General features: G+C 41.7%; 6 protein-coding genes across 7 annotated transcripts in view; 3 read left to right on the forward strand and 3 right to left on the reverse strand.

Annotated features, from left to right (window-relative positions):
• Positions 1-2564: 2564 nt before the first annotated feature.
• Positions 2565-23603, reverse strand: TTC4 (tetratricopeptide repeat domain 4). 2 transcript variants are annotated; one of them, XM_063427263.1, is made up of 11 exons: positions 23431-23603; positions 22246-22376; positions 21993-22110; positions 21290-21451; positions 20263-20340; positions 18934-19058; positions 18572-18658; positions 18042-18241; positions 16655-16739; positions 13873-13955; positions 2565-2908 (listed from the first exon to the last, which is right to left on the reverse strand). In XM_063427263.1, the coding sequence occupies exons 2-11, from the start codon at positions 22351-22353 to the stop codon at positions 2806-2808; spliced, it is 1149 nt and encodes a 382-aa protein (XP_063283333.1). In that variant the 5' UTR covers positions 22354-22376; positions 23431-23603; the 3' UTR covers positions 2565-2805. The 2 variants fall into 2 exon arrangements, with proteins under 2 accessions (XP_063283333.1, XP_063283332.1); XM_063427262.1 differs by having other exon boundaries at positions 23418-23603.
• A 393-nt stretch (positions 23604-23996) lies between these two features.
• On the forward strand, positions 23997-37420 carry PARS2 (prolyl-tRNA synthetase 2, mitochondrial). The gene is made up of 2 exons (XM_063427264.1): positions 23997-24078; positions 35768-37420. The coding sequence occupies exon 2, from the start codon at positions 35791-35793 to the stop codon at positions 37186-37188; it is 1398 nt and encodes a 465-aa protein (XP_063283334.1). The 5' UTR covers positions 23997-24078; positions 35768-35790; the 3' UTR covers positions 37189-37420.
• A 1045-nt stretch (positions 37421-38465) lies between these two features.
• On the reverse strand, positions 38466-60326 carry TTC22 (tetratricopeptide repeat domain 22). The gene is made up of 7 exons (XM_063428144.1): positions 59719-60326; positions 52619-52674; positions 50187-50302; positions 46650-46768; positions 44791-44952; positions 44207-44359; positions 38466-39402 (listed from the first exon to the last, which is right to left on the reverse strand). The coding sequence occupies exons 1-7, from the start codon at positions 60310-60312 to the stop codon at positions 38872-38874; spliced, it is 1731 nt and encodes a 576-aa protein (XP_063284214.1). The 5' UTR covers positions 60313-60326; the 3' UTR covers positions 38466-38871.
• Positions 60327-63794: 3468 nt separating this feature from the next.
• CIMAP2 (ciliary microtubule associated protein 2) lies at positions 63795-87994 on the forward strand. The gene is made up of 10 exons (XM_063427265.1): positions 63795-63881; positions 68249-68336; positions 70090-70260; positions 70340-70462; positions 72885-73013; positions 78644-78784; positions 79384-79560; positions 84189-84317; positions 85169-85299; positions 86969-87994. The coding sequence occupies exons 1-10, from the start codon at positions 63832-63834 to the stop codon at positions 87039-87041; spliced, it is 1212 nt and encodes a 403-aa protein (XP_063283335.1). The 5' UTR covers positions 63795-63831; the 3' UTR covers positions 87042-87994.
• A 5624-nt stretch (positions 87995-93618) lies between these two features.
• Positions 93619-109808, reverse strand: DHCR24 (24-dehydrocholesterol reductase). The gene is made up of 10 exons (XM_063428155.1): positions 109734-109808; positions 107404-107653; positions 105104-105259; positions 100600-100705; positions 99533-99651; positions 99141-99404; positions 97608-97751; positions 96758-96955; positions 96000-96178; positions 93619-94224 (listed from the first exon to the last, which is right to left on the reverse strand). Exons 2-10 carry the CDS (start codon positions 107632-107634, stop codon positions 94071-94073), a joined length of 1551 nt encoding a protein of 516 aa, XP_063284225.1. The 5' UTR covers positions 107635-107653; positions 109734-109808; the 3' UTR covers positions 93619-94070.
• A 33158-nt stretch (positions 109809-142966) lies between these two features.
• The window catches only part of BSND (barttin CLCNK type accessory subunit beta), a 7463-nt gene continuing 6250 nt past the window's right edge, over positions 142967-144179 (forward strand). The window contains exon 1 of the mRNA XM_063427267.1: positions 142967-143274. Coding sequence (XP_063283337.1) covers positions 143098-143274 — 177 coding nt within the window. The 5' untranslated portion in view covers positions 142967-143097. The remainder of the gene's footprint in view (positions 143275-144179) is intronic.

Raw genomic sequence — 144179 nt, forward strand, 5'->3', positions numbered from 1 at the left:
ACAACTGAATCACAGCCAAGAACATTGGGAAACACTGTTATAGACCAATTCCCCCTTATTGACTTAACGGTAAAAGAAAAAACTGCTTTTCCCAAACCTCAATCTGCAACCGTGACTGTAAAATCCTATAGTTTTTTTTCAATTGATAACCACCGCTATTCGAAGGTTTGTATGTAACCGGAAAGCTCCAAGGGTCAGTAAAGCGGGAACAACCCAAACATCAGTCATAGAGTACTACCGGGCCACACATTTACTCAGAATATCTGACTGGCAGCAGCTGACCACACCCCCCAGCCCCTGATGCCCATTACCCATAAACAAGACCTAGGCGGAGGCCTGACACTACAATTTCTTACTGACAAATTGGATACATACGCACCAATGGTGCGACAGCGGCAAACTCAAACCCCTGACAGTCATGTGCTCCAACGCCAACCCAAGTTGTCTAGATAGATTCCACTACCACCAAATTAAGACCTACTATTCCACCTCTGCCAGTAAATGTCTATTTCACAGGGACCTCACACACCTGGAGACGTTATGCACTGCCAGGCGACATGTAGGGAGAGGGGTCTCGATACTGTATGCAATGCTCTTATCTGGGGAAAATAGGCTATCACCCAAGTTGTTTGTTAGATGGGAGAGGGAGACTGGAGAGAAAGTGACCGTACAGGAATGGGGCAAAATTGTCATATTCACACATAAATGCTATATCAGCTCGAAACTCCAAGAGATGAGCTTTAAATTGTTGACTAATTGGTACAGGACTCCGGACGTCCTTCATCGCATGAATGCAGACAATTCAGAGGAGTGCTGGCTGGAGGTGTGGGTCAGACACTGGCACAATGCTCCACATCTGGTGGTCGTGCCCTGGAATTTCTCTAAAATTCTTTATGATTAGGGAGATTTCAGATCCTGAGATGCACCTTCAGCATCTACCTAAGCTATTGCACCATACAAACACAACATTGAAAACTTACAAGAAGTCACTGATTAAACACCTGCGGACCTCGGCGAAATCCTTGATACCCTCGTACTGGAAGCAGACTGTTGCGTCAACCTTCCAGCAATGGGTTGATAGGGTGGGAGAGATCTATGCCATAGAATCAAAGACAGCTGCCCTACAGGGCCGTATAGTACGGTGTACCCAGACCTGGACCCCATGGATGATGTATACTGCCATAGGCGATTCGAGAAACTAAATTTAATTATTTTTTCTTCTCTTTTCTCCCATCTCTCACTCTCCCTCTTGCTTCCCCCACCATACACATCCACCCTATCTCCGTACATCAGCCCTAAACTGACACTGTCTATTTGTTCAACTGATTGAATATTGTATACACTTATTATAGACCTTGCAACTTTCAAGACCGAATGTGCACTTATAGATTTCAAAGGCGTATCTGCAACCGATTTGCTTATTGTATAAAATGCCACTGTTCATATGCAATGAATGAAAACCGAATTACTAAAAAATTATAAAAAAAAAAAATGATTGTCAAAATTAAATAAAATAATATAAAAAAAAAAAAAAAAGGTAAAATCAAGCCTGATTTACTCAAGCCACTCAGAAGAGACTGTTTGGATGTTAAAAACTTCAATTAGGTCTACTTTTAAATCCCTCCTGGCCATCAGATGTTCTCGGATTCACAATTAACAATTTTATTCCCCCATTTTGGGGCATAAAAGCTGGGTACCATGAAGCATGTGCAACAGAACCATTAGAAACTTCACAAATCCACTCTGATTTCAGATACCATAACCAAGAGCATCAACATTTTTCATTATAAAGTATGTACAGCGTACTCCGGTAGATGCCAGGCACCCAGACCACTTTTGCCCATTGGAGTGGTCTGGGTGCCAACTCCCACTACTCTTAACCCGGCAAGTGTAATTATTGCAGTTTTTTTTATAAACTGCAATAATTACCTTGCAGGGTTAACTCCTCCTCTAGTGGCTGTCTACAGAAAACCTGTGCTAGAGCGTGAGGACCTCCAGCGTTGCTCAATACCCCATAGGAAAGCATGCGCATTATGTCTCCCTGGCTGGTGGGCGGGATCAGTCTCGCCCACCAGCTGACGTAATCCAGAAGAGCAGTGGCGGAAGAAGCAGCGACGTGGGACATATCGCTGCCTCTGGTAAGTTACTGAAGGGGTTTACACCCCTTCAGCAACCAGGGATTGGGGAGTGGGAGGGAGAGGGGACCTGCAGTGCCTGGAAAAGGGATTTTTTTTCCTGGCACTGGAGTTTCCCTTTAAGAAATAAAGGAAGCTTCCTTGCTGTGCCATTTTAATAGTTATAGTACAGACACAACACAAATCCACCAGTGTATAATGCAAAGATAACACAATTTCCAAAACTTAAAATATCTTTGCATGGGAAAGAAGGAGGGCAAGGCCGGGAGTGGGCAAAAAAACGAAACAAACAAAAACCCTAAGATACAAGAGTGGTCCTGAATGCCTTTCATGTCTATATAGATGCTTTATCATGCTTGATAAACCTTTTGTATTTTCCTTCAGCTTTCCTAAAACCAAACGAAAAAAAAACCAAAGAATGTGGTGTCATGGTGCATTTTTAATTTTTTTTCAAATATCCCAAAACCAAACAGAATGATTATAATTATTTATATAGTGCCAACATATTCTGCAGCTCTGTACGATATTAATTGAAAAAAAGTTTTGATGCAGGTCTGAATGACCCAGAGTAAAAAGTAAATGTTCCTTCTTTAATTCCAGTTGGAAATACCGTCATTATGAAGAACATTAGTCCATAGAGTTTGGTCTCCACGCAGTATAATTCTTGAACTCAGGTAAACTTGTAAACTTTCCGGCCAGAGAAATAATTGATACAAAATGCTGAATCTTTCACGAAGATTAAAAACGATGGCATTCCTGCTTTCACACGAAACCTGCAGACAGCAAAAAAGAAAAGTTTACAACATATTGTATAGCATACAACTATAGTCAGTGGAGCGATTAACGTATCCCAAGCGCTCACGGACTATATTTTTGTTTTATATGCAAGAAGAATACAGAAACAACTTGGGGAGCAGCTTAATAATTAGGATTTATATTCTGCTATTAATTTTTTTTTTTTTTTTAAAGGTAATTTTGGAAGTGTGTGTGTGATATGCTCCATTTTTTAGCTCCTATTTAGTTTAAAGAATAGTGATGTCCCGAACAGTTCGCCGGGAACTGTTCGCCGGCGAACATATGTGATGTTCGGTCCGCCCCCTATTCGTCATGGAGGTGGGAGGGTCTGGGAGGGAGGGTCTGCTGCTGATTGGCTGGAATGTGTCTGCTGACTGTGAGGTACAGGGTCAAAGTTTACTCAATGATGACGAATAGGGGGCGGACCGAACATCGCATATGTTCGCCCGCCGCATTCGCCACGAACAAGCTATGTTCGCCAGCGAACAATTCGGGACATCACTATTAAAGAATACTTCCTATCTCAGAATCTGTTCTTCCTTATTTAGATCTAGCTTTCTTTAAAACTTAGTAGGAACTACTTTGTCTTATTTTTTTTTAATATATTCTTTTTTTTTTTTTATTTTGTCATAGTATAACAATGCAATACAAGACAGACATAAAAAAAACTTTGCATCGACACTAGGTTGAAAAATCGGGGTGTCGAAGCACCCGGTACATATAAGGAGCAAAGGGAGGTAGTGAACAGATAGTTGACTTCTTCATACGTTTTCTACCACTCTGTATGTATATTATAAACATAGTTCTTATCTTTGTTGTACAACTCATTTATGATAATAGCTTGTCTGCCATAAATTATAGAAGTAGAGTATAACTAGGGAAGCTTAGCAAACATGGGAATGTGCAGTGCGTGTGCAGCCCCCTCTATTTCCTATACTGCATCCGTGTCTCCAATAGACCGATAAATGAAAAGGGTCAGGAAAAAAGGAGAGAATAGAGAGAGAAGAGAGAAATAAAAGGTAAGCAGTAGAGTGGTGGGCATGTCTCAAGGTTCGTATCATCTGTGGCGGCAAGGCGAGGGGGGGAGAAAAAAAAAGGTGGAGGGGTGGAGCAACATCGCCCCCCGGGACAGACATGCCCCCGTGGGGGAAAGCATTTGGGAGGTCCAAATGGCAGTGAGCCAGGGGCCACTGAGGGGATCCTTTATGGTGGATGTGAAGTCTGCGATGCCCACCCCCCCACCCCTATTAATCACCTATGTCATTATTCAGCCAAGGTTCCCATATCCTTTCGTATTTATTGAGGAATCCCCAAGTTATTGCAGTCAGTCTGTCCATGAGACAGGTATCTTTTATTTTATGCATTACTACAGAGATTGGGGTGGGGGGGACGTCTGCTTGAAGTCTTGTTTGTGCTAGAGCTCTTCGCAACGCTAGGGTTAATTTACGTAAGAGTGTTTGCTTCCACCGCACCCATTCATCTTGTGATCTAAAGAGCAAAAAGACCCATGGGTCTAGATCGATCCTGCACTGAAAAATCTGCGTCAAGAGGGTGCCCACCTCTTGCCAAAAAGCCTTCACTACCAGGCAAGTCCCACGACATGTGGATATATGTCCCCTTGGCACTACAGTTCCCCCAACAAAGAGCTGTACCGATGTTATGTACCACCGGAACATGGTCTTGTAAGCCTGCTCTTGGACCGTTGTACAAATCGAGGCGATGTTGTCAGCTTTCCAAATTTCCTGCCAGTCCACCCCTTCTAATTTTTCTCCTAAGTCCGACTCCCATTGGTCGATATATGTTAGTTTGCCCCATTCTATCATGTGAGAGTATGAGATGGTGCCCCAGTGTACTGATTCATTCAGGCACATGTTTTCAAGTAAAGTAAAATTGTTGCTAGCGATTTCTTTAATGTAGGATTGGCTGCTAAAATCTTTAAGTTGCAGGTACCTAAAAAAAAAAAAGTTATCTGGGATGAGAGTTGCCCTCTCTTTAATTTCGTCAAAAGAGAGTGTGAAGAAATCACTCTCTATATACAATATTTCTTCCCTATTCATTCGGTAGATTTAACTACCTAACAAAGACCACCCCCTGGCTCAAACTTCAAAGACTGCTTCAATTAAACCCTCTGTGCGGCCAGCGTTCGTACTACCGAACACCACGTGGCTGAGAAAACCGCGGCCATCTTTTTTTTCAGGCGAACAAAGGCAGCGGGACTTGGTCGTCGAGTGTCTGGAACTAACTATTTATGTCTGTTATCAAGTTTATCTCCAAGATATCATAACTCCAGAAGGAGACATTTGGATATCAGTAGCTAATATTGTGTATATATACATACATAGATGCTGTTATTTATTCACTGACTATACAGCTTCTTATGTACTAGCACTCTATTTAAATATAGAGTAGTAAAATATATATACACCCCCATTCAGTCCACTCTAGACTCTTTTTTACTTGCAACAATTTAGATAAATACTACATGACAGATCTACTGCATATGGATACTATTTACTTATTCTAATTTGTATGCCTTACTACAATCCATTAGAGTCTATGGGAATATATGTGGACTCACTTTTATAGCGGGGATACCTATAAAGTCCTGCAGTTTGTGGGAACCTCTTTCTAGAGGAGTGGGGTTTGTGTGATATTCGATCTATTATATACTGTACTATATACTGTACTTCTCACTCTAAACTTTATGTCGGATATCTGTGCCACTCCCTTTACCTCCTGAGGGTATCCATTTTCACGAGTGTTTCACTGTTATTACACTTTATTTTGTTTTGTCCGTAAGCAGCTTAATAAAGGTTATACCTAATAATAATTATTCTAATAATCTAGAGATATCTTTTGGTGGAATGGATGTCCAATTTTTCCATCTCTAGTGGAACAACCATTTCACTTTAGTCTTTTTCTTTTGCTTTAACTATTATGTGGGGTTCATGCCCTTGGATATCTCTGTAAGCCTATAGGAATTTTGGATGTGGGCTCTGTCCACTTCTAATATTTTCTTTCTTGTCTCCTGTCTGGAACTAAAATCGGACACTCGACTTCCCGAACACCAGTCTCAAACAAGCGAACGCTGGATCTCTATTTCCCCAAATAGCTAGAAGAGCGCTATTCAGTACTTTTGTGCATTCGAATGAGGGGAACAATCGCTGCTAAGAGCCAGGGGAATCCATTTGTGGAATTGTTCGGTTTTTACCTCTTTACTGAATAGACCGGCAAAACCACCCAAACTCCTGGAACTATTTTGGGCAGCAAGCTCACGGTTAGCCGGTCACAAAGGACTTCCACACTTTTTGAGAACCCCTGAATCGATCTGGGTGAAATTTGAATATGTTGGTCACCCAGATCGGCTATCAGGGGACATATTATTTGTGGGGATACCCCATGTATAAAGGGGTGTTCTGAATATTGGGGAAAACTGTGATTTTGCTGCTTGGAGATAATCAAGTTATTACTTTATCAGACTTGATTATATCCAGGACTAGGGGAGGGAATTGTATGTTTGTGCTGGGTGTGTTTTACGATTTTACTGTAACTGGTTATACTGTGTCCCTCCCTGTGGGATGTCCCCTTGCATAAAAGTCTTTGTGTGGTCATTAAAGCCAGTTCTGTTGTACCCTTCTTCTTGACTTCGGCTGATGTTTGGGGATTCGTATGCTTTATTAAGGGAATTATCTTATAAAGCTATTTGTATTCGTATGGGTTTCGTCTATTTCATCTACCGAACAGAGAGCTATATTCCCTGATGCTCTGGCGGTTCGGGAGGAAACTACCGAATGAGGATTAAATATACTAGGTTGCCTTACAGAGAGTATTTGGTCCCGGTTAGTCATATGCCTTTGGAGTCCTGCATATTTTAAAAATCTCGGGCTCAAATCCCTGGGGGGGAATGCTCTGTTTCTAAACAGGGGTGTAATTGGGGAGGGGATTTTCACTAGGCTATATTTCACTGCGTATTTGACCCAGATCCGGATGTGGTTAAGTATTGACGGGCAGTCTGATCTTAGAAACGCCCTGTGTTCCTTGGGTAACCATATGTAGTATTGGGGAAGGTCTGAGCCTGTCATGAGAGATTCCAGACCCACCCACCTCCTTATCAGGGGGAGAGTGCCACATTGCAACCTGCGTCAATTGGGTTACTAAATAATAATAAAGGTTGGGCAATTCTAAACCCCCTGTACCCTTTGAGCGATATAGGATGTTTCGGAAGACCCTGTGGCGTTTATTATTCCAGATAAAGGTTCCTATTGCCTGTTGAAGTGGTGCCAGATCTGTTTTGGTGATAGGGATTGGCAAGGCCTGAAACATAAATAGAATTCTAGGGAGGATGTTATCTACCCATTTAGTTAGATCGCTGATCAGTTCTTTAAAAAGAGGGGCGGGGGGGCGTGGCCTGACTGTGGAGCTGGACAGTCGCACATGCTTTGAGCTCCTAGGCCCTGATCTGCACAACGGCTGAAATCGGGGGCAATTTGCCTGATCTTGTACCCCTACTCGCCCTAATTTGCTCCGCAGCAACTGGTGACCCGAGGGGCACCCTTCGACGCCCAACTTACCGCCGGAATGACCGAGCCGGGGACTGGAGCTCATACCAAGCAGGGCAAAGGAGAGGCGGCCGCTCTCCCAGCCCGCAACCACAAGCAACACCCGCAGAACATGGTTGCTTCCCCCCCCCCAGGACCGGTGGGGGTTATCCCGGTCCACACACCCTCGACCAGCGCACCTCTGTGGCCCTTCAATGCTGACTACGGCACAAACCACGCACCAGGTATGCCAGCAGCTCGCCTCACAAAAATGGCGGACGCACAGCCATGCGGAGGAGACATGCCGCCAGACTACAACCCCATACCAAGCAACTCACTCACCACCCGCCTGAACGAGCTGTTTGAGACCTTCTGGGCACGAATTGAAGCCCGACAAGCAGCGGAGCAGCGACGGAAACAGGAGAACGGGAGTGAGGGAGATCCACATGGCGGTGTCGACCGGAGTGGGCCTGCGCCACCCCGGGGCAAAACAACGTTACAGCAGCCTACGCCTCACCTCGCTAGCCCATCTGGGCCGCAGGCCACCAGGGACCTAACCCTGGCGCATCAACCACACAGGCGGAGGCCGGCCCGCCATAGGCGGCGTTACACCAACATCCAGGCCTCCAGACCTACCCCGACAGGGAAGGATCCGGCCCCCAGAGGTACCCGAATCCGTGGACACAGGATGCCGGCCATGCCACAGGCCCGGAGCTGGAGGGCGCAACCGGCCGACTCCTGGCTGACTGCCTATCACCGGGAGCCCCCAAAGCTGCAGATCCGGTTCCCACCTGAAGGACTGGGGTGATTATCCAGCAAGAGGGCAGCATCCCCCATGATCACTTTTGAACGCTGCCTAGACGCTCATGGACACTGGCTAATTAGCAGATTTCTCAATCGTCTGTGATCTAAACACAGTGGATTCTTCCTAATACATTCTAAACCAAATCCTAGCACCGACCAGATCTAAATCTATTATTCCAGTTTTTGTGTGTTAACAAAATGCAAAAATATATATTGAGAAAATAAATAAAATAAAGATAGAAGATGAGAATTTAAAATATGTGTATAACAATCTACAAATATAGATAATCATCTTGACATTATTATAGTTTAGGAATAAGCGCAGAAAATCTACTGAACTAAGCTGGAAACATATACTACTTAGATTCTTATCGAAATGTTTAAATGTGTTTTCCTTAAATGACAAAAATGTGCAGGTAACTCTCAATACGCCATTGTTTAAAAATCTATGCTATAATATGACAATCACTCGCCTGTTACTGCTAAAAACATATGTTATTAAGCCATGTTTAACACACTGAATGTCCATCATCTTGACCTTTTTACTTTACTATGCACTCTCTCAGTTAAGCTTGTTTATAAAATATAAAATGAGGCCGTTAATCTGCAGAGATATTGCAATTTACCATGATATGTACAACCTGTATGACCCTTGCATGTCTCCCTCTCTTTATTCTGTACCACCATAATCACATGCCTCAATAAAATAAAGATTGACAAAAAAAAAAAAAAAAAAAAAAAAAAAAGAGGGGCATAGCTCTGCCCATATAATTGGTAGGGGGAAGCTGTCAGTCGGACTCCTAAATATTTAATAGCTGTGCAGTTAAGTTGTATGCGGTGCATCGTAGTGATGAAGGTAGTGTCTATGTCTGTCATATTGAGAGGTAGGGCACTAGACTTCCTTAGGTTAACCTTACAGCCTCATAAACTGACATATTTTTCCAGCACTTGTGACAGGACTGGGCGGGTTCGCGTGAGGAGGATGTCGTCTGCATAACCAGCTACTTTAAACTGTTCTTCCCCCACTGTCACACTGTGACTATTAGGATGGTTCCTGATTGTATGTAAAAGCGGTTCGTGGGTCAGGACAAATAAGAGTGGGCAGCCCCGTCTGGTCCCATTTCCGAGACCAAAGGGTCTGTTTGGTGCTATGGTGATCTAATCTGGGTCTTTATGTCTGTATACATTGCTTTGATTGCTTTAACATACGGGTCTGGGAAGCCTAGATGAGTCCGTAATGCAAATAGGTATATGCTTTTTCAGCATCTAGTGACAGGATCAGAGATGGCTCCCCAGTCTTTGTCTGTCTCCAGATAATGTCAATCTTGCGTCTCGTGTTCTCAAATAGTTCTCTATCAGGGACGAATCCCACTTGGTCTGTGTGGACCAGTCGCTGTAATAGGGGGTTCAGTCTTGTCGCCAATATCTTCGCTAATATTAACGTCGTGATTGATCAGGGAAATGGGTCTATAATTTTCAGGGCTAGTGTTGTCTTTGTCCAGTTTCGGGATCAAGACTATGTTCACTAGGAACATGTCTCGATCCGTGGGCCTTTGCCCATGAGGTAGTTGAACCATGTCTTCATGTGTGGAACCAATTCTTCCCTGAACGTTTTAAAGTAGCTATCGAAGCCGTCCGGCCCTGGGGCCTTGCTGTCCTTTAAGTACGATACTGCAACATCTATTTAGTCGACTGTGATTTGGCCTCCCAATATTTGGATGGTCTCTCCTGTCAGCTTTGGTAGGTCTAGGTGGTGTTAGTACGTGCAGATGTTCTCTTCCTCTAGTTCCGGGTCCTGTTGTGCAGATGAGTGATAGTATAGGAGCTGAAAATAGTCGGTAAAAACCTGAGCTACGTCAGTTGGTGAGGACTGCATGTTCCCTAGCCTGTCTTTGATTCTAGTGATGTGCGCGTGTCTCTGTTTAGGTCTCAGTGTCCTGGCTAGCAAGGAGTCAATTTAGTTTGCTCTGTCGTAATAGGTCCTCCTCGTCCAGTTAAGTGACCTAGCTGTGTCATCTAATAGTGTTTCTTTGACATCTAAGCACCTTCCTGCAATTTGGCTGGGGTGGGATTGTGCTTGTGTTGTTGTTCTACCCTTTGTAGGGTAGCAAGTTGGTCGTTTAGCTTTTGCACTTTGTTTCTTTTTAAGTGTGGCCAATTTCACTAGGGTCCCCCTAATAAAGGCCTATGGTGTTCAAAGCAAAGTAGTCTTTCCACTCTTTCTGTACCGCTTCAACCACTGCCGGGTCCCTAAGTAGTGCTGCGTTAAGCCTCCAGTTCCAAGAGGTGGCTGCACATAAGTTGGTAAGAGTTAGTGCTATGTCAGCGTGGTCTGACCAAGCTATAGTGCCGAAGTCGCCCTGGGCACCGCCACATCGTTAACCAGGAACAGGTCTGTGCGTGAATATGTATTGTGGGGTGCAGAATGGAATGTGTAGTACTTTGTGCTTGGGTGGTGGGCTCTCCAAATGTCAATGAGTCCAGTTTGTTTTATGAAGCGGTGCAGCAGTCTATCATGTGTCCCTCTACTCAGGGAACGAAACTGCCTGTCGCCAGAGCTCCTATCAATCGCTGGACATGGAGCTGCATTGAAGTCCCCTCCAGCGACTATGATCCAGTGTTTACAATTTGGGTTGGTCAATTGTCCAAGAAGGCCAGTGCTGGGTCATTATGGGCGTATACGTTTATTAGATGTAAAGTGTGGGATCTGAAACAGCCCGCGTGACTTGAAGTGGGCATCTATTGTCTATGGCCACCCCGTTGCGTTTCCGGAATGCTCTTGCCTCGAAAACGGAGCAATAGAAGTGGTCTCTCAGAGCCATCTGGGAGCCGTAGGGCAAGTGTGTCTCTTGAATAAAAGCAACATACGCATTCAAGCGTTTAAATTCGCGGAACATAAGCCTGCGTTTTTTGGGGGGCATTCTCATGTGCGCTCTCAGTAGTTCTGCATTTTATCTCCATTGAGCAGACAACAGCACAGTGGGTGGGGGGGTGGGGAAAAGGAGTGCACCCAGGATGCAGCACCCCGCCGCACCCCTGGATGGGGGTGCCTGCAAGTAGAGCCAAATTGTTGTACGACCCCCAACGGGAGGGGAGCCGGCACACGGGCAGGGGATCCGCAGAACACATTCCGGGGCACTGATAAGTACTAGGAAACAGTGTGCATCCCGGCAGTCACTCCTGCCGTACACGTGCATCCCTCCATGTCAGCCCTCGCTGACGCTAGTGTAACTCCCCTGCGCAAGTTTGGAAGCGCAATACCCCCCCACCACACCCACATACGCCCACCCTGCACCTTCATGTGGCTGTTAGGGGACCTGATTGTGTGTGTGGTAATAACGGCATCACCAATCCAGTTGCTGTGTTTTTAACTGTGTGTGAGAAGGAAAAATCTTACTAATAACAGAAGGCCCTCCAACTTTTGTATGTCGCCTAAATGCAGTAACACTAGCTCAACCAATAGGCGTGCGTGCTCGGAGGTGATGCCCCCCAAACCACCGGAGGTGATGCCCCCCAAACCACCACAAGCTATTGGTAGAGTGGTATGACAGCAGATGCTGCCTTAGCGGTACTCACACAACAGTTACTATGCACGTGCATATGTACGTGATTACAAATAGATTAAAAATAAAAAAAATTGAAAATGCATGCAACAAAATAAAGAAAACAAAAACAACTAAAAAGTCCGGAGTATAAGCAGTCCCCTGGCCGCACCGGCTTTGACCAAATAGAATCCTCGTCAGGACAGCCGGGAGTCTCCTCCACAACACCCCCGGTACGGCTTCTCAGAACTCCCTCCCAACCCACCCACAGCCCATCAAAGTCCCCAACATCTCGACTCGGCAAATAAAAGCTTGTTTGGCAGGAGAGCCTGCTGCGGGGAGCCTCTGGGATCTGGTAAAAGTGGGCCGGTTCCAATAATCGCAATGCAGGCCACTTCCCAGTTCGTCGTGCACAGCCTGCGGCTTAGAGCTCCCATCCCCCCCACCCCTCCAAACCCAATGGCTCAGCGACCTCCCGCACCCCCCTGCCGCCCCAGACAAGAGCCCCAGTACCTGCACCTCTAGTGTCCCCAAAGAACGCGTTCTGGTGGCCTTTATTCTCCCACAGTGTGCCATTCTCGCAGAAGAGTGGCCAATTCCAACATGTCAGGTGGAGTCGGAAGCTGAACCGGTGTCTGGATTCCTAGGCTGCGTAAGAAGACTCCAGGGTCTCTGGTGAGATGCAGGGCATGAGGGCGGCCATATTTAAAGGCAAGGAGGTAGAATGGATGGCCCCAGGTATACTTGATCTTTCTCTGTCTCAGCAATTCGGTGATCGGTCTCCACTCCCTTCGCCTCTGGAGGGTGATAGGTGAGAGGTCTTGAAACAGCGTGAGCTCAGTGCCTTCATAGCGGATCGGGCCATCTCTGCTTTTGGCCATCAAGGCTGCTTTGGTTTGGAAGAATTGGAAGCAGATGATCACATCCCTGGGCTGCGTGTTGTCGGCCCTCCTAGCTCTCAAGGCTCTATGCGCCCTGTCAATGTGCCACAGTTCGCTTGGTATGTCAGGGCATAAAGGCCTTTGGATAGGAAGCACAAAGTCTGCTAGTGGGCCCCCAACACTCTCTGGCAAGCCTCTCAGGCGTACATTGTTGCGCCGAGATCTGTTAGCTAGGTCTTCTTTGGTGGATTTGGCAGCTTGGAGCAGGGCTGTGAGCGAGGAGACTCTGTCCGTCACCATGTTGTGGGCAGTGGCAGTCTTCTCCAGTTTCTGCTCCAGGATGGCTGTTCGAGTACCCAGAGCGTGGATCTCTGCCTTGACTTCGTACGTGGAGCTGGTGATCTCCTATGCCAAGTAGGAGCGGACTTATGAGAGCTTCAGGAGGATTTGGGCCGTGTCAGGCTGCGGTGAGGGAGGCCGCCTCGGAGGTGCTCGGATGGTGTCGGCCGCCATCTTGGCTCCCAACCTGAGCCACGTGGGAGGCTGCAAACAGATCCGGCACTTTTACACCCGTGTCGGGCGCTTTTTTGAAGTGCGCTTATCCTTGTGGACAGTGAGCCGGTATCAAGGTGAGTTTCTGCATGTTAGGTAGCTAATGTGCGCTGTTAGCAGTGTGATACGAGCGGAACTTCACACGCGTCCAGCTCCATCAGCAGTTGGACCACGTCCCTCAGAACTACTTTGTATTATGTATTTTTCCTATGCCTGACATTTTCTGACACAAGGAGGAGCTTAAGTCAGTTCTATTTCCTGTGTCAGAGGAGGTTTTCCCACAATACTAAACTTTGCTCCTTGACACGGGAAACAGAGCTGACTTAGCTCCTCCTCTGGGTCAAAGCTAGTCAAGCATAGGAAAAATACATAAGACAAAATAGTACCTACTTTGTCTTATGTTTTAAAGAAAACTAGATCAGATAGGAAGAAAAGAAGAACAGATTCTGAGAGAGAAAGAGAAGAGGAAACAATAGGAAACTGGCTACAAACAATTGCTTACTGTACTGTCTAATAAAAGTGTTTTGCTAAATACATTTTTATGTTAAATATTTTTCAAGAAAATGTAATGTATGTCACATGTGTCCCTGCCCAGAAATCTCCGAATCAGACCATGTATCCTCACCGTTTGTGCTGCAAGGCTTCCAATAGTGTCTTCTCTGGATCTACCTGGTAGAAGGATTCCGACTCTTCGTCTTCAAAATAAACCTACAAAGTGACACAGAACAGTAATGAAGACAAAGGAAGATAAGCTCTCCAATGTATATTCTTTCACAAAAACATCAGCTACCAAGATGGTATGCGTTTGAGCACCACTGGTTGGATACAGAAATAAGCTGTAATATAGTGGGAAATGTATCCAAATGTGTAAAGTTATCTCTGGCACTAAAAAACGTTTTGCACATATGGTAATTTTTTTTTTTTTTTAATTCTTTATTTTTGAAGTGCTGAGAGTAACAAGCATTCTCGCTATGCCACGACAGCAAAAGCAAGATAAGAATAAACAATGAGGTTAACAGTGTAGGCAGATTGGTATAACTGTGCACTTTTTTTCTTAAATCAAAAATGATACACGTTTAAAGCATAAAGTAGAGTAACTTCTAGCTTGGTCATGTAATGAATACTTAATAGTTTGGCAAAAGTAGGCTGCTTATGTTCTAGAGGTAAACAGGGGGATGCTAGTAGCTATATATAACAAACAAAATTAGTATACTTTCTTATACCTTGTGCGTTTTGCTCTCATGAGTGCTCAGTACTAGGGAACAGGTTATGTTGAGTATATTATTACTAGGTACAGCTATTATACTGTAAATAGCCATGCTAGTTAGATCGCCATTAATGCATCCCTGGGTGCAGGGCCAGCCTCACCGCAGTGGCACTAGGCAGTGCGAGGAGAGGCGACAAAAATGATTAGCATCAACTTTTTACCCTCCAAGTTGTGGTTTGTTGCGGGAGCTTGATCTCGGCACGTTCGTTCACTCAGGGTGCTAGGGTCCGCCCCCCTGCACATATGGTAATTTTATATGTTGTTTGATAGTTTTTTTAGCATATATCTCTTTCAGAGGAGACACTTTAGCACTAAGTTAAAGGAACTCTAAAACACCAACACAAACGTTACAGAAGTGTACTTGAACCCATCGCCCCCAAATACTGCACTGGCATTTTCTTTTGAGTTATGTAGCAATTGTTAAATAACTAGAATTGAGTAGAGGTGTGGTCTATTAAATACAGTAGATCACAGTGACCTCTGGTGACCATGTGCAGTTACTACAGATTCTACAAAGTGTTTTCATTTGGTTTGTGATTTGCAGATTTCAAATGTATTCCATGTTTTGCAACCCATGTACCACTATCCTGTGTAATAGTTACATAATCAGCAAGAAACTGTATTCAGCAACATTAAACATGATCTAACTATTACACCAAGGCTTACAATGTTATGTCCTACAGTACTAGGATTAACAAAGTTAGTCGGAAGGGCAAGCCTGGAGAGTCTATGGCAGTGATCCTCAACCCTCTCCTCAAGACAATCCCAGTCCAGGACTTAGAAATTACCCAGGTGTGTATAAGGCAGGCTTCCCCAAACTCTGGCCCTCATGATGTTGCTGAACTACAACTCCCATGATTCTATGAATGAAATAGGCTGAGAATCATGGGAGTTGTAACTTCTGGAGGGCCGGAGTTTGGGGAAGCCTGGTCTAAGGTGTTTAGAAAAAAAAATAAACACACCTTGGAGTCTAAGGTGTTTTTATTTTATTTTTCAAACACCTTAGACACACCTGGGTAATCCCTAAATCCTGAACTGTTAAGTGTACCTTGAGGAGAGGGTTGAGGAGCACTGGTCTATGGCACACTCACCAGGGCTAGTGGGAATGCTGAGCACTGATTACACCAACACCCATTTTCCTAGGAAGATAACCTGTGTCTCCTACTGTTAGTGCCATGAAATGCCGGAAATGCCATGAACTTCAAAGAGAACTTTGAATGTCGTACTACCAAGTCGCAATGTCGAGGACATCTGAAATGGCGGTTATATAAGCCAACAAAAGTGCCTCTGTCTTGTTACGGTCATCATATTACTAGCAAAAGTAACATACATAGACATAAGTGTCCCGAGAGACATGTACAAAACTAAAACCACAATTTCCTGCTGTCATGGGGTTTTTTCTACCCATTCATCCCACCCCCACCACCCACAAACCCTAGGTTCAATTATTACTGTTGCCGCCCAGTGAAGTGGGTGTCAGCATCTTGGCTTGTACTCTAGGCGCAAACTCCTTAAGAACCTCTAACTCAGATAAGAGGCACAAAGCCTTCACCACCATCGTGTACCTAATGGGGGCGATAGGCACTGCTACAGTGTAGTTTTCAATCGAATACGTTTTTGCTCAGAAAGTACAGCACTCCCCATAACTACCTCTACAGAGGATTTCCATCCTTAACGGTACGGTAATGCACGAGTTCCCCTGCTCACGCTATATCACCTTCCTTGGTGACCCCGATACGAGGCACACAACCTATGTTTTACCTCAGTAAATGTTCAATTTCTCAGTACAGAATTATACTATGTTTACAGCCTGTGTGCTCTCTCTCTTGTTCATATGTCTACAAAACAAAAATAAAGAATGTAAAAAAATAAATAAAAAGGAACATATACAGGACTTAAGCTACTCTGCACTTGCTCTTAAGTATGAACGAATACTGCTTAGGACACTGGGTATACCAAGGCCTTGAAGTACGTTTTCTTCTAAGCCCTTGCATAGATGCTTTATGTATACATATCTACCGTTCCCTCACCAGCAATAACGTGCAAATGAACAAGAGACAGTGCTGCTTCACTATGCACAGATGTAATCCAGGTCTTTGGAGTAACCTTTTAACATTACAACCACATCTATTTTACTAACCACAAGATTCTGAGCTTGGTACTTTCTCTCAGTGTCCCAGGGGGGTGAATCTTCATTAAACATTTCATTCAGATGATCAATAAATCTAGAAAGAAAACAAAAACAATAAAAGAGAGAATCTCAGACAGTAAACAATATAAAACTGCAAACCTAACATACACAGCAACCGATGTGAGCTTACAGTTCATAGATCCTTCACCCCAGTAAATGCTATTTTAGAATTACTGGGGTAAAGAGAAAAGTGAAGGTACATAAATAAACACTTACTTAACTCTGCATCCCAAAATGTTTCAAGTAAGTGCTTTGGGCATTTCACAAAAAGATGGCAAACGCACACGCTCTCGCACATTTGGAATTCTCAGTACTGTACACGGGAGTTATCGAATATTTGACCAGCCTCGGCCGGGAAAGTAGGCAAGTAAAAAATATAATAGATAAGTATTTAAAAAAAATAGAAAACTTTTTAGCACAACCAACAGCTAGCTTTTAGTTAGCTATTTGGTGGTGCTAAAAGTGAGGAAGTAAAGGTTGTATTTATTGGGGTGATACTAAAAACCTCCAGTTATTTAAATATGCATAGGGATTTGGGATAGTGCGCACGTAACTCTTTTCTTGGTTTTTATTGTATGTATTGGGGCTGATGTGTACTATGGTCCTTGCGGTCTCCCAGGAGTAGTGGGAGTCTGAGCGCAGGACTTGTTTTTGTGTATTTGTAGAACTTTAAGTTGCATAAATTCTTGCAGCTCATCTCTGCATATGAGGGTTATCATGTTATCCATATTCTAAAACTGCTGTATGTGGAAAAAAATATATCACTACATAGCAGCAATCTACATTTCTATCATCATGTGAACATTTTATACAGAACTTCTAGAGAAGTGTTTTGTTTTTTTTAACCCCTAGCTTTAGACTCCAAATTAAAGTGGCTCTATCATCAAAAATAATCTTTATCTGTTTAGCTTCTATACAACTCTCTGTGTCTTAATCGACTTGTATTTTTCCCTGAGGAATATATTCCTATATACTATAGTAAAATGGAGAAAATGAGGAAGACTAAAATGAAGCAATGTTTATCTTCTTTTCATTACCTCCTGATATTGTTAAGGACTTAAGGCAATGATTTAAACATTTCAGCCCTCAATGCTTACTACAATTGAAGTTTTAAGATTACTCCTACAGCTACTCCTGCCTGCAAAGATGAAGATTCATCAACTGCTTTATGTTGGGAAATGAGGAGTGCAACTATCCAAATTCACAAATGGTCTAGGTTACATCCAAATTCCCAGTTGAGCAAGCTGGGTGATTGGAATCATGGTTCATGGCACACTAGTTTGAGAATCACATATAATTTACTGAAGGAAGAATAGAAGCTTCATCTCAACCCTACCTGGTGCTTTCATGAAAAGCAGATATAAAGTCTGTCTGTGTGTGCTCCGGGTAAAAGAATAGCACCGGCCAGTTCAGGCTACCATTCTCATCCAGAAATACTTCCGCTCCCATGGCATTTTCAGAGCTGATGCCATCATGCGACAGTTCCGATCGCTCTTCCTCGCCAGGATTCTGCTTATATAACTGTATCCCTCTGTCCTGTAGTGCAATGCAGCAAAAAACAAACAAAAACTATTAAAACTTACCCTTTTTCATACTTGTGGCCTTCAACTATAAATGTAACAGGTTTCAAAATAAACCTCCATTATCTTAGTTGTCCACACAAAACGGCCACCAAAAGTATTCAATCCCACATTTCCTCACTAAACAAATACACGTTATGCACGAGCCCACAGACATGTAACGTAGGTCTTCTTTGGCAACCTTTATAGTAAATACGTATCTGGGGATTGTGACCAAATGAGCCAGTCTTTAATACCTCCCCTTTGAGCTGCGGCTAGTGACAGCCTTCCTGTGTAAGACACTCACCCTCAGTGCATCAAACAGAGACTCCTTCTGGGATTGCTTTTTTTTCTCTGCATGTTTCATTTTTCTAGCATCTCGTTCCGCAGCTCTCTGAAAAATGCCATAAATTACACATGACTCTGGTCCACATTAAAAAAAAAAAAATAACTTAAGTTTGTAGGAGTTCCACGTGTTGCCTTTTTCCAGCTGTTTCTGCTAGACATTATATACAAAAGGTTTTATTTTGCAAGAAAATGTATGGGTAACTCTTCCTCATTGAGGAGCATTGGGGGACATGGTGCATGTGCTCAACGACAGTGTGTCCAATCAAATCAAATTTTGTGGTCCTTTAATGCTTGCTTTATGTTAACGTGATGACCTCTCACCTGCAGTTTATCAGCTTTTGTTCTGGTTTCCAATAATTTTTTTTCAGTTGGATTAATTTTTAGTCCCTCCTCACACCAGTTCAGAGCCTCTGGGTAATTCTTTATTTCTATGTAGCATAAAGCTCCTGTAAGTGAACAGAGGTGAATGGCTGCAGTAATCAATGAAACATACTCACTAAACCTATAATTATGCACGCTTTGGAACAAGACACGTCAAGCTCTGGTCTCCATTACCAAGTCTGGCTTGTTTGTATTGGGTATCCAGTAAAGCAAGTATTCAATGGTAAACATATCGCAAAGAAAGTAGTAGTTAAAAAAGGTGATCCGACCTAAAAGAAGTGCTAATTAAGGTTAAAAATATTTGCTAATTACAGGATACATTAGCCTAATTTTATTGATGTTTAAGGTGTGCCTACGTCTAGTGAACTATACACTCCCCTGGGGTATTTAGTCACAAAATAATAAAACTTTCAGATTTAGCTTTACAGCACTGTGCTGCATCATTAAGCAAACAGGACATACACACACAATATTTGCTATTCACAATATGGGCGTAATATTGGAATTTTACATATAAAACCAAAAGTATGCACTAACTACCAAGACACACACCACATACACAAATGCCAATTACCAGACACACATATAGCCACTCACAATGTGACATTAGAGAAGTAAAAAAAATAGTTTTTTTATTAATAATAATAATAATAGAATTATTTTTCAAAAGGTGCAAGCCCTCCCACTCATAAGAAAAAGAGCAGAGGTAGAGCCAACAATTAGGTACACTAAGAAAATAGGGGGGGGGGGGGGGAGGGGGTAACCCCAGGTAGAAATTATCAAAAAAGAAAAATAGTGTACCTACACAGTCTGAAATAGAAATCAGAAATTATGACTGACTGTCAAATCTCAGAGATACTAGACTAGTTGCTACCAGAGATAGTACTAGATGAATAAAATCAAAAAATAAATACATTTTAATTATAACAAATCTTAACATGTGGTGAATATACATAATCACCACATGTTAAGATTTGTTATAATTAAAAATGTATTTATTGATCTAGTACTCTCTCTGGTAGCAACTAGTCTAGTATCTCTGAGATTTGACAGTCAGTCATAATTTCTGATTTCTATTTCAGACTGTGTAGGTACACTATTTTTCTTTTTTGATAAGCCCTCCCACTCTACACACTTGATGGACCTCAAATTGTAACCGATTTAATAGCAGAGAATTGAGCCAAAGAAAACCTTTGCTACACTGAAGTTGTTTTGGTGCTTAAAGTGTTCTTTTAATATTTCCAGGCACCACAATAACCTTTTTCTTACCTCGTATCAATGCTTTTAAGTGGTCTGGTTTCAGTTTTCTTGCTGCAATGGCATCCGTGAGAGCAGAGCGATTATTACCTGTCAAATAAATAGAAGTCACGTACAGTTCTCCAGAAAGAGTGTGAGGTACCAGTAAAACCTTCCAGAGAACACGGCAGGTATGAACGCTGGTAAGGAAATTGCAAATATAAATTTGAATTCATAAATGTGTGGAGAAATGAATAGTCTATCATTTGGGTAAAATAGCTGAAATTAACTTTGAATTCATGGAAATTCACACTACATTGATTACCTCTGCCTGTCACAGTCAGAGCAGCACATAAAGCAGCTCAAAGAGAGCTGGGGACAAACATGCAAAGCAATGAGAAACTACCCAGCATCGGTCAGTTCCCAGATGGATACAGTGATTTCATGTCCAGATACTGGAAAGACACTGTAAAACCCCAACAACAACAGTTAAGGAGTAAAGTAAACACACACATATTAAAACTTTTATTTGAATTTATTCTTAAAAAGAGGACTTTTGTTAAATGATCTCAGCTAAGGGGGTGAGCCAGCAGTGACCGTACCCGGTGCTGGAAAAAGGTGGGTAAGTCACCTTTTTAATCTAGGGGGGGGGGGGGGGGGGGGGGAGAGAACAGGTGTTTAGTCCTATAGTGTCAGAAATACACATTTGTATTGCTGACAGTAGTGTTCCTTTAAAAAAACAAAAAACAAAAAAAAAAACACTACTCCACTAAGCCACAACTTGATTATTGTATCCATTATTATGCAACTTGGTTTTTAATTTACTAGAATTAATGGTTTAATGAGTGTTAATGCGTTGCAGATCTCTCTAGTACTGAAAGAGTTTCAATCAGTCTCCCTGCTATAGCATAACAAGAATGAAACGGTTTACAATATATGGTGTCACTGAGAAGCATGTACAGGATTCAGATCTACTTCCTGACACAGAATCATCAGACATATGTAACCAATCTCTAAACATATACTTAGCAGCAGTGATTCTGCACTTGCCTCCTCATACCTAAATAAAATTGCGCGGCTGCCCTATTGGTGTACAGTATGGCATTCAGCTCAGGGTCCTCGCATTTCTTCTTTAAGCCCTCGGTGTATGAGGTAATGGCTTTCTTGTAATCTTTTTCTTTAAAGTATTCATTGCCTTCATCTTTATAAGACTTGGCTTGTTCTACAAAGTAAAGACAATAAGAGAGAATCAAAACATTGTGACTTGTGGAATTATACCGTAAACAATTATCATCATACAAACCCCAACCACACGAGTACAAAAAAAAAAAAAAACAGATTGAGAAGGAGTTCATTGGTTTTAGACCATTTATACCCAAAGATGATTACAAACACAAACTCAGACCAACTCATTGTCAAAACTCCCTGAAATCCCTCACGAACTGGGACCGGATTCTAATCATCACATTCAAAGGAAAGTTTATTGGCCATTAGTGTGAGAAGCCAAACTTTAAAACCCACCCGAAGTCTACTTTGGAACAATTCTGCACAGTGCACATCTGCACTTATAGATTATATTCTTAATATAGGTGTCAAGTCGTGGACTCTGTGCTGTTGTTGGACTACAACATCCATAACTAACTGGCAGAAAATGATAGGCGTAGTAGTCCAATACTCAACAACCTTCCGAGGATAAGAATAACCTTTGCAAACCCAGGGGTCTGTTGGGAGAATTAATACCGTCAATATTTCCATCACAATACCTTCTGGGGACCGATCACTGTCAAACAGTATGGACTGTAGACAAGCCAGCTCTGGGGTTTTCTCTGGATTAATTTCAGATGGCGCATTCTTCATGAACATGGGAATGTTTTCAAATTCCTTAAAATTAAGTTGTTGACATGTTACAAATGATGTTAATGAGACAAGGTATGAAATATCATATACATTCCATTTTTCATCAAATTTAACCCAGCACAGTTAGCCACTCGTGCTAAGGGTATATGCATTGATTACCTCCTCCCAGCTTTCCTCATTGAATGCCCCTTTGTACTTCTGGGCTTTAAACTTGTCCATAAATGCATTCATGGCATCATCATCATCTTCTTGGTGCTGGGAATCCATGATTGTTACAGTAGTCAGCACTCCTGCATAAGACAAGTATAACAATACTTTACTTAAACCTAAATCACTCTTGCAGTGCAAGAGTGATGCACAAATGCACAAATTCACATAGGTAAGTAACAATTCATAATTCTGTTTTAATGAAGAGATGGATTTAGCCCCTTTATTTGAGAACTTCTACCTTAGCAATAATTCCAAATAAAGGCCAGACTGCAGGACCACGCAAGTTTCATTAATTGATTTAAACCCTTAAGGACACATGACATGTGTGACATGTCATGATTCCCTTTTATTCCAGAAGTTTGGTCCTTAATGGGTTAATGGTACGGAGGTGCCAGAGAATTCTTGCTCTACTGTGCTATAGAGCAGCGTTTCCCAACCCAGTCCTCAAGGCACACCTACCAGTCCAGGAGTTAAGGATTACCCAGTTTTGTCTAAGGTGTTTTTTTCTTTTTTTTCTAAAAACACCTTAGACAAAACTGGGTAATCCTTAAATCCTGGACTGGTAGGTGTGCCTTGAGGACTGGGTTGGGAAACACTGCTATAGAGGTTGTGTTGCTTAGAGTGCATATTAAATGTCATTAGGTTTCGACAATCTGATATTTAGTATAACACCAGCATTTCTTTTCTAAATGACTTGCACAGGCTCTCTATGAGATGACCTGAACAATACACTTGCCTCAAGGAAATGTAGCCACAAGTAGATTTTTATTATCGTTTAACTAAAAGAAAGTTGTTTGCACCTTCTATTGGACAGAGATTTATTAAACATGCACAATGTTTCCACTTAAATCAGTGCTAGTAGGGCTGGTGTGGGCAGAAAACTTAGAGAAACTCCCTTGTTCATGCAGAAGCTCTAGAAGGTCAGCAAATAACAGAAAGAGTATAATAAATGGTATTTTATCATTGTGTTTTTAATGCTTTAAACTCAAAGCTCTTTAAATACTAAGATACACAAGGCTGCCTTGTGGGTCTAACACAGCCACTTCCTACTATGTGTGTCTGTGAAATGAGAGCTAAGAAGCTGTCTGTCAGATACGGAAATAATATTAAATATTATACACCTCATATGCTCACCCCAGTAATAACAGTTTGCACACTGGTGCGTCCGGTTTTACCTTCCCTCGTGTTTCCAGATTCTCTATCTATTCGTTCTCCCCATGTACAAACAGTGTTATAGTGATACTAGCTGCCACACTGACTCTGTTCACATGTGTTTCCGGTGGTGCAGCAGTTAATGGTTCCTCCATGTGTTTCCGGTGGTGCAGCAGTTAATGGTTCCCCATGCATTTCCGGTGTTGAAGCAGTTAATGGTTCCCCCATGTATTTCCGGTGATGAAGCAGTTAATGGTTCCCCCATGTGTTTCCGGTGGTGCAGCAGTTAATGGTTCCCCATGTATTTCCTGTGTTGAAGCAGTTAATGGTTCCCCCATGTATTTCCGGTGTTGAAGGAGTTAATGGTTCTCCCATGTATTTCCGGTGGTGCAGCAGTTAATGGTTCCCAATATGTTTCCGGTTGTGCAGCAGTTAAAGGTTCCCCCATGTATTTTCGGTTCCGCAGCAGTTACTGGTTCCCCCATGTGTTTCCGATTGTGCAGCAGTTGTCGTGTTCCCCATGTGTTTCCGGTGGTGCAGCAGTTAATGGTTCCCCCACGTGTTTCCGGTTGTGCTGTAGTTGTCGGTCCCCCCGTGTGTTTCCGGGTGCAGGGTTGTCTTTCTCCCCGGGTGAGTTAACCTTGGCTGAGCAGTTACTCAGAGAGAGTGAGCAGTTACTCAGAGAGGGTGAGCAGTTACTCAGAGAGGGTGAGCAGTTACTCAGAGAGAGTGAGCAGTTACTCAGAGAGTGTGAGCAGTTACTCAGAGAGTGAGAGCAGTTGCTCAGAGAGTGAGCAGTTGCTCAGAGAGAGTGAGCAGTTGCTCAGAGAGAGTGAGCAGTTGCTCAGAGAGAGTGAGCAGTTGCTCAGAGAGAGTGAGCAGTTGCTCAGAGAGAGTGAGCAGTTGCTCAGAGAGAGTGAGCAGTTACTCAGAGAGAGTGAGCAGTTACTCAGAGAGTGTGAGCAGTTACTCAGAGTGAGCAGTTGCTCAGAGAGAGTGAGCAGTTGCTCAGAGAGAGTGAGCAGTTGCTCAGAGAGTGTGAGCAGTTACTCAGAGAATGTGAGCAGTTACTCAGAGAGGGTGAGCAGTTACTCAGAGAGGGTGAGCAGTTACTCAGAGAGTGAGCAGTTACTCAGAGAGAGTGAGCAGTTGCTCAGAGAGAGTGAGCAGTTGCTCAGAGAGAGTGAGCAGTTACTCAGAGAGTGAGCAGTTGCTCAGAGAGAGTGAGCAGTTACTCAGAGAGTGAGCAGTTACTCAGAGAGTGAGCAGTTACTCAGAGAGTGAGCAGTTACTCAGAGTGAGCAGTTACTCAGAGTGAGCAGTTACTCAGAGAGTGAGCAGTTACTCAGAGAGTGAGCAGTTACTCAGAGAGTGAGCAGTTACTCAGAGGGTGAGCAGTTACTAAGAGAGGGTGAGCAGTTACTCAGAGAGTGAGCAGTTACTCAGAGAGGGTGAGCAGTTACTCAGAGAGGGAGCAGTTACTCAGAGAGAGTGAGCAGTTACTCAGAGAGAGTGAGCAGTTACTCATAGAGAGTGAGCAGTTGCTCAGAGAGTGAGAGCAGTTGCTCAGAGAGAGTGAGCAGTTACTCAGAGAGTGAGCAGTTGCTCAGAGAGAGTGAGCAGTTACTCAGAGAGTGAGCAGTAACTCAGAGAGTGAGCAGTTACTCAGAGAGTGAGCAGTTACTCAGAGAGTGAGCAGTTACTCAGAGAGTGAGCAGTTACTCAGAGAGTGAGCAGTTACTCAGAGTGAGCAGTTACTCAGAGTGAGCAGTTACTCAGAGAGTGAGCAGTTACTCAGAGAGTGAGCAGTTACTCAGAGGGTGAGCAGTTACTAAGAGAGGGTGAGCAGTTACTCAGAGAGTGAGCAGTTACTCAGAGAGGGTGAGCAGTTACTCAGAGAGGGAGCAGTTACTCAGAGAGAGTGAGCAGTTACTCAGAGAGAGTGAGCAGTTACTCATAGAGAGTGAGCAGTTGCTCAGAGAGTGAGAGCAGTTGCTCAGAGAGAGTGAGCAGTTGCTCAGAGAGAGTGAGCAGTTGCTCAGAGAGAGTGAGCAGTTGCTCAGAGAGAGTGAGCAGTTGCTCAGAGAGAGTGAGCAGTTGCTCAGAGAGAGTGAGCAGTTGCTCAGAGAGAGTGAGCAGTTGCTCAGAGAGAGTGAGCAGTTGCTCAGAGAGAGTGAGCAGTTGCTCAGAGAGAGTGAGCAGTTACTCAGAGAGAGTGAGCAGTTACTCAGAGAGTGAGCAGTTACTCAGAGTGAGCAGTTGCTCAGAGAGAGTGAGCAGTTGCTCAGAGAGAGTGAGCAGTTGCTCAGAGAGAGTGAGCAGTTGCTCAGAGAGAGTGAGCAGTTGCTCAGAGAGAGTGAGCAGTTACTCAGAGAATGTGAGCAGTTGCTCAGAGAGTGTGAGCAGTTACTCAGAGAATGTGAGCAGTTACTCAGAGAATGTGAGCAGTTACTCAGAGAATGTGAGCAGTTGCTCAGAGAGTGTGAGCAGTTACTCAGAGAATGTGAGCAGTTACTCAGAGAATGTGAGCAGTTACTCAGAGAATGTGAGCAGTTACTCAGAGAATGTGAGCAGTTACTCAGAGAATGTGAGCAGTTACTCAGAGAGGGTGAGCAGTTACTCAGAGAGTGAGAGCAGTTACTCAGAGAGAGTGAGAGCAGTTACTCAGAGAGAGTGAGCAGTTGCTCAGAGAGAGTGAGCAGTTGCTCAGAGAGAGTGAGCAGTTACTCAGAGAGTGAGCAGTTACTCAGAGAGTGAGCAGTTACTCAGAGAGTGAGCAGTTACTCAGAGAGTGTGAGCAGTTACTCAGAGAGTGTGAGCAGTTACTCAGAGAGTGAGCAGTTACTCAGAGAGGGTGAGCAGTTACTCAGAGAGGGTGAGCAGTTACTCAGAGAGGGTGAGCAGTTACTCAGAGAGGGTGAGCAGTTACTCAGAGAGGGTGAGCAGTTACTCAGAGAGGGTGAGCAGTTACTCAGAGAGAGTGAGAGCAGTTACTCAGAGAGAGTGAGCAGTTACTCAGAGAGAGTGAGCAGTTGCTCAGAGAGAGTGAGCAGTTGCTCAGAGAGAGTGAGCAGTTGCTCAGAGAGAGTGAGCAGTTGCTCAGAGAGAGTGAGCAGTTGCTCAGAGAGAGTGAGCAGTTGCTCAGAGAGAGTGAGCAGTTGCTCAGAGAGAGTGAGCAGTTGCTCAGAGAGAGTGAGCAGTTGCTCAGAGAGAGTGAGCAGTTGCTCAGAGAGAGTGAGCAGTTGCTCAGAGAGAGTGAGCAGTTGCTCAGAGAGAGTGAGCAGTTGCTCAGAGAGAGTGAGCAGTTGCTCAGAGAGTGTGAGCAGTTGCTCAGAGAGTGTGAGCAGTGGAGCCGGGGAGTGAGTTACATTACAGAAATTGCTGAATACTTAATTGAAAAGGTTTATTTTTCACTCTCTAAGTTTTAATGAATGAATGAAAGTATTGCCCAAATTCTTATTCACCAAATATTCAGAGAGTTATAAGGTGATAAAATTAAATGTGTCCCATGCTGTCATACATCACTATAGCTGTCACAAGCCTGGTACCCTGTGATATCTACCATAGATCACTATAGCTGTCACAAGCCTGGTACCCTGTGATATCTACCATAGATCACTATAGCTGTCACAAGCCTGGTACCCTGTGATATCTACCATAGATCACTATACCTGTCACAAGCCTGGTACCATGTGATATCTACCATAGATCACTATACCTGTCACAAGCCTGGTACCCTGTGATATCTACCATAGATCACTCACTATACTTGTCACAAGCATGGTATCCTGTGATATCTACCATAGATCACTATACCTGTCACAAGCCTGGTATGTGTGATATCTACCATAGATCACTATACCTTCCACAAGCCTGTTACCCTGTGATATCTACCATAGATCACTATACCTGTCACAAGCTGGTGCCCTGTGATCTCTACCATAGATCACTATACCTGTCACAAGCCTGGTATGTGTGATATCTACCTTAGATCACTATACCTGTCACAAGCTGGTGCCCTGTGATCTTTACCATAGATCACTATACCTGTCACAAGCCTGGTATCCTGTGATATCTACACTATACCTGTCACAAGCCTGGTATCCTGTGATATCTACCATAGATAACTATACCTGTCACAAGCTGGTACCCTGTGATATCTACCATAGATCACTATACCTGTCACAAGCTGGTGCCCTGTGATCTCTACCATAGATCACTATACCTGTCACAAGCCTGGTATGTGTGATATCTACCATAGATCACTATACCTGTCACAAGCCTGGTACCCTGTGATATCTACCTTAGATCACTATAGCTGTCACAAGCTGGTACCCTGTGATATCTACCATAGATCACTATACCTGTTATAATCCTGGTACCCTGTGATATCTACCATAGATCACTATAGCTGTCACAAGCTGGTACCCTGTGATATCTACCATAGATCACTATAGCTGTCACAAGCCTGGTACCCTGTGATATCTACCATAGATCACTATAGCTGTCACAAGCTGGTACCCTGTGATATCTACCATAGATCACTATAGCTGTCACAAGCCTGGTACCCTGTGATATTTACCATAGCTCACTATACCTGTCACAAGCCTGGTATCCTGTGATATCTCCCATACATCACTATACCTGTCACAAGCTGGTACCCTGTGATATCTACCATAGATAACTATACCTGTCACAAGCTGGTACCCTGTGATATCTACCATAGATCACTATACTTGTCACAAGCCTGGTACCCTTTGATATCTACCATAGATCACTATACTTGTCACAATCCTGGTACCCTGTGATATCTCCCATAGATCACTATACCTGTCACAAGCCTGGTATCCTGTGATATCTACCATAGATCACCATACCTGTCACAATCCTGGTACCCTGTGATATCTCCCATAGATCACTATACCTGTCACAAGCCTGATACCCTGTGATATCTACCATAGATCACCATACCTGTCACAATCCTGGTACCCTGTGATATCTCCCATAGATCACTATACCTGTCACAAGCCTGGTACCCTGTGATATCTACCATAGATCACTATACCTGTCAGAAGCTGGTACCCTGTGATATCTACCATAGATCACTATACCTGTCAGAAGCCTGGTACCATTTGATATCTACCATAGATCACTATACTTGTCACAAGCTGGTACCCTGTGATATCTACCATAGATCACTATAGCTGTCACAAGCCTGGTACCCTGTGATATTTACCATAGCTCACTATACCTGTCACAAGCCTGGTATCCTGTGATATCTCCCATACATCACTATACCTGTCACAAGCCTGGTACCCTGTGATATCTACCATAGATAACTATACCTGTCACAAGCTGGTACCCTGTGATATCTACCATAGATAACTATACCTGTCACAAGCTGGTACCCTGTGATATCTACCATAGATCACTATACTTGTCACAATCCTGGTACCCTGTGATATCTCCCATAGATCACTATACCTGTCACAAGCCTGGTATCCTGTGATATCTACCATAGATCACCATACCTGTCACAATCCTGGTACCCTGTGATATCTCCCATAGATCACTATACCTGTCACAAGCCTGATACCCTGTGATATCTACCATAGATCACCATACCTGTCACAATCCTGGTACCCTGTGATATCTCCCATAGATCACTATACCTGTCACAAGCCTGGTACCCTGTGATATCTACCATAGATCACTATACCTGTCAGAAGCTGGTACCCTGTGATATCTACCATAGATCACTATACCTGTCAGAAGCCTGGTACCATTTGATATCTACCATAGATCACTATACTTGTCACAAGCTGGTACCCTGTGATATCTACCATAGATCACTATAGCTGTCACAAGCCTGGTACCCTGTGATATTTACCATAGATCACTATACCTGTCACAAGCCTGGTATCCTGTGATATCTACCATAGATCACCATACCTGTCACAATCCTGGTACCCTGTGATATCTCCCATAGATCACTATACCTGTCACAAGCCTGATACCCTGTGATATCTACCATAGATCACCATACCTGTCACAATCCTGGTACCCTGTGATATCTCCCATAGATCACTATACCTGTCACAAGCCTGGTACCCTGTGATATCTACCATAGATCACTATACCTGTCAGAAGCTGGTACCCTGTGATATCTACCATAGATCACTATACCTGTCAGAAGCCTGGTACCATTTGATATCTACCATAGATCACTATACTTGTCACAAGCTGGTACCCTGTGATATCTACCATAGATCACTATAGCTGTCACAAGCCTGGTACCCTGTGATATTTACCATAGCTCACTATACCTGTCACAAGCCTGGTATCCTGTGATATCTCCCATACATCACTATACCTGTCACAAGCCTGGTACCCTGTGATATCTACCATAGATAACTATACCTGTCACAAGCTGGTACCCTGTGATATCTACCATAGATAACTATACCTGTCACAAGCTGGTACCCTGTGATATCTACCATAGATCACTATACTTGTCACAATCCTGGTACCCTGTGATATCTCCCATAGATCACTATACCTGTCACAAGCCTGGTATCCTGTGATATCTACCATAGATCACCATACCTGTCACAATCCTGGTACCCTGTGATATCTCCCATAGATCACTATACCTGTCACAAGCCTGATACCCTGTGATATCTACCATAGATCACCATACCTGTCACAATCCTGGTACCCTGTGATATCTCCCATAGATCACTATACCTGTCACAAGCCTGGTACCCTGTGATATCTACCATAGATCACTATACCTGTCAGAAGCTGGTACCCTGTGATATCTACCATAGATCACTATACCTGTCAGAAGCCTGGTACCATTTGATATCTACCATAGATCACTATACTTGTCACAAGCTGGTACCCTGTGATATCTACCATAGATCACTATAGCTGTCACAAGCCTGGTACCCTGTGATATTTACCATAGCTCACTATACCTGTCACAAGCCTGGTATCCTGTGATATCTCCCATACATCACTATACCTGTCACAAGCCTGGTACCCTGTGATATCTACCATAGATAACTATACCTGTCACAAGCTGGTACCCTGTGATATCTACCATAGATAACTATACCTGTCACAAGCTGGTACCCTGTGATATCTACCATAGATCACTATACTTGTCACAATCCTGGTACCCTGTGATATCTACCATAGATCACTATACCTGTCACAATCCTGGTACCCTGTGATATCTCCCATAGATCACTATACCTGTCACAAGCCTGGTATCCTGTGATATCTACCATAGATCACCATACCTGTCACAATCCTGGTACCCTGTGATATCTCCCATAAATCACTATACCTGTCACAAGCCTGATACCCTGTGATATCTACCATAGATCACCATACCTGTCACAATCCTGGTACCCTGTGATATCTCCCATAGATCACTATACCTGTCACAAGCTGGTACCCTGTGATATCTACCATAAATCACTATACCTGTCAGAAGCCTGGTACCCTTTGATATCTACCATAGATCACTATACTTGTCACAAGCTGGTACCCTGTGATATCTACCATAGATCACTATACCTGTCACAATCCTGGTACCCTGTGATGTCTCCCATAGATCACTATACCTGTCACAGGCCTGATATCCTGTGATATCTACCATAGATGACTATTCCTGTCACAAGCCTGGTACCCTGTGATATCTACCATAGATCACTATAGCTATCACAAGCTGGTACCCTGTGATATCTACCATAGATCACTATACCTGTCACAAGCCTGGTACCCTGTGATATCTACCATAGATCACTATACCTGTCACAGGCCTGGTACCCTGTGATATCTCCCATAGATCACTATACCTGTCACACGACTGGTACCCTGTGATATCTACCATAGATCACTTTACCTGTCACAAGCCTGGTACCCTGTGATATCTACCATAGATCACTATTCCTGTCACAGGCCTGGTACCCTGTGATATCTACCATAGATCACTATACCTGTCACACGACTGGTACCCTGTGATGTCTCCCATAGATCACTTTACTTGTCACAAGCCTGGTACCCTGTGATATCTACCATAGATCACTATTCCTGTCACACGACTGGTACCCTGTGATATCTACCATAGATCACTATACTTGTCACAAGCCTGGTACCCTTTGATATCTACCATAGATCACTATACTTGTCACAATCCTGGTACCCTGTGATATCTCCCATAGATCACTATACCTGTCACAAGCCTGGTATCCTGTGATATCTACCATAGATCACCATACCTGTCACAATCCTGGTACCCTGTGATATCTCCCATAGATCACTATACCTGTCACAAGCCTGGTACCCTGTGATATCTACCATAGATCACTATACCTGTCAGAAGCTGGTACCCTGTGATATCTACCATAGATCACTATACCTGTCAGAAGCCTGGTACCCTTTGATATCTACCATAGATCACTATACTTGTCACAAGCTGGTACCCTGTGATATCTACCATAGATCACTATAGCTGTCACAAGCCTGGTACCCTGTGATATTTACCATAGCTCACTATACCTGTCACAAGCCTGGTATCCTGTGATATCTCCCATACATCACTATACCTGTCACAAGCCTGGTACCCTGTGATATCTACCATAGATAACTATACCTGTCACAAGCTGGTACCCTGTGATATCTACCATAGATAACTATACCTGTCACAAGCTGGTACCCTGTGATATCTACCATAGATCACTATACTTGTCACAAGCCTGGTACCCTTTGATATCTACCATAGATCACTATACTTGTCACAATCCTGGTACCCTGTGATCTCTACCATAGATCACTATACCTGTCACAATCCTGGTACCCTGTGATATCTCCTATAGATCACTATACCTGTCACAAGCCTGGTATCCTGTGATATCTACCATAGATCACCATACCTGTCACAATCCTGGTACCCTGTGATATCTCCCATAAATCACTATACCTGTCACAAGCCTGATACCCTGTGATATCTACCATAGATCACCATACCTGTCACAATCCTGGTACCCTGTGATATCTCCCATAGATCACTATACCTGTCACAAGCCTGGTACCCTGTGATATCTCCCATAGATCACTATACCTGTCACAAGCTGGTACCCTGTGATATCTACCATAGATCACTATACCTGTCAGAAGCCTGGTACCCTTTGATATCTACCATAGATCACTATACTTGTCACAAGCTGGTACCCTGTGATATCTACCATAGATCACTATACCTGTCACAATCCTGGTACCCTGTGATATCTCCCATAGATCACTATACCTGTCACAGGCCTGATATCCTGTGATATCTCCCATAGATCACTATACCTGTCACAAGCCTGGTATCCTGTGATATCTACCATAGATCACCATACCTGTCACAATCCTGGTACCCTGTGATATCTCCCATAAATCACTATACCTGTCACAAGCCTGATACCCTGTGATATCTACCATAGATCACCATACCTGTCACAATCCTGGTACCCTGTGATATCTCCCATAGATCACTATACCTGTCACAAGCCTGGTACCCTGTGATATCTCCCATAGATCACTATACCTGTCACAAGCTGGTACCCTGTGATATCTACCATAGATCACTATACCTGTCAGAAGCCTGGTACCCTTTGATATCTACCATAGATCACTATACTTGTCACAAGCTGGTACCCTGTGATATCTACCATAGATCACTATACCTGTCACAATCCTGGTACCCTGTGATATCTCCCATAGATCACTATACCTGTCACAGGCCTGATATCCTGTGATATCTACCATAGATGACTATTCCTGTCACAAGCCTGGTACCCTGTGATATCTACCATAGATCACTATAGCTATCACAAGCTGGTACCCTGTGATATCTACCATAGATCACTATACCTGTCACAAGCCTGGTACCCTGTGATATCTACCATAGATCACTATACCTGTCACAGGCCTGGTACCCTGTGATATCTCCCATAGATCACTATACCTGTCACACGACTGCTACCCTGTGATGTCTCCCATAGATCACTTTACCTGTCACAAGCCTGGTACCCTGTGATATCTACCATAGATCACTATTCCTGTCACACGACTGGTACCCTGTGATATCTACCATAGATCACTATACCTGTCACACGACTGGTACCCTGTGATGTCTCCCATAGATCACTTTACCTGTCACAAGCCTGGTACCCTGTGATATCTACCATAGATCACTATAACTGTCGGAAGCCTGGTACCTATTGCAGTGATAGCTTAACACTGGCACCTCACCTGTGCTTAAGATTTCTATATTCATATTTTTCTGACGCACATAATTTCATACCTTACAGCGGACCATCCTTCTTTTTTGTCCTAATGTCACTCTTTGCTAGTGTGTCTAAACTTATTCCAGACATTAAAAGTAATATGTCCTAATAAATTATATATACCATAGCAGGCTGTAGTGGTTATGCTGATTGTTTCCTTAATCATGTTGATTGGCACAAATGAAAAATGTTGCCCTGCACTATATATAATTGATATGTTTCTGGATTCCTGATTAATTAATAACTTGATTCCCTGTCTGCATAATTATAATTCTACATATTGCAGTCCAGCACCATTTGGAGTGTATCAATTTGTATAAATGATTTGAGCCATGGAAACCGTGGTGGAAATGCCATCCTAACCTGCGCTCCATTTGGCTGTGGGAGCCGTTAGGTAATCTAGTCCGTAATATTCCTTTAGCTTTTACAGTCATGTACAATTTCCATATTGTATGGCTTTTTAATTTTAACCCTGAAATGTAGAAACATCTTCCTGACAACCACTAGTGGTATGAATACCATAATGATTCGAGGACTGAACAGCCGTAGTGCACTAAGGTGTAATTCACCGCTCTTTGATATGCAGTAATGAAAGGCTGACATCCGTGGTATACCGAGTAAGCTACCAGAGCCACTGACGTACATGTTTTGCCAGAGTGCATCAGAGACTCTGGTAGCTCACTCTGTATAACACGGATGTGCTTATCCCCCATTTTTCAGTAACCTTAAAGGACCACTATAGGCACCCAGACCACTTCAGCATGCGCATTCAGCCGAGTAGGAGGAAAGTTTAACCCCTTCCACTCCATCCAGCCCGGCAGGAGGGGGACCATGAGGGTGGGGGCACTCTCAGGGCACTATAGTGCCAGGAAAAAGAGTGTTTTCCTGGCACTATAGTGGTCCTATAAGTGTGTTTTTTTCTAAATATTGGCTCGAAATTTCTTTTTTGACTTATCTTATTAAAGTAATATTTATCTAAGATAGAGTAGACCCTTAACTGGAAAGAAATAATCCTGATTGGCTTATCTTTTCTCAGCAAGGCAGGGGTCTGCTTGTTGTTGCACGCTGACACGGTAAGCAGATCTTTAAAAGGACACTCCAGGCACCCAGGCCACTTCTGCCCATTGGAGTGGTCTGGGTGCCAACTCCCACTACCCTTAACCCTGCAGGTGTAATTATTGCAGTTTTTATAAACTGCAATAATTACCTTGCAGGGTTAACTCCTCCTCTAGTGGCTGTCTACTAGACAGCCACTAGAGGGCACTTCCGGGATTATAGCACAGATTTTCTGTGCTATAGCGTCGCTGGACGTCCTCACGCTATGTGAGGACCTCCAGCGTCGCTAAAATCCCCATAGGAAAGCATTGAAAAGCATTTTCAATGGTTTCCTATGGGGAGGTCTAATGTGCGTGCGCGGCATTGCCACGCATGCGCATTAGGTCTCTCCCGCCGGCTGACGTGATGAAGAAGAGGAGGAGCGTGGGCGGAGGAAGAAGCAGCGACGAGGGACATCGTCGCTGCCTCTGGTAAATCATTGAAGGGAGGTGGGATGGAGAGGGGACCTGCAGTGCCAGGAAAAATAATTATTTTCCTGGCACTAGAGAGTCCCTTTAAATGTAAGGATCTTTTTGCATTAGTTTTAATCCATTTAATTTATAGGTTTATTAACATTGAATAAGGATTCTTTTTGCCCTGTATTTTCCCTTTAATTCTTTACAATTCTGGTTCAGTGAAGAGGGCCCAACTGAGTTGGGAAACGGCAAACAAATAATGTTATTCATATAAACAGCATCATTTTTTGGAGGGTGTTGTCTAATCTGAAAGCTGCACGCCCTAAACATATACAGACATCTCATATTTTCTGAGAGTTTGTTGAGCACTCTGATATATTGTTGATTGTGAGTCAGACAACACCTCCATAACAGGTTGAAAGTTTATATGTATGCTCTCTAACTGTATGCTTGGTCTGTTTCTAGCTGTGGAGAAGTTGGGATTTGTCATGGTGAGACTGCTGAGATTGTGCTCCATAGTATCCCTGCCACATCGAGTGAACTGTAAATTTCACCATCATGACGTGGCCAAAGGAAAACGCTTGCTGCTTTCTCGGTTATATCAACCCAGAAATCTTTGGGAAGAAAGTCCTTCTAGCCTGGAATCAAAATCCGGCGAACGTACCAGTAGGAGCCACAAGTTGATGATCAAAGCGGGTCTTATCCAGCCGTCCAGCCCTGGCTGTTTCCACTTCCTTCCATTCACTGTTCGCTCCATGGAGAAGCTTGTTCGTTTGATAGATAAAGAGATGCATGACATTGGTGGACAGAAGATTGACCTGACCAATCTGAGCCCAGCAGCTCTTTGGAAACAGAGTGGGCGCTGGGAACTAATGGGAAAAGAACTGTTTCGTTTGGAAGACAGACACAACCAGGATTACTGCTTAGGACCCACTCATGAAGAAGCTGTAACTCAACTTGTCTCCACTGAGGGAGGCATTACTTACAAGCAACTTCCTTTGCTATTGTATCAAATAACAAAAAAGTTTAGAGATGAACCCAGGCCCTGCTTTGGTTTGCTGCGTGGTCGAGAATTCTATATGAAGGACATGTATACATTTGATGCTTCTGAGGAAGGGGCTTACCAAACCTACAACGAGGTATGCAATGCTTACTCCAACATCTTCAATGCCTTGGGTCTGAAATTTGTGAAGGTACAAGCTGATACAGGAAATATTGGTGGAAAGATGTCACACGAGTTTCAACTGCCAGCAAACATTGGCGAGGATAGACTTCTGGTCTGTGGTGGCTGTGGATTTGCAGCCAACATAGAGACCCTCAATGCGGATGACAGAGACTGTCCATCGTGCGGTGGAGAACTAACAGAAACCAAAGGCATTGAAATAGGTCACACATTTTATTTGGGAACTAAGTACTCCAATACCTTTAATACTACTTGTGATTCTCAACCAAAACCTCTTTTAGCAGAGATGGGGTGCTATGGGATTGGCGTTACAAGACTTCTAGCTGCTTCTATTGAGGTTCTATCTACTGAGGATGAGATCCACTGGCCTGGTCTTATTGCACCCTATCAGGTCTGCCTGATTCCTCCCAAAAAGGGAAGCAAGGAAGCAGATGCTGTAACTGTGGCTGAGACCCTTTATGATGATATACATTCGCTTTATCATCTTCGAGATGAGATTGTTTTAGATGATCGGAACCAAATGACCATTGGAAAAAGGGTAAAAGAGGCTGAAATGATGGGCTATCCATTTGTTATTGTGGTTGGCAAGAAAGCTTTAGGCAGCCAACCACTCTTTGAAGTCAGGAGACAAAACACAGGTGAAGTGCAGTATCTCCCTAGAGAAGGTGTAATGGATTGTTTGAAGAATGTGAGGGTAATATAGACTGTGGACATTGGCGATGGCGAACAGTTGGCACTTAAGATGGTCGTGAGCTACCTTTCACAATGCTGGACTGGCCTTTGGGAAATTGTACTTCACAAACATCTTCAGTTTCAAAGTTAGCTATCAATTGGGATTGATATAAATATCTGTAAATACCAAATATTTATGTGTTAAAATTAAATCACAGCAAACCAGTCTTATGTATCAAACTCACATTTTAATAAAACTCTTCACAGACCAGTTTCCATAATGTTTTGCCACATCCATTTATCACAGGATTCCATCGGATTTACTTTTTTATAGTTTAGTAAAATTCATATGATGATGATTTGTAGATATAAAATGACAGAAAAAGTTCACCATTTTTATAACGCATTTATTGACATTCTGCTTGTGCAAGAGCAACTCTGTGGTATTAATGTGCACGATATAAACTTAATCAACACTTATTTCACACAAAATATAGAAATAAAGATTTGGATAGAGCCTATATATATAAAAAAAAATTAACATTCATCTCAATGTGAGAATTTTTTCAATAATCACTGGATTATAAAACTGAAAGTAACTTTTTTTTTTTTTTACTCGTTCCATATCTTCAGAGGTCGATCATATTTGAGCATTTTATCTTGCTTTTTTTTTTTTTTTTTTTTTAATCAGATTGTAGGGATTTTATAGATATTTGAGATTTTACCAATGCAGATTTGTGCCTTATGTGGCAAATACTAAATTCTATTCTCTCGTATGTCATAATCTCATCTTCCTTTAGTAGACCAAAACATGTGGAGGTTGTCTATCCCAGTTCTAGTACATACCTACCTCCCCTCAAAGCTTGAGCCAAGTATGAGACGTTATAATTTACTTGGTATAAGCAAAACTAAGGATTCTGTTGATGCCTGAGCAGTGTGAAAGTGTTTATAATTTGTGCATATAAACTCCCCATTTTACCATCTGATGAGGCAGGTGAAGGATTTTGACAGCATCAATGCACCTATTGGTGATCATGCGGTCAGCTTTGAAAGTTTGCTATGACATTGTAAGGGAAGATCAAGTTAGGATTCTGTCAATTCCATATAGGAAACCTTGAGTGACTAGAGCATTTTGTAAACTTCACACGGAGGCACGGTGGCTCCCTTTTCAGGATAAAATGACACGTGCCTTTGATGGGTTATTGCAAGCAGCATGAGCCTTTACATATGCATTCCATGGTACCACGAGTAATTTTACAGTCTCCTGCTAAAGAAAGGAGTGAAATATACCCAGCACACAACCCAGACAGTCCTCTATACTGCTACGTTAACTTATTGTAAGAATAATGAAGCTCAGATTTGAACTCATCATCAATTTATTTTTTGTCAGTTATCTCTTTCCTGACATTAATGGGATGGAGTAATAAGAGACTATATAGTCCAGGAATGAACATTGCTGTCAATGAATATATATATGTTCTGTAATGATATCTACATTACTATTCATCCCCTCACCTGCGTTGTTGGATCTTGCGGTCTGAGCGATCAACTAATGGTTAGTTGGTAACTTATTTTCTTATAAAGCCAGGCTTCGAAGATCACCAACATTCTGTGTTTTACTGATATTGCCAGGGTTACTTGGGATCAGGTTCTCCCCACATATTGGCCCTTAGGTGGGCCTGAGGACTTGTTTAAGAATCAGTAGGTTACTTTATTAGATGGAAGAAGAGCGTTGGCTTATTGATAGCTTTCTGGGGTTCACCTTCATTGACTGAAACAAGAGCTTCACCAGTTCCATTTTACCAGTTCCTATCATTAACTTGGAGAGTTCGACAACGTCTGCTGTGTTATTCCGACACACAATCTGCAGCTCCTGACTAACGCTCTCTGAGGTGTATTTTCCTTGGGCCTCTTTTACCGATACTTCCACTTCCTGTATCAGAGACTTGGCATTCATTTTGTTCTGGCTGTAAAGGCTTAGAAGAGTTTCTATGAGGCACCTGAAGCTCTCCGTACCCTGGGTTCCTTTGCAATCCAATTGGATGGCTCGTTTAAAACATTCTAACGCATTGAGTTCTTCACCTTTAACTTTCAGGCACTTTCCCTTGAGCAGTTGGAGTTCGGGTAGGGTGTCTCCAAGGTCGAATTCTGTGGCTTTGGCAATGCACACCAAGGCATTGTTAATGGCATTTTCATCAGTTTGGAATGTTTCCTGCACAGCATCCACCCCCATATAATAGCACACCTTGAAAAAAAGTTAAATTACATTATCAGTCACCTGTATTCAATTAAGGATATATAATCCCTGACCTTTTAAGAGTTTTCTACAGATTGCTTTCTGAATTGTTGCCTTAACAGTATGGTTCTTAACATTGTTTTAACCCAGTGTACAGTTTTAAAATTAACTTGGTGATCTATTTGTAAACTGAATTCTAGTATACAACAAAAGAAAATCTGTGAACCACCATTATTAGTGTCTTCTCGGTGTCAAAGGAGTCTCTACTACATTGGAGAAGGCAGATTCAATGTGGCAAAAGCATAACTTCCAACTGTCCTGTGGTCTGCAGAACATCCTGAATTGGGTTTCTCTCTTGCCATCCCAAGTTTGTTCCACAGCACAGCAGGACAGAACTAAAGCTACTATGAATGTCTTGAATCAGTGTAGTGCAAGCGTTTCTGTAGATGCACTTATATTGGACAGAGTAAATTCAGGACATTCAGCCAATACTGCTTTCTAAGCATGGGGCTGTCCTAATTGTAGACAGATGTATAGACTTTCACTCAGGGACCAGCCTCTCATCTCTGCCCTGTGTACCGCTTTATCCCAGATCCCATACCTCCTATACATTGCCTGGTGCCATATGTATATGAAGTGCTTGCACTTTTTGGGTCCAGACCAAAGGGTCAAAGGAACACTATAGTATTAGGAGAACAAATGTATTTCTAACACTATAGTGCTGGAGTAGCAGTCTGATTCCTGGTCCTCCTCAGTAAGTAGTTAAAAGGTGTTTAAACTACAAAAGTAATTGTTACATGAATCGCTAATACATAGTTGCTACTCTCCTCCCTTCTCTTTTGTACCACATCCTTACAGGACAACTATAGGCACCCAGACCACTTCAGCTCAATGAAGTGGTCTGGGTGCCAGGTCCATCTAGGGTTAACCCTGCAGCTGTAAACACAGCAGTTTCAAAGAAACTGCTATGTTTACATTAGGGTTAATCCAGCCTCTAGCGGCTGTCAATGAGACAGCCACTAGAGGCGCTTCCGCACTTCTCACTGTGAAAATCACAGTGAGAAGATGCTGACGTCCATAGGAAAGCATTGAGAAATGCTTTCTTATGGACTAATTGAATGCGCTCGCGGCTCTTGCCGCGCATGCGCATTGAGCACTGACGTCGGGAGAGGGAGGAGAGTTCCCCAGCGCCGAGAGAGCCCGGCGCTGGAGAAAGGCAAGTGTTTAACCCCTTCAGTTCGGCGGGAGAGGGGCCATGAGGGTGGGGGGGAGGGGGGGGCTAAAGACCCTTTAGTGCCAGGAAAAAGAGTTTGTTTTCCTGGCACTGTAGTGGTCCTTTAAGGCCACTACTAGGCCTCACTCCGTTTATATTAATTACATAATTACATTTATTATAAATGTTCCTACCACACCGTGTATTGCACACTTAATCAATAAGATTGTTATTCTGTGGTTATATATGTAAAATTGTATTGCTATACTGTAAGTATACTTACCTCGTGTTAATATTATATTCTTGATCAAAATTCTGAAGGTTTTTTTTTTTTTATATATATATAAAGGTGTTCAAACTTACCTTTTCACAGTCGCTGCATCGGTCTCGCTGCGGCTGGCCCAGCCTCCATGACTGAGATAATTAATCTTGCTAATCTAAGCCACTCCAATGCTTTCCCATAGGAAAGCACTGAGAGGCTATTGCTATGAGTGGCAAAATGCTGCACCAATCAGCAAAACTTCATAGAGTTGCATTGAATCAATGCATCTCTATGGGGAGCGGTTAGCAACTCCATTCAGAGCGTGGAGACGCTGAATGTAAGTGCTGCACACCGCACTGACCCAGGAAGCACCTCGATTGGAAGTTTGAATGACAGTCATTAGAGGTTTTACTAGGCAGCAATGTAAACACAGCATTTTCTCTGAAAAGGCTGTTTTTACATAAAAATGCAGGCAGGGAATAGGCTATAGCCACCAGAACCACTACATTAAGCTGTAGCTGTTCTGGTGACTATAGTTTCCCTTTAACAGCTTCTTTAGCAGATTGTAAATCTGTTTTGTATTTCCTATCCCATATCTGTTGTGACCACAGGTTTTAGATTTAAACAGGTCCTGCGTTGTAGTGATACCAATACTTACATCTACTTTGCTTTATATACCGGTACCTTCTCAAAGGCTCACAGTATCTTAATCCTGAAACTTATCAGTTTCCTTGTTAAACATTTCTCTATGCATGTTATATCTGTAACATTTTACCATTTTCGAAGTCGGCATATGGCCACAGGGGAAAAACGACACTTAATTTCTAACCTGGCTCGATCCTTTCTGTGCTCTGTCTACAGGGAGTGCAGAATTATTAGGCAAAGGAGTATTTTGACCACATCATCCTCTTTATGCATGTTGTCTTACTCCAAGCTGTATAGGCTCGAAAGCCTACTACCAATTAAGCATATTAGGTGATGTGCATCTCTGTAATGAGAAGGGGTGTGGTCTAATGACATCAACACCCTATATCAGGTGTGCATAATTATTAGGCAACTTCCTTTCCTTTGGCAAAATGGGTCAAAAGAAGGACTTGACAGGCTCAGAAAAGTCAAAAATAGTGAGATATCTTGCAGAGGGATGCAGCACGCTTAAAATTGCAAAGCTTCTGAAGCGTGATCATCGAACAATCAAGCTTTTCATTCAAAATAGTCAACAGGGTAGCAAGAAGCGTGTGGAAAAACCAAGGTGCAAAATAACTGCCCATGAACTGAGAAAAGTCAAGCGTGCAGCTGCCAAGATGCCACTTGCCACCAGTTTGGCCATATTTCAGCAACATCACTGGAGTGCCCAAAAGCACAAGGTGTGCAATACTCAGAGACATGGCCAAGGTAAGAAGGGCTGAAAGACGACCACCACTGAACAAGACACACAAGCTGAAACGTCAAGACTGGGCCAATAAATATCTCAAGACTGATTTTTCTAAGGTTTTATGGACTGATGAAATGAGAGTGAGTCTTGATGGGCCAGATGGATGGGCCCGTGGCTGGATTGGTAAAGGGCAGAGAGCTCCAGTCCGACTCAGACGCCAGCAAGGTGGAGGTGGAGTACTGGTTTGGGCTGAGATGAGCCCAAAGATGAGCTTGTGGGGCCTTTTCGGGTTGAGGATGGAGTCAAGCTCAACTCCCAGTCCTACTGCCAGTTTCTGGAAGACACCTTCTTCAAGCAGTGGTACAGGAAGAAGTCTGCATCCTTCAAGAAAAACATGATTTTCATGCAGGACAATGCTCCATCACACGCGTCCAAGTACTCCACAGCGTGGCTGGCAAGAAAGGGTATAAAAGAAGAAAATCTAATGACATGGCCTCCTTGTTCACCTGATCTGAACCCCATTGAGAACCTGTGGTCCATCATCAAATGTGAGATTTACAAGGAGGGAAAAAAGTACACCTCTCTGAACAGTGTCTGGGAGGCTGTGGTTGCTGCTGCACGCAATGTTGATGGTGAACAGATCAAAACACTGACAGAATCCATGGATGGCAGGCTTTTGAGTGTCCTTGCAAAGAAAGGTGGCTATATTGGTCACTGATTTGTTTTTGTTTTGTTTTTGAATGTCAGAAATGTATATTTGTGAATGTTGAGATGTTATATTGGTTTCACTGGTAAAAATAAATAATTGAAATGGGTATATATTTGTTTTTTTGTTAAGTTGCCTAATAATTATGCACAGTAATAGTCACCTGCACACACAGATATCCCCCTAAAATAGCTATAACTAAAAACTACTTCCAAAACTATTCAGCTTTGATATTAAGTTTTTGAGTTTTTGGGTTCATTGAGAACATGGTTGTTGTTCAATAATAAAATTAATCCTCAAAAATACAACTTGCCTAATAATTATGCACTCCCTGTATACCAGCCTGTGTAGTGAGATTTTATATCTCAGGATTATTCCATTTATTTTGGGGTTCTTGTGACATCTTTTATGCTGTAACATTTAAAAACCCATAGACCGGTCTTGCTCTTGGCACTATACATTTTCAAAGATTGATTTGGTTATATGTCTATGTCCTAAGCTATAGAATTCTATTTTTTATGTGCAAATATATGCTTATGAACCTTGAATGGCAGCAGATACATTGTCAATTCTAAATAGACGATGAGTGTCTTGGAAACCCAATAATAGATTTGTTGTTTATAATAACAGATCTCTTTTCTTACCTTTGCTATTAACAGATTAGCTCTGTTTGATGTTTTAATGCAGACATAATTTAACTTCAGGGAAAACGATAAAATACTTAAAGGGAAACTCTAGGGCAAAAATAATCCATTGTATAGATAAATAAAAAATTAGAAAATAACTAAAAAAAAAAAAAGCCTCTCTCTAAGCATGAATAGACTCTTATCCCATAAATCTCTGCTGGGGGTTTATGTAGTAAGATGCTTAACCCAAGAACAGTTCGTTTCATCAACTCTATAATCTGATAGCAGCCATAGCAGTATAAACACAGCCCAGTTCACTGTTTAGTGAAATAAGCTATGTCCCATTGTACAGCGCTATGGAATCTGATGGCGCTATATAAATAATAATAATGTCCCGCTATTGTAGCTCAGCTGTCTGTCTGAGGAGACTTCATATCAGCCAGAGTTGTGTATTTGGCATGCAGACACCGCTTTCTCAACGTTGCAGTAGGTAACTATAATTAAGAATTAAAAAAGTGAAAATTCAGATTGGCTACTTCAATTTCTAAGTAACTGTCAGGGAATAGCGTTCATTTTATTTTGTTTGCTCTTCGTTTAAATCCGTGCATGCCTGTATAGCTCGTATTATACTTACTTGCCCCATGTCTAGGTACGTCTTCAGACAAGGATACACATTTAGGATGCTGTCCAGGTCAGATTTAGCGTCATTTAGCAACTTTCTGTCTGGTAAGCCTCCTAATCCAATCTTTGCACGCTCTAAGTCTCGTATGTACATCCTGATGAATATCTTAAACAAAAGACCACATATTTGTATGTTTTAGAATGCATTCTACAAATGAAACGGCACATGTTCATGATATTTAAGGATTACTTTCTACATCTAACTCAATACGGCAGTTTATTTAGTTATAGACCGGAGTAGATGTTGAGAATGGTCCTGGTATGATTGGTTAAATGCAAAGGGCTTAAAAAACCTGAAGAAATAAAGTGTTTTTTGTTCTTTGTGTTTTTAAGAATAACTCTTTGTATTTTGTGAATACCTGCGGTAGCCAATAATAACTAGAAATATATAACCCTGACGGATGATCTTGGCCCTTTGCGTATGTGGTGTTTTTTTGTTTTTTTTCTGTGCTGAATGTGACCATAGCATTCGAAGGAAATCGATGTGTGGAAAATAATGTGGAAAGGATATATATTAAGATGCTGGTGCACGTTTACCTGTGCCCGTGTGCCATAGGCCTGCCAGTTCAGTTTTGGGTCTTGAAGAACATCAAGTGCCATATTGCATAACCCAGTGGCCATCTCTTGCTTCCCCAGGAAATGAAAGATCTTTGCTAACCGGTTCAGTATAAGAGGATCATTTTTTGCAATCTCTATTGCCTGTGTAAAACAACAAATATACATTATTTATAGCTTATGATTTGCACAAAAAAAAAATTCTTATTTTCCTTTTTTGCAATATAGATAAACTAAAGCTTTAGCAACCATTGACCGTTTATATCTCTGTACCACTGGACACCAATATTGTTTTCAGAGATCAATCCTTCTAGTGCTTTTCACTGCTTTACCCAGGAAGAAGAGGTAAGATTGAAACGTATTCTATAAATGTGCTAATGATGTGCTTAGCATAACATATGGATTACATTTATTTGCTTACTTGTACGAGACCTTGTCAACTGCATAAAATTGGCTGACTTATCACTTAAAGGGGTATGATGAAGGTGATTATATAACCAGTATTCTGCCTTAAATAGCCTTAGAATTGCAGCTCTAAGCCTGCCCCTCAGTGTACACACTGTGCATGCAATTCAATATGTGCAATTTAGTAGTTGACTGACCTGTAATAGGATTTCACATATTGCAGCAGAGGCAGACCATTAAAGGGAAAGTAAGGGGTGAAATTACCCCCTATTTTTGAATGCATAATATGGACAATGTATTAAAAATAATGCAAAAATTATAAATAGCAATACTCATCCTGTAGCTCCAGCTTAGTGAAGCTGTTTGCAGCTGCAGGCACCAAAAGACCAATAGGGTGCGTAGAACTCTGTTCTACAAAAACCAGTAACATTATCCAAAAGAAAGAAATAGTTCCAGCACGTTCTTAAAGGAAACCTTACCTTACCCTTAACTTTACCGCCACAGTCTCTGTACAGAGGTGGGTGTAGCTTCCCCAAGCAGGGCAAACCTCCATGACACCAACATACTGACTTCATTGCCAACATTCAGCGTCTGAATGGAGTGGCGTCCTTGACTCAGTTCATATACAAGTTAGAAGCACCGACTAGGGAGTTACCAAAGCAACCACAGTGCATGCGCTGTTATTGCTCTAAGTGGAGAGCAGAAGGAGTGCCTGTAAGAGGTCCCTGTTGGTCTCCCTTCCTATCAATTCTTTGGCATAGAGTCTATGCCAAAGAATTGATTGACAGGTGGGAGAAAAAAAAATTATTTAAATAGGATTTTTTCCCAGGCTATACATTTGCTAGCAAAAGCGCTAGCGCAATGTTTAGATAGAAGATAATGTTCTTCCAAGAGCATGCTTGGCTTGGGAGGGCCGGGGGTGAAATGCCCCCCTTTAATGAAGCACTGTTCTTTTATACAGTTGCCCAAAGTGTACACACACACACAACGCGTTTTGATCACTACTATGGTCTTTGTCATGTTTGACAAAAAAACGTAGTATTGATTAAAATGTTGCTTTGTACACTTTGGGCAATTGGATAAAAGTACAGTGCTTCATTAAAATTTGTGCTGAAACTATTCCTTTGATGGGCTGTCTTAAAGCTGCAGTGTTAACCTTTTGCAAACAGGAAGCAATGCCCAAGGTTATATATATATATATATATATATATATATATATATATATATATATATATCTTATGCATTTGCATTAATACAAAATTTGAAAACCGAACACAACCTGTCAGGACATTAGTATATTTAGAATAAAATATGGCAGATCCCCTTTGTGACCATTTGAAACATTTCTACTATTTCTTAAATAAGTAAAAGTTAAATCAGATCATGGTGACTGTTTATGACAAAGTGTTCTTTCGGATTAACAATGTTTATAGTACCTTGCCAAAACAGTCCAAGGGGTCTGTTCCAGTATATCCGCAGTCATGAATTCCCATAGGTGTAGTAGGAAAGCTGTGCTGTTTTTCGAGCATCATACCAACATAGCACCAGGCTAAAGCTGCAACAGAAGAACAACTGGTTTGTTCATTGATGTCTTCATAAACAAATGCATGTGTATATTAGTTACCTGGCATTGATCAACATATACCAACAATACAAAAAAAATCTTTGGTACTGCGGCTGATGTGGCATGCATCTATCACACTTTTTAGACAGCCATTTGGCTTCTCCGAAATAGAAACCATGGCAAGGTGGGGGGAAATAAACAGTATTGCGTGGTTATATTGAAAATACAGGGAATGAAAAATAATGGCAATGAATTAAAAAAAAATTGTATATATCAGGAGAGTTCTAGCGAACATCAGGTTTGGCTTAGCGGTCATGTGATCTGTGTTTCTGTGCATGGTGAGTACTGCGTGTGAACTTATCTTATACACACAGAGCTGTTATCCAAATTAATAGCAATACATAAACTGGACATTCATCTCATTCTTTATATTTGTCCAATAAAGTGTGTACCTTGCAAGTGTCCATATTTGCATAGAGCAGTGCATTGTATGAATCTGTGGATATCTAGTCACTCTACATCTGCACAGAGCAATATACGTAGTCCGCATTTATACATCTCAACGTTTAACCCCTTAAGGACACGTGACATGTCATGATTCCCTTTTATTCCAGAAGATTGGTCCTTAAGGGGTTAAAATGGACAAAGGGGGACACTTTAATTTTAGAGGTAAGACGTGGCCATGGGCAGGGCTATTCTGAGAAATATTAGGAGACTTACTAATAATTTACTAAATGAAAATGTAATTTAGAAAAAGAACACTTATTTGCATAGCGATTGAGCGATTTTAAAACACATTTATTGTAGTTTAAACACGTTACTTTGAGGTTTTTATTTTTTTACTGTGGAGCTCTGTTATAAACTCAGATGAACTCAAATAGCAAAAGTGTTTCTTAAAAAGATATTGCGGCAGTTTTTTTACAATTCAGATGTACTGCTACGATGGCATTAGCAAGTCTGCTTAGATTATTCTATACACAGATCAAATCAAAAAGTGCAAATAGTAATAACAGATATATATGCTTACATTTTTTACCTATAAGAAACGTAAATTAAAATTTTGATACAACAGTCAAACTGTCAACCAATTTCCAATTTTTTTGGCTGACTTATAACAGAATTGTATCAATTAGTTGACAATTCAGTCTTCACCGTTGCTGAAGTCAGACCTTCCAAATGTTAACCCGTAGATCCTTGTTGTACCTTATGACGGCCACCATATTAACTGAAAATGTGGAATGTCGTCTGCCCTAGTAGCCTATAGCATTTTGTCAGTAATAGCTGGGGTGCAGTTATGCATTAAGTGCTACTGGGGAAAGTAAATACAGAGAACCGGTTTGACCCGTTTTCTGCAATTCTTCGTACCGAGCATCACACTAAGAAGTCTTTATGATGATAAATACACATGATCTCCTTTATTCCTTTTGCTGACTCTTAACATTCTGATAAAAATGTAAATCTTGAAAAATATGAAAGTCATTTACAGTATGTTGCAGGCTCGCCCTCTCCAGCTAAACAGAGAAAAGGTTGAATTACTGGATTTCAAAAGTACATGAATTTCTGACATGATTTTGAAATGCCCCAAGGCCTTCCCCTTACCCCCTGTACTGGTTATGAAGAAGTCATCTATTGGTGAGATTTTATTTTGGCTATTGCTAATGTTGTGACCACTATAAAGAAGAAACACATTAGACATTTTTTTTTTAGCATTACCTCATAAGAATATATGTGCCCCAAAACCCATGCCTTTGCATTGCTTAGAGGTCTCTGATATTGTACTTCTATGTGATGGCGTAGACTGAATGTAGGGGGTCGCATTGCTAAGACTTGTGACAAATGTATTCTCTGAGCGGCTATCCTTTGAAATACAGTTGCTATTGCAAATAAATTGATTTTTTTTTACTTTAGAAATGTGTCCTTGATGGCTTTCCTTTTTATTTCTTTTAGAAATAGATTTTGTGTTGTGTATGTGCATCTGTTTGTCAATGTGTGCATGTATTTGAGTATGTGGGTATACCTTTGTGCCAGTATGTGTGTGTGTATATCTTTGTGCCAGTGTGTGTATTTGTGTGTGCATCTGTTTGTCAGTGCATCTGTCAGAGTGTGTATCCGAGTGTGTGTGGCGGTGTTTATCTGCCACTATGTGTATATGTGTGAGTGTATATGACAGTGTGTGTTTATGGGTGTATTTAAGGCTGTGTGTGTATCTGTGTATATCAGTGTGTGCATGTGCCAGTGTATCTGAGTGTGTGTATCTGTGTGTGGGGATCGGTGTGTCAGTATGTCAGCGTGTGTATGTGCCACTATGTGTATCTGTATGTCAGTGTGCTTGTTAATATGTATGTTTTCCAGCAAACACCAACACAACATGCAGACACACCTTTGTAAACACAAACATGATATGCAAATACACCCCTGAACTCCAACTCTAAAATTATATACAAACACACCCTTCACTCAAACACCAATACTACACATAAATGTACATCCGCAGTTAAAATCCAACACTACATCCAAACACTCCACTGCACGTAAATGCAAGCATAACATACAAACACACCCCGGTGTTACAATGCTAAAATTATATACAAACGCCAACTATACACACGGAATCACACCTTCTACTAAGTACTACAATCTGTTTACTATCTGTAGAAATTTGCCAAAAAAGAGAATTGTACACTCTCTTAACTTAAAGATTTGTGCTATGGCGCAAAATGTTTGGGAGGGTTCCATGATGTTGGTACACTATGTCAAAGGGTTCCACTAGAAAAATTAATTGGGAACCCTTGAACTAGACCAGGGGTAGGCAACCTATGGCACGAGTGCCATGCACGGCACTCGAGGTGTCTTTGCACGGCACTCAAGGCTGCTAGAGCCAAACAGGCTCTGGCCTATCAGGAGTCCCAGTGAAACTTCAGATATCGGCTAATACAAAAAGATGGTGAAGGACAATCCTCAATTTATGCATTGCAGCACGTAGAAGAAGGGATCTCAGATCACTTCCTCCCAGCACTTGTGAATGGGAATCCACACTGGAGTAGAGCAGCCTGCAGCTGCTGTTGGAGCTCCTGTCCTTGACCTGTACCTGGCCCCCACTGGAACCCAGGGAAGCCACCCACACTGCTAGATATACACAGAAATGCACAATAACCCTCCCCTCATACAAATAATACGAACAGCCCCCACACAGACACCCCCTTTGGGCACAGCCCAATATCTAGACTGAAACTGTATTAAATCTTTGTAGACAAAGCCGAAATTATCTACAGAATCAATTTCAGAGTTCCCTAGATGTCACCTTATTGTAAAATCGATCAATGGCAACTACAAGGTTCTTTGTCCTTCAAACCTGTTTTTATCAGTGTACACACCATGGCTACCAGGCTAAGAGTGGAATATACATTACCTCTGTACTGACAATTTGTGGACTTCACAGATTCTCTTAGCAACATCAGGGTCTTGTTAAAAAACAGGAGCCTATTATTTTCATCTTCATTTTTGTTTAAGAATAATCCATCCATCCTGAAAGAAGTATAAAAACAGTTTGTATTATTTTCTGTAATAGTCGTTATCTTTGCAACAGAAAGGTTGAATGTGTGTATCGTGTCAAAAATTAGAAATTTGTATTATGATATTGTTTGAATATAGAAGGAAATAACACAAAACGTCTTCCCCAATTTGGTCTCAGGAACCACCAACCGTCTATGTCTTATCAACAACCCCTCAGAAAAGCAACAAAATGGATGGAAAGACAGCTTTTCACCACCAGGAAGTCCCCACCACAGTCTAGTTCAGTGGTAGGCAACCTTCAGCACTTCAGATGTTGTGGACTACATCCCCCATAATGCTCTTATGCCCTTAATGCTGGCAAAGCATCATAGAAACTTAGAATGTGACGGCAGATAAGAACCATTCGGCCCATCTAGTCTGCCCAATTGTCTAAATACTTTCATTAGTCCCTGGCCTTCTCTTATAGTTAGGATAGCCTATCCCACGCATGCTTAAATTCCTTCACTGTGTTAACCTATACCAGTTCAGCTGGAAGGCTATTCCATGCATTCACTACCCTCTCAGTAAAGTAATACTTCCTGATGTTGTTTTTAAACATTTGCCCCTCTAATTTAAGACTATGTCCTCTTGTTGTTGTAGTTTTTATTCTTTTAACCCTTTAAGACCGGAGGGTGTACAATTACGTCCTTTTTTTAAGCGGCTCTAAACGCCCTCAGTTTTTTTTTTTACTTACCGGGTCGCCGGCGTGGGATCGCGGTTGGGGGGGGGGGGGGACTCCCAGGGAGAAAAGTTACAGCGTCAAATATAAGGTTTGTGTTTCATTTCTTTAACATTAAAATTCGCCAGATTGCTTACGTTGCCTTTGTGACCCTACGGTAGCCCAAGAATGAAAATTACCCCTATGATGGCATACCATTTGCAATAGTAGACAACCCAAGGTATTGCAAATGGGGTAAGTCCAGTCTTTTTAAGTAGCCTCTTAGTCACAAACACTGGCCGAAATTGGCGGTTTTTGCATTTTTCACACACAAACAAATACCAACGCTAACTTTGGCCAGTGTTTGTGACCAAATGGCTACTAAAAAAAAGACTGGACATACCACATTTGCAGTCCTTGGGTTGTCTACTATTGCAAATGGTTTGCCATTATGGGTGTAAATTTAATTCCTGGGCTACTATACAGTCTCAAAGGCAACGTAACCAATCTGGCGAATTTCAATTTCAAATGTAACATGCTATATTTGACCCTGTAACTTCCCAAAACACCATAAAACCTGTACATAGGGGGTACTGTTTTACACGTGAGACATCGCTGAATACAAATATGTGTATTTTATTGCAGTAAAAGCAAACAATATTATGACATTGACAGCTAAAATGTCATGTAGAACTAAAAAAATAACATTTCTTATTTTCTCCCATTATTTTCATGTTAAATTATGTTTCATAGCCAAATATTTGATATTAAATGAAAGCCCTGTTTCCCCTGAATAAAATGATATATAATAAGGGGGAGTGCATTTAATATTAAGAGGTGAATTACCTCCAGGCACCCAGACCACTTCTGCTCATTGGAGTGGTCTGGGTGCCAACTCCCACTACTCTTAACCCTGCAAGTGTAATTATTGCAGTTTTTCATAAACTGCAATAATTACCTTGCAGGGTTAACTCCACCTCTAGTGGCTGTCTATTAGACAGCCACTAGAGGTCACTTCCTGGTCCATAGCACAGGAAACATGTGCTAGAGCATCGCTGGACGTCCTTGCGCTGTGTGAGGACCTCCAGCGTCGCTCAAAACCCCATAGGAAAGCATTGAAATTATTTTTCAATGCTTTCCTATGGGGAGACGTAATGCGCATGCGCGGCATTACCGCGCATGCGCATTAGGTTTCATTGGCCGGTGGGCGGGATCAGTCTCACCCACCGGCCGACGCAATAGACAGGAGGAGGAGACATCGGCGAGGGACATTGCCGCTGCCTCAGGTAAGTGGCTGAAGGGGTTTTCACCCCTTCAGTAACCGGGGATTGGGGGGTGGGAGCGAGAGGGACCCTCCAGTGCCAGGAAAACGGATAGTTTTCCTGGCACTGGAGTTTCCCTTTAAGGGGTTAAATATAGTCTCCTCCTTTACTGTTCATGGGAGGTGTAATCCAAAACAACTGGAGTATCAAAGGTTACCTATGCCTGGTCTAGTTAATTATATCTTAATTTGTCAACTGCCTATAATTCCATGCTTGATTAAAATACCCTGTATTTAGTCTGGATGAGGGATGAGCGGTCTCGGATTGGTCAATGTAGACTGAATATATTGAACTGGGAAATGTATATACCTTATATAGATGGACGCCATTGTAAAGAACCAGCTTCTCTTTTCTTCCACCGGAATCTGAAACATAAGATGCTTGTTAATAAAACACATACTTCTGGTAATGTATGATAAACCGTATTGTCTGAAAAACATGCTAATAGAGACGTCAACTTTTTGTGTGTGTGTGTGGTACATTGGCAAAGTGTAAGTACAAGAAGTACTGGTGTTAAAGAAGAATATTTATGGACTATGTTAAAAGGAAAATTCTGCAAAAACATCCACAACCAGATTAAAGATTTGTTTTCTCTCCAAATCTTTAGATTTCCTGTTTGCCCTGTTATGGGAGACAGATTTATATCTTATACATGTGTATCCTTAACCGTTGCAGATAAATCCAGGATGTAATTGGTGTTTGCTGTGGAACACACCTTTATTTAAACGTCTACACACAAGTCTCGGGATACTTCCATCTGTGTATGGAAACATATTGCAAATAATGATGCAGGGATTCAGCTTTTTAACATACATAGGCCTCTCCGTGTCGTCAACCATAATTTCTGTTCCTGCTGCGCTCCATACCCCCTTAGTCTTTAACCCTTGTCCTTAGTTATTGTCTGTTCAAAAATAAATATAATGTGAAAAATAAATCCACAATATTTGGCTCCATTAGATCCCATCATTTCATGTTAACCCTTCACATGACAACCATTGAGAAGGAGGGTGCAAGCTTTAGACTACCACTGCATCTCCAAATTATTTTTAAGCTGATGGGTGTGTGTGCACCCATTATTAACCCTTCCCCTGCTGCTTATGTTGTGTTGCCATATACCTCCCAGCAGTCCCAGATAGGACAATACAGTCCTGAATTTGAACTCTTCTCCACCTGTCCTCGTTCAGATCTCAAGTTTCATGGTATGGTGTTCCACCAATATAAGAGTGCTCCAGAAGCGCTCTGCCAATGATAACTAAGTTGACATGCCCATTTTTCAATATGGGAATGCTTTCTTGTGATATGGCCAGGATTTTATAAATCCTTTATTACACAGTCTGTTTAATTTAGAATTTCTTTTATCTCTTGCTTTGTACACAGACTGCTTCAATTGTGTTCAATTGTGTTGTCACATCTGATTGAAAATTAAACCGCCAGGGGAGATGTGACTGGGGCTGCATATAGTTTAACTGATTTGGATGGGTTCCAATTCTGAGTACGTTTAAGTCATTTTAATAAACATGGCCTCTGAATTGCCCTGACTTTTAATTTTTTTTTTGTTTTTTGCTACACTTGCATTGAAATAACCCTGTTTTGTGAATAATGCTGAATGTGTAAGAATGTAATACATAGTACTTCACACAAAATGTTTTGCAATAGTCCATTGGAAACAATGTAGTTTGTTAATGTTTCAATATGTTTTTACATAAACTGAGCGGGAGCTACACACCCTCATTACATGGGCTTGATTATGCCATAAATTCTTATCTTGTTTATAATGTTTACTCTTCCTCCTCCCTAAGCGACTTTGAAAATGTGCTCTGATGGGCTTACAGTTGGACATGAGTTATACAATTCTCAACTTAGTTTTTTAAGGTTTTATTTACATTGATCCATTTCACCCCCAAATGCAGAAGAACTCATAAAGACTTTATGGACACAACGTTAAAATTCTTATAGAACGCATTGCATAAACCAGCACTGGTGGGCATGACACGTGGTATAGTTGGTTTATAGTATATTGTGGTATAGCTGGTTTATAGTATATTGTGGCATTGCTGGGCATAACATGTGGTATAGCAGGTTTATAGTATATTGTGACATTGCTGGCATGACACGTGCTATAGCTGATTTATAGTATATTGTGGCATTGCTGGGGTGACACGTGGTATAGCTGGTTTATAGTATATTGTGGCATTGCTGGGCATAACACGTGGTATAGCAGGTTTATAGTATATTGTGACATTGCTGGCATGACACGTGCTATAGCTGATTTATAGTATATTGTGGCATTGCTGGGCGTGACACGTGGTATAGCTGATTTATAGTATATTGTGGCATTGCTGGGCGTGACACGTGGTATAGCTGATTTATAGTATATTGTGGCATTGCTGGGCGTGACATGTGGTATAGCCGATTTATAGTATATTGTGGCATTGCTGGGCGTGACACGTGCTATAGCTGATTTATAGTATATTGTGGCATTGCTGGGCGTGACATGTGGTATAGCCGATTTATAGTATATTGTGGCATTGCTGGGCGTGACACGTGCTATAGCTGATTTATAGTATATTGTGGCATTGCTGGGCGTGACATGTGGTATAGCCGATTTATAGTATATTGTGGCATTGCTGGGCGTGACACGTGCTATAGCTGATTTATAGTATATTGTGGCATTGCTGGGGTGACACGTGGTATAGCTGATTTATAGTATATTGTGGCATTGCTGGGGTGACACGTGGTATAGCTGGTTTATAGTATATTGTGGCAATGCTGGGCGTGACACGTGCTATAGCTGATTTATAGTATATTGTGGCATTGCTGGGCGTGACACGTGGTATAGCTGGTTTATAGTATATTGTGGCATTGCTGGGCGTGACACGTGGTATAGCTGATTTATAGTATATTGTGGCATTGCTGGGGTGACACGTGGTATAGCTGGTTTATAGTATATTGTGGCAATGCTGGGCGTGACACGTGGTATAGCTGATTTATAGTATTGTGGCATTGCTGGGCGTGACACGTGGTATAGCTGATTTATAGTATATTGTGGCATTGCTGGGCGTGACACGTGGTATAGCTGATTTATAGTATATTGTGGCATTGCTGGGCGTGACACGTGGTATAGCTGATTTATAGTATATTGTGGCATTGCTGGGGTGACACGTGGTATAGCTGATTTATAGTATATTGTGGCATTGCTGGGCGTGACACGTGGTATAGCTGATTTATAGTATATTGTGGCAATGCTGGGCGTGACACGTGGTATAGCTGGTTTATAGTATATTGTGGCATTGCTGGGGTGACACGTGGTATAGCTGGTTTATAGTATATTGTGGCATTGCTGGGCGTGACACGTGGTATAGCTGGTTTATAGTATATTGTGGCATTGCTGAGCGTGACACGTGGTATAGCTGATGTCCAGCACACAGTTGGATTTCTGGGTATGACATATGCTGTATCTAGTGTACAGTACAACAAACATGCATGCATGTTACGCACATATTGTTCCAGTAAAATCAACATTGTGACATTATTCTGCCTCGTAGGTAAACTGTCCATAAAGCAAACTAGCTTTAATAAATGTGGTATATATCCTATTGTAAATAAAGTGGCATTTAGCATTTAAAGCCAGCTATTTGGTGTACTACGTCTAGCATTATCCGACTGTGACCACTGTAATCCACCAACCATGGGATTTCGCAACATCATCCGCCATGTTTGAACGATCTATAAAGTGACCATTTACCTATTTACACAATAGACACAGTTGGCACCAGTGCAAGAACTGTATTGATTATTTACAAACAATGCAGGAGATTTATCAAGGCAAGACCGGTGCTATTCCGTAGCAAAGTTCTAAATAAAAGCGTAATCACCGACCCCCCTCTTTTTTTTTTTATTCTTTTTTTTTGCAGTGCTTATAATGGTTACAGGCTTACACATGGTACCCCAACGGCAATCCATACGTTGATTTCTAGACATTAGGTACAGTGGGTAGTAAATAGACAATGCACTTTTTTTTGATATTACATTAAAGATAACATTCGATTAATAACAGTGGCTTGAGATTTACGTAGTGTCCTCGCTTTAAGGTCTAGACGTGGACCTGGTTTTGCTTGACTATGCATACCTACGCAGGAGACATGCTAAGTGACAGGCATACATTTTATACACAGTAACTGCTGGTCTAAGTGGTCATGACATGCAGTAGAAATTACATTAAGTATGCTATTACATGTAGTTGACAATCTAAGATGCCTCAGTGGTTTATCTGCAGATATGAGTATGTTAGGCTAGGTATACCAGCTAATATAGTGCGCTTAAACGTTATGCTCAGATTTGGGTGCTTGGTAGAAGTGCTCAGGTCGTATTGCTTAGCGGCAGGCTCAGGGAGCCATGGCCTCCACCCCGCGGTTTACACTAGTGAGAGATGTGGGTCTGGCCCGGTGTCCCCCATATAGGCTTGCCGTGTGCGCGGCAAGTGTGTGTGGATGTTTGTGGTCTGCTGGTTAGGTAGGTGGCTTTGCTCCTTTTATTTGTATGCGTGTATCAGTTGCATGCTATGTGTGTGCTGGTACGAAACCTGTCGTTTATTGGTGAGTCGCTCAGATAATTCACATGTATACCCAACATACTGAATCAATTGCTTTAACGTGTGTCCAGAGCAGTTATACGGTTTCAGGGTACAAGTATCACAGTTCGCTATGAACGTGGCCCTGTGCAGGGCTGGAGCAAAAGCAAGATTGGCATTAGTGAGTATTTAGTCCTGTTTACTGTGGCTGTTTGCGCCAGTGTGCAGCAAAGACTCAGTCCCTCTTATGCTCTGTGTCGGTATCCAGCTCAGGGGGTGATGTGAGGGCTGGGGGCAGCGTCCAAGCAGTTTCCCCCCCAGAGCCCGGGCTGTTTGGTAGGCCTGCACCTCTTGGCCTTGTATCTGGGTCCTCGGGCAGGAGGTCGCGGTTTTCTCTCTCGTTCCCTGCGTTTAGTCGCCGCCAGCGGTGTTGAGTCTGCAGCGTTAGTGGCCGGTGCTCCGGGATTGCGTCCCCGGTGGCCTTCAGCCCGGAAGGGCCTGGTAAGTAGGAATGAGGAGATGGTGTGAGAAGAGCGCCCGGGGGGGTCCCGGTTAGTCTCTGCCCCCTGTTCAATCACTGGAATTGAATAAGTAATGTTGGTGATGTCAGGAGCCTGTTCCAGTGGCTGTTATCTTCCCCTGCTCTGCTGTGTCGCCTCTGATCCTCACTACCTAGTGCACGAGGCAGTCAGTCGGCCGCCATCTTAGGGCGCCGTGTCCAGGCCGCGATTCTCCGCAGGATGGGTAAGTGTGGTGAAGTGTAGCGGTGGTTTGCCATGGGGACCGGGATGACCCCCACCGGTCCAAGGGGGGGGGGGGGTCGGGGCAGCGGAGCGCCGACCGGAGAACTGGGAGAGCGGCCGTCTCACCCCAGCTCAAGCCTTCCTAGGCCGCAGACCTCAATCAGGTTACTTTGAATCCGGATCGGAGCTTGAGGGGTACCCCGTGTTCAGCATCAGCTAGTGATTATTGTGGGTCCAAAGTTAGGACTGTAGCTGTGATCGGATCGCCATTAGCACCGATATTCCGGTTCTGGTGCAGGAGCTCAGACGACATGCGTCTGATCCGATCGGCGGTCAGGCCCCGCCCCCCCTCTTTAAGGTTCTTAAAATATTCTTACAGTAAATGCACAAGGTATTCTATATATTGCAATGATATGACTCCAGTCTGTGGGCCTTATATCAGATAGAGCAGGTATAAAGTGCAGATAACTTTTTTCATTATCCCTGTGCAGTAAGTGAATGAAAGTTCTGGGATTAAGATGTCTTAGCCTAGTGGTCTCACTAATAAAGCAGACCATTTGAAAAGTGACTAATTTTTTTTTTTACTGGAAAAAAAGGAGCACATTAAGGGTCCTACAGTGACACGGAGTGTACATAATGTAGCAGGAACAAGGTTTTATTTTTTTCCCCCATTGGCACAGTGTACATTATATTCTGCATACCAAGTGCTCACATGTGATAAGGTGCAGTGATAATTAGCTACAGGCATGTTAGATGAGGGAGTGGGACGGATTTGTGTGTAAAAACAGACTAAGTGCGAACACCGACTGGGATTATCATTAAAGTGTCAATACAAAGTGAGTTTAGCTCAAAATAGAATAGCTGTGCTGCAAACAAGAGTTTTTTTCAATCAGAATGTTGTAGCCTAAAAATGTCAATTCATTTTCAATTCACTTTGAATTCCTGACAATTTCCACATTTGTGAATAGCCCTATTTATACAATTGTAATCAATGCAATGTCACACGTCCCTGAATACAGCAAGTTCTATTTCATCTATAAAATATTTTACCAGGAGAGATACATTGAGATTTCTCTTGTTTTCAAGTATGTCCTGGGTTCTGATTGTAGACATCGCCTGTCACATATCAACTGTGCCATATGCGCCCGGTTTGTATAATTACCACTGTACCTTTGCTTAAACTGTACAGCTCTTTGGCAAAGAGCGCCATATAAGAACTGATAAATAACAAAATAAGTTTGACAGAAGACTAACAAGTTCGGTGGTATAAGAAAGAAGCGATTAACCATTTAAATGCCAGTGGGTACACCTTTCCATTTATAACCTGAGATGCTTAGCATGTCTCAGATCCTTATGGGTTTAAATCCATTGATATTACACATTACCTTGCTATTACTGCTCCCAGGCACAATCCTAGTATTCTGGAATTTCAGAACTGCATTTGCTTCTGCTGGGCAGCTATTTCTTGTATCTACTACCCTTTCCATAATTATGTATTATTAACACTTTTACTTTTGTTTCTGTCTTCAAGCCACTGTCAGACATGTAACTCAGGCCTGGCTTGCGCCAATGTGTTTTTTTTTTTTACCCTTTGAATGCCAGAGCATTGAGCACTGAGCTGGTACTTGCAATACATTGTGCTACTACCTTCAAACTACTGCATTATATTGTCTTAAATTAGCGGGGCAAAGGTTTAAAAATAATCTCAGGAAGTATTACTTTACGGAGAGGGTAGTGGATGCATGGAATAGCCTTCCAGCTGAAGTGGTAGAGGTTAATACAGTGAAGGAGTTTAAGCATGCGTGGGATAGGCATAAGGCTATCCTAGCTATAAGACAAGACCAGGGACTAATGAAAGTATTTAGAAAATTGGGCAGACTAGATGGGCCGAATGGTTCTGCCGTCACATTCTATGTTTCTATATATAGTTTCATTTCATTAAATGTCTAACTGATGTGCCTGCAGCGTATATGGTTACATAGCTGTACTTCAAACATGTGGCTCCATTTAGTCGTATAATTGTGGTTGTATCAGCATGTCACACTACAGATTCAGATTGTTGTATATATTTCTTTTTATAATTTTTCTGGACTCACCTCTTGTTTGCCATAGGCAAGGGCCTTTTCAAACAAACTGATGCCAGCAATCAGTTTCTCCATATTGTCGTCATCGTTCAGCAACCCAACATCGAAGGCATGAGCGTAGCCTTGCTCTGCCAAGCAGCGAGCTGCCCTCAGCCGGTGGCCCTTACTGTTCCCATCCTCTTCCTCCAGGCCCATGAGATGGGACACTTTATCGGTGCATTCCGAAGCTTGATCCTCCATATTTAGCCTGTCGTACACATATGCCAAGTTAGCCCAGGCATTTAAATTGTTGGGTTCCTCCTGGGTGACGCTGACAAATATTTCCTTTGCGCTGTCCACCTCGTCCAAGTAGAACGAGAAGACTCCAAGCAGGTTCCGGACTGCAAGCTGCAGGAAACTGGAGTCGGACTCCAGCTGAAATTGCAATGCATCTCTCTTCAGTTTAATGTCTCTTCTTCTAAACTGAACTGGGGTGCAGGATTCAAAGTTGAGGTTCATTTCCAAGTGAAAGTGGCCAGGGATATATTCAAACTCATCTATGAGGGTCTCAATATCAATATCCACCCCAAGTGTCTCCTCCATGGTTGGCACAGAGATTCCTTCCATTGTGTTTCCTGCTCTGGGTGTACATCTACCTGTAATTCTAGTTTGAGTCATTGTATTTAAGGCGGAGCCTGGGCTGGGAGAGGTGACTGTTTAGAATACTCTCACCCAGGTAATTGTGTTGCAAAACTTTGCACCTCAACGTAGGATGTTCTTGCTTCATACTATCTCGTGAACCTATTTCTACTTATTCCTAGAATGTTTTCGAATCAGCTGAGCCGAGCACCCAAAAACACCTCAATTCTAGCTATAGGCAACGTGTTCATTATAAGGAGAACCTTAAAGCTCAGATGTGCTGTCAGAACTAGAGCTGACATTTTAACTAAATTTAATAGCCTGGAAAGTTGGGTTAATCAGCAAGTATCACTCCATGATGATCAGCAAAGTTTCTAACAGGAATGTCTGCCTGTGGCTAGCTTTGCAGTTTGCACAAGTGAAAAGGTGCATTTTATCTACCTCTTTTATAGAATATTTAACGGGATTTATGTATAAAAGGGATTCGATGAGAAAAGTGACATTGCTTTATAACACATACAAATCTTCTGGCACTCAAAGGGTTAGGGGAGGGGAGGGCTGTATGTCTAATATCCTGCTGATATGGATTCATTATCTGAGGTTACAGGTGCATGAGATGTTGACTGTGCTGGGGAGGGTTTACCCAAACAAAGTGGTTTCATTTGATCCTGGGTCAGGCACAGCCAAATTCTTCTAGTTAAGCTGGGATCTGTATATTATTATTGGCATTTGTATAACACCAACATACTTCTCAGTGCTGCACAATCATAGTGTAGGTATATATTAGCAAATGAAGCAAACTAAACTAATGCAAATGTTAAGAGGAATGAGAGGTTAATGAGGCCCAGTTTAAATGAGCTTAAAATCTAGAGGAGGTGAGATATAGAGAAAGCGCAAATATGGACCTCAAAGGAACAGAAAAGAGGGTCTATTTACGCTAAAGGAGCACATTGACACAGAGTTACTTGTAGTGTTGGTTCTGCTCACAGTATCTTGTGTTATGTAGACACATACATACAGACACACATACACATAGATACACACAGATGCAGCAATACACATACATACAAACACCGTTACACATACAAATACACATACTGACATTCATACACAATGCCACACACATATACAAGCACACCTATAAAGAAACAAACATATACAGACACCCTCCCCGCAGCACTCTGTAAGCGTCTGTGGCGACTCACCAATCCACTGATCAGAGACGCCCATTGAGTGTCCCTAATTGTGAAGTTAGCCCCCCTTTAGCGTGCGGGGCCTGGTGCAGCCACACCAGCGGCACCACCGATAATTCCCTCAGTGTGAATGGATGCATTTAAAGAAAAAGTGGAGCAAGCATAAATTCTAGGTGTTGTTTTGGTTCACAAATTAGGCAATGAATAAAGATTGCTCAGAAAACGATTCAAGAGATTATTCCTAATTTCATTGATATTGTTCTGTTCCAGGCACTCCCCCAGGTGGGGTCATGGGTTGGACTGCCAGAAATGCTAACCAAGCACAAAGAATTTGGAAGGAGGGAAGATGGGATTAATCATAATGTTGTAAACCTGGGGAGAGGCAAAAGTGACATGTCAAACGGTTATCAAGCTTTCTTCTTCTTCTTCTTCTTCTTCTTCTTCTTTACTTTACTGTGAAAGAAAATATCACAAACTAAGCCATGGGGGCCGGAACCGAGCATACCTCCCAACATTCCAAGAAAGATTCGCTTTAATTCACATAGTGCCATTAGTACATTCTTCTCATTCTCGTGTTTGTTTCTTTCCTCTGTTGCTGTAGAATTGAGATTAAAGTAGGGTGGCATTTCCCTTCATCTGTATATTGGATATTCTAAGAAAATGAATTTATTAAAGGGACACTATAGACACCATAACCACTTCGGGCGGCGGGTCCTGCATTACTCTTAAATGGTTTACTCCCCTTTTAGCAGAGTTGCTGGGTCCCGAGCCGCTTGCATTCTCACCTCCAATAACTATATGGCAAAGTCAATGTTATGGTTTACCTTGTGCCATACAAATATTTCCACATTATTATTATTTTATTATTTCTATAGCGCCAGCAAATTCTGTAGCGCTGTACAATGGATTAAATCTAATGCTTTGTTACAGATGGCCCTCCTAAGTTTATTGGAGGCATAAATACCTATAACTGTTCCCTGAATAAGGTTATGTGATTTTATTTAAAAAGAAATAGGGGGTATTTTGAGATTATTTTTTATGGTTGAAAATGATCTATTATATAATGTTTAAGATGGTACAGATGTTTACCTATGCTCAATATAAAAAATAATGACATGTTGGGTTACCGGGTTACAAGTGTTTATTGTACCCTTGGATTTTCAGCTGCTGTGAGACTACAATTCCCATCATTCCAATCCTGTTATGTTATAGGAATTGGCATGTGCAAAAAGTTTGCTAGATATACCGAAGCACACCCTGATATAGGACCAAATCGTCTTGTGTGCGTTGTTCTTTATCTGTATATTCTAATCAATCTTTTAAGGGATGGGGTCTCATTCACGAAATGTAAATACAATTTTGCATATAGTAATATAGCAGAAGTAGGATTTAAATTTCAAATTCACTTTGAATTCTCACTTTAGTGCAAAACAAATTTATTTTATTTACACAGACTTTTCTAAACACATTTTTGAAGTTTAAACACATTACTGTGAGTATTGTTGTGGAGCTCAAAACCTCTCAAATGCCCCTATTTTGGAACGAACTCCATTTGTCCCTCTTTTTCATCCTAATGTCCCTCTTTTCTAGGATCTCCATATTGTTGATGTGTCTGAGTGTATAACAGGGCTCAGCAATAATACTCACAGGCAGTAATGTGTCTTTAAACTACAATAGATGTGTCCAGAAACCAGGCTGTGAAAATAAGAAATATTTGTCCTGTTCTAAATTAAATTTTAGTTGCATAAAGTATTAATAAATCTCCCCAAAAAGTTCCAGAACAGCCCTGTCCACTGTCCACACCCTTGCTCACACCCCTAAAATTGAAATGACCCTCTTTGTCCATTTAAAATGTTTGGTGGTATTATTATAACAAGTGTTGCACTGCATTTCCCATTATCCCCAAGGATGGAGCTCCCAGAAAGAAGGGACATTAGGGTACATTAGTGGGCTATATGCCAAAAATAGGGACTGTCCCTCCTAAACAGGGGCACTTGGGAGCTATGAAATATATTTCTGTATAACTACAGTTCCCTTCATGGTAGCTGAGCCTGATGGGAATGGTAGTGAGATATATTGAATGAGACACAACATTTGAAAAACCCATAGTGCTTTGGCATCTCTAGACTGGCCAAGCATCCTGGGGTTATAGGTGAGCAGCAGACCTGCTCCACCTGTTGGCCACGCCCCCCTCGCAGAGAAGGTTATATGTGATTGGCTGGCTGTTGGTTGTCAGTCAACCTTGCCTGAATGAGGTAAATAATCTGTGATAACAGAGCTGCCGGCGTCCTGGTTACCATAGTAACCGCGCGGCATGGCGGACAAGAGGTTCAGCGGAGCGCCCTTCGGCAGCCAGAGTGCCAGGTACATCATGGGGGGGTCAGACAGTGCGGCCTGCGGACCCCCGGGAATTATCCTCCAGCCAGGACTGGACTAGTCTGCTGCACTACAACACCCAGCATCCTGGGGGATAATGGGACATGCCGTGCAACACTTATTATTATAATAATAATATTATACATGGTACAACTATGTATTATTATTAATACTGCCAGTTTATATTTATTATTATTCATCTTACAATCTGCACGATGGACAGTAAATGGGGGAATGGGGACATTTAAAATATGCAAGCAGACTTAAGAAAAAAACCTACCTACCTACCCACCTACCCATTCTTTCTCTCACTTTAACTATATACCTGTCGGTCCACCTACCTACCCATTCTCTCTCTCTCACTTTAACTATATACCTGTCTGTCCACCTACCTACCCATTCTCTCTCTCTCACTTTAACTATATACCTGTCTGTCCACCTACCTACCCATTCTCTCTCTCTCACTTTAACTATATACCTGTCTGTCCACCTACCTACCCATTCTCTCTCTCTCTCACTTTAACTATATACCTGTCTGTCCACCTACCTACCTACCCATTCTCTCCCTCACTTTAACTATATACCTGTCTGTCCACCTACCTACTCAGTTTCTCTCTTACTTTAACTATATACCTGTCTGTCCACCTACCTACCCATTCTCTCTCCCTCACTTTAACTATATACCTGTCTGTCCACCTACCTACCCATTCTCTCTCTCACTTTAACTATATACCTGTCTGTCCACCTACCTACCCATTCTCTCTCCCTCACTTTAACTATATACCTGTCTGTCCACCTACCTACCCATTCTCTCTCTCACTTTAACTATATACCTGTCTGTCCACCTACCTACCCATTCTCTCTCTCACTTTAACTAAATACATGTCTGTCCACCTACCTACCCATTCTCTCTCTCACTCTAACTATATACCTGTCTGTCCACCTACCTACCAATTCTCTCCCTCACTTTAACTATATACCTGTCACTCAGCCTACCTACCCATTCTCTATCTCACTTTAACTATATACCTGTCTGTCCACCTACCTACCCACTCTCTCTCTCACTTTAACTATATACCTGTCTGTCCACCTACCTACCAATTCTATCTCTCACTTTAACTATATACCTGTCACTCAGCCTACCTACCTACCCATTCTCTATCTCACTTTAACTATATACCTGTCACTCAGCCTACCTACCTACCCATTCTCTATCTCACTTTAACTATATACCTGTCTGTCCACCTACCAACCTACCAATTTTTTTCTCGCTCTTTAACTGTATGCCTGTCTGTCCACCTTTACCTACCTACCAATTCTATCTTCCTCCTTAACTCAATACCTGTCTGTCTATATATCTGCCAGTTCTATCTCTCTTTAACTGTATATCTGTCTGTCTAACCCCTTAAGGACCAAACTTCTGGAATAAAAGGGAATCATGACATGTCACACATGTCATGTGTCCTTAAGGGGTTAAACCTACCTACCAACTCTCCCTCTTTAACTATATATTCCAATCTATCTGTCTACCAATTATATCTCTCTTTAACTATATACCTACCTGTTAACATACTTACTAATTAGTCCATCAATCTGTCAGCCAATATTATCTATCTACCAACCTATTCTATTTGGCGATATAACCATTGGTCTGTCCATATCATTATTGCCCTTATCATAATCCCCATTCTCTCCTATCATCTACCTCACTCGCTCACTCTCTCACTCACTCACTCACTCACTCAACCTAAGGGTCCTTGAGTTAAACATATATTTTGCATGTGTTTGCTCTCCACAAACCTGTTGTTATATTAGCATATGACCGATTAACTAGACACCATCAGGGCATTGTGGCAGAATTTGCAATTCGCATTCTTTTTTCTAATTTGCATCTTATTTTGATATTTGCTTTCTTTCTCCTGCAACTTTAATCCCCAGGCAGCTTCAACACAGCAAGTATATTTTTAAAAGGGACACAAATCACATTTGATGGCTCGTGTGTCGCAGATTTGTCGTAATTAAAAATAAACTGAGAGAATCCTGGGTTCTTCAACAAAATAATATCAAGGGCCCGTTTAGTGACAGATCAGCAATCAGTGCAGGACAGACAGTTTAGTCTCTAAACAGTTTAGTCTCTAAACTGGGTTTGCATACTTTAAAGGATCACTATAGTGTCAGGAAAACAAATCGGTTTTCCTGACACTATAGTACCCTGAGGGTGCCCCCACCCTCAGGGTCCCCCTCCCGTGGTGCTGAAGGGATTCAAACCCCTTCAGTTACTCACCTTCTTCCACCGCCGGGCTCCCTTACCTCTCCACCCCTGCCGACGTCAGCTCTCCCGTCTGACGTCAGCAGAGCAGAATGCGTGTGCATTCAAAGTGTCCATAGGAAAGCATTTTTCAATGCTTTCCTATGGACGCTCTGCGTGATGGAGGCATAATATGCCTCCAGTGTCGCAGATGCACCTCTAGTGGCTCTCCGGAAGACAGCCACTAGAGGCTGGCTTAACCCCAAATGTAAACATACCAGTTTCTCTGAAACTGGTATGTTTACAGCAGGCAGGGTTAACCCTAGAGGGACCTGGCACCCAGACCACTTCATTGAGCTGAAGTTGTCTGGGTGACTATAGTGTCCCTTTAAGTCAAATAAGCTGAGCAGAGAAATTGTAGACTTTGGCTTCATTGGTTTAAAGGAAATCTGCAATTTTTTTCATTATTATTGAAAAGAAAAGCGACTTTTATTGGTGGACTTGACTGGTCTTCCCGCGTTATGTTGCAAACATTCCTCACAGGCTGTGCAGGCAGCTGCTATCTACTTTATAATCCCTGGTGCCCCCCACTGACATGTCATCATATCATACATGCATTCCCTATTGACATATGATAAATCATGAACAAGTCTAACAATATAGTGTACTAGGGATGAAGTAAGTGCAAGTAGGCCGTTAGGTCCATACCATCACCACTGCTCTCCTCCAGCTCCCAAAAGTTTCTGAGTATTTCTAAGCAAAGCAATGTGTCACCCTGTTCTCCTGTGACCTCTCAACTTACGTTATTTGTTCCTGTGGCACATTGTTTTACAGCCACTGTTCTGTCTGGCTGCTGAATTTGCGAACGCATTTTCCTCTTGCAACCATATCGGTCCAATTACAATTATTTAAATACCACCAAGATATTCAGGTTTCTTTAACTATGGCAATTTGTGCAGATTTTGTATGTGCTTGTATTAAATCTCCTACATACTGTGCATTATAATTAGGGGTACCTGCAGCGGAGACAATATATTGCAGTTTCTAGAACACTACAACGTCATGGAACATACCACAGCCATCACGGAATCTGTATAGATGCTAATAGATATTCCCTCAGCCAAAGTACATGCGCTTGTAAGAGCCACCAGCGCGGCTGCTTGAGTTGATACCACCTTCACAGGACCTGATTCTTTTACTTTCAAGTTGGAAACTATGGCATAACCCACCACCCACTTTCATTCTTGAGTGTAATAGCAGGAAGCCCCCACATTCCATATCATATACATATTTATTTGGCAGAGGAGTTTCCTGACAGTTGGGTCTGAAAGTCTCTACAAGTCCAATTGTTTCCACACACTGCTATGGGATGTGGTGCCATTATAATGGGGAATCCTAATACTTCCCAATCCCTAGCAGGATGGGTTTTAGAGAATCTGTATTTAACCCCTTAAGGACACATGACATGTTTGACACGTCATGATTCCCTTTTATTCCAGAAGTTTGGTCCTTAAGGGATTAAAGGAGGGCAGAGAACAACTGGTAGACAGCCACTAAAGGAGGACTAAGCCCTGCAAGGTAATTATTGCAGTTTATAAAAACCACAATAATTACACTTGCAGGGTTAAGGGTGATGGGAGTTGTCACCCAAACCACTTCAATGGGCTGCTGTGGTCTGGGTGCCTACAGTGTCCATTTAAGACTGCCTATAGTGGCTTTCTACCAGATAGCCACTAGCAGCACTTCATGCTGTTTCACAGAATTTGACTCCGTGCAATGGCACTGGATGTCCTCCCACTTTGCCTAAGGACCATCAGCATCTTGAAAAATCTCATAGGAAAGCATTGAGTCAGTGCTTTCCTATGAGGAAGGCCTAATGCACGTGCGTCAATCTCCACACATGCGCGTTATGTTCACTAATTGCTCTGATGTCGGTAGAGGAGGAGACCGACCCAGGGGGAAAAAAAATCAATTTCTTCAAAGAAAATGGCAAAGGATGTGCATTTGTTGGCAATTGTTACCACTATAATTTAAACCAATAATTTGTGAATTTTGCAGCAGAGTAAGCTTTCCTACTTTCTGATTATTTTATTAATTTTCCCATCAGATTTGATGTATCGGCAATTCACCCTGATAATAAAAAACCTGGTACATACACAGAAGTACCCTACTGCCGAAAGGCAACGTCAGAGGAAGTAAGTAAGAAGAGAAATTGGGGCAGTATTCATTAATGGCCAAATGAAAGAATGAAAAATACAATGATTGGTTGTAAAGTAATATGCAAAGATGACATCATATCCCGGGCTGAATTTAACAAATTCTACAGTCGGTTATTTGAACTTTGCAAAAACAGTAAATAAGTAATACAATAAATAAATAAAACATACATTTAAGTTCGTGTTATTGTTAGTTGGGGCCCAATCCCCACAATTTGTAGGGTTTGAAGTCACTCCGCGAACCAGGAAATTGCAGAATCTTTCAACAGTGTTCTCGGAGTTATAGTTCAATTATCAGATTTCTACTGTAGAAAACCATAAGCTGTATTACATCTCCCATAATCCTATTGTGACAGCATGTACAGCTGTATATTGTGGCACTTCAGGTTGAGAGTGAATTGCAGAAAGGGTGGGCTCACTGAGCATTACTCATTTTTATCATTTAAACAAAAGTAGATTAAAAATAAATCAATAAAAAAACAACCAGCATAGCCGACTGTATCCTAACCCATGCATTGCAAGTAACATATGTGGGTGTCTGACATCCTCTGTACTAATGTCCATACACTGATGCAATAAGAAAAGATATAGTCAAATGTGACTTTCATCTCTCATAAACCTAGCCGGCACTTACATTACCTTGAGCCTGATAGACGTTATGTTCTCTAAAAGCAGGAAGTCCACGTGAGCTTGCGCAGTTTGTTAATGGACTAACTCCAGAATGTACTCAAACTCAAGATCATTGCATCATGGACCTCATAGTTGGCTCAGTCTTTCACCCATATGAGGTCAATAAAATGAGTCATGTTGTGTTGGGTAAATAAGCTCAATACCAACAGACACACAATAATAATAATAATAACAAAGTATTTAACCAGGAAAGGTACATTCAAACTACTCTGGTTTTAAATACGTCCTGGGGAAGTTACCTTAGCCCAACATCCAGGGGTTGTTACTATTACCCAATTTAATTGTACTAATTTTATCTACCTCGGAAGGATGAAGGGCTGAGCCAACCCTGCCGGGATTTGAACCTGAAAGAAAAGAGAGTTGTAGGGAACTGATGTGGTAATTGTACATTATAGGCCAAAATAACTGAATTGAAAACTTTTTCCAGCTCTGCTTTGACCAAAAAGTGCGATTCCCATGTCAATTCTAAATTATCGCTACTCTTCCTTTATTCCTTGGCTTATTTTTAACTCTTGAAGAAGGGCTGGGAAAAAAGCTGTGTTGAAGGTGTTAGCGGTTTGGTTTAAAAAGTGACCCTGTTGCTAACTTCTGAAAATGGAGCAGCCGTCGAGGAAAACATGGTAATTGCAGAGATATGGTTTTATATTGTCCGAAACATAATGTAACCGGAAGGAAGAGAACCATGGCCCCTAGAACATACTATTTCTCCAATAGACGGCCAAAGCAAAGACTATTGTAAGGTGTGCAGATTTCCATGCCACCTTTTGCGCATGAAATATACTTCGAAAGCAGTGTACATATGTACATAATATTTTCTTTTTAGAATATTAAAACGCGATTATGTATAGATACACATGTGACTATTTAGAAACAGCTAATGCCACTGAGTGTATGGGCAATAATCAATGTCTCTCACGGGTTTAGTTCCAGTTTGAGGTATAATCTAATATCCTGAGTGCTGAGCCCTGAGTAAAATGTTGGTTTAGGGAACCTCAAACCATTACTTTATTTAGTCTACCAATAGCATCATGTCTTGTTTTAGGTTAGGCGACTGGGACCAGGAACATATGAAGCTGCTCCAGGTGATTTCAGCCCGTTGGTCCTTCAGAGAAAGGCTGCAGGACCGGGCTGGAAGAGAGAAGAAGAAACGAAAAGGCTCTCACAAATGCCACACTTTTTGTTCAAGGAAACACTGGAGAGGAACCATTTGCTGGTGAGACACCTCATAGGAGAGAATGCAGAGGCGCATTGTACTGCAGGGTCTGATAGATCTGTGTTTCCCCCCACATTAGAGGCAGAGCTTGGGTCCTGGACGCTACAACATGAAGTCTTTTGTGGAAATCCTGGAGGAGAAGCCTGCTAGTGAACTGGGAGTGTGTAGCACTAGAGAAACTCGATTCAAGGAGGATCAGAAGGTATAGGATGTTCAATGTTCCTCAGTGGACAAGGGGTACACCATGCAAAAAAAAACTTCATAGGGTATGAAAACTGTGTGACCTAATCACTAACACTTAAGCTTCCTTAAAGGAACACTATAGCGTTAGGTATACAAACATCTATTCCTAATGCTATTGTATTATACTATCAATATGGGTTATTAGATCCTCCCACAGAAGTTAGAAAAAAACAAAACAAATTTACTGACATTAATTCACTCAGCATACCACAATGCAGCCTTCTCTCCTCTATCAGTGGAAATCATCAATATTGGAGATAATGCATGACAATCTGTACTCGGCTAATTCTCATAGAGATGCACTGATTTAATGAATCTCGATGGGGAGCGTTTAGCATCTCCATGCAGAGGGTGGAGACACTGGATGTCAGTCCTGAAATCTTTACAGGACTAAAGCCAGGAAGCTCATCTAGTGGCAGTACAAGTGACAGCCACAAGAGGTGGCATTAGGAGCAATGTAAAACTCCCCTTTCTCAGAAAAGGCTGTGTTTACAATGCACAGCCTGCAGGGATAGGCTATATGTCCCATACCCACTACATTAAAGGAACTCTCTACTGACCAAATACAAAATAAATACAAATCACTGTTTAGTTGATATACCACAATTGACAGCATGCATGCTTTTAATTATGTATGTTTTTCATTGTGATATATCTAAGAACAGCGTGCAAAACCTGCAGTTTTCTTGTCTGCTGTCATTGTAAGCAGGCTTTCTGTGGCTGTCCAATCACAGAGTTCCCAATGCAGCTCAATGAGATGTCTTTGCAAGGCAGGTGCTCTGGGCAATTTCTGCCTCTTGAGTTTAACTCCACTGAGCTAACCAAACCAGGAAGTAAAAGTACCAGATGTCCGATCAACTGCCTGGGTAGTGTAACCAGGTTAATTTAGTATACATTTCTATTGAAATCTGCATTTTATTCAAAATGAAAATAATAGGACACACTCTTTACACATGAAGCTTTTCAGTCAGTTAAAGTGCTTTAGGGGCCTGAAGTGTACCTTTAAGCAGTAGTGATTTGAGTGCCTGTTGGGTCCCTTTAATTTCACTGAAGTTGACGCATTTGTTAATACATTGTAAAAAAACAAACCAAACAAAAATAACAAACAAGTTTTAGCACGAGTCGAGCCTGTGGCCACAAAATACTCTTTCTCTTAGGGTTACCATCTACATGAAAGCAAACCACAACAGTACTTGTTATCTCATCCTAGCAACTTTAGCCTTTCTTGACACGTGTCAGATTGATCTGTGAATTGTTTGCCTTGTCTATAAATTCTGTTAATGCTGTTTATAAATCCAATAAAATCGACACATTGGAGAAAAATGCTGTTTTTTTTTTCTTCCATTCATTTTGTTAGAGCTATTCATTAACGAATAAATTGCCAGGAATTCGAAGTGAATTTCAAATTCTAACAAAAAAATCAAACTCGAAACATGGCTTAGAGAATGTTCCCAGACAATGTTGTCCAAATGTAAATAATCACTGTTGGGGTTATTCTATAAACACCGGATTGTAGCTATATATAACGGAGTAGAGAATTTATTCCATATCAGCTATCTTAACTTACATTTTGCTATTTGTATTTTAATTCACCATTGTTAGTGTCATTCAATAAAGTGTGAATTTTGAATGATTGCTAGGATGAGATAACAAAATTCACACTTTATTGAATGACACTAACAGAACCGATAGAAGAAAAAACTTTTTTTTCTTCTTTTTTTTTTTAACATTGTAACTTGAATGAAACTGAGGGTATTTACTCAAGAGTAAATTGTAGAGAATTCTAGTGAGGTTATTTACTGAAGTAAGAATTATTGAAAATTAAAGTAACTGAACTGGTAGCCTAGATTCACTTGGAGAAAAATCAAATCTCCAAGTCAGCCATGCTTCCAGTTCAGCTAATTTGGCTTTAGATTTTAAATTCGCTTTGAATTCTAAACATCCCACACTTTAGTAAATAAGTCTGTAAGTGAAATTCAGATTACAGGCCGAAATCAAAACAGGGCAGACTTGGGAATTTTTCCAATTCAGCAATTTGAAATTCCCTTTCAATTTTTGACAATGCATACTTTAGAGAATGAACGTACCAGTGTGCATTTATTTCCTTTGCCTAATAAATTCATAGCAATTCCTGGTTTAGTAAATAAATACTCCTAAGGCAGCAAGTCCAAAGTTTAGACAATTGATCCAGTAAAGCCTTGTTGACTTCAAATTTTAAATTCACTTTGAGTTCCTGACAATATATGTTAGTGAATTATTCCGTCAGAACATGTAAATCGCAGAATAAATGGATATCAGTAGTACAGCGAGGTGGTATATTTATGGGAATATCTTGTAAATGGGATAAAAAGCTTACTAACTCATTTTTCCACCACGCATAGATTTGCAATCCTGGACCCGGCACTTATGGGAATCCATACAAATTGACCGAGGAGAGAGCCGCCAAGTCAGCCAGCAGCAAGGGCCTCATGGAAAATGAAAAAACTATTAATCGGTTACCCCAATCTGCGGTGAGTGATTACTGTCTGAAACCAGACTTTGGGCTCGATGTACTGACCGTTAAGGTGCTCAGCAAGCGATCGAAGCTTGCTGGGAAGTTCATGTTCCCTTTACATTGTCTCACTATGAGCCAGAGTGAAAAGTGAACATGAAACATTCTGAAATATCGGGATAGAAATTACGTCAAACCTGTACGCTTACAAACATGAACTGGCTGATGTAATTATAGGCATCCAGGAGCGGTCCACAGCTCTGTACCCCTGGGTGACCACATTTTCTATTTTTGATGCAGAGGGGAACAGGGGATTCGTGGGATCTGTGACCATGGTAATGTCCCTTCCATTCATTCTTTGTGGTTTGAGCTTGTGAAGACATACATTATTATTCGTTTAAGTATGAATTGTTGAGTGAATAGTTAATCCTGATAGTCACAAAATGTGTTTATCAAAGGATAGGAAAGAGGGAATAAGACAAAGAAAAGGATAGGATAAAAGCTTTGAAACTGGAAAAGATAGGAGTTCACCAAATCCTATAGAGACTTACAAATATATGATGCATATACTAACACGCCTAGATTTCGATTTTATCTATTTTCTTTCTTACATGAAAGTAGATTAAATTCATAAGGACCTTATCTGATCCTGTATTGTATATTCAAGCAGGTCAAAGGTTATATATGTTCACAGACTATATATGATACAAGAACTTTTTAAGTGTTTGCACTAACCTCTTAATTGTCTGTTATTTGGACTTTTATGTATGTGTGATCTAAAAGACTAAGAAACCGCTTATTGGTTGTTTCCTGGATATCTTAAGCAATTTAGCATTTTTGGAAAATTGTATTGACATTTACATCCAATATTTATATTTATATTCACTTTTTGCCATTATATATTCAGTGTTTATTTATTTATTACATGTTAAAGCTCCTGGATACCTATATGCATCATGAATTGTTGGGTACTCAAAGTAAATCCGTTAATTATTTTCCAATTTTAGACCACAATAGCTGAATTTGAAAAACTCTCCAAGTTAGCTGGGTTTTTTTTTTGTTTTTTTTTTACTTTGACAACTTTGGTCTAAAATTTTTAATTGATTTTGAATTTCCCAATAATTCATATAACACAGTACATGCATTTCATACAATACAATACATTACTGCTGTGAACTTTACAATATATATATATATATATATATATATATATATATATATATATATATATATATATATATATATATATATATATATATATGTATATATGTGTGTGTGTGTGTGTCACGGTAATATACCCCAACACGCAAGAATAGTCCAGATAGTCTAGAGGCAAGAAAACGAGATACGTCTTACCGGGCCTTAGAATGGCCGGACTTGACGAGGACAAGAAAAGACAGCCCCCGCCGGAGAAGAGGATCTTCTTATAAATCCCTTTTGTAACGATTCTTTAATATATTCCTCCATAACAAGATTTTCTTGAGGAGACAAAGGATACACTCTCCCTTTGGGAGGTATAGCACTACGTAACAGATTAATAGCACAGTCGTAGGGTCTGTGAGGTGGCAACTTTTCAGCCTCCCTTTATCGAAAACAGACTTAAGAGACATGTACTGAGGAGGTATAACAGTAGACACAGGAGGAATATTAGTAGAATTCAAAGGGGTGATTTTAACAATACAAGACTCTTGGCAAGCATCACTCCAAGATACTATTTGTCCTGACTCCCAGTCAATAGTGGGATTATGAGAACGCAACCAAGGATACCCTAACACGAGGTGAGAGGAAGGAGAAGTAATGATCTGAAACCGAATGGTTTCTGAGTGTAACAACCCTGTAGACATATGCAATGGTTCAGTTTCATGTGTGATAACTGGGGAGCAATAATGGTCTACCATCTATGGCCTCAACAGCCAAGGGTGTCTTCTTCTCTCTAGAGGGTATGTTATTTTCCCTAACAAAGCAGGAATCTATAAAGTTTTCGGCCGCACCGGAATCAACCAGGGCTAGTATATTCCCTGCTATGCAGTTTTTTTCAAGATGCAGGGAAACGGGGAGAAGCAATTTATTAAGAGGCAAATGTGAGGACTCTGATGTCACACCCAAGGCCTGTCCCCTATACGGTCTTAGGTGCGATAGTTTTCCGGACGCACTGGACATTCTTGTCTCATATGGCCCTTCCTACCACAATAAAGGCAAAGTCCCTCCTTTCTCCTATATAGTTTTTCAGCATCAGTAAGTTTAGCAACCCCTAACTGCATGGGTTCTTCCTCTGATCCTTTAGATCCCTCAGGAGTTTCAGCTCTAGGTGTATTAAAGGAAACAAAGCGTCTATTTCTAGACTTGGTATATAGCCTGTCACGAATCCTGTTATTTATATCGATGAGATAGTCGATAAGGTCCTCTAAGGGTACAGGAAGCTACCTCATCCAATATAGTTTCAGATAGACCTTCCATGAACGCAGTAGTAAGTCCATTGTTAGTCCAATCTACCTGTGAAGCAAGGTTACGGAACTGAATAGCATAATCAGCGACAGACTTAGATCCTTGCTTAATTCTCATTAACGCCCTGGCAGCATTCTTTGACCTTTTAGTTGTGTCAAAGGTTCTACGAAAAGCCATAAGGAAGATATTGAAATCATGTACCATAGGTCCATTAGCCTCCCAAATAGGATTTGCCCACTCAAGTGCTTTATCAGTAAGCTGGTGCATAAGAAAACCCACCTTAGATCTATCAGTGGGAAATGAACGTGAATACATCTCAAAGTGGAATTCCACTTGATTAAGGAGTCCCCTGCAGGTCTTAGCATCCCCTCCATACCTAGGTGGAGGGGTTAGATGTGCTGAAGCATTAGGCATATTAACTGTGTCTGGTACAGGGGTTACAGGAGGCGCTTGTACAGGTACCGGAGCTGTTCTGGATAAAAGTGTCTGGATGGCTTGAGCCATCTGATCCATACGGTGATCCTGTTCTGCAAATCTAACCTCATGAGTGGCCATCTGTTGTACTAAACCTGCGGGGTCCATGGCCCTATCGTAATGTCACGATAATATACCCCAACACGCAAGAATAGTCCAGATAGTCTAGAGGCAAGAAAACAAGATACGTCTTACCGGGCCTTAGAATGGCCGGACTTGACGAGGACAAGAAAAGACAGAGTCCAGAATGAGCCGAGGTCAAGGGGATAGAGAGACAGCGTAAACTAGAACAAGCCAAGGACTGGTACACAGGAGAGCAAACCGGCGAACAAGACAAGCAGGGTTAAAGAGAAAACGGAGTCAGGAACAAAGCCAAGATCTAGCATCAAAAACCGCAACTGAACGATACAAGCACTAAAGGGAACTGAACCAGAAACCACGAGAGGGCAGGGAGCTAAGGGAAAGGTGAGTATAAATACCTATTAGATTGATTTGATTGGCCCTTGTCATATCCACATATCCACGCCCCCAATACGAGAGAGTATGGGGAATGTGGAATGACATGGGCCAATGGGAGACCTTTTTAATTTTTTGCTCCCGCTGTCCCTTTAAATGCGCGGCGCGCTCCCAGTACCATTCGCGTCACGTGGCTGCTTTTCGCGGTCCTCCCCTTCAGATGCAGGACGGCGTGCGGCGGAGAAGGAGGACCTCGCCCGGCCCCTGGAGATGTGTATATATATGTATGTGTGTGTATATATATATATCACTTAATAAAACTATGAATCTAAAATTTTACAGAAGAAAGAGCAGGAAACAAAATCTGCCCCATCTTGCACCTTCGAGTAGGATGGTGCCACCAGTTCTACGCTCCATGGGCAGGGCCGGATTAACATAGGGGCTGATGGAGCTGCAGCCAGGCCCAGGCCATGGAATAGGCCCATTTAAAAAAAAAAAAATTTTTTTTTTTGAAAAAACAACACAATTATTTACACACTACTCTTAGGTTTGCCACCTGACTGGTATTTTAAGGCACAGCCGGTATTTGAAGCTGCCTGGCCGTGATGGTATTGCAGTAATACAAATGCAAATATTTTTCTCAGTCTAAACGGAGATAACTCTGCAATACCAGCACCAGCCAGTAGGGGTCACTTTGTATGTTGAAAGGCAGGCATAGGAAGTTACAGCAACTCACTGCCTCTCTCTACTCACTGATCCGTGGGGGAGCAGCTACACAGCACAGAGAGTCCAGACAGCAGCTCCCAGCCTGCAGAGACAGACTACAGCTCCGGTATGGTAAGGATGGGAGGAAAGGCAGCAGGGAGACACTAGGGGACACTGGGAGACATTGGGACACAGACATTTGGGGACACTGGGAAATATGGGGACACAGACACTAGGGGACACTGTGAGACATGGGGATGCTGAGACACATGGGGAAGCTGTGAGACATAGGTAGACACATTGGGACACGGAGACACTAGGGACACAGTGTCTCTCAGTGTCCCCTAGTCACCCAGTGTCCCCTAGTCACCCAGTGTCTGTGTCCCCATGTCTCTCAGTGTCCCCAAATGGCTGTGTCCCCATATCTCCCAGGGTCCACATGTCTCCCGCCAGTGTCTGTGTCCCCATGTTTTACAGTGTCCCTATGTCTCAGTGTCCCCATGTCTCCCTGTATCCCCATGTCTCCCAGTGTCCCCAAATGTCTGTGTCCCTATGCCTCTGTCCACATGTGTCTAGGTCCCCATGCCTCCCAGCCAGTGTCCCTAGTGTCTCAGTGTCCCCATGTCTCACAGTGTCCACTAGTCTCCCAGTGTCTGTGTTCCCATGTCTCTTAGTGTCCCTAGTGTCTTAGTTTCCCCAAATGTCTGTGTTCCCATGTCTCCCAGTCTCTGTGCCCCCATATCTCTGTGTCCCTAGTGTCTGTGACCCCATTTCTCCCAGTGTCCCCAAATGTCTGTGTCCCCATGTCTCCCAGTGTCTCCATGTCTCCCAGTGTCCCCATGTCTGTATACACAAATGCCCCCATGTCTCCCAGTGTCCCCAAGTGTCTCAGTGTCCCTGGGCCTCTCAGTGTCACCATGACTCACTGTGTCCCCATGCCTCTGTGTCCCCTAGTATCCTAGTGACACGGGACACACTGAGACATGGGGACACTGGGCGACATGGGGACACTGACACTGTGATACATAGGGACACTGATGCCAGGCTGGCCTTCCAATTATTTGGACAGACATGTCCTCTTTTTGGGCATGTTTGCCCCTTTTGGCAGTTCTGGTCATGTGATTCGCATCAGTGGCCCACCTTTTACCCTGCCCATTGACTTCCTGCTTCACTGGACACTGCTGTTAAGGGGTATGGATTTACTTGAATGATGAAAGCACAAATTAAATAAAGAGATTAGCATAGAGTATGTATTTTCTTATAGCTGCATCCTTTGCGTTTCCCTCCAACACCAACTCCATCAGATTCAAGACTTTTGAGAGGTATGACTGTTTTAGGTCGATAAGATTCTGTAATTAGGCCCATCATAATTGTCAGCACCAGGTCCACTGGGCTCTTAATCTGGCCGTGTCCATGGGGGGAATGCATTTACAAATGGTAGGGTGTTACCAAGTGTGTTGGGGGGACAGGAGATGCTATAGAGGAGCTTAAGCCTTTAAAATCAACTTGTGTAATCACAGACACCATTGTGACAGCTTAAATTTGTCTAAAGAACTTGTCTTTTTTTAGGGCTCTGGCTTGGGACCAGGTACATACAATGTGAAAAACTTTGTTGCTGAAAGTTTGAAACATAGAGCTGGCAAAAGGGGACTTTATGACCTTTCCATTTCATCCAGAGATCAACTCATATATGGACATTTTGGGTCACAAGTAAGTATTCTAATTGCAAGATCTTTATATTCCGGTTATCTAAAAGCATTGCAGCTAGATGTAACGTAGTGGGATCCTGGAAATCCCCACATCCTCCATCTAAAGCTTCGGTTCTGGAGAGGTTGGCTAGTAAACTTTACGAAGAGATTACGCACAGCTAGGCGGGAACAATGCAGACATTAAATAGGGCCTGGTTCCAGTGGCACAAAATTCATAGTTGCATAGTTATATAGCTGAAAAGAGACATGTGTCCGTCAAGTTAGGCCTTTAGTTGAATTCAGTTATGAAATCTGTACCTAACTGATAATATTTACTGTGCTGTAACTTTTTAATGCACATGCATGTTTGTTTTGCAAGTATTATGTATTGGTCAAAACCTTCAATAAAAATTTGAAACATGGAAAAAAAACATATTTATTATTATCAGTGAGTGCAGGAAACAAAAATGGCCCTCATTACACCTAAAATACCTGGGATTCTGCAGCAAGAGACTCCACTCCAGGAGGCCAACAAAATATTATGTATTGATTACAAATGTATTGATTAATATCAAGAACACGGTGCTTTATCCTGTTTCATGAGGATATATTTTTTTTTAGCATTCCCTGAAACTAAAAGAATATGAACCTGGACAGTATCCAAAAACGTCTTTTACTGAAGAACTGGGAAGTGGATACAAAAAGAAACACGGAACATTTGGGAAAATTGCACAATATCCAGAAGTCCCAACAGAGAGGATGTGCCGCAGCACGCTTGCCCACTGCCCTCGTCCATCAGTCAGTTTTACTTCTTTCTGTCTGTGAAACAAATCTGTATACTAAGTACTAGTGATCACCACAATGGCTGTTTAAACAGTCATACCTTTCTCAGTTATATTCTTAAAGTATATCTGGGAAAAGAGCTGTAATTTAACGTGTATGCATTGTGAGCATGGGTCAGATTTTCTATAAATATGAGGTTAACGGTGCATGCAGTATGTTCATAGCTAGAATGTACAGCGCATACAGTGTGTGGTTGAGTTTTATATGCAGTGTGGGCATGGCTGAGATTTGCAGTTAATGTGGCATGTGAATGGCTGAGATGTACTATGCATGTTTTGTTTTTGCGATTGAGATATACTATGCCTGCATTGTGTGTGTCTGGGATATACTGTGCATACAGTTTTTGTGTGGCTGAGATGTATTGTGCATATAGTTTGTGTGTGTCTTAAATGTGCAGTGAATGAACTGTTTGCCTGACTGATATGTGCAAGACATCACGTGTGCAGAGGTAGGATGTACGAGATGTGTGTTTGTGTGGTTGAGATGCGCAATGTATGCAATGTTTGTGTGGTTGAGATGGACTTTGCATGCAGAGTGTATGTGGCTACGACATGTTGTGTATTCATAATATGAAGTGCATGTTGTGTGTTTAGATATGCAGTACATGTTGTGTGTGCATGTCTGGGATGAGCAATGCATCCATTAAGTGTGTGCATGGCTGGGATACACATTGCATACAGTGTGTGCATGGCTGGGATACACATTGCATACAGTGTGTGCATGGCTGGGATACACATTGCATACAGTGTGTGCATGGCTGGGATATACATTGCATGCAGTGTGTGCATGGCTGGGATACACATTGCATGCAGTGTGTGTGGCTGGGATACACATTGCATACAGTGTGTGCATGGCTGGGATACACATTGCATACAGTGTGTGCATGGCTGGGATACACATTGCATACAGTGTGTGCATGGCTGGGATACACATTGCATACAGTGTGTGCATGGCTGGGATACACATTGCATACAGTGTGTGCATGGCTGGGATACACATTGCATACAGTGTGTGCATGGCTGGGATACACATTGCATACAGTGTGTGCATGGTTGGCATACACATTGCATACAGTGTGTGCATGGCTGGCATACACATTGCATACAGTGTGTGCATGGCTGGGATACACATTGCATACAGTGTGTGCATGGCTGGGATACACACTGCATACAGTGTGTGCATGGCTGGGATACACCTTGCATACAGTGTGTGCATGGCTGGGATACACATTGCATACAGTGTGTGCATGGCTGGGATATACATTGCATGCAGTGTGTGCATGGCTGGGATACACATTGCATGCAGTGTGTGCATGGCTGGGATACACATTGCATGCAGTGTGTGCATGGCTGGGATACACATTGCATGCAGTGTGTGTGGCTGGGATACACATTGCATACAGTGTGTGCATGGCTGGGATACACATTGCATACAGTGTGTGTGTGTGTGTGTGGCTGGGATACACATTGCATACAGTGTGTGTGTGGCTGGGATACACATTGCATACAGTGTGTATGTGTCTGGGATACACATTGCATACAGTGTGTGCATGGCTGGGATACACATTGCATACAGTGTGTGCATGGCTGGGATACACATTGCATACAGTGTGTGTGTGTGTGGCTGGGATACACATTGCATACAGTGTGTGCATGGCTGGGATACACATTGCATACAGTGTGTGCATGGCTGGGATACACATTGCATACAGTGTTTGCATGGCTGGGATATACATTGCATACAGTGTTTGCATGGCTGGGATATACATTGCATACAGTGTGTGCATGGCTGGGATATACATTGCATGCAGTATGTGTAGCTGGGATACACATTGCAAGCAGTGTGTGTGGCTGAGATACACATTGCATGCAGTGTGTGTTTGTGGCTGGGATAGACATTGCATGCAGTTTGTGTGGCTGGGATACACATTACATGCAGCGTGTGTGTGTGGCTGGGATACACATTGCATGCAGTGGGGTAATAGCTGCTTGATCCAAGTATACATCTGACTGCTATTTTGGGGTCAAGAAGGAATTGTTTCCTAGTTTGTTGCAAAATTGGAAGCGCTTCAGACTGGGGTTTTTTGCCTTCTTTTGGATCAACAGCAAAAGCATATGTGAGGAAGGCTGAACTTGATGGACGCAAGTCTCTTTTCAGCTATGTAACTCGTGTGTGTGGCTGGGATACACATTGCATGCAGTGTGTGTGGCTGAGATACACGTTGCATGCAGTGTGTGGCTGGGATACACGTTGCATGCAGTGTGTGGCTGGGATACACGTTGCATGCAGTGTGTGGCTGGGATACACATTGCATGCAGTGTGTGGCTGGGATACACATTGCATGCAGTGTGTGGCTGGGATACACATTACATGCAGTGTGTGGCTGGGATACACATTACATGTTGTGGCTGTGTGGCTAAGATACACATTGCATACAGTGTGTGCATGGCTGGGATACACATTGCATACAGTGTGTGCATGGCTGGGATACACATTGCATACAGTGTTTGCATGGCTGTGATATACATTGCATACAGTGTGTGCATGGCTTGATCCAAGTATACATTTGACTGCTTTTTTGGGGTCAAGAAGGAATTGTTTCCTAGTTTGTTGCAAAATTGGTAGCGCTTCAGACTAGGTTTTTGCCTTCTTTTGGATCAACAGCAAAAGCATATGTGAGGAAGGCTGAACTTGATGGAAACAAGTCTCTTTTCAGCTATGTAACTAGTGTGTGTGGCTGGGATACACATTGCATGCAGTGTGTGTGGCTGAGATACACGTTGCATGCAGTGTGTGGCTGGGATACACGTTGCATGCAGTGTGTGTGGCTGGGATACACATTGCATGCAGTGTGTGTGGCTGGGATACACATTGCATGCAGTGTGTGGCTGGGATACACATTGCATGCAGTGTGTGGCTGGGATACACATTACATGCAGTGTGTGGCTGGGATACACATTACATGCAGTGTGTGGCTGGGATACACATTACATGTTGTGTTTGTGTGGCTAAGATACACATTGCATGCAGTGTGTGTGTGGCTAAGATACACATTGCATGCAGTGTGTGTGTGTGGCTGGGAATGAGATACACATTGCATGCAGTGTGTGTGTGGCTGGGAATGAGAAACACATTGCATGCAGTGTGTGTGTGTGGCTGGGAATGACATACACATTGCATGCAGTGTGTGTGGCTGGGAATGAGATACACACTGCATGCAATGTGTGTGTGTGTGTGGCTGGGAATGACCTACACATTGCATGCAGTGTGTGCGTGTGTGTGTGTGGCTGGGAATGAGATACACATTGCATGCAGTGTGTGCGTGGCTGGTATGTGTAGCGTATGCTGTTTTGTTTTCACCCCACCCCCAGTGTTTAATGTAGTGCTTTTGAAGTCCATCATTTAGCTGCCAAAACTCAAAGTCTATTGTAATCAATAACTGGCATAAAATATGCTATTTGGTTTGGTGAATAATATAGTAATTCCTATACAATTCCTATGCCCTTCCCAGTTCTGTCCTTTAAGGAGCAGTAGTTTTAAAGAAATATTTCAGGACAATGGGTTTCCCAAGTAAGTGGCTAATCTCATAAGAGTAGACATTAAGTTGCTACAATAGGACCTGCCACTAGTGGGGTACATTGGCGTAGTGGAAGGCTTATGCCAATGCTTGATTTTTATATACAGTAATTAAATCCCTGTTGATTTTGCCAGGTCAGGTGTTTAAAAAAAAAAAAAAACAACTCTTCCATTTTGTGAGCTTTAAAGTTGGTGTTTAGTGAGTGAGTGCACTGGTTCTTGTATGATATATATAAATATAACTACTGCTTTGACTGCCTGTAGTTCAGCTCAGCAGGGGAGGTCAGTCTGTTTACAATGGATTATTTTGTCAGAAACATTATGCATACAGAGCCGTGTCATCCCTTGTGATTAGTATTAAGCAGTGTTAATAAAAGAGATGTTTACTTTAAGGATTCACCAAATGGGGCTATGTTTGTTTAAGGGCAGATTTATCATATTGTTAAATAGTAGAATGTTTAGATTTTTAAAAAATCGAATAGCTATTTATTTTAATTCATGCGGCTTGAATTGGCAAAACAATACTGTTGTAGTTAGCCACGAAAGTGTGAATCATCGGGAATTCAAAGTGTCAAATTGGTCAATTCTCCAAATCACCTATATTTTCAATCCGGCAATTGTGGATTCAGATGTGAAATTCACTTTGAATCCCCAACAATGTATACTTTAGTAAATAACCTTATGTGATTTAGCATAGTGTTTATAAGGATCAAGTTCAGTTACAGGAAGAATAGACCTGGGTTAGTATATGTTGTTTTTTCCATGCTTGTGAATAGTATTTCCACATGTAATGCACACTGATTTACCAAGTATCTCACTTGGATAGACTACTAACACACCTGTGGTATTTGTGGGAGGAATGTGCCAGTTTTGGAGAAAGTCTTGGGCTGACACCCCTCTGTTAGATCCTCACAGAGCCTTCCAGCCCAGACTGTTCTTGGACAATGGTGGGGAGGTAGTAGAGTTCCTGTGATAGATGTCAAATGTCATGCATATATATGTTGCAGAAATCGCCTGGTCCTGGATTCTATGACGTCAAACCATCTTTTACTCCAAGGCCAGAAACTGGAGTTCCTTTCTTGTGTTCTGCTAAACGATTTGAGAGAAAATCTTGCAGCTTGCTTTCTGGAAATATGGTAGGTACCTTTGAGCAGACCTGTCATTCTGCATAATATGTGCTTTTATATAAAGGTATTAATGGAATCTGTATATTCAGCAAATGTAAAGACTTAACGATATATAACTGAAGATTGCAATTATTCCTCTAAGACGGCTGCCACATGATGTGGCTGCTGCTGTGTGTACAGTCGACCCATCCCCAAATAATGTGACTACACGCAAGGCAATGTGTGAGATTTGGGTGTGGGGCTACTGTGCATGCAGTGTCCAGATAATCATATTTGTCATTTTATGCCAGTATCCTAGAACTGTAGGCTAGAGAAAACAATTATTTGGCTACTGGAATTACTAGATTAAATGTTATTCCCTGTTCTGTAGCACCGTGATGAATGTTTGTTTTTTTAATTTAAGAAATTCTGATTCTTATTAATTATTTATGGAATCGAAATAGGTAATAAGAAAACAAACTACTCAAACTGCACTGTGCCAGTTTTGGATGTTTTTGGCTAATCCATGGTACTTTTTATCTGTCTGGGTCAGCTAAGCAAAAGTGACAGACTGTTTTTGGTGTAATTTGATACGGCCTCATTGAGTTCTCTTCATATGAAATCTGGAATTAATAGTACAGCTCCAACAGCCATTGCATGTTATTTGTGGATTGCCGCATGTCAATAAAATCTCAGTAATTCAATTCCCCTGTAATAGAATTCCTTAATCGATATTATGCACATTTCAGCTTTTCTTGTTTCCAATTCCATTTCTTCTCATTTGATTCTCCTGTATGTCTTTAACTGAACATGTTATTGACTTTTTGTTTAAATGTTTAGAAATGTAACAGAAATACATGTTTTAAAATGGTTGTTTTCAGAATCCAGTTGGCGTTGGTCGCTATGACATCACCAAAGAACTCCACGGGAAAACAGCAACTTGTTTTAGGGCGCCATTTTTATCTAAATCAGGGCGCTCTTTCGGAAACCCTACAAGATACAAATTTTTAGAGTAAGTAGAGAAAATTACAAATGTATTTCAGTTGTATAATATGTATACAAAATGTCAAACAAGGGAAGACGAAAAAGCACAACAGCCACTAGTGCAATAATATATAAAGAAACAACTCTCAGAAAAGTTGCAAATAATATGAAACATTTTTACTGGCCACTTACATAGTATTTGGATCTATGTATGCATTACTTACCAGAGAATATCTGATATCTATGTTGTCCTTGAAACAAAGCTATAGTCAGTCTACGGGTGACCAAAAGGTAAAATCCCAACTGTAACAGAATTCCAATGAAGCTTTGCAAGGCTTTAATGATGAATAATCCTAAGTAAAGTTCTGATGAGTAATATAAATTCTGATGGGTATAGCAGCACAACAATTCACTTTATCAATGTCACTGATGGCTTCTTCAGAATAACTGGGAGCTAAAACAAATGTGTCTAACCTTGGGCATCCAGCAGTATGTTTGATATTAACTATAGCTATCATAATTCTCTGGCATCCAACTAAATGTGTACAATGAAATTAATAGTAAAGGTATTTGGATCTATGTTTATGGTGAATAGGGAAATAATAACAAATATTTACAGGGTTATTCAAATAGCATTTCACAAGTACAGATTATTGTAGTTGTTCTGGTGTCTATACCATGTACCTGTAGGATTTTTTATGTAAACACTGCCTTTCAGTGTTTACATTACAGTGTTTACATGACAGCCACTCCTCAGACAGCCACTAGAGGTGCTTCCTGGCTCAGTGCTGCACAGTGTGTACGTAGACACTGCACTTTCCCCATAGAGATGCATTGATTCAACGCACCTCTAAGAGGAGATGCTGACTGGCCAAGGTGGCGTTTGGCTCCACCCCGGCCCGTCTCCTTGCCTGAGATCATCAGAATAGACATAAATATTTTCAGATGTGTATTATACATTTAAAGCAACCTTAAACGAATTGACTGGGTCGTAAATACAACCAAAGCCATGCAGAAAGGTGGTACAAACTAACCTCAAAAAACATTAAATATGGCACATCCTCTGTAATAAAGGGGCTTCATTTTTTTGGTTCTATATTCTATACCACTTTGTCCATTATTGACTTTTTACAAGGATTTTTTATTTACTGCTGAAATAAACTGTGTTTGATTTGATCCCGCTTGAAGTATCTTGCTTAAGACATTATCATTACACCGAGCTGTGGATATTCAACACAATTCTATCGTTGACCAGAATATTAGAAACACATTTTATTTAACAGTTGCATATCCACCACTGTGGGGGTGGAAAAGGACTCTGCTGACACTTTTTTCTCCAATCTCCATTTTGTTGGCGTTTATTTATTTATTAAAAAAAAAGTAGTTTATTTTACTTTTGAAATATTTGTTTTCGACCCAATGTCGCATTAAAATAAATCATTTTAATTTGGAATCCCAGATTGTGAGACAACTGGTTAAGGGATGTGAATATGTTTAAAAGATTTTGATCCTGTTTCTTACCCTTTTTCTGATGCAGTGCATATAGGTTGCAGAAATAGGGTTCATAGTGCATGGAAGGGTTATTTGTTAAACTGGGATTTTACCTGGAGATTTCAAATATTCGGTTATAAAAAAGCCAGAATGGTCAATTCCTGCCAAACTCACCTGAAAGTGTTTAACTCTTTGTGTTTTTTTAGGGAGCGCATGCAGCCAAAGAACATACATACAGCAACTGTGAGATCTCCACACATTTCACTCATCACTGCTTGAAACTCATTAGTACAGCAGATCACAGGCTTAAAGAAAGCCTACAAACTAATTTCCAAAACTTGGCGATTTTAACAATTGACGTGTGCGCGTGGGGGTGATGATTCAATCAAAAATAAATCATGTTTTCATGGCTTTTGTGAACTGAAATAATATCGATTTCAAGAAAAAGACTTAACTTCAAAGTATGTTATAATTAATTTATTCTTTACAAATTTTTAAAAGGACCAAATTGTATGTTCACCAGGGGACAGTTCAGTTACAAAATGAAGACTGACATGTACTTTTATTTATGCTTCTTTTATAGTGATATACAATAATGCCAGATTTCCTTGTAGAAACAAGTATCAAAAATGATGTTCAAACTTCCTGTACCTCCTCAGGCCCATCTACATTTGTTGTTATTTAAATGTCCCCCTTCAGTTCCTACTTCTCTCCATTTATTTTGTTTAATATCCTTCGTCCATGTCGGTTTTATGTCTGTTCTATCTATAGCCCACTCCACTCTCCTTCATCTCCCCTCAACCCCTCTATATCTTAACACAATCTCTATATGTTTAACGTCTCTGTTGGGCTCACTCTATTATTGTATCATATTACTCCCCTTTCCTTTATCCTTGCCTCTTCTCCATCCATTTGTCTTTCACCTCCATATTAGATATCCATTTTCTCTCTTCATTTTTCAATTTGTGCCAGTTCTATTTCATTATTCACTATCTATGGCATCCATGTCCCCCCCACCTCCACAATCTGCAGTTGGTAACATTTTCCTGATTTACATCCTTTTCTTTCTTACAAAAAACATCTCCTACGTCCAAATGGGTCCTCTCTGTCATATCTCCTCGACATAAGTAGAGCTGTTTCTTGACCCACAATGTTATATCGGCATACCGCCTCTCTCCTCCAAAACTGGATGCTTCTTCCTAGTATTCATCCCCCTCTCTGCAGTTTCTGCACCAGTTCCTTATAAACTGGGAAAGTGTGGTGATATCACACTAGGATTCATCTGAACATAATGCCAGAATGGAGTACCTTAGCACGCCATGTTTAATTGAACTCGGTTTTATGGCCTTCCTATAAGAAGATGATTGCTGTAAAATCCACTTGTGCTGTAGAAACATGATCACGGTTCTACTATCTACATCTAATTTGCTATACGTTCTGGACAGATAGCACGATATTCATTCCCCAGTTTGGAGCTCCACCTGCTACCATCAACGTCAACTGTAAGGAACGAAGAGATGTTTTTAAATACACTTCCTCATGAACTCATATATGCTTCGATCATGTGTTTATTGGAAGACTAGCCATCAGGATCCTGTTTCCTTTTCACTTGTGAATGAACTCTGTCTTGTCTTTTCTGATTTGCTGTATTCCACACTCTCTTATCTGAAGTCCCCCCCCCCCCCCCCCCCCACCCCCCCCCCCCCACCACCATTGTATTTTCCTTCTCATCATACCCCTCAAAGGGACTCGCGGTTTCCAGTCTCTTCCCCTCATGTGATTCCTCCACAACTTTAAAAATGTAAACCGATCTCACACACAGAAACTTTCATATACATATCTTACATGAGCCCTAAACACATGTATACATCTTGAAAAGGTCATTTACAAATTCACATGTAAGCAGTTGTGGTATTTACCCATGGCTTATTTGGAATAATTTAGTTTTTTAGTATTGTATTTACTTGAAAGGTGATGAACAACTAACACATAAATAAAGGATTATACAGAAAACCTGAGATTGCAGTTAATGGATACCTAAAAAATAAAATAAATAAAAAATTAGCTTTTTAAAATAAATGTACTCAATTATTTTCATGTTTTCATCCTTTTTAAAATTATTAATTGGAAATGCTTTACAGATTATATGGTATCGTGCAATATTTCAGACAGGTAAATGTGGTAACTTGATATTAATGGTAATATATCCTGCTTATTGGAGGAAAACTGATCATTTAGAAAATGCAGCTTCTGGAAAATGCTGCCAAATAGTAAAAATACTGTCTGTATGTGATCATGATCCCTACATACAGAACATTGCAGGCTAATATTGCACCCTGTGAAAATACCTATAGTGAGCTCAGAGACATCCCAGATCCCACTCCCAGGCTCAGGCTGCTAGAGTGCAGCCATGCAGTTTGACATACAAAGCTGCCATCAACAATTCCTCTGAAGAGATGCAGAATAACAGAATGGAGCCCTAGCAGAAAATATATTTTTTTCTGTAGGATATAGTCATGGTTGGTAGAGGAGCAGATGTGAGGTTTTGTGTGCAAACTTTAATGTTACATTTACAGGAAAAAAAACAGTGTTCAAATTGCTAATTAGAACTCAGAGTTGTGGAAATTAAGAATGGAGAATTGCCAATAAAAGGGGAAAATAAATCATCTAAAAATATATATTTCAATTACATTTTTATTCTTTCTTAGTCTTTTGTAAATAGATGGAAGTCTGAATTTATATATGTATAACATATATACAGAAGGCATTACATGTAGGGGACGGGGCTAATTCACCATTATGGGTCCCCTTAAGGATACTTGATGAAAATTGACTCATCTTCATCTACAAAGCTGGCTTTATCTAGAGAGATCATCAGATCTAGAAACAATAGTTCCTTCTCATATACTGCCGAGGTTAATTGAAGTCCTATAGAGTTGTCGTTCAAATGTTCCACCACATCATAAAATAGGGATATTGGTCAGGTCCACAACACAATGGTGTGGTCCTGATACATTGATGACATTATGATGTGGAGAGTTATTTTTTTGCAAATAGGGAATAAACACACAAGTTGCCTCTCATTGTGCCAGGTACAAATTGTCATAAGTACACAAATTGTATAAGGGCACTGCATTTTTCTATAGCTGTCCCTCGTCTGTAGGTAGATACTCCCATTAAAAGAAAGGGAAAAAAAATAAATTGTGGGTCAAAATGAAATTTAGAATTGTCAGCATAAATTGGTTGTGATTGAACCATTTATTTTGTATCAAAAAAACAATTGCAGGCTTCCAGAATGTTGTAATGTGAAACCACATCCAAACTGGAAATGACTGAATAAGGAGGGACATTGATATTTTCCAGGTTCAGGAGAATGTCCCTAATATTAATATAGAAGGGATATCTCCATAATAGGTCTTAAAACTTCATCCACACAGATGCTAGCTCCCTCAGTCAGTGAGCCCCTACCAGATATGACTGGTCATTCTTGGTCCCACGTATTTCATTAGTATATAGTCGCAGCCTATCATACTCTAAAGCAGAATATTTAAATGCCTGGTTTTCAGGTGTCTCTTACACCTTGATGAACAGTCAAATGCTAGTGACAAATGTAATATTCTTTAGTTAGAGATGTATTTTATCTAATTTTCCTGGTCTAAGCTAATTTGATTACCTCGGTTTCAGCCACGTCCCTCTTCACTCGACCTTGAACTTGAGGTATTTTTGTCATCCCCTTCTATCCTTGTCTCCCTGGCAGTCCCATTTTTTTTTCTATCTGGGCAATTTAAAGGTTATTGGTGATAGGTTTCATTTGACCGTCACAGTGGTGCCATTTCCTTTACCATAAGCAGAACACTATATACTGCTCAATGATATGTTGTCTCCCTCCACTGGCAACAACTGTTACTACGTGTGATATTTTACTTGACAGATTCAATTCAGCTATTTGTACTTATTCCTGTGATCTCATGGATTTGTAGGCAGACTGATTTCTTGTTTTCTCTTTTTCCGGTTCATTTCACTAGTGGAACACTGATTTGTGCGTGTTAAAATGAGTTATATTTTATATTTTAGAGTACTTTTCTACACTTACATTTATTAAAAAAAGTCAAAGAAATGTTAAAAGATTTTTAAAAAATGGAGGGGGGAAGGGAAAGCGTAGGGTCAGAGCAGACCCTCTCTTTTGGGCTATGTGCATTGATCCTTTAAAATTGCAGTTTAAGAGTGGAAAACAGGCAACCACCCAATTGCCATACCCTTCACTAGTCTCAGGAAGTTAACAAAGGCTGACCAAGTCCAACCACCTGATGTATCGGCGACCTCCTGCGGGGCTCACAAAAGTCTGCATGGGACAAGATGGTGAGGGGAGATGAAGAATCCTCATACTCCTTGGAAGATATATCTTTCGACCATGCATTGCTGACAGGACACAAACACAAGTAACCCAATATAGGGAAGCCAGTCTTGGCAGTACAGTTAAAAAAATATGGTGGGGGAACTTCAAGCAAATATCCATGGCCATGGCCTACTTCAAGGATGCCATCGCCGGCAATACTTTTCAGATCACCCTTCTGGAGGCTGCAGAGAGCATCCAAGACTCCAGGATAACTTCCATGGAGCACAAACTTGCTGAGATCCAAAACAACAGGCCACCTATGACACCATGCTATAGAATATAATGCCTCTGCTGATTCTCTAAAGATTCATGGTATTCTGGATTATATAGGCCTCTTTTACCTCATATTGTCCCACACCTACTAAACATCCTGTTGTTGCCTAAACAAGCTAAAGTGGTTAAGCTCAACGGGATGTTTCGATTACCAAAGCCGGCGACAGCATTCAACAGCAGCGCAAGCAGACCTAATCGTCCATTTTCCATTGCTACAGGATAAGGCCCTTCACCTAGCAGCTGCCTGAGGCCTTACTGTTTGAGAGCTCCACTCTGTCACTGTTCCCAGGCCTCACCAAAAGCCCTATAAAGTGGCAAAGAGCCCTGCAGCCACTCTTGCAACTCCTTCGATATAGAAATACCACATCTACACAAGTTAGGCTTTGTAGAGTCCCTGAGTGCAAATGGCTGGGATCTATCACAGTTGGAGCCTTCCACTATTGCGGAATTCACTCCCCGCACAATTCAGCACCTACCACCTACAAGAGAAACGACCTTAACAGCTGTAACCTGAAGTCAAGACTCTCTTGTCCTCCTGAGGACTGCCAAGTTCCACCACCAAAAGCCGCAGTTCAATTATGTGATATTTAAGGCTTATTGGCTTCTGCTCCATTTTCTTTTAGTTCCTTTTCTAATAGGGTTTTAGCACCAGGGGAAAAGCATTATGTTCATTCAAGTATTTACACCTTTAGGCTGTTCAAATGCAGTATTGAGTTTCAAATATTTCCAATCCATTCCTCCCCGGTTACCGGACAGTTATCCTGACTATAATATTGCTGCACCGGAACAGTGGAGAATTCCTACAAGGGTATAGCACACTTCGTTGATCACCTACTCCTCCTGTTTGTAACGGAAATGGTAGTTTGTCTTTAATTTTACTTTAGTTTGTGTTTTTATTACCTTATCCTATAGAACCTCATTCTACATGCTTTGCTCATAATGATAGATTGGTTCTACTGCATAATGTATTTGTGTAATCCATGCTATCTTGTATGTAGTTGACATAACCACTTGTGGATTAAATAAATAGAGAACTTATAAAAAAAACAAAACTTAAAAGATTCAAGAAATGTTTAAGGGAGGTCTGGCATATGATGTTGCATTGATTTAATACAGGTGAATTAAGTTCCAACGCATTATTGAAAGATCTTTATATTACACAAAAGTAATATAAAATGCAGAACCATTGGCAAAAAATGGTTACTACTCCAAACTGAATTTTTTAGACCATTCATTAAAATCAGCGGTCTAAACCAATGGACAAATGCCCTTACTCAAAGAAATGTGACCAATGTTTAAAAAAAAAAAAAAGGGTGTGAATTGTCATCAAAGTAGAAGAATGTAGCATGGCAGAACTGGGTCAAAAGGGGATGACATGAGAGCATGGAGTGACAGACAATTGGCAGCACACAAAGAGAGCTTACCAGGGCAGTGGTCAAGCTGTAGGCAGAAAGACTTAAACACAGACCAAGTTAAAAAAATAAAATTAAAATAATTTATCTTGGATTTATCAAGTTCCTAACTCAAGCATATTCAGCTTTCACTAACCAGGTGGGTAGATCGTTCAGCCTGTTAACTGTGCTGTGTATTCTTACTTAAAGGGACACTCCAGGCACCCAGACCACTTCTGCCCATTGGAGTGGTCTGGGTGCCAACTCCCACTACCCTTAACCCTGCAACTGTAATTATTGCAGTTTTCTATAAACTGCAATAATTACCTTGCAGGGTTAAGTCCTCCCCTAGTGGCTGTCTGCTAGACAGCCACTAGAGGGAACTTCCTGGTCCCTAGCACAGATTATCTGTGCTAGAGCGTCGCTGGACGTCCTCACGCTGTGTGAGGACCTCCAGCGTCGCTCTATTCCCCATAGGGAAGCATTGAAATTCATTTTCAATGCTTTCCTATGGGGTGCGCCAATGCGCATGCGCAGCATTGCCGCGCATGCGCATTGGACTCCTCGGCCAGTGGGCGGGATCAGTCTCGCCCACCGGAGGAAGAAGGAGGAGCGGCGGGGGAGGAGCAGGCAGCGACGTGGGACATGTCGCTGCCTGAGGTAAGTGACTGAAGGGGTTTTTACCCCTTCAGTAACCGGGGATTAGGGGGGTGGGAGGGAGAGGGACCCTCCAGTGCCAGGAAAACGGATTGTTTTCCTGGCACTGGAGTTTCCCTTTAATTCATACACTAACTCCTTTTAAACAGTTACAAAGCATTTATTTGGTACAAAATGTCAATAAAAGGTCAAATTAAAATGGTTTGCAGGGATATTTAGTTTTTCTTGCAATGTTAGCCCTTTTAAGTCATAATACATTGGAGCTTCCAATAATTGCGAGATCTCATATTTACATTAAATAAATATATGACCAAAGACTTCCTTTGTCCAAACAGATCTTCTGCCCAGATCCAGTAGAGGCATAACAGAACCACTAGACTTATATCGACAAGAATGGTTGACCAAATCCAGATGAGTCAAAGCAGAACTAGTTGAATAAGTTCAGCAGAGACAAGGCAGGACTAGTTAACCAGATCTTTGTTTTGCTTGTAGCTCCAAAAAACATTACATTTATTATAAAAGCTTCAGTTCTCGGATGTAACGAAGTGTAAAATAAAGTGTCCGATTTCTCCTTTTTCGGTATTTGTTATGTCAGTGCCGTGCTGATTTGCAGATTTTATTATAAACCTCAGGGAAAGCATCATTGCAATTTAATTTCTCTCGCAGCTTCCAATACAATGATCCGTCAAACATTTCCCAGAATTCCTCCTGACTCATATAACAATCGGCATACAGCATCTGGAACCTGATTTGAAGCAAGAAAGAAAGGCTGATCAGGTGAAATGAAAAGTGATCTGGATCACCAAATAGAATGTTATGGTTTTTGTAACCCGTAAAATATCTAAAGCACTCATAGAATAATGGCAGAGCCCTGTGCATGTTCCCTATTGGAGGGCTTCAAACAATACACTGTCTGAGATTACTGGGTAGGAAACCACTTTCTAACCTGCTGCAATGCTATGGCACTGTTCCAGCATGCCAATTTAAGTCTTTAACAAACCACCACTTGAATGGTGCCGAGTCCTGGATTTCTTCCCTTTGCAATCAGCCATTTGTGCCCCCCATCAGGCAGTGAATAGCAAGACTGGTGGAGATCAATGCTATGGAAATATTAATGGCCTCATTCGCCAGCACTTCTGATAAACATGCAATTACCTAGAAGCAGTGATTAGACTAAATATCTCGTAAAGCAAATACTTCATAGAAGCTACAACTAGTAGGCTGTCCACCCCAGCTACAACTACTGGTCAGTCTACCTCAGCCACCCCACCCAACCTCTTCCACACTTTAAAAAACAAACTTATTTTTCCTATTTTCTCCCTTTGGTCATATTCTAACTTTTTCCACTTAACATACTTTCTTGGTCTCTGGCATTAAACCACCTTATTTGTGATGTGTGTTAGATACTGGACTCCTGCGTATTCACCAAACTCTGGCCCTCCAGATATTGCTACAACTCCCATGATTCTTTGAATAAAATAAAAAGCCAGAGAACCATGGGAGGTGTAGTTAAACATCTGGAGGGCCAGAGTTTGGAGAATTCGATGAAAGCCTCCTTCCTATCTCAGCTGATGTATGGTCTGCACTATGCCTCACCTGGGTACTTAGAATTCTGCACAGAGTCTGATAATTGTTTAGTTACTTCACTCTAACTCTGCTTATTACAATGAAAAAAAGAAATATCACAACAAAGAGTGAAGTAGTAGTTCCCAGGCACTAGTCTGCCTCCTCTCCTTCTGTGCTCGGCCTAAAGCAGAAGTATTAGCTTGAGCAGAGAAGGGAAGGCAGTGATAGGCCGTCAGTTGACACTCTCCGCTTCTCACTGACTGCAAATCAAGCGTAAACATCTATTTGTATTTTTTTTATCCAAACATTTTTATTGGAAATTATGCAGAGTATCAGCAACAGTATGGGTGTTGGGATTACATTTCCGTATACCTGAGATGATGGATTCCATTTAAATAAAATAAACAAAAGCGTCATACATTATAGATGTGAAAGTGGGGACCCAATCAGAGAGAGACCAGAGAAACCATTGTGAAACAAATACAAATGATAAATGTACACGTTTAAAATTTTACTCGCAATGGGCGGCCAGCCTGAGAGTCTATCATTGCCAGCCCTTTATTGCTTAAACCAATAATTCCACATTGGCGTGAGCCAAGGGGGAGAGGCCGCAGGACAGCGCCAGGGGACTGCTACTTCAGTGTTAAACCATTTGAAAATGGTTTTATGGATTACATTTATTGTAATAGTATGCAGCATCAGTAACCAATCAGTATGTTGCCAATTGTAGTAGAACTACATCGCTCATGATTCTTGGATAACATTTAGCATTAGGATAATGAGCAATGTAGTTGCTGCAGAGCAAGGAGTGGTGCACAACAATGTAGTGCAGTTTGGAAGAAAATGCTGGTTTGTTATGTTTTATAACATCCACTTTCTGTGTAGATTTGCGTCTCACCACTCATAATACAATATTTGTGTTCGTGTAAAGTGCCAGCATGTGACTTATCTTACCCATGGACATCCCTGACAAACTTCTCCAGTTGTCGCATGGAAGCTTTAGCATCAAAATGTTTCGTTCTTGGCTCGCCATATGCCCCTATATCCACGTACAGCTCTGTCTCGTTCCCTTTGGGGTGTACCATGCCAGGATTGCTTGGCAGTATAAAGGGGCACAGCCAAAGTGGGTAAACCTTCAGGAAGAAGTCAGATCACAATCAATGTGGCATACAATTACTACATTTTTATAAATCCTCAAAAACAATGTGTAACCTAACACGGATCACGGTTGATCACATGGTAGGTCCAATTCCTATGTGCACAGTAATGCTTATATAATTGTATTTTTATCGGAGATACTTTTGATCTGAAAACTATATTTTGTCTACATTCCCATATGAAAGAATGCATGTTCTGGGTATGGTTTTCAATTCCTGCTTTGATTCAGAAGTATGTCTGGCTGATTTCGTTAACAGTTGTTGAACCGAAAGATGTCAATTTAATAAAATTGTGAATTGTTAGAAATTGAAAGTGAATTTTATTATTTAGGCCAAAATCAGCTATGTTTCCAGTTCGGCTTTGTTTTCACAACAATTCACACTTTAGTAAATGATCCCGACTGCAATGGTTAGATTTTTAACTTGGATTATGTTACAGCGCACATTTGGAGAAGTCACAATAAGTGTATTTAAAAATTGTGGTGCATAATTATTTCTATTGCTCCAAAAACATGAAGACAGAAATGAGAAGACTAGGCTCATCTCCAAACTTACGTTGATCTGATTGTGGAACACCGTGATCGCTTGCTTTAGACATTTCATTGGGACCAGCATGTCCTGCACCACATGATGTTGTTCATACAGTTTTCGAATAGTCTCTCCCTGGGTGAGCTTTAATAATGAGATTTTCGGAGGAACCATCCAGCCAAAGAGGTAACGAAAGATTGGATGATTGCCAAAAGGAATGATGTCCTGAAAGAAAGGAAGAAAAATATTAAAATAATCATATAAAGTCTGGAAATGTAATAAAATATTTAATAACTCATTGAGAAGTCCCTGGATCTGTGAACGTGGGCGCTGGTTCATGCCTGAACTGGGGTCTGTGGAGGTGCTGGAGTTACTGAAGAGGCTGGTCTGAGGGAGAGGAGGCAGTCATGCTCAAGAAGAGTGTGCCGCCTGCCACTTCTGTTAGCTCAGTGGGTGACATCCAGGGGGTGTTCCATAATTGAAATATAAAAGTGCCAATTTCTCATAGAAATCTGCACTTTTATAAATTGGGGTTAAAATCGGATAGTTCTCACCCATAAAGTCAGCAAGCTGAAGGGCTTTGTGGGTGCTAAGTGGTCCTTTAAGATTAAGCAGTTATGTGAAAAACCTACTAGACAGTAAGGAAAAACTTGCTACACGTATCATCACATAGTAAACAAGATTTTCTTTTTAGTGGAATATGTGGTGCTGGAGTGACGGTTTCATAATCTAATCCATGCATGCTTAGAGATACGATGCAAGAAAGGAAATGGCAACCACTGCACTGGAAATACTGTACGACAAAAGCGGACAGGGAAAGTCTTTACAGGTTCACTGGCTGGTCTTTTTCGAAACTAGATTTATGAATTAGACCTACTTGCAGCTCCCAGAAGATACTTTTTGTGTGCCTGTGATAGTAATGGCGCAAAGGTATGTACTCTATTCCATCATGATTTTTCTTCAGGTATGTCTCAACATGACGAAAAAACCATGGCTTCCAATAATGTCCAATCTTGTTTACCTGCAAAAGAAGAGAAACAAGAAATGTTCTATTCGGCTCACCAAAGAATTAATGACGGGAAGTATCAAACATGTGGTTTGTCTCCAGAAGCTCCCTAGAAGTGGAGTGATTAGGTTTCCCTGTCTCCCCAGTTCTGGGTGAGGGAAGGAGAGAACAAAGCATTCCCCCCTGCTCAGTCTTCACCATATCTGTTCGCAGATAATGTACTGAGGCCAATCAAGAAATTATGTGCAGTAATATACTTCTAATATGCCCAACAGCTCTGCCTCTCCTTATTTGCAGCTCTATCAGTTAAACCACCAAGGACGACAACACAACACAAAATATATAAGAAAGCAGGAGGGGGCTCATAATGATAAATAAAGTTATAGTAATCATGGAAAAAGTGTTTACGGGGAGGAGAGAATAAAAACACAGAGAGGGATGGGAGAGCTTTTGAGAAATCGAGATAGTCAAAGAGAGAAAGGGCTAGGGAGACAAAGAGACAGACAGAAATAGCCATGGGGAGAGGAGGGAAGGAAAGAGGAGGACAGGGTGTGTGTCTTTATATATTTCCACCCCACCTGTTGTGGAACAAACTGTCATAACAACGCTTTGAGCTCTAAAGACAGTTTCATTTTTGTGGTTTAGAAGGTTTCCACAACAATTTGATAGGATTAATTTTTCCTGTAAAACTCAAGGCCAATCCATGCTCAGCACTCTCAGCCTATAATTACCTCCCAGCGATTGACAGACTGATAAGAGAATTCATTTGTGCATTAGCAGAGTGAAGGGAGAGAGACCTGTATTTGTGCTGGGAGAATTCTGAAATGTGTCAGGAAGTGCTCAAATACAGTTTAACACAAATCAGGGGAACAGACACCAATGATTGTTTTGCCCCATAACCATTGCATAGTTGTTACAGTTCTTAAATTGCCCCTCTAAACTACAAAGTATTAAAAAAACACTGTAGGCACTATAACCATTTAATCATTGAATAGACTAGAATGCATGCAGCCCGGTCCCTTAATCCCGTGTTAAACCATTTTAAAGATTTTTTTTTGCACTAAATACGGATCCCTGGCCACAACCAGACCCGCCTCTACTGGAGGTGTGGCTAAGGCAGAGATTACACAATTCCTTCTAGTCATACCAATTTGTACCAGAAACGGGAGCTGTCATAGGCTGAAAGTAGTCAATTCTGGATGGGATGGGCTGCTGTGGATTCTAATTTAGCATTAAAACATTAAAAATGGTTTTAAAAAAATCTCCAGACACTATAACAACTTCAATAAGATAAAGCAGTTACAGTGCCTACAGTGTCCCTTTAGCTATGCCAGTTTATTCACTAGCGTGACATGCAAAACTCTTCCAAGCAATCTTTTTATTAGTAATAAACATCTCCTTTACCTTCTCAGGCTGTGCATCATCAGTTAGGACACCAGTCATTATAACGGCTTCATCTGCAGAGTAAGCAAGTCCCTCCACAAAGTAGTTATCTTTGTTCTTTGACTCTCTGGAAAACTTCTCACAGATCTTGTCCAAGCCTTTCACTGGAGTGTAGTGTAGTTTGACGTACTTTTTAGCAGGAACGATCTTTATTTCGGCAGCAACCAGAAATCCGAGGGTGCCACAAGACCATGGGACAGCATAAAAAAGGTCAGAATTTTCTGTCTGAAAAATACTTTATTTAATAGGCATAGTAGTTTATCATTCTTCTTCCACACTTATTAAAACAGGGGGAGGGGAGACCGGGGGGGGGGGGGGGGGGGGTTAATTGGAAAATGTAAAAATATTCTTACTGGGGTACACCTCACAAGGCTTCCATCAGCAAGGACAAGCTCGTACGCCAAGCAGATATGCTGGAATAGACCAAAGTTATGGGACGAGGATTCAATGCCTGTTCCCATGATTAGACCACCTATAGAACAAAAGTTTAGGTCAAACAACCAAATCCTAAATGGAAGTACAGTTATACAGAATGTAGAATAAATCTATATTTGTCAGAAGACATTTAAGCTAGTGAACATGCAAGCTTTTGGGAGGAGAAAGGGATGGGGAAAAAATAAGAAGGAGGGTTTATTTAACTATAGTGAATTGATTATTGAACTGCAAAATGTAGGCAAAAACAGGCAAGCTGTGACTATAGCAGAGTTGGTTAATTTTTCCAAATGAGCATATTAAAGGGACACCATAGTTACCAGAACAACTACAGCTTATTGCATTTGATCTGGTGAGTAGAATCATTCCCTTCAGGCTTTTTGCTTTAAACACTGTCTTTTCAGAGAAATTGCAGTGTTTACATTACAGCCTAGTGATAACATCACTGGCCATGCCTTAGATAGCTGCTAGAGGTGCTTCCTGGGGCAGTGCTGCACAGTGAGCAGTGCTGCCATTCAGTGTCTTCACCCTCTGCATGGAGACACTGAACTTACCTCATAGAGATGCATTGATTCAATTCATCTCTATGAGATATGTGGCCAGGGCTGTCTTTGAATTGTGCTGGCTCTGCCCTCATCTGCCTCCTTGACAGTCTCAGTCAATCCTATGGCGAAGCATTGTGATTGGCTCAGACCACCACTTCTGATGAGGTCAGCAGACAGGATGCAGGTCAGAGGCAGAGCCAGCAGCTGCAGACTTGAATACAAGTAAGATGTTACAATATTTAGGGAAGCAAGAAGGGTCAAGGGGAGCTAGATGGTGGTTTTAACACTACAGGGTCAGGGATACATGTTTGTGGGGAGAGCAACTGGTATGCAGGAGCACTTTTGTTTATGAAAAGGCCGAGGAAACAGTATGATGGTACAGATATAGATTAGTAGCTATATAGTTTATTTAAAAAAATTAATTTAAAAAAAATTACTCTTACCAACAGTTAAGTCATCAAGTTCTGGCAAAACTGGAAGTGTCCAGCCAAGTGAATTGAGTAAAGCAGTCACCTGACCCATATTGACTAATGGTTCCACACGCACAACCTAGCAGGGTAACAAATACAGGTTCGTAAATAGGAGAGATCATTATGCCTACAATGAAATGACAGTGATTTATCTCTATTTATTTTTTTAAACCGTGCAATCCAACCCCAGGCATGATAGTCTACTTTAACTACCAATATAGAAGTACCTGGGTGACCTATAAAATCAGCATATTACTTAGAAGAATTCAGACAACAAGCTGCTTCCCCTCTCCCCCCAAGAAATGTGTTCTAGTTCTAGGGTTCTAGTGTTGCAATTGTGTTTTTGAGGGGGTTTCCGTGTTAACATGCTATTTTATTTTTAGATGGTTACCAATAAAAAATTAAAAATAAAATTAAAAAAAAAGCATTTTTTTTTTTTTAATTATTACATTCTTTATTCAAAGACATTTTGAGTGGGGGGGCGGGGCCTGACAGCTAAGATGGCCAGTCGCACATTTTAGGAGCTCCTGCAACTCTGGGCCAAAAAGCGATGTTACCAACCGACATAATGGCACAAGTGGCAAACGGTGACCGGGAACAGGTGCAGAACAGCATCCTGCACACAGCGATACACGCCCGACACGGATGCACCGTGGAAACACTTCAACCGGCCATGCGGCCTAAACCTATGCTGAGCCTGAGGCCCAGGGTAGACGGCCGACCTCCCGGCACGGGACGCGCTCCTATACAGCCCACCACAGCCCTGCTGCGCCCCCCCTATGGACCGGTGGGGGACATCCCAGTCTTCGCTGGGGACGATCACCCCCATACTCACGCCTGAACGACCGACAAAATCGCCAACCAAGCGCAACTCACAAGGCCCGGCCAAGATGGAGCAACCACGCATCGCACCACCCAAGCACACAAGGGACTTCATAGACCTGCTACACACTCATTTCTGGGCAAAGCTTGAAGCTCGGAGAAAACCCTACCGGCTGGCGATGAGGGAGGTGGCGGTGTGGATCCGCCCGGCCACCCGGCGCACCCTGCAATGGACCCCCCCTCACAACGCCAGGGCGGCCTCCAAACTGAATCGAAGCCCAAACAGGCGGGAAACGGCGAACGCTGAAACCCGTGAGTCCGCATCACAGCAGAAAACCCGACCTACCCCTCACTCAGCGGACCCAGCAATAAAGGATAAGCAACACATCAATCTGCATACTGCCACCCACAAAGTCTGACCAACACTCAAGCGCAAGGGAGGATTGATAAAAGCACCAGGATATCGACCACAGACAGCCCGAGCATGCACCAACATACCTGCACGGAGAGTAGTCACCAGATGGCAAGCAACGATGCGTACCACTACTGTGACACACCCTCACTACTTCTCCACCAGCTCAGAGACACTGAGACAACACGGAAAGCACCTGAAGGATCACCCAACGAGCTGCGGTCCAACCAACACTCTGGACCAGACCAGGTCAGCTATAAAGCAACAACGGCAGCGTGATCACACCGGGTGGCACACTCTCATCGAGGTACCGAACGGAACTCTGACTACACTGAGAGGCCTACCTCACCGATCCGTTGAGAGCCGGGACAGCCAGCAGCGCTTACCCTGGTCACGGGACTATATCTGCCCCCTAGAGGGCATAGGCTAAGCAGACGTCCACTGGTTATACCCTGACCCTCGGAGAGGATGCCAGGCACATCTCACACATGAGGGACGCTATCCTGCCATTTCTCCATTGTTATACTTTTCTTATTTAAATTCTCTCACCTTAACTTTCTTAAGGGTAGCAGGTACAAGTCTATTTTACTTATGTTACACACCGTGTTTTTTAGTGCATACGCTCTCTCACCTAGCACCCACACACACGAGCGGATAGACAGGATATTATGCCATAGGTGAAGTGGTATGTTGTATGAGCAGCACCCTTTTCATATATCCCAATCTACCTGCCTAATCGATAACCAGGGCAGTGACTCACACTGATGTCAGTCAGTACAATGCGGTATCGCGTTGAATATAATATACCACGGGTCTCTGGTCCGCTCATGCATTAATTAGTCCCACCACACTCACTGCCACTGAGCTGATCTGGTGAAATAAAATAAAGCCCTAGCCTGAGCACTACTCCCAAGACGCCCAATCAGTCCATCAAGCATACTACTCAACACTTCTAGCATACCAAATGTATTAATCTCTGTATCCTTTTCCTCTCCTCCTGCCTTCACTTAGTCTCTCCATGAGGATATATTGTCAGCATGTTGGCTCTCTGAGCGAGGATTTAACGTTCAGACACACTGTCTAGCATAAATCCCCACGTATTACTATGTTTTAATATGTCTAAATTCTACTACTATGTCACACAGCTAATTGACTCCATATTATGTATGGCATGTTTACCACTTCCTTAAATCCACGGATGTCTCATAGAAGGTCAACTTCATGTTATAGCGTGGTTATTACATACTGCGTTCTACCGAGGTCACATAGCCAGTTAATTTTATGTTATGGCATGTTCACTACTTACTATACGGGTACCTCATAGCTTATCATTAAAGGACCACTCTAGTGCCAGGAAAACATACTCGTTTTCCTGGCACTAGAGTGCCCTGAGGGTGCCCCCACCCTCAGGGACCCCCTCCCGCCCGGCTCGGGAAAGGGGTTAAATCTTACCTTTTTCCAGCGCTGGGCGGAGAGCTCTCCTCCTGCTCTCCTCCTCCGACCCGCCTCTTCTCCTCCCCGTCGGCTGAATGCGCACGCGCGGCAAGAGCTGCGCGCGCATTCAGCCGGTCACATAGGAAAGCATTCATAATGCTTTCCTATGGACGCTGGTGTGCTCTCACTGAAGCACGCAAGCGCCTCTAGCGGCTGTCAATGAGACAGCCACTAGAGGACATAGGGGGAAGGCTTAACCCATTCATAAACATAGCAGTTTCTCTGAAACTGCTATGTTTATGAAAAAATGGGTTAACCCTAGAAGGACCTGGCACCCAGACCACCTCATTAAGCTGAAGTGGTCTGGGTGCCTAGAGTGGTCCTTTAAGCCTCCTATGTTAAGGATCCAAGGCAATGTTAATGCATAGTGGTATAAACGTTAATAGTTAATACTTAATCTTACGCGAGACTAAGCTTGAATCATCTTACTCTATAGTTTAAAACCACATCTCTTGTTTTGTCATAACTGTTACAACTCTGATATCAATATAAAAAATGTGCTGTCAAATCATATGCCATGTCAATTCCACTGTACCTAAATGGCCGGCTAATGCTATTGTGGCATGGTATGGCAAGATGTTAACTGTATCAACATGCACAAGAAAAATAAAGAATTAAAAAAAAAAAAACAAAAAAAAAAAAAAAAACACATTTTGAGTTATTCCATGGACCAAGAACAAGAATTGTAATTTGGAAGAGAAACAAAATAAGTTTCTAATTATACTGTACGTCATACTCAGTTTCGGGTACAACCTATACATTTTCTTTTGTCACCATAGTTCTTAGTGAAAACAACTTCTTAGTAAATAAAGATTACAATGGAGTCCCTCATCCTCGAACTGTTCAGTATTTGCCGTCAAATACTGTCATGTCTTTGTTTTCCGGTCTTCCATCTCCCCGTCTATTTTTTTTCCCCAAGTAGGGTAACTACATCCAAGGTGTTCTAGCTATATTCATATCATTCTATTATGTATCTATGTTAGCTACATTTATCACTCTGAATAGGGTTCATTTGTCTAGTGTGAGTGCTTGCTAAATATTGAGAAAAACGAAGAGAGAAAAAAAAGAGGGGTGGGGAGGATGAGAGAAAGGGGAAGTGTTCGGTAGGAATAGATTGAATGTCTGGGACGCTACTTCACAACCCTTGACTCTTTCCAATTCCCATGTGAGTTAGCACTAGTCCATTTCTGATATTTCCTTTCCTCTATGATAACCATTGTCTAGGTGCCACTTCTTCCCTTGGTCGTTTTGAAATACAGTCCAACCATGTAAACCACAGCCTGTAATGTTTTTCAAATAGTCCCTGCAGGGATGCTTCAGCTACTCTGCCCGGCCAGAACAAGCAATTTATCCTCAAATACACTGAATTTGCAGCTCAAACCAGCTGTGTCCTGCAGAGCAAACCACACCGGATCTTAACCTAGTTCAGCCACGAATAATCTAAAAGTGTTACGTATTTACTAAAGTATGAACTGCTGGGATCTCAAAGTGAATTCACATTTTCAGGCTAAAATAGCTGGAATGAAGGCAGAATAAGTTAAAGAAATTTTTACGTAAAATTTTAAATCCATTTTGAATTCCCAACAATCCACACTTTAAGGAATAACATACATGGTTTTTCGCTAAAGTGAGAATTCAAAATGGATTTGAAATAAAAAGGTAAAATAGAGTGAAAATTTAAGGCCAAAGTAGCCAAAATAGAGGCGTAGCTGAGAATCTAGTTCGGACACCTTATTCCATGGTACTTACCTGCCTCTTTGTGTCCACCTCCAGAATGTCCATGAGATTGATCATTATGTTCTTGTGGGTGGTCTTGTATTTCCCAACGCGCAAGGACACTGTTAGCCAACCCGGTCTTCCAGTGCACATAAAACGTTTAGTCCCTTCTGCTTTCCACTGACGCACCTGGAAAAAGATCCACCGTTCCATGCATCAATTAAACAGGCCAAAAGCAATAAAGACATGTATTAATCATGTTTAAAAAGCATTAAATAATAAGATAAACATGGTTTATTTATTTATGATCAGGGCAAAAGCCAAGAGGTAAATGAACAAGTCAGTTGTGGTTTGCTGGAACCGACGGTCGGGTAGACCTGTAAATAAAGAGGACCTACCAAGGTAATGATTAATAGAAAAAAGGGGAGGAGGTGGAGCAATCTTAACAGCTACGACCCAGGAGAGGAGGTACGTAGGCTGTTTAAATAGCCGGATAACCCCTCCCACAATATATATTCACACACACACTTTATTTATATGTAGTGGTTTTAGTGCAACAAGTTTTTAAGAAGCCTCCAGTTTTTTCCCCAAAAAACTATTTCCACTGCTCTCAGCCTATTATTAGGTTGTGCAGATTTGCATTTGATAATGCAACAGTGTAATTTCAAACGTGTTTAACATAATGCAGAATTTCAGGCCAGCAAAACATAGGGGATAGCACCCAACAACTAGCTGAACTATACTATACTTCCTAAGATACCTAGAGTGCCCCCAAAGCACAGAATTGGCAGCAGGGCATTCCATATTTTACTTGGAGAATTGATAGGTAGCAAACATCATATGTCCACCTCCAATAGATATCCTCAGGCTCTAAATGTAAACATACAGGCCTCTCTTATGATTAGATCATTCCCAATCTCATAGATCAGGCTTTTTATGAGTAACAGAGTAATACGGAAAGCATGAAGGACGAATACCTAGAATGGCTCAATCCCAGAATGAGTTCTAGTCACCTTGCTGTATTTCACTTGATAATGTGGGTGATTGAGGTGTGGGAACCAGGAGCAGAGCAATACATTCTTACACACTACCTTAGTAACAACCTGTGCAATGCCTCCTCTTGTTCCATCTTAGTTCAATCGTTACTTCTCTTAGTTCTCTCTTCGAAGGTTCAGGATCCCTAATTTTTCAAGACCACTGTTAATAATGTCGGTTCTTGTTCTCCTCCTCAAAGAGGTTGGCTACCCATTGTAGTTTAATAAAAACTGTAACAAGAGTGCAGGACAATGTCCCATCTCCGTTTTATGAACTGCCATTAGATTTAGGATTTAATTGTCAATTACTTGAAAGCCAGACGGACACACACACACCAAAGAGCACTATAGTCACCAGAACAACTACAGATTAATGTAGTTGTTCTGGTGTCTATAGCCGGTACCTGCAGGCTTTTTAATGTAGACACTGCCTTTTCAGAGAAAAAAGGTGTTTACATTAAAGCCTAGTAACACCTTTAGTGGCCACTCCTCAGATAACCACTAGAGGGGCTTCCTGGGGCAGTGCTGCATAATGTGGTGCAGCACTGACATTCAGCGTCTCCACATTCTGCATGAAGACGCTGAACTTCAATGCATCTCTATGAGGAGATGCTGACTGACCAGGGCAGAGTTTGGCTCCGCCCCAGCCCACTTCCTTGGCCGATGAGCATCAAAATTACGATCTCAGCCAATCCAATTCTTTCCTGTTGGAAAGCATCGTGATTTGCTTAAATCATCAATTCTAATGATGTCAGCCAAGGAGGTGGATTGGTGTAGAGCAATCAGACCTGCGTGGCGCTGAAAATAGGAGGAGCTTTCCTGACCCTATAGTGTTCCTTTAATAAATTGTATGGGTAGTTGAGTCCTACTGTGAGGAAGATGAACAAATATTCAGGTATCTGAACATGTAGCTCAATGGCCACGTTAAATAATTTAATCTTAATGATGCTAGCACTGGAGATGAGAACAGCTCTTCTTCTGATGAACAGCACAGTTTACAATTCTCTCACCTGTGGTCTCTGTCAAGACTTCAGACTAAAATAGATTAGTCTGCTCACATACAAGAGAGTACAGCACTGGTTCCACTCCTGGCAGATGAAGTGTCAAGAGCTGAGTAAATAAGATGGTGGCGCCCCACCATCTACCTTAAACTGCATCCTTGGACCACTCCAATGTCATCTTCAGGGGGATTCGCAAAATATGTGCCACTTTAAATCTGTGTGTAACTGCAGGAACTAAAAAAAAATTATACAAAGTTTTGTATAATTATACAATTTACAACGTTTTTATAGATTTCACCTGCTCTTGGATATCCTTCACCCGGCGATCATGGAGTTTGGGTGCACTGCACATTTTAAATACCAGCCATGCTCGCACGTAGTAATACAAATCAAACACAACAGAGAGGGGAAGCAAGAAGAGGCAAACGAAAATCCAGCGCTGGTGGACAAGGACATATTCTAATCCTTTTGTTTTAATCCAGAGCAGAAACAAGATGAGCAAACAGCCAATGTATACGAGCAGGTCCATCGTACAGAGAATGAGGAACCTAGAAGGTAAACAGACCAAGTTTTGGCAAACAGAGTAGACACATATTGCTAATATCAAAATATAGACTACAAAATGGAAAAGTAATAGAAGTTTTCAATGAACGGGAATGGGTAGAATTTGTGTTTGTGACCACAAATAATCATCGAATTCATAAAGTAAATACCAAACGACCTCAGAATCATCGACATAACAATTTTACAAGGAGCCATTTAAGGTAATCGATGAAGGATGTATACCTAACCCAAAGCAGAAAGGTTACAGAACTTGAATTTAACAGCTAAATGCTTAACCCAGGGCTGGCTGTTGGCAATTGCAGACAACTCTACAAATGGCCCTGCCGAGTCCTCTACTGAAAAGGCAAATGCCCGGAATGGGAAATCAAGGGATCTCCCCTGCAGGCCCAAGGAGCTCTGACACTCATTGGCAGGTGGGGAGATCACCGGCCAGCCCAGATATAGCGTCTCCGGCAGGTGTAAAAGAGTATTGCCGCATGTTACCATGGCAACGCTCTGATACTTTATGCGGCTCCAGACGGAGGAAGCACGGCGTGCCCTATCCCCTGGCACCTACTACAGCCCATATTTTCCCCTGCAAGCACTACAGCCAATACTCCCACCACGGACCCTACGCCCCCAGAAAATACCCCCCCCCCCCCCCCCTGTCCCTCTTTTTTTTATTTAAAAAAACACAGCACAATGCATAACTAACTTTTTGATAGCAACTGGTTTGGGCAAACCCTCATTACTGACAGTCCCTATTTAAAAGAAAATAGTATCTGGTCCTTCCTGCAGGGTCACAGTCCAAATACATGCTCTCCAGATCATAGGCTTATCTATCAAGAGCTGATATATTTGGACTGTGACCCTGCGTGGAGCTGGCAGCAACAATGTATTTTAGCAAACTGAAAAGCTGATTATCAAAATTAAGCCCATAAGAGCTGTTTTGGACGGTTATATCTGCTTATATTTTGCAATCTGGGCTTCACTAAAATTTCAGTTAAGTTTAGTGAATAAACTATTGATTTTAAGGTGACAAATAAATACTTAACCACCTTTAAGTGCAAATATTGATTTTAAATATTTTCCTTTTGCTCGTTTTAATTTAAGACGCACAAACATGCAAGGAGAAGCATGAGCCGATGCAGTTCAAGTTCATGTGACATGGACAGCTCCCATTTCAAACAATCAACAGAAGAAATTTAGAATTGGCTGTTCAGTGTCAGCTACTTCCCAGGCTCACTGAATAGAAAAAGCAATAGAAAAATCAATACATCACAGAAAAAGTGTCAATTTAAAATAGGGTTTAAATTTCAAGTCCTATGCTTCTCGCCAGTCCTTTAAAAAAAAAAAAAAAAAAAGGTACTCGCCACTGAAAGTATGGCGAACCGATGACACATTCACCAAGGCTCAATTTCTACACGCCATGGTAAAATTTTTCACTTGTTATGAGTGAGTGGAAAGTTTGCGCCCTGGTATAAGTATTACTATAAAAGAAAACATCACACACAAAAAATACGATTTGGCACATTTTAACCTCTTAAGGATGCGTGACAGTAATTTCCGTCATGCTTGTCCTTCCCTTAAAGACGCAGCGCCAGGGGCTGAAGAGAACGGCGCCCGTGACGGACAGGTTCAGGTAAGTAAACTCACCTTTGCCAGACCCCTACCCCCACACCCCTACCCCCACACCCCAAGCGGTGATGTCACCGTCTTTGTAAATGCTACAAAGTCCTTAGACGGGGAGAGCGCTGCTGGAGCTGTGTCGTTAAGGGGTTAATATCACTGGTAAGCAGATTTTAATAAAGAATTGGTCTTTATCATACACTGCAAGGCCTGCTTTAATTGGGTTAAAGGGGTTCTACAGTGTCCCTTTAATCAATGTAAAAACCGTGTACTATGGGAGGCAGAGGGACCAGTTTGATAAAACCACAGCTCCCATGATGCATTGCCAGTGATGCTATGCCTGATTCCCCACAGTAATGATAGAGAGTAGAGCTGAGAAGGACAGACCCTGGCTGCTAAGGCCGCTCTATACTGACCATGGGCATGCAGTCTATGCACTGGGTGAACACACTGTACCTGACAGTCTCTGCTCTCCGCCCGCACTGACAGCAACTCCAACCTCCTCCTCTAACCACACTGACCACTGCAAGCCACGCCCACTGGCAGTAACCCCGCCCTCGCACTCAAGCTATTGGTTGCCGTAGCAGGATGCTGAGATGATATCAGGTGGCGCGCTTTCGTGCTGTAGCCATTCATACAGTAGCGCTGGCAGTCGGAACAGGTGGCGGCTGGGAAGGAGTAGCCAATCAGCGCAGCGAGGGGAGGAGCCGGAGCGTTACCATGGCGACATGCTGTAGTGATGGGCGGTGATGGAGGTTACCTGGGCTCACATTCGAGCAAAGCCTGTCACACTGACATTGTACATAGTCAGTATTATAATATATTATATAATATACTGTCTGTAATATAATATATTATATAGAAGTATACTGTCAGTATTATAATATATAGTATACTGTCAGTAATATAATATATTATATAGTATACTGTCAGTATTATAATATATTATATAATATACAGTCAGTAATATTATATAGTATACTGTCAGTAATATTATATTTTATATAGTATACAGTCAGTAATATTATATAGTATACTGTCAGTATTATAATATATTATATAGTATACTGTCAGTATTATATTATATAGTATACTGTCAGTAATATAATATATTATATAGTATACTGTCCGTATTATAATATATTATATAATATACAGTCAGTAATATTATAAAGTATACAGTCAGTAATGTTATATAGTATTCTGTCTGTCAGTAATATTATATTATATAGTATACTGTCAGTAATATTATATAGTATAGTATACAGTCAGTAATGTTATATAGTATTCTGTCAGTAATATTATATTATATAGTATTCCTCCAACCCCTCCATGTATCTTATTCCCCCAGCCCATCCATTCATGTCTTTCATCCCCTCCCCTATGTGTTTCTTTCCTCCAGCCCCCCATGTGTCTCATTCCCCTCCCCAGCCTCTCCATTCATGTGTTTCATTGCCCCCAGCCCTTCAATTCATGTGTTTCATTCTCCCCAGCTCCACCATTCATGTGTTTCATTCCCCCAAGCCCCTCCATTCAAGTTTCTCACTCCCCCAGCTCCTCCATTCATGTGTTTCATTTCCTCCCCATGTGTCCTATTCCTTTAACTCCTCCATGTGTCTAATCCCCCCTAGCTTCTCCATTCATGTGTTTCATTCCTCCCAACCCTTGATTCATGTGTCTTATTCATGTGTTTCATTCCCACTCCCCATGTGTCTCTTTCCTACAGCCCCTCCATGTGTCTCATTCCCCCCAGCCAATCCATTCATATGTCTCATTCCCCCAGTCCCTCAATTTCTGTGTTTTATTCCCTCCCCCATGTGTCTCATTCCACCAGCCCCTTCATGTATCACATTTCCCCAGTCCCCTATGTGTCTCATCATCCCCATTCCCTCCATTCATGTGTTATATTCCCTTCCCCATGCGTCTCATTCTCCCAGCCTCTCCATGTGTCTCATACCCCCCAGCACCTCCATTCATGTATTTCATTCCCTCCCTATGTGTCTCATTACTCAAGTCCATTCATGTGTCCCATTCCCCACTGCCCCTCCATTCATGTGTCTCATTCCCCACTGCCCCTCCATTCATGTGTTTCATTTCCTCCCCCCATGTGTCCCATTCCTCCAACCCCTCCATGTGTCTCATTCCCTTTAAGCCCGTCCAATTATGTGTTTTATTTCCCCAGCCCCTCCATTCATGTGTCTCATTCCCCCAGCCCCTACAGGCATGTGTTTCAATCCCTCCCCCCAAGACACATGTGGGGCCTGGGTGAATGAGATACATGTGGGGCTAAGGGAATGAGACACATGGGGGTCTGGGGAATGAGACTCTTGAATATTTCTAAAAAAAATTGTATTTTTTTAAATTCTTTATTTTTGTCTCACTCCGCTCGTGAGTAGGTAACAGAGAGAAAATTAATAAAGATACAATATAGTAAATCAATATGACATACAGGCACTGTAAGTGAGTAGAGAGTGGAGGGAGGGTTTTTTTTATAGTTAAAGGTGTGCGGACCTAATAGGTAAATAGGTAAAAACCATTGCCCGTTTTGTGTGAACTATAAAGTTTAGGGAAGAGGGGTGGGGAGGTAATCTCCTTTAAGAGTTCTGCACCCTCGGGACAAGTATATCTGAGTAGTGTCCAGGTCGGGGTATGCTAGCACTCCATTGAGCTATACAGCAGTTTTGTAGAGGGTTAAAAAGAGTGTCAGAGAAATAATGGGAGCTCAGCTGAAAATCGCAAAAGAAAAAACAAAACTGTGTAACTGTCGGTAGGTAAACTTCGTGTGGTCTCAGATAGTCCTTCTGGCTCGATGATGGAGACACCTGGCTCGATGATGGAGACACCTCCAGCATGAGGACCGTGTGTATCGGGTCTGTCGGGTAACCAGTGTTGTGGACAGGTGTCCAGGGGTTTGCCGGGGTGTAAAAGCTGGGATCTTGGATGGATCCATGGCCTGAAGATGAGAGGTGGAGGCGCCCTGTTCATGTAGTATCTTCAGGTTGCGCATACTGGCCTCTAACTCTTGCGGTTTGTAGCAGTGGCTTTATGGATCTCCGCCAGAGTAGAGCCGTTTTCATGAGGTCAGGGAGCAGTAGTAGTGATGAGCTGTCAAATTAGATTGGGGTTTTCCCTCTCACCACGGATAAGATTAAAGCTTTATCTTGCATTGTTTGGAAACGAATGATAAGGTCCGCCGTGGCAGTGGTCTTAGCATTTTTTGGCTTTGGTAAGCGGAACATGCCGTCCAATTTTGGTGACTTTGCCTGTTTTGGTGGTAACAGGGCTGAGAAACACACCAAATGCAATGCGGTTCTTCCTCAGTGCCCACTGTTTCAGAGATGCCCCTCAACTTAATAATATATCGTTGCCTCTCGTCTTCCAGGGTATCAAACCTGGCTTCCATGCCTCTCTGGGTCAATTGGATCTCTTCCAGCCTCTGCTCCATGGTGGTTAGCCTGGAGTCCTGAGTGCTTGAGGTGGCTTGTAGGAGCGTAAGTTGGGTGAGTGCACCGTCTACTGCCGCTTTAAATTGCTCTGCCAGCATAGATCGCAGCATAGCCTTAGTGATCGGCTCTTGGTCAGCAGGTGGTGCAGATTGTACCTTAGGCACGGTTCCTAACAAGGCCCCTTTTCCCAAATCAGCACAGAAGTCCTCGGAGGAGTAAGAGGATAAATCATCCTGAGGCGCCATATTGGTCCATGCGGCCTGGTGTGAGTGCCAGAGGAGATCGCCGATATCTCGGCTGTTGGTTGCTCTGTCCGCCTTAGGTTTTTTTTGTTTTTAGGCCCATGACTGTGTGTTCTGGTCCAGGGTAAGTTTCCTGTCTGATAGTGCGGGTTTTGTGGGCTAAATTTGGCCAATTTTCATCTATTTACACCGGAGCTCACGAGAAGAGCATCTCTTCGGGTGAGTTGCTAGCTCCGCCCCTGAATATTTCTACATTTTAACATGAGGCTCTTACAAACATAAACTTTGGCCACCCCTGTAATATAATATTACTGACAGTATATAATATAATATTTAGCCATGATATAATATTGTTGACAGTCTGTCAGCAATGTTATATCAAAGCTGGTCTGCTTTTCTGTCATTTTATACATTACTATTTCAAAGGTAATAAAAAGAATAAATATTATATACTGTCATTAATGTTATTTCAGGGCTTGCTTCTCTATCACTTTATACATCACTTTATCCATACCTTCCATTTGTCCCTATTTAGGAGGGACAATACATATTATGGGCCCACAGCCTCCTGTTCCTCTTTTCTATCCCTATATCACTCTTTGGAATATGTCCCACGCTTTGCAATATGAACAAGAGTGCTCTGATTGGTTGGCTAGTAAACCAATTAAAAATGTCATTTTTGTGGCAAATTATTTTCGACCCCATCCTCACTATTATAAGGGTGAGTGGTGGTAGATCGGTAATTTATTTTAGGGATGGCTAGGGAATTGTGGATCCATACCCACTGGTAGAAGGGGGCGACTTATTATTTTAGTGGGTGGACAATGGCATGTCCACCTGCCCTACTATACAATTCATGAGAGTCCACACCCGCTGGCATGGTTGGGGGTCAAAGGAGGGGACACTAGGTCCCTACCATTTTTATACATATTAGGACCCCTGCCTGCTAGCATGGGTGGGAGCTTGTGGGGAGTACACTAGGCCCTCCCCTTTATTACAAATATTAGTGCCCCCACCTGCAGGCATGGGTGAAAGCCGGTGGAGGGGACACTAGGTCCCCATTTTATAACTTTTATGGCCCCCAGCCTCCAGCATTAGGTTCAAGAACTCAGGTGCAATAACAGCTCTCCATTACACGCACGATCCACAGATATCCTGTGAGTCAGGACCGATCCTGGGGGGGCGGTGCTGTGGATCGGCTAGTTGCAATGTAGATAGACAGGGGGTTAGGCATTAGGCTACACTCAGGTAGATCCCACCTCCGCCAGGTGGTATAGCTTACGAGAGGCGGGGTCTAGCACAAGGAGGTGGGATTTACAAAGCAACTGTGAGGTCACAATCCCCCTTCAGGATCACTGAGGTCGAGAACAGGATTATGTCTGGTTGGTGGTAGCATGGGGGCTTTCATTAAAAAAAAGACGTTATAAGGCAAGGTATCCGAATGATAGGGTCAGGCAGTAATCCGATTTAGACAGTCCTGTGGTCAGGGCAGTTGGCAATTAGTGAGGTCAGAGGGCAAGCAAAGTCAGGAAACCAGCAAAGACAGGAAACACTGAGAAACAAATGCTATGAGTTGTGAGGCAGGCAACAAAACACCAAGCACTGACTGACAGGTGTGCTCTGCTTATGACGTGGTTGCTGCATCACATAACTTAGTCTCATCTGTAGGTCGGGTTACCTGAGGTCAATATAAATGATTGTGGGACTCAAAGTCATCTTGTCTACATCATCATCCTTGATCCGCCCCCACCACGCCTCCTCCGTTCTCCGACACACCAACCAGTTTCCCTTCATGGTAGACAGGAATGTACCTTTTCCAAGCCAGTTTTGTGAATGGTGAGTCACTGATTGGCTGAGAACATCAGCCAATCAGCGGCGCTCTTGCCTGTTGGCACTCTGTGCTATCCTCAATGGATTCCACACCCAGTCTGACATCAGCGCCACCCTCTGATCCAATCAAATACTTCTAATGTGGTGGATGTCATGTATTAAACATGAGGACTACTTATTAAACATTAATCAAATATGTAAATGAGGACCTACTGTCCCCAGAACTCCCACCCAGGATTAGCAGTCAGGGTGGTAGTAAAATATACAAATTTGTGCAGCTAGCCATCCCCCCCCATTTAAAAAAAATTAACTCTACCTACCCCCTTACCCTAATAATGAGCGAGAGGCAATCAAGCTAAGACCTGTAAAAAAATGAAATTATACTTCAGACGTCTTCTTTGTTTCTAAATCTTCTTTTCTTCAGCCATAAAAAAGGCTAAAGTAAAATTCATAATAATCAGACGCAAATATTGAAAATAAAAAAACACAGGATTTGCAAAAAACCTGATGGAAAAAATTCAAAACCCGGTGCAAAAAAAAAAAGAATCATCCGTTTTCGACAACTTGCCATGAGAAGAGTGAGATTTGGTTGGTTTACACACTAAATATTCGGAGTGCTCTAATGAGAGCTCTGACAAACAAGCGTCTAATGAGAGCCTGTACCATTCCCAGTCCTATCTCGTTCTCTGACAAGCCTTACAAGGCAACGAGCTCTAATGCAAATTCAAAGCATGGGAAAACCCTTTATAAAGGCTTTTCCTGCTTTTAAACCTCATTGTACATGAAGCCCTCAAGGGAATCACGTGGATCTATTTTTATTGCAGAGCAGTTTCATATTGTTTGTATTTTTGCAAATCAGGTCTTTTTTATTTTTGTTAGTAGTAGGGATGTTTTTTTTTTTGGCCTTTGGGGTGAAGAAAAGAAGATACAAACAAATAGGGGAGAAGGTAGCGCCACTAAAAACCAAATAAGATAAATAAAAAGCATACAACAGGCTAAAAATAACAGAGAATATATGGATAGAAAATCAAAAGTCCAAGGTAAATAGTCTATATGGTGGAGTTCAACACCAAGGTGTTTCTTTGTGGAAGGCGGTACAATCTTTGATAGTAGGTGTATTCTTCAGAGTGATATAGGTACGTCTTTGCAGTTTATATGGAATTGATAAAAATGACAACTGATGGTGCAGTATGTCCCAAAAGGGGTAGAATGCAGTATAAAAGATATATGGTCCTACTCGTGGTTTCTAGAGCTATTTGGGACTGCAATTTCACAAAATTTGTTTGCACTTTATGTGTGTATATTTAGATACAGATGTATACATGAGGTATTATTTCAAAAGGCACAGCGCACTTGTTTCTTATACGTTTTTATATAGAGTGTTTTTGAGCTATTTTACACTTGTATTAGTGCTGCTTCCCTTTTTGATGATATTTTCTACTTTCACTTATAAATTGTACACAGCTCCTTTTTTTTTTACTTGATTTTTCTTGTTGTATTTTATATTTATAAAGGGGTGGGAAAGAGAATAATTAAAGGATCACTATAGGGTCAGGAACACAAACATGTATTCCTATCCCTATAGTGTTAACACCACCATTTAGCCCCCCTGGGCCCCTCATGCCTCCATAAATATAGTAAAAATCTTACTGTATTCTAACCTGCAGCTGTAATTCTGCATGCTGTCAGACTCAGAAAAACGAGCAGTCTGCAGACATGTGGTAGCCTGATCCAATCACAGTGCTTCCCCATAGGATTGGCTGAGACCATAGGCGTGCGCAGCCTGTTGCATTAGGGTGTGCACCCTAAAGCACAAACACACACGCCGCGTGTATATGTATTTTTATATACACACACACACATATATATATATATATATACATACACACACACAAATACAAGTATACGTAGGTGCAGTGTATGTATGATTGTGAGCTGAGCTGTGCAGTGTGTGTGATTGTGAGCGGTGCAGCGTGTAAGGGGTGCAGTGTGTGTGATTGCGAGGGGTACAGTGTGGTGTAATTGTGAAGGGTGCAGTGTGTGTGATTGTGAGGGGTACAGTGTATGTAATTGTAAGGGGTACAGTTTGTGTAATTGTGAGGGATTCAGTGTGTGTGGGGTACAGTGTGTATGATTGTGAGGGGTGCACTGTGTGGGCGACAGGGGTTAGGAGGGTGGAGGGGCAGCAACAGGGGTTGGGGGGGTAGAGGGACAGGAGGTGGGGGGGTGGAGGGGCAGTGACAGGAGGTAGCGGGGGTAGACGGTTAGTGACAGGGGTTAGGGGGTAGTAACAGGGGTTAGGGGTGGTAGAGGGGTAGTGACGGGTTAGGGGGATAGAGGGGTAATGACAGGGGTTGGGGTAGAGGGGCAGTGACAGGGGGTGGGGGAGTGGATGGGCAGTAACAGGGGTTAAGGGGGTTGGAGAGGCAGTGACATGGGTTAGGGGGGTAAAGGGGCAGTGACAGGGGTTAGGGGGGTAGAGTGGTGTGACAGGGGACAGGGGTTAAGGGGGGTAGTGACAGGGGTTAGAGGGGGTAGTGATGGGGTTAGGGGGGTAGTGACGGGGGTTAGGGGGTAGTGACAGGGGTTAGGGGGGTAGTGACAGGGGTTAGGGGGTAGTGACAGGGGTTAGGGGGTTAGAGGGGTAGTGACAGGGGTTAGGGGGGTAGTGACAGGGGTTAGGGGGGTAGTGACAGGGGATAGGGGGTAGTGACAGGGGTTAGGGGGTAGTGGCAGGGGTTAGAGGGGTAGTGACAGGGGTTAGAGGGGTAGGGACAGGGGTTAGGGGGGGTGGGGGGCAGTAAGTGACAGGGGTTAGGGGGTTAGAGGGCTAGGGACAGGGGTTAGGGGGGGTATGGATGCAGAGGCAGGGTGGGGGGGCAGTGAGTGACAGGGGGCAGAGGGGGGTTTAAATACCTGCCCTGGTGGTCCAGTGGGCGCCCTCTCTCTTCAGTCTGCAGCTCCGCCGGGAGTGAGCTGCAGACCACATGGTGAGTCTCGCGATCTCCAGGCAGAGCGTTGCCGTGGCAACGCTCTGACAGGCTGGAGATCGCGAGATACTTCAGTCTGCAGCTCACTCCCGGCGGAGCTGCAGACTGAGGATCAGGGCAGACAGACAGGAGGGGCCTCTCACCCGGCGGCATTGTGTGCACGCCGCCGGCCCCCTCCTGTGTCGGGTCCTCGGTCATAGACCGAGGACCCGACATGTTAGTCTGCCCAAAGGTAGTGCAGCACGGAGGTGTGATTAGGGTGTGCCCAGGCACACCCGGCACACCCCGTGCGCACGCCTATGGCTGAGACTGACAAGGAGGCAGATCAGGGGCAGAGCCAGCATGATTCAAACACAGCCCTGGCCAATCAGCATCTCCTCATAGAGATGAATTGAATCAATGAATCTGTGTGAGGAAAGTTCAGTGTCTGCATGCAGACGGAGGAGACACTGAATGTTTGGATGCATTTTAGGCAGCCATGACCCAGGAAGGATTTCTAACAGCCATCTAAGGAGTGGCCAGTGAAGTTATCATTAGGCTGTAATGTAAACACTGCATTTTCTCTGAAATGACAGTGTATACAGCAAAAAACCTGAAGGTAATGATTCTACTCACCAAAACAAATTCAAGAAGCTGTAGTTGTTCTGGTGACTATAGTGTCTGCAGAATTAGCAATATGCAAATCTACCAGAATATGCAAATTAGCAAGCCTTGCTATTCAGGTAGTTCATATAGCTGTTGCTAGATCTTTACATCCAGCAGGTGGCACTGAACAGGCTCCAAAGCCAAATCCACCAAGTTGATTGCAAACATTAGCAAGACGGGAGAGCACATTAACATTTAACCCCAAACAACCACATTACACACACATAAACCCTGCACCCACAATGGACACAGACTGACTTAAACATAGGAATCACCTAGATATCTAATTGAATCGTCCCTCTTAAGTTCTTGGTGATGGGAAAACTTACAACTGCTTAATTTTGGCGATGTCCACCCCACACGTTTTGGCTTTGTAGTAATGATACTGCCCAATAACAGCACACTTTTCCCTAATAAAACTCCTTGGCCCTGCTAGTCTGTTCCCTGTTCTGGTTCTTGCAACCTGTTTTACTATTCTGATATTCTGTGTTCCTTGACTTTAACTTGCCTTACCGTTCTGTCGTACGTCTGTTATCCTTGACTTCCGCTTTTCCCTGATTCTGCTTTACCTGACTGCAGGTGTATTTTGCCCAACTGGGCTTTTAATTAATCCCAGACATGCTAGGGATCGGTAATACATATCTGTGCTATATAATCCTTGTTAGGATTGTCCTCCGTTTTCCTCTTCTCTGTGTGACTGGGCTACTATTCCTGACAACCCCTCACTATTATTAGGGTGAGGGGGGTAGCCAGGACTTTTATGGGTTGGGTGGCTATTTGCTTGGGGAACCCTAGACATCCCAGGGGCGGGGAGAGAGGGAGAGGACAGTAGGAACAATTGTGGGGTTATTTTTTATTTGCCCCTGGGGAGCTTGGGTTCCTCCCTGTTATAAAATTAGTAGCCCCCACCTACCACCTATGGGATGGGGTTGGAGGGGATAACAGACACAAGAATCAAAGAATGTCTGTTGCCAGTGGGCAATAGAATTGACATTTGATAGTCCATAACAGAGTTCAAGGCTGCCAAAGTCACATGTGTGTAGCCCCTGCCACATAAGTCCAAATATCTCTGGATGTGCATGTTTCAAGCAGAGACACTGCACATTCTGATTGGTTCCTCCAAGATAACTTCAAAAAAACAGAAGTGGTCATGGTGGTTGGAGTAAACCTTTTAGGTAATTTCACCTCTAAGGACTGGTAATATACAACTATAAATTCAATTTTCTACCTTGTGAAGCGTTACTTTATTGTGTGTGTTCAGACATATTCAATCTTGACCCCCCTTCTGTTTAATAATTAGCCTTCATCTGTGGTCAGTAGAGGGGGCGTTAGGATGTCCCATCTTTTTTTTAGCTTGATAGGCCCCACCTGGCTATGGGTGGGTGCAGGGGGTGGACAAATCATTATTTAATTTAAAGGACCACATCTAATGCCCATGGGTAACAGTATGGGGGACATGTTTCAGGTATATTTGACAAGGGTAGACCTGACTGCCCAGTCCATAGTTCATGTAGTTGGCTTTGTTTTATTATTAAATTTATTTAATGTGGTTGCAATCGATGGTCATCCGTCACATGGTTAACCCTTCCACCACCAAAGAAAAAAAATTTTTTTTACGCATCTGGGCCTGGATTTGAACAATTTCAGCCTTCCAGCAGCATTCGGTCCGGCTGAAATCTGAACCAAATTCTGTCTCGTTCAGAGGCTGGTTTGCAACTCCAGTGTAAACGATGTCAGGATAGTGTGAACAATATTGGATTTTCCATTCCGAATGGCCTCGTACCGAATGGGCCAAACCATGCAACACTGTACGGGGCCATTTGGAATGCATTCAGAGTTTAGTACATTACCCTGTATAGACATACAGTCAGACACTATGCCCAAAGTAAAACATGCTGATAAATTTATAAATAGTTTTTTTTAATAAAATGTTAAATGGCTACTTGAGATGTAAATCCAACCTTTTATGAAAAAAATTAAAAGAAGATTTCCCTTAGTCCTTGACCAACCTACAGATGGATCAAGGTCTAGGGAAACAGGTCAGGATGGTGGTACCAGTTCCACCTAAAGTGGGCTTGAACCCAAATATTGTAATTGCAAAAAAGGACTATAATTGGGTAGTTCCCCTTTAAGGAGTACTCCCAACAAACTGGTATAGATGTAACGAACACACCATTTAAACACAAGACATATACCTATGAGCTTGTATGGAGAAGGAATAAAGGAGGGTAATATGTATCGGTGTATAGATAATGCCTGCACAAGACTTCCCCATGGCAGTTCCCTGCACCTGGTGGCACCTGGTGGTAGTATACCCCATCAAATAAGAAAAAATTGTGTGTTAGCACAAATCTTAGGAGATCCAATACCAGGTCACTATGTTTGTCAAAGTGTATCCCTCTCATTCACAAAAAGTACTCTGTATGTTTAATTCCCAGGAGATGTGGGATAGAACTATACAGGGATTCTACGTCCAAACCGCAGATTATAGAATTATCTGGCAATTTAGTTGGGTTAAAACTGATAGTGTTTGCTTAGTATCTCTCAGGTATGACGGAAGCAGAGTTACCAAAGGTTTCAAGATGTGATCTAGGTAAATACTGACATTTTGAGTCATATTGTCATTACCTGAGACTATAGGTCTCCCTGTCAAAACACTATATTGTTTATTAATTTTTCTTTTTAGTCTTTATACTATTTTAAGACCACACTAATTCACTTTGAAGACATTATCCAGTCCTCAAATTTTCCCTAATAACCCCCCCCCCGCCCCCCCCCCCCCCCTTTCATCCTATTGTCCCTCTGGGTATTTACCCATAAAATAAGTATAATCTTATTTATCATTTATGTAACCCAAGCTGAAGATATAATATGAGATCTAAGAACTATAGAGATCTAACCACTCAAAGAAATGTCATATAAATCAACAGATCTCTTTATTTCATTCAGACAATTTAAGTAACTCTCATGTATACATAATATATATACATAATTTTTTTCTGGTCTATTTATAGATCAATGTACAGCCATATGTTGGCTTTCAGCTTGGAGGGAGTTAATATGTAAGATTATAACTAAATGCTCTCAAAAACTTTGGAGCTTAAATGTTACTGTGGGCATACAACTTGATTAATGGTCTTGAATATATCGGAACAATCAAGTCCACAGCTCCCGTACGAAGAAATACCCGAGTACATCAAAGCTGTCAATCATGTGACCTACGAACTCCACCCACAGCATTCTCATGTGGTATTCAATGTAAACGTCACTGATGACGCATTATTACTTCGTTGTATGATTGGCCAGACCACATTTAAATACCGGGGGGTTTTGGGCGGCAAATTTCATCCCCTGACGAAGGAGTCTCGTACTCCGAAACGCGCGTCGGGTTCTAATCGGATATCCGTTCACTTCACTAGAGCACTCACCATGCACTTTAAGGGAATCCTTATCTCACTTATTTTTTTATTTTTTCTTTAGTTGAATATGTAACCTCTTTTATTTGGAGTTGGATCTGAGCAGGCATTATCTATATAGGGACATTACTTGGAGTGTCAGCCCTAGCATAGAACACCCACGAAGGTGTTTAAAGGAGACAGTAGGGAATTAGAATAGTTTTGTTTTTTCGTAGCTTTGTTCTCAGACTACATTAATTACTGTTGATATGCTATAGCTCCTATGGTTTCACATGTGCCAAAGGTAATTTAAGGTACACTCCCTACTGATCCCTTTATTTACCTGCTCATCCATCTTTGATGGATTAAAGGAATTAACTCGTTATTTTTTTGTTTTTTTGGTTGATTGTATTGACAGGGCTTCATGTTTATTGTACTAATATCTAGAATGTTATATATTGCCATTCAACTGTATCAAGGTAGTTAGTCTCTGAGAACAAGATAGGGTTTACAAGCACTGCTACTTAGAGTGCACTGATGCAACTGTATCTTTTCGGTAATACAGTCAATAAAGTCTAAGTGTCACATTAGTTTCGTTAGGATACATAGTTGCACAGTGCTACCAGTTACTGTGCCTCCTCCCGATACATATTACCCTCCTTTATTCCTTCTCCATACAAGCTCATAGGTATATGTCTTGTGTTTAAACGGTGTGTTCGTTACATCTATACCAGTTTGTTGGGAGTACTCCTTAAAGGGGAACTACCCGATTATAGTCCTTTTTTGTAAATTCAACCCTGTCTGTGATGAGGTGCATGTTGCTGTGTCAGGCAGTAGGTGGCAGGAGAGAGTCACTGGACAAGTCAGTAACAACAAATCTAATAAAAACCACACTCAATTTCCACTCAACTTCGCCATGACTGATGTATACAATTTAACCCCTTAAGGACACATGACATGTGTGACATGTCATGATTCCCTTTTATTCCAGAAGTTTGGTCCTTAAGGGGTTAAACCTTTTTTTTTTTTTTTTTTTTTTTGGAAAACATGTCATACAAATATAGCTGTAAATACAAATCATGGTCTGCATGCTATAGACACAATAACAATTACATTAAGCTTTTCTGGTGACTTTAAATATGATGGATACCCAGCCAGGGTATCTAGAACTAGAAACCTCAAGGTCTTGGTAGAAGACCAATCTGCAAGATTCTGTTAGGCCCCTCTGCTACAGAGCAGTGGTAGACAATCGGTAGATCCTCAGCTTCTGTGCAAAATTTGGTGATTGCATACAAATGTGCATTCACAAATACATACGGTCTTTCACACACACATACCCAGAAACACATATACACTGCCACACAGATGCCCACAGACATAGGTACACAAGGATGTACTACAAGAGGTCTACATACACAGATTGACACACATACACAGTAACACTGACACATACTGACATACAGGCAAAGATTCACTCACACACAGAGATTCACATGTACCAATACATACTCTGACACACACAGACATGGCCGCTCTCCTCTTTCTCGAGGTAGCTACGGAGACCAAGCATACTCTCACTGCCCCCCCATGGACCAGAGCGGGTTTATCTGAGATAAAGCCACACTTTCCGTATATAAACAAGGCTTTCAAGCACTTCTGGACACAACTCTGGAACAGACTCCAGCAGCAGACACCACAACCTTGCTCCAATCTGGCCCTTTGCCGAAAACACCTAAGCCAGGATGCGCCGGGCCAAGCCCTAACGCAGCACAGCTGGTGGGAAGTCTGTGTCGAGCGCCGTGAAATTCGTGCAGGAGCAGACGGCATAGGCCCCAGTTCATCAAGGGAAGCTCCCTGCTGTGCTACTCCATCCCTCAAATGGCCCTCACTCACCATGCAATGAGGAAGCTTGACAATGGACCCTTAGTGAGCGCTACCCTTCAGTCCGCCGGTGGCCGGGTACAGGAAACAGAGGTTCCTGCCCCGCGTTCCGCGCCGCCCGGCCACGCTACATTGGCAGGAGGAACAAAAGAGGAGGGTAAGGACCACTGGAGGGGGGGAAGGATAAGGACCACTGGGGGAGGGGGAGGGGATAAGGTGGATAAGGACCACTGGGGGAGGGGAGAAGATGGGGGGGAATACGGACCACTGGGGGTGGGGGGAGGATAAGGACCACTGGGGGAGGGGAGGGGATGGGGGGATAAGGACCACTAGGGGAGGGGAGGGGATGGGGGGATAAGGACCACTGGGGGAGGGGAGGGGATGGGAGGGAATAAGGACCACTGGGGGTGGGGGGAGGATGATAAGGACCACTGGGGGGAGGGGATGGGGGATAAGGACCACTGGGGGTGGGGGGTGGATAAGGACCACTGGGGGGAGGGGATGGGGGTGATAAGGACCACGAGGGGATGGGGGGGAGGACCACGAGGGGAGGGGATGGGGGGGAATAAGGACCATTGGGGGGGATAAGGACCACTGGGGGAAGGGGGGAAAAGACCACTGGGGGTGGGGGGAAGGTAAGGACCACTGGGGGAGGAGGGGGGTGGAATAAGGACCACTGGGGGGTAAGGATCACAGGGGGGGAATAAGGATCACTGGGGGGGAAATAAGGACCACTGGGGGAGGGGGATAAGGACCACAAGGGGAAGGGGGGATAAGGACCACTGGGGGGGAGGGGATGGGGGGGGATAAGGACCACTGGGGGAGGGGAGGGGATGGGGGGATAAGGACCACTGGGGGAGGGGATGGGGGGGAATAAGGACCACTGGGGGAGGGGAGGGGATGGGGAGAATAAGGACCACTGGGGGAGGGGGGAAGGACCACTGGGGGCAGAGGGGGGGGTAAGGATCACTGGGGGGGGATATGGACCACTGGAGGGGGGATAAGGACCACTGGGGGAGGGGGAAGTAAGGACCACAGAGGGAGGAGTAAGGACCACAGAGGGAGGAGTAAGGACCACTGGGGGAGGGGGGAGTAAGGACCACTGGAAGAGGAGGGGGGAAGTCCACTAAGGGGTTTGGCAGAGGGAGCCACACAAACAAACACTCATTCTCTTACACACTGAAACAAAATGCATCTCTTACACACTCAATGCACCCCTTACAGACACACACTGCATTCAATTACATACACAGAAACACACCTTGCATCCCTTACAGACACACACACACACACACATACACACACACATACACACACAGAAACATACAATGCATCCACTATACACACACTACATCCCTTACACAAATTGGTATCCCTATACGCTACATTCTATAAGAACACACACACATTACATCCTCTACAATAACACATCCCCTACACACATACACTCCACTCCCTGTGAGAGAACTCATGGGTGGGCCATGTAGGTGGATTTATGGGTGGGCATTGTAGGCATACTCACGGTCAAGCACTGGGAGCCCAGACCTTGAGCTGTGTAAGGGGCCCCAAAAAATAGAGCTGCTTCATGTTCGTTAATTGTTGTGAGTACTGTTACAAACAGGCTCCAGAGAGCCTCTTCTACACCAGACCTGTGGAGCCAGACTGAGCCCATCATCAGCCTCTTGTCCTCATCTGGTGTAAGTAGGAAATCCAATATATTATTAGTGGCACTAATCTCTAATTTACCTCACATTAAATGGATTAATGTAGTGGTTCTGGTGTCTATAGCCTGTGCCTGTAGGCTTTTTAATGTAAACACACTGTCTTTTCAGATAAGACACTTTGTGCAGACTGGCGTTGGCCCATATGGCAGAGCATATGGGGGGGCATTGTGATGTCACATGGTGGGCAGGACATATGGGGGGCGGCAAATTGTTTTTTGCCTAGGGCGGCAAAAATCCTTGCACCGGCCCTGACAGGATGAGTAGTGGGATACTTAAAGGCAGTCCGTTCCACTCCTAGCTGTAGGCTTTTTGTTTTTGTTCCTTTTCTATCACACATTATTTCACACCTGGGGAAATGTACTTTAAAGCAACATGTCAGCTAATGTAACGCGGTTTCTATACTGTTTACACGTCTTGCTAACATTTCTATTCTTAACATATAAAAGCAGTAACTACTTATTGAGCACTATGTTGTCCTAGCTCCCACTTTATCTTGTTTTGTATATACAAAAAATAGTGACATTTCATACACCTGTTGTATTTGTGCCTTGTAGAATGCCATCTTGTGAAATGTTAGCCTACGCACTACAAAAATAAAGATTTTTTTTTTTTTTTTAAACATAGCCTTTATTAAATTGTTATTTAGTATGAAGGGCAATAAGGGCAATATCAGTCCAGAGTAATAAACATCATATCGATATTTTTTTTATATGTTATTTATCTTTTTTTTTTTAATATTCTTTATTTTTGTTGTGCAGGTGAGTACAAAACATAGTCATGCGCCACAACAGCGTAGAATAACATGGAAACATAGATAGGTTGAACAGTGGCTCTGAAAACTTGCACATTTTTTTTGTTTAAAGGTAATATTAGTTACGTAGGTATGTCTAAGCGATAACCAATTATTTAAGAGTAAATATGCCTGTAGCATCCTGACAGCTTTGGTAGACAGGGTTACACATATGTGTGAAAGCAATGCTCTAGCATAAATATTCATGCCCTCCTGTAACGTCTTATCATGCTTGCTGCTGTGCTAAAAAGGGTCTATTAACCCACAGTTTATTAACTCACAGTTTAGTAGCTCACGGTCTGCCCTAGCGTTGTCTAGTGTTCATAATATGGGCTAACATACATGCAGCTGATATACCTCTGACATAGCATTGGTTAAAACTAAACAATTATGCATTATGTGTGGAGCTGAAAAGACTCTGCTAATCTTAAGTGGCATCAATAACATAACATTTTTAACTTGCTATCATTTTCTTGCGTTTGTGTCGCTGGGTTGTTTGTGGCCTCGGTTAGAGAACATAGTGTCAACAAACCAGGCTACGGTTGATACGTGTCAGTCAAATAAAATACATAAAATAAATGCAAGGTAATAACTGATTATTGAGTAGAAGGGTATCACGCTTTACAGATTATCTGTTTAAATGCTTGAGTGTACCGCTGGGAAAATAAACAGGTTAGTTGATGCGTGCAGGGATTAACCAAACTCTGAGAGCAGGTATCTTAGCGTCCCTTGGTGGCTGGCAGCTCACGCTGACAAGAGGCTCGGAGGAAGAGTCTCTCTCCATGATAGTCCCGGTGCCGTGCCTTTTCACCTCCAGGAGCCGTGCGGGGTCTTACTGAGGTGCCCGCTGGAGTCTCTGCAGAGGGTGAGGCATCTAGTACAACTGTAGATAGAGTGCAGTACGGAGCTTCTTTCCAGCCCGTTGCCGCCGCTGTCACCGTGGGACGGATCTGGCTAGTGGTGCCTGTAACTTTTCGGGGAGTAGAGAGACACGGAGTCTTGGTGCGGCAGTCATGTTTCCTGCGGTTTCTGTTTATTCGGTGAGTGCGTCTTTGCGGAATTTTGACTCTCGGTCCCGCAGAGCCCGTATTAGTAGTTGCTTGAGCTTTTGTGCGGACAGGCCTACACTCTCCTCTGCTTTTTGTCGTTCCGTTCACTGTCTGGGGTTGGGTTGGTCGTGCAGCTGTTCTTTGCTCCAGCAAGGCCCAGAAGCGGTCGAACAAGGCATCCAGCCTCTTCAGGGATTGCTGGACGGTGTCCGGGTAAGCTCCTGTAGGCTTTGTGGGTTCAGCACCATGAGGTGTGAGTGCGGCAGCCATCTTGGCAGGGAAAGCTGCATCTCGAGTAGATGCAGGCATAGAGGCCCTGCCATTCTGTGTATCCCTTGGCTGGCCAGCGGGGACCGGGATAACCCCCACTGATCCCGGGGGGGGGGGGGGGGGATTAGCGGGTCTGCGATTGCCTCTTGCAGGAGGCGTGTCGTGCGCCGAGTGGGAGAGCGGCCATCCCGCCCGCGCCACGTTCCAGGCCCCGACTGAGCCCTCGACCAGGGATTGATATGTTATTTATCTTTTAATACTTAACTAATCGTTAGAAAATCCATAATATATAACTGATCTCTGTTTTTTTTTATATATTAAAGATTTTATTTAAGATTTTAATATATTAAATTGCCCAAAGAAATATATAATTGATATTTAGTAAATCACCAAAGGTAATTCTAATCAGCAGATAAATGACTGAAAAAAAGTGACACAACTGTGAAAAAAGTAGTTATGGTAGGGTGTGGAACTGCACTCTATCCCTTTAAGCAGTATGTAGCTGGGTGCAACTCAGACAGTCTCAGTACCAGAGACCAAAATGCTGAATAACAAAATAGAAAAGTCGAGGCACTCCAAGGTACAAATCAGGCAATTTTATTGAACCCACTCCATCGCAACGTTTCGACCTACACGGTCTTTGTCAAGCTACTAAGTGCATGTATACATTCATTTTTATAGGAATACAAGTGATTAACAATATCGCATCAAACAATTAGTTAAAATGACATCCATCTACAACCCCCAGAATGGCCACATTGATAGTAAAGGCTAACAGCTGTGTCACGAGTGTCAATTAACTCAATTGGAAGCTTTCTCAATCAGTACCATCCCTGGGATATGGAGACAGAATTAGAAAAAAATTTAAATGTAAATATCACAGTAATAAACAATAAAATGAATCAAAGCCAGATCGAGTCCAATTTCTCCTCAAGCATTACTATTAATAACTTTAGTATGATAATATTTGATTCTCTGACATATATAATATAGAATATATACGTATGTAAAAAAAAAGAACATATATAAAAGTGATAAAGATAAACAATCAGTATATGTGTTCCAAAAGTTATATGTACACACATAAAGAGACGTGTTGTATATATAGAAAGGTCTACAGAATTTGGATAGACAGTGTACATGTTAATAGACAGATTCCAAAGCTGTGAGTAGTTCTAGTTCATAATTATATTTTAAGTGTTGAAGTGTATTATATGAAATATCACAATAAAAAGTAACTATATAACCAAATATAAAAAGCAGGTGTAAAACCCATTTTTCTTAGATAAAGTGCATAAAGTGAAAAACGATCATATTAAAGAATTTATTCAATAAATCTATCAGAGATCTATATTAAGTAATCAAAGTCATTCAATTTTAAGAGATAAAGACCTGACTGGTCCAGAAATCATTTATGTGCATTTAGTAGATATGTCCCCAGCACCAGTATCACAGACTAAGAATAATCTGCAAAAACAAAAAAATAGTTAAAATCCAAAAATTAAAACCAATATGACAATGTCTATAATAACGGATTGAGATCATAATAATTAGGGCCTATTGAAGTCAGGGTTTTAAATTCCCTAATTTCCAGTGAGCTTCTCTGAATACTAGCCTTATGTGTGTCCCCATTAATTGACTGTTTAACTCTATGATGTAATCAATCCTGTCCAGCATCACTATAACACCACCCCTGTCAGCTGGTTTAAAGACCAACTCCTGCTTAAGTGTAAATATTATTAAAGCTTTATATTGTGCTTTTATTAAATTATTAGGGTGTGTATACGCTGGACAGGGTTATTCACATCATGACTCACCAAGTCAATAAAAGTATCAACAGCATGATTAGCAATAGATGGATTAAAGGAACTTGTACATCACTTAATCTTAATATTACTTTACATGGGGTATTCAGATCAGTAGAAAGCAGCGGTTTACTAAAGAACACTTTTAACGTCACATTACGGAAGAACCTACACAACACCAAATTATCTCTAGCATTTGGAGTATAAGTAAGACAAAAAGTCAAATATTTTCTTAAAGTTGTAGTATAGTCTTTAGACAAAAGCTCAGATAAATTGATTATTGTGTCTTCATCTTCTGGGGGACTTTGTTTCTCCATATTGCTGGTACAGTCCTGCTTCTTATGGCCACCCCTTCGGATTCTTCCGATGTTTCTCCACTGAACAAACCCCTGTACGGGGGAGTTTCTTCTAAACAAATACACTGAACGGTTACTGGATTGATTTTCTTGTGAAGGATTAACTTAGTGTTGAATTGGATGTACCTTTTCCATTTTGATTTGCTCTTTTTTCTTAACAATAGAGCTTTGTAGACATTCCTGATTTAATAATATCCAGACCATGGAACATTTATTCAAAATTCCTGCAAGCTTTGTGCGATATTCAGTATTATCCATCAATGAAATAGGTCGTGCATACATACACGTTCCCCTAGGAATACATCTCATTTAATCGTAGTCCACCAATGTGACACTGTACAATGTAAAACTCATTTTTTCTTTAAGGCTTTTACCAACTCTTTACTTATAGTTTGCCCAATTTGGTGTATTAAAAAGTTCAAGATTATTTTCTTGCAGCAGATAAAATCCGCCTCATTCCTTCATCCAAATAGACATAAAAGCTTGTGCTGGGTTGGATCATGGGTTCCATTTTGCCAAAAAATATATAGTAAACTTAATCAGATTATAGACTTGTAGCCAATTCAAAAATTGTTAGGGAGGTGCAAAATTCCAATGGTACTCACAATTCAGAAGTAGTTATGGTAGGGTGTGGAACTGCACTCTATCCCTTTAAGCAGTATGTAGCTGGGTGCAACTCAGACAGTCTCAGTACCAGAGACCAAAATGCTGAATAACAAAATAGAAAAGTCGAGGCACTCCAAGGTACAAATCAGGCAATTTTATTGAACCCACTCCATCGCAACGTTTCGACCTACACGGTCTTTGTCAAGCTACTAAGTGCATGTATACATTCATTTTTATAGGAATACAAGTGATTAACAATTAACAAGATCCCATCAAACAATTAGTTAAAATTACATCCATATACAACCCCCAGAATGGCCACATTGATAGAAAAGGCTAACAGCTGTGTCACGAGTGTCAATTAACTCAATTGGAAGCTCTCAATCAGTACCATCCCTGGGATATGGAGACAGAATTAGAAAAAAATTAAAATGTAAATATCACAGTAATAAACAATAAAATGAATCAAAGCCAGATCGAGTCCAATTTCTCCTCAAGCATTACTATTAATAACTTTAGTATGATAATATTTGATTCTCTGACATATATAATATAGAATATATACGAATGCAAAAAAAAAGAAAAGAACATATATAAAAGTGATAAAGATAAACAATCAGTATATGTGTTCCAACTGTGAAAAAAGACACAATTGAATATATCTAATTGTTTTGCTTGCTGAATAGGATCAACATTTATTGTGGATAATTACAAAAAAAATCAATCTAGTTACTATGGAGAAAGATTACATATATATGTCAAAATCAATGTGCCTATACTTGCAGATCGAATAGTGAATGATAACTTTCCTAGTTCTCTGATTATTACAATATGAATAGTGAGAGACAGTATTCACACATCTGAAAGCATCTAATGGGAATTAAAGGGATACTATAGTCACCTGAACAACTTTAGCTTAATGAAGCAGTTTTGGTGTATAGAACATGCCCCTGCAGCCTCACTGCTCAATCCTCTGCCATTTAGGAGTTAAATCCCTTTTGTTTATGAACCCTAGTCACACCTCCCTGCATGTGACTTGCACAGCCTTCCATAAACACTTCCTGTAAAGAGAGCCCTAGTTAGGCTTTCTTTATTGGAAGTTCTGTTTAATTAAGATTTTCTTATCCCTTGCTATGTTAATAGCTTGCTAGACCCTGCAAGAGCCTCCTGTATGTGATTAAAGTTCACTTTAGAGATTGAGATACAATTATTTAAGATAAATTACATCTGTTTGAAAGTGAAACCAGTTTTTTTTCATGCAGGTTCTGTCAATCATAGCCAGGGGAGGTGTGGCTAGGGCTGCATAAACAGAAACAAAGTGATTTAACTCCTAAATGACAGGGAATTGAGCAGTAAAATTGCAGGGGAATGATCTAGTCACTAAAACTGCTTTATTTAGCTAAAGTAATTTAGGTGACTATAGTGTTCCTTTAAATACTAAGCAATAGGTATTAATATAATGATACAGGAGATGTTTGCTACTACATCCACCAGATGTCACTGTTCCCCTAGATCAGGGGTTCCTAACCCAGTCCTCAAGTACCACCTACCAGTCCATGATTTAGGACAGAAATAGGCAACCTTCGGCACCCCAGATGTTGTGGACTACATCTCCCATAATGCTCTTACACACACAATGCTGGCAAAGCATCATGGGAGGTGTAGTCCAAAACATCTGCAGTGCCAAAGGTTGACTATGCCTGATTTAGGAATTACCCTGTTGTGTCTAAAGTGTTTTTTGTCTTTTTCTAAAAACACCTTAGACACAACTGGGTAATTCGTAAATCATGGACTGGTAGGGGGTACTTGAGGACTGGGTTAGGAACCACTACCCTAAATGCAAATTTAATTATTGAATAAAGATAAAGCTATTCCTAAGAGGCGAAACGAAAAACAAGGATATAAAAGGCAAAAACAGGACGTGTACTAAAGTAAGAATAAGCCTATGAACCTCCACACCGATAACCATACTGTTCAGCTTATATATTGTTATGTTTTTTGTTTACATATATAGTAGTTTATGTCGTTTTGTTTAGATTCACTAACGTCTTCATAACCAGAAGTGTTCTGAGGGACACTTTGGATTGAGACTAAAGACAGGTTGACAACTAAAGTAAGAATAAAATTGCTCCCCAATCTAACTAGCAATTAAAGTACGAAGACTTATCCTTGCATATTTGTCAGCCGACCAAAGCACCCCCTGATGTGTGTGAACACTATGTATATGAAATGATTTACAAATTACATTTACGTTGCTTAATGCTGAAAGCCAGGTTCTGCACGCTGCGTTAAATGTCATACTTTCTAATCTCTAGATCTCAATACTGATTTAATAATTAACATGAAAGCATTGCTGCTGCACTAGCATAGATTACAGGCCATATAATCTGTTAAAACATTTGAAGGTTTCTGTTTACATTTGCATAATGTAAATAAACAATTCTGCCTTTATATAACTTATCAGGTGACAAGCTTAGCCAATGAACGGCTTTAAAATATGCACCAAATATAATATCATCGAATCAGAAATCAAATGAAACTTGAGCAATAGCGATTTGGTGAGCAGGGACTGGCTGCGGGTGCCTCAGGCTACCCTTGTTTTTTTTAAATCCATCCTCTCCAAAATGGTTTGACCAAGAACCATGGCACAGCTCCCACAGCTTATTGGCTCTATAACTTCTACCTTGGCATGTAGTGCTTGTGGTGCCTAGACTGCCCCTTTAAAGGGACACTCCAGGCACCCAGACCACTTCTGCTCATTGGAGTGGTCTGGGTGCCAACTCCCACTACCCTTAACCCTGCAAGTGTAATTATTGCAGTTTTTTTTTTTAAACTGCAATAATTACCTTGCAGGGTTAAGTCCTCCCCTAGTGGCTGTCTATTAGACAGCCACTAGAGGGAACTTCCTGCTCTATAGCACAGGTTTTCTGTGCTAGAGCGTCGCTGGACGTCCTCACGCTGTGTGAGGACCTCCAGCGTCGCTCTATTCCCCATAGGGAAGCATTGAAATTCATTTTCAATGCTTTCCTAAGGGGTGCGCTAATGCGCATGCGTGGCATTGCCGCACATGCGCATTAGGTCTCCTTGGCCGGCAGGCGAGATCAGTCTCGCCCACCGGCCGACGTAAGCAGAAGGAGGAGCGGCGGGGGAGGAGGAAGCAGCGACGTGGGACCTGTCGCTGCCTCTGGTAAGTCACTGAAGGGGTTTTCACCCCTTCAGCAACTGAGGATTGGGGGGTGGGTGGGAGAGGGACCCTCCAGTGCCAGGAAAACGGATCGTTTTCCTGGCACTGGAGTTTCCCTTTAAGGATGTAGCAATAGGAGACACAAACTATTTACGCTAGGATCTCTGTTGATTTGTTCAGCAAAGCTGCATCAGTAAGAGGTTTAATAAAGAATAGTAAATGCAGATCATTTTAACCCCTTAAGGACACATGACGTGTGTGACATGTCATGCTTCCCTTTTATTCCAGAAGTTTGGTCCTTAAGGGGTTAAAGGGACACTCCAAGCATGATAACGAATACAGCTCACTGTAATGGTTATGGTGCAACTTGCAAGGACTGCCCTAGTGCCTACCCATTTAATGAGTCAAACTATTTTAGAATGAAGCATGGACTGAGAGGTTATACATGTGCCATTTGTAAGTGCAAATAAAGTTGTTGGTTTTTTTTCCCCACTTGAATTTAGGTGTGCTCTATAAGGGTGTGCTTCCTTGACTTGACTACATATTTATATGGCAACCAGGAGAGGAGATTACTCGCCGGGTGCCTCTCAGAATATTAAGCGTAAAGTTTAAAAAATATTTTTTTTTGGGGGGGGGGGAGATTACCTATATTCCGGTTCTATTGTATATACTGTTAAAGGAACCTTTTAGTGTTAGGAATAAGAAACTGTATTCCCTCCGTAGCCTACTCCCTCACCCTGCAGACCCCTCCCTGCTGGCAAATAAAGGGTTACAAAACATTTTTTACACTCCCCTTATTCCAGCGCTGAGATCCTAATGCACATGCGGGACAAGGGCCGCCCACATAACAACTTTCCCATAGGAAAGCATTGATTTCCTATGGAGGATTTGAAGACTCTGGACATCCGCATGCAAAGTGTAAGGACATCCAGCGTAGTTTCATGGAGTTAAACTCCGTGAAGCAGCAGGAAGCACCTACAATGGAGGGCTGCTAGACAGCCACTAGAGGCCTGCTTAACCCTGCAATATATATACTGCATTTTCTCTGAAACTCAATGAGATGAGGTGGTCTGGGTGCCTATAGTGTCCCTTTAAACAAGGCCCCTGAATCTTTCTAAAGAAAACACAGCCCTAGTTTTAAGTGCACAAAAGGAAATTCACCCCTGGGGGTCTAGTGGTTACTTGCTCCATCTGTGGTTTATGTGCTACATGGAATACTTAAAATGAAACTGGGGAGTGATTCAGTCCCAGTTGCATTTTGAAGCTAATGACATTGGATGGGAAATATGGATATTATTTATACTTAATGAATTTTAATTTGTCGTTAGAGTATGTGGCTAAAAAACGTGTTCTAAGTGGTAATTCGACAAGGTTGGAATATTGCTCTATTAGATGTCTACCAGAGATAGGTGCTTAATATCTCTGGTAGATATGGACAACCACGGGAGACATGGACAACTACGTGTGCAGTTTTGCAGCTCTATTGAAAACATTAAATATTTTTATGGGTAGCATGTGTCTTTACTTTAAAGGAACACTATAGTCACCTAAACAACGTTAGCTTAATAAAGCAGTTTTTGTGTATAGATCATGTCTCTCAGGTTTCACTGCTCAATTCACTGCCATTTAGGAGTTAAATCACTTTGTTTCGGTTTATGCCCTTGTCACACCTCCCCTGGCTCTGATTGACAAAGCCTGCAGGAAAAAAAACTGGTTTCACTTTCAATCAGATACAATTTATTAAGGTAAATTAAATCTCTTTCTCTGTAAATTGAACTTTAATCACATACAAGAGGCTCTTGCAGGGTCTAGCAAGCTATTACCATAGCAGGGGATAATAAAATCTAAATTAAACAGAACTCGCATTAAAGGAAGGATAAACTTTAGATGACTCTTTACAGGAAGTGTCTAGGGAGGCTGTGCAAGTCACATGCAGGGAGGTGTGACTAGGGTTCATAAACAAAGTTATTTATGACAGATTAAGGCATGATCTATACACCAAAACTGCTTCATTAAGCTAAAGTTGTTTTGGTGACTATAGTGTCCCTTTAATTAAAAGCAAAATAAGTTGATATTGGTTCATGATAGGAAATATAATAAATGTAAGATATCTTCTTATAGCAGGTTTATTTAGACATGACCATAACAAGCTACAGAGCTTCACTTATAAAGCATGATTTGCTTTACAAGTGAATAGCTCCATTTCTTCCGTGAAATTACAGGTTTTACAGGTGATCACCTGTATTTAACTTCAATAAACCTGTCCAATAAACAGGTCCAATTATCTGTTAAGGACAAAGGAGAGTCCTGATGAGTATTTATTCTGTCAACATTACAGTGGTTAGGAAACAGCAGATTTAATTGAGGCAAAGAGATTGTAAATACCTTGCAATTTGTTTTGGTGTTTAACATTAAACACTCTCACTAGACATGTAGACTTACTTGGTCACCTAGCAAAACAAATTAAGGAAAAGCTTTGCAGTAAATTTCCTGATTGTGTCGCCTGCCAGTTACACCCTGTGAGAGTCTGGAGGTCAATAAATGTTCCAGCACGGGTATTTTTGTGAATTCTATTTTTTATGAATACTCAGTGAGCCTTAAAGAGACACTCTAAGCACCACAACTACTACATTGTATTTTCTTTGTGTGCAGTCCTTCCAGTTCAAAACAAGGTTCTTCTGCTGCCACTGTAATAAAATATACATAATACAGATTAAGGAACAGCGAACACATACAAATACAGGTTTCCATTTTATAAGGATACTTAAAATAATCTATCTGAGCAAACAAATATGGGGATGGCAATATGTTAGGGAACACTCACAGACCTGCACAGTATGAGGGTACACTCACAGACCTGCACAGTATAAGGGAACACTCACAGACTTTCATAGGGTGAAGGAATATTCCCATCACTTCCCGCTCCTTTCGTTTATTTTGTTCGTATCTATAGTCATTTAGTTTATTTCACCTCAATCGAACACCGATTGAGAAAGCCCTCAAGTAGGGTGAAACGCGTCTTGGAAGTGAAGGATATTTACGGTACATTTTTTTATTCTGTTTTATTTGTTTGTATTTTACTGCCTGCTGGCAAAATACATTTTTATTTTTAATTCAAGTCTCCTCTGATCTTCACCAAACCTGCTCCAAGAAGGGAAAGTGTCTCCCTTATTGACACTCAAGCTGGTAAACTCAGAGCCGAGTACCTGGCTCTGAATAAGGTGAGCACCTATTTAAAGATACAGTATACGCACCTAAGTTACTACACTATATTATCTCCTATTACGTTTTCTTATCTCTGAGGGATTCCACCAACGCTTCAAAAAAAGGGGACAAGTACCACCAGACGGTACTAAAGCGCAAGTGATTTGAGCCTATCCCATCTTAGGCTCTAAAAAATGTGAGTTAGCATTCTGTTTTGATCACTGCACAACGGTTAATTACCATACAGATTTGCACTATTATTTCCCTATATATGTTTTTCTTTCTATGTGTATATATACGCTGAATTTAAAGTGATACTGCTACAATATCAGGACTAGACGACCCTTGTTATAGGGTAGGTATCCATTATTATCACTGTATGCTCCACTCATATAGGTGAACTGCCTCTGGCTTTTCTACCTTTCTTCTAGTTTCTACATTTCGTTTATTTTGTTCGGTTTCCGAACCGAGACCACCCCGGAAACCAATTAGAACATGGAACGTTATGTATCTGTATGAAAACCGTAAAGGAATTATTAATAGAATGCTCCACTGGGTGGCCGCCATGTCGTACATGCGAACGCACGTGGCTGAAACAACGGATGGCGGCCATCTTGTCTTCCGAACTCTGGCAGCAAAATGCAAGAGCATCATTAGCTGGACTCTTGCTTTGAATGAGCACTAGGACCCTGCCAACGGCCTGTAAACGGGAAAAAAATTGAAATCTCATAAATTGTGGAAATTATGACTGAATAAGAAAACAGAAAAAATTCCTATATATACTATAGTACTTTGGTAAAAAAATAGCCCTTGTACTGAAGGAGTTAATGGCCAGCAACCCCACACAGAAATGATTAACAAAAAACTTGACTGTATCTGTAGATTAGGAAATGTTGAAAATAACCCCTTTGCCTGATTTTTACAGAAAATGCAGATGTGAGAATGGAATCTGTAAAATATTTCCTCTAACGGGGAATAGACTCTTTGTCAGCCCAGCCAACCTGATCTAATTGCCAAAATAATGCCCAAGAAGTTGAAGGTCGATGGAAGGAAAACTCAGAAAGCAATTTGAAATTTATGAGGTCATGTTCACTTAGAGAACAAACTCGGGGATTATTAAAATAACGTGTGTCATTTTTTTTTTTTTTTTTAACTAAAATGGAAAAAGAAGGTTTTCTAAGGCTAAATGATGAGGCCCATTCTATTGGTTTTCTTGGTGACTGATACTTTTGTAGCACTTGTTTTTGCCTTGATAAATATGCCCCTAGTGAGCGAAAGGCCTGCAGGATAATATGTATCTCTATTCATCTGGAAGCTTGTGGTTGCATACCTTGTTTGGGGTTGTTTTTATTGTTTTTTTTTTTTTTTGTAAGTTTTTTTGCCCAGAAAGTGTGGCTCTCACATTGGCTTCTTCTATTAAAGGAAAACTGTCATTATTTTTTTCTTATTGGAAATGTAACATTGTGTATTATTTTCTAATGTATAAATACCTCTTGTCAGTGCATCTGTTGCTTGCCATTCTATACCATCCAAACATAGGGAGGTATGATTAGTTGGGAAAAAAGGGAGACAGACTTATGGAAGAATGTCGCTGATGGCACCTGTGTCACTGTTGACACCTAGCATGGATGATTCTGTGTGAGAAAAAAGTAGGGTCAACCAAAAGAAGAGGTTTGTTAGCCTGGCATGAATGCACACCATGCTGACTGTCCGGTTCCCTGGCCGACCTCACTCAGGTCAGATTATGTACAGAGCGCTGCATAGCTGAGGGATGGGATATGGGGTTGTTGGAGCCGCAGCTTAAAGGATCACTATAGTGTCAAGAATACAAACATATATTCCTGACACTGTGGCACTGCACAGACACTGCACAGACAGGTCCTTGACCTCCCTGTCTGTTCAGTGAAAAGTTGAGTTTACTCACCTTTTTAACCACGCCATGTCAGTCAAGCAGCAGCTGGCCCCGCTTGGTCCTACTTCCATGGCTGAGATCAAAAATCACTGCACGGCAAAATGCTACGCCATTCAGCATCTCCTCATAGAGATGCATTGAATCAATGTATCTCTATGGGGAACATTCAGCACCTCCATGCAGAGGGTAGAGATGCTGAATACCAATGCTGCACACTGTGCAGGACTGCCCCAGGAAGCACTTCTAGTGGCCGTCTGAGTGACTGTCACTGGAGGTGTACCTAGGCAGCACTGTAAACACTACCGTTTCAGAGAAAAGGCAGTGCTTACAGTGCTAAGGCTGCAGGGACCGACTATACTCACCAGAACACCTACATTAAGCTCTTTAAAGTCTGCCACGATAAGTTTCATGAGGGACTTTTTAATTGTACTTAGGTGACAGTAAAATTAGGTAAGATGCCTGTGACCCTGCATACACTGGCAGGGGTTCGAGAAGTCATGTCGCACAGAAACTATCTCTCCAATGACTAATCTGAACAGAGAGAAGATGTGGAGGAATATTATCATAATGTGTATCCTTTATATAACCACAGAGATGTGGATATTCAGAATGGAGCCTTGTAAGAGATGTTTATTTCTCTGCAGGGTGAAGTTCAGACTTGGAGAAAAATGGAAACTAACCATGTCTTCATTAGATTAATTTCCAAGCAATCAAATACAAATGTTTGCCTCTGTATACATGCTAAGAGAGGGAGGAGGATTAAAGATAAACTTTTACCAGTGAGATTTTTTTGTGGTACTTAAAGGGACACTATAGTCACCTGAACAACTTTAGCTTAATGAAGCAGTTTTGGTGTATAGAACATGCCCCTGCAGCCTCACTGCTCAATCCTCTGCCATTTAGGAATTAAATCCCTTTGTTTATGAACACTAGTCACACCTCCCTGCATGTGACTTGCACAGCCTTCCATAAACACTTCCTGTAAAGAGAGACCTATTTAGGCTTTCTTTATTGCAAGTTCTGTTTAATTAAGATTTTCTTATCCCTTGCTATGTTAATAGCTTGCTAGACCCTGCAAGAGCCTCCTGTATGTGATAAAAGTTCAATTTAGAGATTGAGATACAATTATTTAAGGTAAATTACATCTGTTTGAAAGTGAAACCAGTTTTTTTTTCATGCAGGCTCTGTCAATCATAGCCAGGGGAGGTGTGGCTAGGGCTGCATAAACAGAAACAAAGTGATTTAACCCTTTAACCCCTTCAGGACCGGCCTGTTTTTGCGATGTTTGTACGTTAAGGACCAGAGCAGTTTTAACACTTTTGTGGTGTTTGTGTTTAGCTGTAATTTTCCGCTCTCTCATTTACGGTTCCCATACAAGTTATATATTGTTTTTTTCACGACAAGAAGGGCTTTCTTTACATACCAGTATTTATATTATGTCATATATTGTATTTAAAAAAAATAATAAAATATGGTGAAAAAAAACAAACAAACATGTTTTTGGACTTTTACTTGAAAAATCTTTTACTTATCTACAAAAGCTAATGAAAAAAACTGCTAAATAGATTCAAAATTTTGTCCCGAGTTTAAAAACACCCAGTGTTTACATGCTTTATTGCTTTTTTTTGCAAGTTATAGGCCTATAAATACAAGTAGGAAATTGCTGTTTCAATATATATATATTTTAAATGTATCAATAGTGACATTGTTACACCGTTATCTGTCATAAATCCCCGAAACACACCTAACATGTACATATTTTTTAAAGTAGACAACCCAGGGTATTTAAAATGGGGTATGTCCAGTCTTTTTTAGTAGCCACCTAGTCACAAACACTGGCCAAAGTTAGCATTTATATTTGTTTGTGTGTTAAAAATGCAAAAAACGCTAACTTTGGCCGGTGTTTGTGACTAAGTGGCTACTAAAAAAGGCTGAACATACCCCATTTGCAATACCTTGGGTTGTCTTCTTTTGCAAATGGTATGCCATCATGGGGCTAATTCTCATTCCTTGGCTACCATACGCTCTCAAAGGCAATCTAACCAATCTGACAAATTTCAATAAAAAAAAAAAAAAGTAAAATCAAGCCTTATATTTGACCCTGTAACTTTCACAAACACTATAAAACCTCTACATGTGGGGTACTGTTATACTCAGGAGACTTCGCTGAAAACAAATATTAGTGTATCAGAACAGTAAAATATATCACAGCAATAATATCCTCAGTGAAAGAGCTGTTTGTGTGTGAAAAATGCAAAAAACTTCACTTTCACTGACAATATCATCGCTGTGATATGTTTTACTGTTTTGAAACACTAATATTTGTGTTCAGCGAAGTCTCCCGAGTAAAACAGTACCCCCATGTACAGGATTTAGGGTGTCATAGAAAGTTACAGGGTTAAGCACAGTGCTAGCAAATTAAATTATCTGGACTTTTGGCCTGGGTTGGCAGGCAGGTCCCTCAAATTGCAATCATTAAAATTACTTAATTAGGTAAAAATATTACATAAATATGCACGTAGAATTTGAATATATATACATATTTATATATTTGACGTCTACGTGTATATTTATGAATTTATTAATGTAATTTTGTATGTGGACATATGTATATTTCGTATTATTTTTATTTATTTATTTATACATAGATATATATATCATTACATTCTAAGTGTATTTTGATATAAATATATATATATCAATATCAAAATACTGTTAGAATAAAATTGAATATATATATATAATTTTTTTTTAATTATTAAAAATTATTTTTATTTTTTGTTATTTATTTTTATTAACATATTATTTGTATTTTATAATAATATATATATACCATATATATAGTTATTATATATATTGTATATATTCGTGTGTAATTTAAATATAAGTGTATTTTTATATTAATATACGTATATATAAATATAAAAATACACTTAGTGTGACATTATATATATGATATATACATATATTATATATAGGTATATATATATATAATACATGTATATATAGCATATATATATATATATACACATATTATTATTTTTTTACACAGATTTTTTTTTTACACTTTATTTTTGATTTTACAGATGCAGGGAGACTGCCTGTCAGCACAGACAGTCCCCCTGCAGGCAGATACAAAGACCCCTATTGCGGTCATGTGATCGAGTGATCACATGGCCGTGGGGTCCTGATCTGCCGAGGGGGGACTGCCCGGGCAGACAGGCAGTCCCCCTGGACCGGGAGGAGAGCTGATCGCCGCCGTGGGACCGACGGCGATCAGGTAAGTTGCCCAAAACCGTTATGACGGTTCAGGACCGTCAGCGGTCCAAACGCACGTTTTGCCGCTGACGGTCCTGAACCGTCAGCGGTCCTTAAGGGGTTAAGGACACATGACATGTGTGACATGTCATGATTCCCTTTTATTCCAGAAGTTTGGTCCTTAAGGGGTTAACTCCTAAATGACAGTGAATTGAGCAGTGAAATTGCAGGGGAATGATCTATAGCTAAAGTAATTTAGGTGACTACAGTGTTCCTTTAAAAGCAAATGAAATACTGTAAGGCTCTCAAGGCATATAATGGTATCTCATGCAGAAAAATGAAGACAGTGTATTGTATAAGAGTGAGTGCAGCATAATTTAGAAAAAAAAATGCATGAAAATATGTGCTCTTGGGGTATCTTAGTCTAAGGGAAAAATGATGGCGCAAATCACAAGAAGGTAGGTGGTTTTATACTTACCTCAGCTGTGCACCTGGTAACTAATGCGACATTTGAATTAAAGAAGAACGATCCCCAAATAAAAAAGGGAGGTACCTCTTGAAATTGCGCATATTAAATCCATTGCTTATGCTAAATAAGAGCTCCCCTAAATCCTTTTGCTTATCTAAAAGCCCCCAGCCACCCCATATTTTCTGTTTAACAAAAATATTCCTGCCTAAAACAGTGTGCAAAAAAAAAAAACAGTTGTAAGAACTAAGTGAATAGCATTTAAACAATCCGTTTTGTACGATGGTAACTAAGAATTATTTCACACAAAAAAAAAAAATACACATCATTTATTTGTAGAGCATTAAAAAAAAGTAGTAAACTCAGATAATATGATCTTCAAGCTATTGCAGTGATTAATGTATACACACAACAACTTGGATTATGTCTGTAAAGGTGTGCAAGTATGTGTGCCTCCAGGGAAGGTTAAAGAGGTGTGGAGTCCAGTTTCACTCGAGTGGAAATATTGGGATAGAATTTGCATTGACTGTTCTATCTTAAAAACTGGTTGGATCAACCCTTTGCAGGATCAGATTGGTGAACTACACTAGTTGTACACTATAATACTACATATCAGAGTGACAGCGGAGAGGGACAGACAGAACATCTATTGCTCTTTAGAATTGTGTGATACCCACTCAGGCAAATGCTATTGTGATTATTCAGGATTCTATTTAATTTATTTTATTTAATTAAAAAAATATCTTCATTTTTGGCTGCAGAAAGACATGGCAGAGGATAAAACTTTTCGCTACGGGCTGATTGTCCTGGGATTTTTTTTGGTGATGATTGGCATGTTTATAATGAGCGTTGATAAGCCCCATGTCTATATCACATTTTGTACCATGGGTGTATTTATGGTGTGCATTGGAATTACCTGGAGTATATGTCAGTGCTATCCTAAGGTAGGATATTATATTCTCTGTGTTTACTGTGCTATCAATATACTGGTTTTAAAAATAACTGCTTATAAATAATGGATTATGAACGATATGCAACACCAGATTTTACAGTGACATTTTCCTATATTTGATAAAAAATTATGGAATCTGATGGGATTTTTTTCTACTGCTGTCTTTTTTTTAAGATTTTTAAGATCTTGTATTTAATTCTAACAGAGTTTAGCAACTTCTGGCCACCAATCATCTTGAAAACTAACTCCCATCATGCTAACTATTCCTGTGCCAGCTCAGATATGTTTTGTTTTACACTAATAAACAATTGTTTCAAAACTACAGTTAGATATTAACGTATTAAAGAAAAAGAGAAATTGTCCTTTTTTAATTTAACTGACATAAAAACAATAAGATGTATATGATAGTAATTTGGTTTATGAATGCATAACAATATATTATCTGATATGACCGCATATGTGCCATGTTTATTATGTGTTATTTTATTTCTGGTAACATTTATAAAGCGACTGGACCTTATATATGGATGATGAGTTTTATACGTCACAAAATCAAGTTTTCAGAGAAAAGGCAGTGTTTACATTGCCCCTAGGGAAACCTCCAAATGGCCACTGGAGGTGCTTCCTGGGGGAGTGCTGCACAGTAGGCAGCTCTGCCATTCAGCGTCCCCACGCTCTGCATGGAGACGCTGAATATTCCTCATAGAGATGCATTGATTCAATGCATCTCTATGAGGAGGTGCTGGTTGGCCCCGCCCCCTTGTCGATTTTAGCCAATCCAATGCTTTCCCCATGGGAAAATCGCAATTCTGATGATCATGTCACCAAGGGGTCATGGCCAGCGCCAGCGGACCCACACGGCGCTGGAAATAAGGTGAGTTTTATTCACTTTTAAGG

Source organism: Pelobates fuscus, chromosome 7 (assembly GCF_036172605.1).
Source record: "Pelobates fuscus isolate aPelFus1 chromosome 7, aPelFus1.pri, whole genome shotgun sequence".
NCBI lineage: Eukaryota > Metazoa > Chordata > Amphibia > Anura > Pelobatidae > Pelobates > Pelobates fuscus.

What these genes read in the sequence shown, in the direction of transcription:
- DHCR24 (XM_063428155.1), bottom strand. Translation starts at nt 107,634, where the DNA reads ATGGACCTGCTCGTATACATTGGCTGTTTGCTCATCTTGTTTCTGCTC. An exon ending in AGGTGGACACAAAGAGGCAG is followed by an intron (nt 100,706 to 105,103) that starts GTAAGTACCATG and finishes TTACCCTGCTAG; the next exon opens with GTTGTGCGTGTGGAACCATT. An exon ending in ACTTGATGACTTAACTGTTG is followed by an intron (nt 99,652 to 100,599) that starts GTAAGAGTAATT and finishes TTTGTTCTATAG; the next exon opens with GTGGTCTAATCATGGGAACA.
- CIMAP2 (XM_063427265.1), top strand. Translation starts at nt 63,832, where the DNA reads ATGGCGGACAAGAGGTTCAGCGGAGCGCCCTTCGGCAGCCAGAGTGCC. An exon ending in CCCACTGCCCTCGTCCATCA is followed by an intron (nt 79,561 to 84,188) that starts GTCAGTTTTACT and finishes TATATGTTGCAG; the next exon opens with AAATCGCCTGGTCCTGGATT. An exon ending in ACAAGATACAAATTTTTAGA is followed by an intron (nt 85,300 to 86,968) that starts GTAAGTAGAGAA and finishes GTGTTTTTTTAG; the next exon opens with GGAGCGCATGCAGCCAAAGA.
- TTC22 (XM_063428144.1), bottom strand. Translation starts at nt 60,312, where the DNA reads ATGGAAGGAATCTCTGTGCCAACCATGGAGGAGACACTTGGGGTGGAT. An exon ending in TTGCCTATGGCAAACAAGAG is followed by an intron (nt 52,675 to 59,718) that starts GTGAGTCCAGAA and finishes CTTATGTTTCAG; the next exon opens with ATTCCGGTGGAAGAAAAGAG. An exon ending in CCTATGGCACACGGGCACAG is followed by an intron (nt 44,360 to 44,790) that starts GTAAACGTGCAC and finishes CTTTTGTTTAAG; the next exon opens with ATATTCATCAGGATGTACAT.
- PARS2 (XM_063427264.1), top strand. Translation starts at nt 35,791, where the DNA reads ATGGTGAGACTGCTGAGATTGTGCTCCATAGTATCCCTGCCACATCGA.
- TTC4 (XM_063427263.1), bottom strand. Translation starts at nt 22,353, where the DNA reads ATGGATTCCCAGCACCAAGAAGATGATGATGATGCCATGAATGCATTT. An exon ending in AGCCGCGCAATTTTATTTAG is followed by an intron (nt 20,341 to 21,289) that starts GTATGAGGAGGC and finishes TTTATTTGACAG; the next exon opens with GTAATAATCGCTCTGCTCTC. An exon ending in ACCAAGCTCAGAATCTTGTG is followed by an intron (nt 13,956 to 16,654) that starts GTTAGTAAAATA and finishes GTCACTTTGTAG; the next exon opens with GTTTATTTTGAAGACGAAGA.